Below are 144,179 nucleotides of genomic sequence, written 5' to 3'. Positions count from 1 at the left end.
GCACACATGGATCAGATTGGTTAGTTTTCATGTTTTTTATTCTTCAATTTCCAGTAACTTTTATGTGGAGAGTCATTTTATTTGTTTTTTTTTGTTTTTTCAAAATCAATATTTTTATATTATTTTTTTCTAGAAATCATTTATATCTTAATATGTATAAGGACGTACATTTTATAAGCATTAACTAGATGTGAGACTCATGTACTACATAAGTTTATTTATAAAACAAAAAAATTAAATATGAAATTTTAACAATTTGAGAAGTTTGAATTTATAAGAAAAATGAGAAAAAATTTAAATTATTAAAATTAATGAGGCTTTAATACATTGAATACATTACATATATAAACTTTTTCTAATAAATATCTTACATATATATTACCTTACATATTAAATGTGAAATTTTAATTTAATAAAATGAAAAATACAACAACATGACAAGTGAAAAATAGAAAATTCTAAAATTCTAAAAAATGTCATGTGTCCAAGTGAAGGAGAATGGAACATGTGACAAAAATATTTTGATTTATTAAGGATGATTTTTTTGTACTAGTTAATGGAAAGGTTTCGTCGTCAAAAAGTTAGTGGCATAACTTACGTTCTCGTAATAAAATACAGATTTACAAGTAGACGTGAGCCCATCATTTTAGAAAAATATGTACATATAATCATATCGTTTTATAATTTATTATACAAACTTATTTAATGTTGTTGTCATTTAATACTTAATAATAAAATAATTATTAATTTTTTGAAACTGTAAATCTAATTTACTCATAAACTACTCTTTAAATCCATATATATCCACAACGGAACTTAAATCTTCAACCTTAAAAATAAAAACCAACACTGGATACCGTTGGTCATCTTTGATATTGACAAAATTAAATTTATATTGATGAGTTAATAGGTGAGCAATATTGGGATGTGAGCGATATCCGATGTTGCCATTTTTCTTGAGGTTGATGATTCAAGTCTCGTTGTAGACATAGGTGGAATTAAGGTGTAGTTTAAGAGTATATTAGATTTTCCGTTTCAAAAAAATTATGACTTTATTTTTTTATATAAATTAATTACACTAATATACTTGTAAGGGTATTTCAATCATTTAAAGTGGAAACAATTTTTATTTTAAAAAGGTTAAAAAAACAACAGGGTAGTTGTCAAATTTTATTTGTTTCTTAGATTAAAGGTCTCGAGTTTTAATCTAGACGTTTGGCGATTTTGTGATACTAACTTCCGACATTTAATCTTTATGCTCGAGTTTCTCATTCATTTTTAAAGATTTTAAATTTTTTTTCACTCTTGGAGTTTCAAATTCTTCAAGAATTGTGGGTAGACCTCCTATTCTTGCATTCTTTAGTAAGATTGGAACCTATCCAAAATGCAAATGTTTTGATATTCTATCTTGAGACTTTAAGTTCGGTAGAAAATATCGCCTTCACAGGTCGATGATCGGACAACTTGGATTCATTTCTAAGGTATAGTATCTACTTTATTTCATCCCCGGTCCATATTATCCTATCACACCTGTCATATATTCATAATCCATTTAGAGTATTTGAAATTGTACAAACTAAATGAGAGAAGTTATAAAATGAATGATATAAAGGGATTTAATTACCACGTAGCAGGAGCAAAATAACAAAGCGGAAGGTATGAAATGAATAATATAAAAATATTTAATTACCAAGCAAGAGCAGGATTTATTTCATCACTGTTGCCAAATTTTCATCAGAAGTGGAAACATATTTATAAGTACGTAGGAGCAAAATCGATTGTTCCTTCATGTCATGCTCTAAGTTCACCATCTATAGTTCCATTTGTAGCTTCAAATTTTCAGTTATATAAAAGCATGATGTCTGAGTAATTAGTTTGAAGGTGAAAAGGTGTGGGGATTTCAAATGCATAAGGTGTTTGGAAATTTGTGTGGGGGTTTCAAATACATGAGGTGATTGGAAAAATGTCTCATTTATAAGTATAACTAGGCGAATACATGCGTGTTGCGCAGAATACAACAATATATTTGAAATCTTTACAAATATATGTTTTTTAAATATATCAATGATGTTGTTGTTAACTCTCATATAATAAATCTTAGAATACGTTGGTATAAACATTGTTTGTTTTGAATTATATGATAGTGTAGACATCTTTTAAAATTCTATAATCTCAGTTGTCTCAATGGCCTCTATATGCATTGTACTTATGAATAAATTTAAATATAATATACGGTTTAATGATTTTTGTCACAACTAGCATTTTTAAAATATAATAAATTTAAAATCGGCCATAACAAACAAAGTAGGGTTTGTAATGTATACCTATTGCGAGTGTTCGTCGAATTCAAGTGCATAAACTGTAAAGGAGAGTAATTCCTTAACGAAGTAGAGCTCTTAAAAGCAGACATTTGATGACACGCTACAGACATCTTCAAGTTTACAGAGAAGCTTTGAAACAAAAGGAAGATTTACTTATATGCTACAGAAGGAAGACATTTTTAGGTGTCGATTGCAGAGGCAATAGGGTTTTAAATAAAGTAATTTGCATAAATTAAAGGGTAGATGATTTAATTAGTTATTTATTAAAATTAAATAATACTTAACCTATATTAATCCCTACATCCACACAATATTTGTTCATTCACATTTGAACATACCTCTCTCTCTCTCTCTCTCTCTCTCTATATATATATATATATATATATATATATATATAAGCTTAGGTTATTTTGTTTTTACTATCTATTGTGTGCCGGAATACACAGATCTGGACCAACGGATGAAATTAATCAGTGGACATGATTTGAGGGTGTATGATATTATAATGGGATAACATGTACCATATAATCACACAAAATTTGGCAAAATTGTATTTTGGACAATTAACTACATTTATAAAAGAAAATTTTCGTATTTTTAGGGATAATTAATTCTCCTAATTTTAAAAATCTGAATTTTTTTAATTAATTTAATTTTAATTCTAACGTAATTTGTATACATAACCGATTTTATTCTGTCATTATATTTTTTTTGTTAGAGTGATGTTCTTTCAGAATTTTATTCTGTTAGAATATTATTGGAGAATAAAAACATTCTTGAATCCGAGGTTGAAAATAACAACATTCTAATATATTCTTATACATCCGAACTTAAATACAAATTCATACATATTCTTACAGATTAAAAGTCTTCATTCGACTCACTGATTTTACTAAATTAAAGGGATATTAAATGGTTTAAATATTTACTATATATCCTTATATTAATTAATAATCATTTAATTTTTCTTAATTTCTGATTGGTGCATTTAGGTACACAATATTTGTTGGAAATATTTGAATCTCACTCTGTGTGTGCAGTGGCGAAACTAGAAATTTTAATATAAGGATACAAACATTATGAATATATATTATATGTAGTTATCCAATATAGGACAATAAAAAACATGTTATAATCTCTTTATTTGGGGTACAATAACATGAAACATGTTTACAAATAATATTATATATATAACAATTTTTCGGGGGTACTGTAGTACCCCCAACGACCCATCTAGCTCCGTCACTGTGTGTGTGTATATATATATATATATATATATATATATATATATATATATATATATATATATATATATATATATATATATATATATAAAGAATTAATTTAATATAAAAAAAATTAATATAGAAAAAACTGTTGTGCGAATGTATAAAACTATAAATGATTCTAAAGTGCCAAATAAAAAAATAAAAAAACTCAACGATTTTAATAATTTGTTGATTATTTCAATTTGACCAGAATCATATATAATTTAAAACTAACCGTATTATTACCTTGTACTTTATCTAATATTATAAGATAAAATTGTTTTTGTTATTGTTTTAAAACCTATATGAACATTATCGATACAAATAAAAATGAATCTGTTATGTGACAATTAATATCTTATAGTATATGACAATAGTTTGTACTTTTTGTACGATCGTTTGCGCATTTGATACGATACAAATGATATCGTACAATACACCATTTCATTGGGTCTCAATTATTTGTCACAAAGTTCGATGTGTATTAACCAATTTTCAAAAATAATTGTAATAAAATAATCAATCGACACAATTGTGGCTCCTAGGATTGCGATGTTTTCGTCTCAATTCAAGGGTCTTTATAATTTCGCTTTTATACCAAAAAATATATATCAAAAAGTGAATGCCAAAAATTATATCTAATAATCATCAGTTTTTTAATTTTTTACTAAATGTGTATAAATGATTAGACTTATAAAGCCTACTTCTAATAACATGACATGATATATGTTGGTGATATCATTGTTAACAAATATTTTTTGTAATTGGAACTAATATGTGAGCTAAAATTATTTATTTGTATTTTATATAATATGTTCGGTGAATGTAAAGTGAATATATATATATATATATATATATATATATATATATATATATATATATATATATATATATATATATATATATATATATATATATATATATATATATATATATATTCACTTTACATTTTATGAGCCGATACGAATGATTGGTGGGGATCCAAGGGGTCATGCCCTCTTCTAGGGTCAAAGGGGCAGCACTCCTGGTGGGGTCCAAGGGGCAGACACCTGGCGGTGGCCCCGTGGGTTTGGGGAGTGCTCCAAACAGTCTTTGAAAATTTGAACTAGTTTCATTATGGAAAATCTGAATTCCAACGAGTGATTATAGTAGGATTGACAAATCTTGTTAGTTTTGAAAACCATTCATTAAGCCATTAAATTCATGATTCTCTAACTAATTTAGAAGATAGAAACTCTAATTTGTCATGAATAACTACGGCTCCTCTATTGAGCCGTCAAATAACATTTCTCAACTTTTTTTCTTCTTAAACAAACTCAAAACTCTCTTGCAATTTGGCTTATATTTCTGTGCCCAGATTCATGAGTGTCCTTTTGAATTATCTTGGATTGGATTTTGTGTAACTCGAGTATATGGTGGAAATATCAGTTCAAAAAGTGACCTTACACGATACATAAGGAATCCGATTCTCCACCATCACCCTACTAATATTCCCCCAACAATATAAATATTTGTGATTAAACCTACTAAACATATAGAAAGGTAAAACAATATGGAAGTTGATAGTTATGGAAATTTTCTTTTATTTGTATGGAAATTCAGATTTTAAATAACATAAAATATAAAAACTAAAAGTTAAAAGTTTTCAAATATATTTAAAAAAAATATAAATTGTTATTAAAAAAAATTTTGTTTAAACTAAAAGTTCAAATTTTTTCTTCCGAACAAATCTTTTTCTTAAAAACTAAAAGTTAAAATCTAATAAAAACTCTACCTCAGTGTGATGTATATTTTTCGGGTAAGGCTTAGGACATATCACTCATAAGCCTAGTGTAAATATTTATCCCATCAATATTTCATATGAGGTTTTTTCACTTTATTTCGAATTATTCGAATAATCAAATTTCGAGTCAGGCATTAACATAAGTACTTGTAAGATAGATCTCAAGTAATTATATATTTTGAGTAGCGTAATAAAGGGTTAAGATAGATCTCAAGTAATTATATATTTTGAGTAGAGTAATAAAGGGTTCAAACTAAAACAATTGGTAAAGTAGAAGGGTGCAAATCGTAAACTTGTTGACCTCGCTGGAGCCAAATTTCATAGATTCTCAATTGAACTTTCGTCGATCAATCGTCTTCTCTTCGAATCTCTAGAGAGATTTTACAATTACTTTCTGTAAACGAGTAAGGAATTTATGTGCGTGTATATATTGCATTGCCAATCGACGGATTTTCAGCCAAAAATTCATTCGTTTCCCTTAAATTCGTTCAGACTTACGCCCGGTAGATTGACCGAATTAAAGTTTTGATCTTTGAAAAGGTATTTATTTATTTATTTATTTTTTAAGTTTACACTCGTAATCTCGTATCCTTTCCTTCTTAATCAATTCAAAGTCGCTGCACAGAAAACAAATCGATGGTATTGTTGTTGACTCGATACTATTCCAAGGTTATCTAAACCTAATTGTGTGTAAATGACCATTAAAGATAAACGATTCGTAAGATTTCTTGATTGCTGATATATATTTTGTTGCGTATTCAATGTTGTAAACTTGTAGTATTAACTTTTTCCTCCAAACCGACCTCAAAAGTCAACAGCTTGTTTACTTCGACACGAAACTGTAATTTTATCACCTTATAAAAACAAAACCGAAATTAATTTAACCATTCTGGTTGGGTTTCAATTCTTTTCTCTATTTAAATTCACTTGATTAGTTAACTGAGTTTTCTTGCTTTACAATCTTCTCAGGAAATCTGATCCACTCAAAAAACACAAATCAATCATGGGGTATCTTGATTCAGTGATATCATCCGCCAACCCAAATCTTCCCGGTTGTGGTGTTTCTCCGGTCACCGGAGGTGGTCTCAGCCAAGATTCAAAGTTTAGCTATGGCTACGCAAGCTCCCCCGGAAAGAGATCTTCAATGGAGGATTTTTACGAGACAAGAATTGAAGGTGTGAATGGAAAGAAAGTCGGTCTCTTCGGAGTCTTTGATGGCCATGGCGGAGCTCGAGCTGCAGAATTTGTGAAACACAATCTTTTCACCAATCTTCTCAAACATCCAAAGTTCATCTCCGACACCAAATCAGCCATAGCCGAAGCATACAGTGACACCGACAAAGAATTTTTAAAATCAGAAAACAATCAGATGAGAGATGCAGGATCAACCGCTTCCACTGCCATTATCGTTGGTACCCGTTTACTTGTAGCAAACGTGGGGGATTCCAGAGCTGTTATTTGCAGGGGTGGTAACGCGTATGCTGTTTCCAGAGATCATAAACCGGATCAAAGTGATGAACGAAGAAGGATTGAAGATGCTGGGGGTTTTGTTATGTGGGCAGGGACTTGGAGAGTTGGTGGTGTTCTTGCGGTTTCACGTGCTTTTGGTGATAGGTTATTGAAACAGTTTGTGGTTGCTGATCCGGAAATCGAAGAAGAAAAGATTGATGAGTCGCTTGAGTTTCTTATACTCGCTAGTGATGGACTTTGGGATGTCGTCACTAATGATGAAGCGGTTGCGATGATTAAACCGATTCAGAGCCCCGAAGACGCGGCAAAGATGCTGATGCAGGAAGCTTCAAAGAGAGGTAGTGCAGATAATATTACAGTAGTCGTTGTCCGTTTCTTGGATAGTCGTGATGCATAAAACTTTTTGAGCTCTTAGGTTTAGGACAAGCCAGACAGGTATTTTGTTTGACTGGGACTCACAAGTTACTGTGTTACTGTGTTTGACTTGGACTATGTCAAATAAACAAAATTTGTAATATTTTGTCTCACCCAAAACGATGGAGTATGATGGGAAAAGTATCCGTTCGCTATATTTCATTTGTAGAAAAGTCGTTCTTGTCCTCGTCATAAAAAATAGCCCTATAAAGTTATGATTCCACAATTGATTTCTCTTCTCTTTATTACTTGTTTTTCGGTTGTAAATTCTTTAGTAGCTTCTTGGTTACTCTTGTCCTTACTTTGCACATATTCAAACGTTTTTTCTTTTTAATTTGGATTCCTATATTCTATGTCAGCCAATCATATACGTGAATGTTAAAGTTCCTCCAGGCTGTTCACTATTTTATGTCATAGTCAATCTACTACCACAAACTTTTTTGTCCATAAGCTTATTTGTTTTGTAGAAGTTTTTGTGTTGTTGACAAATCCTTCCAAGTTGTGTGAATGGGTGTAAATAACCAGTCTCATAACCAACATGGTAAAGGTAAATCACAATCCCATAGCCAACATACTAAAGGTAGATCACCATGTCTCAGAATTGAACCTCAATATGAGACACCAGTTATTGATTTTCACCTCCATACTTACAGTTAGGAGACAACTCACATTATTGGGTCGACGTTGTTAAGATAAGGATTTTGGAACAAAATGGTGACAACATAGAGTAACGAATGCAACAAAACCTCCGATGAACAATCCACAAAAAGCAACAATCTCAAAAGTTTTTTCCTATTTCTACATGGCTTCTAAAAATATGAACTAAAAAAGCAACACTCTACATTACAACCCTATGTAAAAACATCATTTCTCGCATACCGTGAAGCCGGAACCGGAACCGGAATCGGGTGCTCTCTAATCCGTTCCAACAAAACCGAAACATGTTCCATCGCCATATCGAGCCGATCCTTGGACTTAGCCGATTCCGCCACAAGATTCGACACCATTCCTTCCAATAATCTCACTCTCTCCCCATGATCACTCAAACTATTCTGAAAAACCTTCACGGATGCATTAACACGTCTCCATCTAAGTGGCATATACCTTTCCGGAATCTGAAAGCAATTCCCGGTTGACAAAACTCGAAGGGCATGCCTACAAAGGATTCCCGAGAACTCAAAGTGATGGCAGCTACAGCTGATGTGGCCTTCACGTGGGACCCAGTAGACTTTTCTCCCTCCTTCGAGTTTCGTGTGGTGTCTAACTAGGAACCCGTCTTCGAGTTGGAATGATGCGTAATGAGCTGCCATTACTAGTTGTTCTTGGAGCTTTGAGAATGCGAAAGGTGTTAGGATTGAAGCTGCATGGGATTCCATTGGAGCTCCGGTTTTTAAGCAGATGTTTTGGAGGTTTTGTTGCATTGTTTGTTGTTCACCTGCTTGATCTTTGAAGTCCACAGCAACAGCTACCTGATTTTGCATTGTGTTTGTATAATACCATCAAAGATTATCCTATGAAAAAAGATTATATAAGATCAAGTAAAAGAGAACATACTTGTTCAATGAAGTGTGCAAGTCGAGTTTGGGCACTCAAGAATCGTTGGATGAAAGCATTGATAGCTTTTGAGTGTCCAGCTGTTGTCATTCCCGCAAAAAAATGGCTTCTCAAATAAGGCAAAGCCCAAAGACTTCTTGAGGCAAACAACGTGTTGATGTGGCGATTAGTGTGGAGCCCAAACAAATTAACCATGTCTCTCCAACCCATTTCAAAATCTTCAATCGACTCCAAATTATAAAGTCTATAAAATTCATTTTTCCACTCGTTATATCGTTCACCCAACACAGCATTAAACCAAGATGGAAACTTTGCCACTATTAGCCAGATGCAATAAGCGTGTTTAGCAGCAGGCATTTCGGCTGCGATTGCTTCTCTTACACATAATGTTTGGTCTGTTAATATTGTCTGTGGGACCTTCCCATTCATAAACGCCAAAAACGCCTTTCAAAAAATAAAAATAATTAATTTAGAAACTAATAAGGGTTGTTTCTTTTTTTTTTTTTTTTTTTTTTTTATATCATTAAGCCCTTTATGGGTAAAGTGACTGAATGGGCAATGATGTTGTCATGATAAACTGTGATTGCTACTTTTCTGGACTGAATAAACTGTCCGAACGAGGCTAAATGACCATTTTACCCTTACATTCCAAAAAACAAATATTACATTATTCATCAATTTTAACAAAATTTATCATTTCTAACGTGAGGAGTTGCTGTAAAGGGTTAGTCGCTTAATACATTAAGCCAGGCTTATTGGCTTAACCCATTAAGTCATTCTGTCCATATTAAGCCTTTGACCCATTAAGCTCATTAAGTAAAAAGGAAACAGCCCCTAAGAGATAAAAAATTTCCATAAGTAAAATGCGAAAATTATCATTTGATTACCTTCAAAGCCCATGAATACGACTTCAAGTTTTCCTCACGCAAAAGTGCACATCCAAAAAAGCAAGGCATACCATAATTATTCATTCCAACCCAAATGCCAAGTGGCATATCAAAAGCATTCAAACGATGTGTTGTATCAAACACAACCGCATCACCAAACACTTCATATGACTGAACCGATGACGCATACGACCACGCAATATTCTCCAGCCTCCCATTTGCATCAAGCTTAAATTCAAACCGAAAATTAGGATCTTTATCTTTAATATTCCTACACATTCTCAATAAATCAATACTCTCATCCTCCAAATCCACCTTCCTAAACGATTGTATCAAATTCCTCACATCTTTTTCAGTAAACGGAAGGTACCCCGGTTCCACACATTTCTCAAGCTCCAAAAGCCTCATCATTTGTTGCACTGAGATCCCGGTTTTTGCAAACATTAATATCCGGTTTTTATCAACATCTGATATCGTCCGATACGCGGGTAAAAACCGAACTTGATTAGGCTCCAAAAGTTCATGGTTATGATGATTTGAAAACCCGGTTACCCGCCACTCAGGTGCACCTAACTCAGTGGTCTTGCTTATACGCATATAAGCTTGACATCCACATCTTGAGGACTTTCGGTTTCTTTGTGGTTTATTTTCATTTAGAGTTTTGACAGGAGTGTTGCCCGCTCTATGGCAGACAAAATAGCGTCGCGTAAGACCTTTCCCGACACCATCTTTACCTTCGGTGCGATGGCGACGGATTGAAAAACCGCATTGTTTGGCGAATTCGCTGTAGAATTCGTATGCGGTGTCGTGTGTAGCGAATCGTTGCCCGATGTATGGAATGGTGTCGTTTGTTGTTTCTAAGGATAGTTTGGTTTCGTTTGGTGATTCTTCTGTGCTACTTGTTTCATCTAATGATAAGGAGCGTTGATCTGAGTGGTCATCATACACGACTAACAGATGTTCGGGATCCTCAGACATCATGGTTGATAGTTGTTTGTAGTTTGTTGATGAATGTCAATTCAAATGTTTGCCATTTGATCCTTCAATAAAACAAGTAATGTGAAATGGATTTGACAGGACAGAACAGAACTTGAGTGGATAAGATTAGACAGGACAGTGGGACACAAGACTGGACAGACTTTTTAGGGCTATTTCTAATGATGGGGTTGAGGAGGTCATTCAATATTTCTATGTCTTAGGTGGGACAAGAAAGTTGCAATTTTTGTCCTATTGACATCAGGCTCAGTCTCAGAGTACAAGCTTGTCTGTTATGTCATGTCCTATGTAACAAATGGAGCCTTAGATACCAAAATAACACTATAGATAATCTATAACAACCACTATGGTTAAATATTTTCTTTTTAAGTGTTCATGTTGAATTACTTTGTTTTCAAGCAAGAAACCTTTCATTGATATAAAAGAATATGCACCATTTGGTAATATTTTAATGAACATTTGCTGACTATATTTTTTCCATTTGTTTCAGAATTCAACTTGAAACAAAGGATATAAACAAGCACTCTTGAGGCCATAGCCACTAAGTTCAAACGGTTGGTTATAAAACTTCCATGGATTCCTTCTTTAGAAGCTTTCCTTTAGCAAAATTAAAGTTCGTCTCTGAAGAAAATCATGAAATTGTTGTTCTAAACTACAGATATTGATCATAAGTTCCGGATAGATTTTATTTTAATAGAATGATTCGTAAAACGTACTTGTTAAATGGTAAATGCTAGCAATTTCCATGGACAAAACGAGTACATTACTTAGATTTTCCCCAAATTTTCTTAAATTCCTAATTATTTTTCAACAATGGCTAAGATCACGTGGCCCTCCATTAATGTTAAAACCACATTTATACCATTCCCAATTGCATATAAATAGTTCCCATCCAAGCATGTTCCTAATATCAAAGTAGATCAACGACAATGTAGTAAAAGAAAACTGGGGGATTAATGAATTACTTACAGAAGTTAAGGTTGTTGCTCAGTGACTGATCGTAGGTGTTAGTTTACATGAGAGAGAGAGAGTGAGAGAAGCAAACGATTGATCGTGATGAAGAAGGGGACGAGTGAGGATGAACCCTAATTTGCGCCAGGATGCGATGAAAAGGCTTTTATAACGTGCGCCCTTCTTATCCAGCGCCGTTGTGTTTCCAAACAGTCCGCATGCTAGACATATAATAATTGATAACGGGTTTAGTTGTTCGGAACAGATATGAGATGAGACCTTGACGATTTACAATGTAGGTTTAAGCCGCTGTTTTAAAAATAAAAAAGAAAAGAATAAATATATAAATAATCATAATATTATAATTGTCAAATAATTCATTACGAAACACAAAAAGACTCTGTGGCCCAATGGATAAGGCGCTGGTCTACGGAACCAGAGATTCTGGGTTCGATCCCCAGCAGAGTCGATTCCTTTTTTGGTTTTTTTATTTTTGCTAGACTTGTCTTTGAAAATCATTTATCAATTTTAAGGTTCTCTTTAATCTATTTCATTGTTCCGCTCTTTCAATGTAATGTGAATAAAGTAATGCATGTAAAAATTTGGTCCATATATATAATTTTTTGTTATTGCACCTTACGTTCTTTAAAACTACTACCATTGGCTAAAAGCCTAAAACCTAATTTAAGGCTCTTTTTAATTTATTATATTGTTCCACACTTTCAATATAGTATAAATAAACCAATACACATTCATAAAGTTTGGTTCGTATATAGTTGTATTCTTTTTCTTTGTATTACACATTACATGTTTTTGTCACGTGATCTCATTTAAAAACGTTCACGTAATTACTACATTTATTTTTGTAACATAAACTTTACATTTAGACAAAACTACAAAAATGGTTTCTGTGGTTTTCAAAAATATCAAGTTTAGTCCCTAAGTTTAAAAAACCTCACAGATGGTCCCTGTGGTTTCAAAACTTTTAACATTTGGTCCTTTAGGCTCACTCCGTTAGCATTTCACCGTTAACTCATTTTTTAATTTTATATAGCAGGGGTAATTTCATCATTTCAGTTGTAACCTTCTCTTTAAAAGAAATTGCATGTCCAATTTTTGGGCAAACCCTTTACCTTTATCAATCGTCATCTATCTTAACCCTTCCAATGTTGCTCGACCGTTGCACCCTTCACGACATCCATTCACTTCTGATTCAAAGATGGTGACTTGAAGATGTGGGAATGAAGCAATGAAGATCACTTCATGGACGGATCGTAACCCTGTAAGATAATTTTTGAATTGTACAAGATGTGGGTTCCTTCGATGGTCTAATCCTCCTGTGTGTGCTAGGGTATTGGTGGTGATTCCAGGTTTGATAAGATCACTGAACCGATTGGAAGAGAGGGTTATCATTGCAAGTGCAGAATTGTGGAGCTACCAGCTGATGTTGTTTTGTTCATGGGTGTTTTTTTTTGGTATTATTTTAATCTCTAAGTATCTTGTGAAGGTTTGGATGGTAATGGAGTTTTGGTTTTTGGTTTGTAACCATTGCAGGTTTTTTTTAATCAAATAGGGGTTTTTTTGCTTTCAGTTTATGTAGGGGGTTTTAGAATTGGTGTTGTTGTATTTGGTTTATGTATCAGATTAATGTGTAATTGAGTGGTAATGGTAATGGTAATGGAATGTAGTTTGTAATGGTTGATTGTTCAATTTCTTGAATGTTTTTGAAATGCAATTGTAAAGTGTATTGTAAATGCTCATTTAAGATGGTTTTGATTTGCAATTGAAATGTACAATGTTATTAATTGATCTCTGAAGGGTAGTACACAAAACATATTAATTCATTACCAAAATATGCATATTGCATACACACCATTACATGCAAAATTTTAAAGTTCTTAACACAAGCATCATACTAAGTTTCAAAAGACCTACAACACAAGCTTGACTTAAGTTTCAAAAGACCTACAACACAAGCATTACATGCAATTCTTGAAAATTTCTTAACATATCTTCAAACAATTACACATGACTTTAGTTTCAAAAGACCTACAACACTAGCATCAGGTCTAACTACTAAAAATACTTTTTATCCCCCTCCAACTTCACCACTACCTCCTTGCCTTTTACATGTTCTGGAATTGTCCCCTTTGTTATGACACTTAGAATAAGTGACTGTCAGATATTTCCTACTCAATCTACCAGCTTGGCTGTTTGGCTCATCAACACCAATTCCAAAACCCCCTACATAGGTGTTGTTGTATTTGGTTTATGTATCAGATTAATGTGTAATTGAGTGGTAATGGTAATGGTAATGGAATGTAGTTTGTAATGGTTGATTGTTCAATTTCTTGAATGTTTTTGAAATGCAATTGTAAAGTGTATTGTAAATGCTCATTGAAGATGGTTTTGATTTGCAACTGAAATGTACAATGTTATTAATTGATCTCTGAAGGGTAGTACACAAAACAGATTAATTCATTACCAAAATATGCATACAGCATACACACCATTACATGCAAATTTTTAAAGTTCTTAACACAACCATCATACTAAGTTTCAAAAGACCTACAACACAATCTTGACTTAAGTTTCAAAAGACCTACAACACAAGCATTACATGCAATTCCTGAAAAGTTCTTAACATATCTTCAAACAATTACACATGACTTTAGTTTCAAAAGACCTACAACACTAGCATCAGGTCTAACTACTAAAAATACTTTTTAGCCCCCTCCAACTTCACCACTACCTCCTTGCCCTTTACATGTTCTGGAATTGTCCCCTTTGTTATGACACTTAGAACAAGTGACTGTTAGATATTTCCTACTCAATCTACCAGCTTGGCTGTTTGGCTCATCAACACCCCTCCTTTTCTTCTTCTTAAGCCTTCCAACCTACACATATTGATACACTATAGTTAAAATTGAATTCATTCCATGTTCACATGTTTACTATATAATTGGTCTACTTGAAATACAAACCTGTGTTTTATGTTTTGGTGGAACTAAAGTGAATGGGCAGTCACTTTTAGGCCACATTGAACGTCCATTCAATGGATCAATTTTTTTGAAATACATGGCTTTCCATGTTGATAACCTATAGCAAGGATGGACCTATTCATCAACATGTGGGGCATTTTCACCATTTTCAATTTTGTCCCATATAGCACAAACAACATGTCTACATGGGAAACCTGTAATCTCCCAAAACCTACAACTGCAACTTTGGTCATTCAAGTTTACCACATACTGGTCTTGCCATGTGCTTGCCACTTGGTACTTTCCTGCCCCATTATATTTATCCACATACCTAGCTGCATCAGTCTTAATCTTTTCAAACACTGTAGTTGCAGTAGGGGTTAGAATTCCTTCACACTTATCTATTTCCTTTTGCACCACACATAACCTCTTCATGAGATACTCCCTAATATACTCTAAGCAAGTGATAATAGGTTTATCCCTACCTTCATCTAGCTTAGAATTGAATACCTCACAAAGGTTATTCAACAAACAATCAGTATGTGCCCTTCCTGAATAATAGATATTAATAGAAGACAATTACACATATAGTAAACACACAACAGGGAAGATTAACATTTATCAATAAATTTCTAGAAACTTACCACTAAAGTGAGATTTATCGCAAGTGTTTGTTGGGATTTTACACACCCAAGTATGAGCCTCTTCATTGATCTTCTTTAACTCATCCATTGCTATGTTAAAATGATTGACTATTTGTAGCGCCTAGTTCTGGTATGTAAATCTTAATTGAGTATTTTTCCTTTTAAGCCTTGGACTCGGCGAGTCATAGGTTCGATTCGCCGAGTAGGGACGAGACCCGGGACACATTTAAGTTGGCGACTCGGCGAGTCCATATCCTGGACTCGGCGAGTCACCGCTGTTGGATGAAATCCTAAGTTTCAGGGGTCTACACCCTATTTAAGCAACATATCCGCCCCAAGCCAGCCCCCATTCACCCCCAGAGCTCCCACCCCTCGTTTAAGCTTGTTCTTTGAAGAGTTGAAGCAATTGTTGTGTGTTTTTGAAGGTTTTGAAGAAGAAGGGAAGTAGATCCAGAAGAAGGGAAGCCATCTAAGCACCATTGAGTTCTCTCAGCAGTTCCATTGAGGTATATCTCGTGTTTCCCCTGTTTCCATGCTTATTGCTTCATTTAATACATTCTTGAGCCATTCCCCAAGCTTGTATGTGCATAATGTTCCAAAATAAGCCGATTGGTCTCTTGATCCAAGCATAGTTGAGCTCCAGGAGCTCAGATCCACTACCTTTATGAGCCTATATTGCACATAAACCTTAGATCTACTCTTTTGGTGCATTTCAAACCCTAAAAACCCCATAGATGGATATTTACATGTAAAGTTGGAAACTTTACGTGTTATTCATGCTCTAGGAGCCCAGATCTACAAATGACATGGATTGGATTCGAGTAAAATCGCATTTTTAGCTCTTGCATGGAACGGACTCGGCGAGTCGCTCATCTGACTCGGCGAGTCCAGTCGCGAGTCTCCGGGTTTTCCCCCTTTTTGTTATGTCGAGTCGTGAGGTGAGTCCAGGAGGGACTCGGTGAGTTGGAAGCCAAAACTCACCCATAATGGAACTCGGCGATTCGATGCCCTGACTCGGCGAGTTCAAGGCAATCTCCTTAGATCAAGATCAGACTCGGCGAGTTGTTCATACAACTCGGTGAGTCACAGCATAGGTGTTCATCGGATGAAGATGAACTCGCTGAGTTGTTCATACCACTCGGTTAGTAGGATGAAGGACTTGAACATCAGTTTGGATGGAGAACTCGTCAAGTCTACGCCTAACTCGACGAGTAGAAACAGAATCCGGGATAGTCGTTTGGACATGGACTCGACGAGTTGGATAGCCAACTCGGCGAGTCGGGTCAACTGGAAGTTGACTCTGACTTTTCTTAGGGCATGGTCGGGGGTAAAAGGGTCATTTCACCTAAAAGGCAGTAAATAGTGATTGATTGAGTATGTTGTGGGAATTACAGCCGGAGGATTTCCGGAGTAGCAGCAGCAGCAGACGGTCGGTTCCCACATATACCAGCAGATATTTCGAGGTGAGTTACCTTTCAGTAGTAACGGGTCTAAGGCACCAAGGCCGGCCCGTATAGACGAGACGTTAGTATTAGAGTATGGGCCGAGCCCGTATCTCTTAATTGAGTGATTACGATATATGCTAGTAAGATAGAGCTGTCTATACTTGTTGTCTGTGTGATACTTGTATGATATGAGTTGACGGAGGAGTGTGGGCTAGGCCTGTATCTCCCAGATAGTGAAGTGTGGGAAGGGCCCGTATCTTCACGAGTGTGGGCATGGCCCGTATCTCCCAGAAAGCGAAGTGTGGGCAGGGACCGTATCTTCATGAGTGTGGGCAGGGCCCGTATCTCATAGTTGAATGTTGTTTGTTATATGCTTGCATGGTATGGGGTATTATGGGGGAACTCACTAAGCTTCGTGCTTACGGTTTGCAGTTTTGATTTCAAGTACCTCTTCCGCTAGGGGAAAGGAGCCGGCGCGGTAGCAGCATATCACACATACGCCTTTTGTTTTCCGCATTATAGATTTTCTGGGATGTACTCTGAATTCTGATTATGATGTCACCGGTTTTTCAGACATGGATTTTTATCATGAATGTTTGTAATGATGTTTTACGTTTTCACCTAAATTAAAAATAAAATTTTTAACCGGTAATTTTGGGGCATTACAAGTTGGTATCAGACCCCTGTTTTGAGGGATTCGGACACACCTTCGGGGGTGTTTGAACTCAAATCGAGGGATTAAAAGATTTTGGAAAAAGAAAACGTTTCTAAAAGGGTTAAGTAAAGGGTTTTAAGAAAGAATAATGTGTGTGATGTGCGCAACCGGCCGAGCTCAAGTAAGTATTCCCCAAAATACCCATACAAGTTTATGTTATGTTTATCAGCTTTTGTAGAACAGCATGCTAGAATAGGAATAAGGATCTAGGAGTGATGCCTTATGTGCCTGCTTTATGTGCTTAAGTATATGAAAGAATTGCATGCTAGGTTTGAGTAGACAGCAGTAGGGTAGCATGTTTAAGTTATTCCTAATAGTACGAGTTTAGCATTGTATGCTAGTTTAGTTCTCTCTGCGAGGATAGAGTTGCTTGAGACTGTTTTCCTTATGTCCAAATGTTGTTTGCTTTGTGCTATGTGGGCTTTGAAGTGATGGGAGTTAACTGTTAGGTGAATACGCTAAAGTCACATGTGATCAAGGTCGTATAAACTCAGAGTGTTGGATTTGACCCTATTGCGTAGCACTTGTTTGAGTCTTAACCGTTGTAGGGATGAGTCCCTTACTCGAAGGATTATCCGAGCCTCATCACATGTGATTGTATTTAGGTAATAGTTAATTGGCATCACTAAGAGGCCTTCAACAGCTAAGGACTGGGTTGGGTGAAGTCAAGGGTTTCCTAGGGTAAGCCTAGGATAAAGAGTAGCAGTGATTAGCGGTAGTGGAAGGGACCTGGTGGAGTTAAGGCAGTCCTTGAAGAAGGTACGGATAGATGTGGAAGGTAGTATGGGCCCGTACTACTGAAAGCAGAGGATCCGTACCCGGACCAAGGAAGGCCAAGATAAGACCGGGGAACTTGTAGTGAGTAGGATCCCTCCAGGGGTATTAGTATCGCTAACAATTGTTATTTCTTGTATTTCAGAATGGTGGTACTACGCCCGAGGCCAGCGGTTGGCAGTTCAGGAGAGGGGTCGGGTTTAGGATCAGGTTCCGAGCCAGTAGATGAGAGGCTGCACGAGTTCATCGCGTCTGAGATCACCAGGGGTATCCTTGAGTCGACCCCCATTATCTTCGGGTCGATCAAGGAAGGGATCATCGAGCTGATGGAGGATCGCCTCAGGGCGTTTAGGAGCGACATGGCATCCGGCCAGTCGGGATCTCGCACACTGTCCTTTAAGGACTTCAGGAGTAGTGGTGCGCCGGATTTCCACGGGGTGAAAGACCCCATTGCCGCCAGACGATGGATTGCAGACATCGAGTCTGCATAGCTGACTAGCTTCTGCCTCGAGGGGTCAAAGGTGAGGTATGCAACAGGGTGTTTGCGGGATCGAGCTCGAGACTGGTGGGAGTCAGTGGGTGACTCCTTGGGAGCCTCGGCTATCGAGGCTATGACCTGGTCGGACTTTATGACCAGGTTCAGGGCAGAGTTTGCGCCGGCTGTTGAGCTTCAACAGCTGGCCAGGGAGTTTTTGGATATGAGGCAGACGACTGAGATTGTGGCGGAGATCACCACCAAGTTCTGGGAGAGGGCCTTGTTGGTGCCCCAGTATGCAGGTGACGAGTATATGAGGAGGACCCGTTATCATGATATGCTTCGGACCGACATCCGGGAGCATGTTAGCTTTTTAGCTTGCCCTACCCTGGAGTCCATGATCGCCAGGGCTAGGGAGAGGGAGATTGATTTAGAGAACATTCGGAAGAGGAAAGCAGAGGCGGGTCACGTGATTGGGACTTCAGGAAAGAAGTCCCGGGGATTAGATGGGAGGCCGAAAGGCCAAGGGGGACCGGGCCGCTGCGGGAAATGCGGCAGGACACATGAGGGAGCATGTCGGCGGGGATCAGAAGGCTTCTACAAGTGCGGCAAGACAGGGCACTTTAGCAGGGATCGTACTACTCCCATTGCGGCGATACGGACATCTAAGTTACTATGTTTCCACTGCAACCAGAGGGGCCACAAGAAGGCCAATTGCCCCCAGTTGACAGGTTCAGCGCCGGTAAAGGCGCCAGCCCCAGCGACCCTGCGGATCACAGATGGCCGATAGGGCAAGGCAGAGGCTCCAGTGGTGAGGAGCCGAGCATTCCAGCTGACCACCAAGGAGGCACGCGCAACACCCGATGTGGTGACGGGTATGATTCTTTTCCTTCTTATTTATTTATATGATGTTATGATATTGAGATGTGCCCGGTATATGTATATGTGTTAGGATCGTTCCATGTGAATGGTATCCCAGTCCAAGTGTTGTTCGACTCGGGTGCATCCCGATTGTTTGTGTCCCTTGCGCTTAGCAAGAAGTTTCCTGAGTCTTCGGACATGCTGGATTGCCCTTTGGAAGTAGAGATTGCTGATGATCAATTGGTGCGAGCATCGATGGTATTTCGGGACTGCGTATTGCGGTTGTTCGAGGAGCGCTACTTGGTGGATTTGGTTCCCATTCCGTTACGTGGGAACAAGGTGATCATAGGCATGGACTGGTTGAGCCCTAATGGGGCGGTGATAGATTGTGTGCAGCAGCTAGTGAGAGTCAGGACCCCGGGTGGGGGAGAGTTAGTGATTCATGGCGAGAAGCCACAGCGCGGACCCGTTGTATGTTCAGCAGCGAGGGCTAGACGTTACCTTCAGCAGGGATGTGCAGGATACGTTGCGTACGTAATGGATACCCGGGAGGCGGGTAATGCGGCCGTGAACGAGGTTCCGGTGGTGCGAGATTTCGCAGATGTTTTCCCAGAGGAGCTTCCTGGGATACCTCTCGAGCGACAGGTGGAGTTCAGGATTGACCTCATTCCTTGTGCGGCCCCGATAGCCAAGGCACCATATCGGTTGGCTCCTCCTGAGATGCAGGAGTTGTCTACGCAGCTGCAGGAGCTGCTAGACAAGGGATTCATTAGGCCAAGCAGTTCACCGCAGGGAGCCCCGATTCTGTTTGTGAAAAAGAAGGACGGGTCGCACCGGATGTGTATAGATTATCGGGAGTTGAATAAGGTAACGGTGAAGAACCGTTACCCACTCCCGAGGATTGATGACCTTTTTGACCAGCTTCAGGGAGCATCTTGGTTCTCCAAGATTGATTTGCGATCGGGTTATCATCAGATGAGGGTCAGGGAGGAGGATACGCAGAAGACCGCGTTTCGGACGCGCTATGGCCACTATGAGTTTGTGGTGATGCTGTTTGGGCTCACCAATGCTCCTGCCGGGTTCATGGACCTCATGAACCGCGTATGCAGACCGATGTTGGATCGGTCTGTGATAGTCTTTATCGATGACATATTGGTTTATTCCAAGACGCAGGAGGAGCATGAGGAGCATCTGAGGGAGGTTTTGGAGGCCCAGAGGAGGGAGAGCTTGTACGCCAAGTTCTCCAAGTGTGAGTTTTGGTTGCGCGAGGTGCAATTTCTCGGACACCTGGTCAACCAGCTTGGGATTCTGGTCGATCCGGCCAAGGTCGAGGTCGTGATGAGATGGGAGGTTCCGAAGTCTCCATCTGAGATTTGGAGTTTCCTAGGATTGGTGGGCTATTATCGGAGGTTCATTCAGGATTTCTCCAAGATAGTTGTACCCCTGACGCGGTTGATGAAGAAAGTCATGGTCTTTCGGTGGGGACCCGAGCATCAGGCAGCATTTGAGACACTGAGACAGAGATTGTGCGAGGCGCCAATCTTAGCCCTGCCATAGGGCGTGGAGGACTTTGTGGTTTATTGTGACGCATCTATTTCAGGGTTGCGCGCAGTATTGATGCAGAGAGGGCATGTCATTGCCTACGCTTCGAGGCAGCTCAAGCCTCACGATGCGAACTACCCGACGCATGATTTGGAGTTGGGGGCAGTGGTTTTCGCCCTCAAGATTTGGCGGCATTACCTCTACGGGGTTCGATGTACCATTTACACGGACCACAAGAGTTTGAGGTACCTTATGGATCAGCCGAATCTAAACATGAGGCAGCGTCGATGGTTGGACGTGGTGAAGGATTATGATTGTGAGATCCTTTACCACCCGGGAAAGGCCAACGTGGTGGCCGATGCGCTTAGCCGCAAGGCGGCGCCGATTAGGGGTATGTGCATGAGGATGACTGTGGTGACTCCCCTATTGGAGCAGATCCGGGAGGCTTAATAGGAGGCTATCAAGGAGGAACATTGGAAGAGCGAACGTGTGGTGGGTCAGGTTTCCTCCTTCGATTATGATAGTCAAGGACTATTGACACTGCACCTCAGGGTGTGGGTGCCGTATCACGGAGACGTGCATCAGATCTTGATGGAGGAGGCGCACAAGTCCCGATTCTCTATTCATCTCGGGGCGACGAAGATGTATAGGGATCTTCATCTAGATTATTGGTGGCCCTGCATGAAGCGGGATGTGGCATGGTACGTCGAGCGGTGCTTGACCTGCAGGAAGGTCAAGGCCGAACATCAGAGACCGCATGGGAAGATGCAGCCGTTGGACATCCCGTTGTGGAAATGGGAAGACATCACGATGGATTTTATCACAAAACTTCCTAGGACTGCACGCGGAGTAGATTTGATTTGGGTCATCGTGGATCGATTGACCAAGAGCGCCCATTTTATTCCGATCCAGGAGAGCATCTCGGCCGAGAAGTTGGCCGATATCTACATCAGGGAGATAGTATCGCGGCACGGGGTACCGGTGTCAGTGATATCAGACCGAGATGTGCGATTCACTTCCAGATTTTGGAAGAAGTTTCATGATGAGTTGGGCACTCGTTTGCATTTTAGTACCACCTTTCACCCACAGACGGATGGTCAGAGCGAGCAGACCATCCAGACTTTGGAGGATATGTTGCGGGCATGTGTGTTAGATTTTGGTGGTAGCTGGGATACCTATCTTCCCTTGGCTGAGTTCTCATACAACAACAGCTACCACGCGAGTATTGACCGACCCTCATTCGAGATGTTGTACGGGCGGAGGTGCAGAACCCCGATATGCTGGGGTGAAGTTGGCCAGAGAGTTATGGGGAGCACCGAGGTGGTGCTCGAGACGACCGAGAGGATCCAGCAGGTTCGGAGCAGGCTTCAGACTGCTCAGAGTCGGCAGAAAAGTTACGCCGACAAGCATCGATCCGACTTGGAGTTCCAAGTCGGGGATATGGTTCTCCTGAAGGTGTCGCCTTGGAAAGGCGTCATTCGATTCAGGAAGCGGGGCAAATTGGGCTCGAGATTTATCGGACCATTCAGGGTTGTAGCACGGGTGGGCAAAGTGGCGTATAGATTGGAGCTGCCAGTCGAGCTCAGCCATATCCACAACACTTTCCATGTCTCTCAGCTGCGGAAGTGTTTAGTGGATGATTCAGCAGTGGTGCCGTTGGAGGATATTCAGGTTGACGACAGCCTGAATTACATTGAGCGCCCAGTCGCGATCCTCGACAGGAAGTCGAAGGATTTGAGGAACAAAAGGGTGGAGTTAGTGAAGGTGCAATGGCAGCACCGAAAGGGTTCGAAGTGGACTTCGGAGCCGGTGGATGAAATGATGGAGCATTACCCCAAGCTGTTCCAGGATCGAGCAGCAGACTTCGAGGACGAAGTCTAAAATAAGTGGGGGAGATTTGTAGTGCCTAGTTCCTGGTATGTAAATCTTAATTGAGTATTTTTCCTTTTAAGCCTTGGACTCGGTGAGTCATAGGTCCGACTCGCCGAGTAGGGACGAGACCCGGTACACGTTTAAGTTGGCGACTCGGCGAGTCCATATCCTGGACTCGGCGAGTCACCGCTGTTGGATGAAACCCTAAGTTTCAGGGGTTTGCACCCTATTTAAGCAACACATCCACCCCAAGCCAGCCCCCATTCACCCCCCAAAGCTCCCAACCCTCGTTTAAGCTTGTTCTTTGAAGAGTTGAAGCAATTGTTGTGTGTTTTTGAAGGTTTTGAAGAAGAAGGGAAGTAGACCCAGAAGAAGGGAAGCCATCCAAGCACCATTGTGTTCTCTCAGCAGTTCCATTGAGGTATATCTCGTGTTTCCCCTGTTTCCATGCTTATTGCTTCATTTAAGACATTCTTGAGCCATTCCCCAAGCTTGTATGTGCATAATGTTCCAAAATAAGCCGATTGGTCTCTTGATCCAAGCATAGTTGAGCTCCAGGAGCTCAAATCCACTAACTTTATGAGCCCATATTGCACATAAACCTTAGATCTACTCTTTTGGTGCATTTCAAACCCTAAAAACCCCATAGATGGATATTTACACGTAAAGTTGGAAACTTTACGTGTTATTCATGCTCTAGGAGCCCAGATCTACAAATGACATGGATTGGATTCGAGCAAAATCGCATTTTTAGCTCTTGCATGGAACGGACTCGGCGAGTCGCTCATCTGACTCGGCGAGTCCAGTCGCGAGTCTCCGGGTTTGCCCCCTTTTTGTTATGTCGAGTCGTGAGGTGAGTCCAGGAGGGACTCGGTGAGTTGGACGCCCAAAGTCACCCATAATGGAACTCCGTGATTCGATGCCCTGACTCGGCGAGTTCAAGGCAATCTCCTTAGATTAAGATCAGACTCGACGAGTTGTTCATACAACTCGGCGAGTCGCAGCATAGGTGTTCATCGGATGAAGATGAACTCGCTGAGTTGTTCATACCACTCGGTGAGTAGGATAAAGGACTTGAACATCAGTTTGGATGGAGAACTCGTCGAGTCAACGCCTAACTCGATGAGTAGAAACAGAATCCGGGATAGTCGTTTGGACATGGACTCGACGAGTTGGATAGCCAACTCGGCGAGTCGGGTCAACTGGAAGTTGACTCTGACTTTGACTTAGGGCATGGTCGGGGGTAAAAGGGTCATTTCACCCAAAAGGCAGTAAATAGTGATTGATTGAGTATGTTGTGGGAATTACAGCCGGAGGATTTCCGGAGTAGCAGCAGCAGCAGACAGTCGGTTCCCACATACACCAGCAGATATTTCGAGGTGAGTTACCTTTCAGTAGTAACGGGTCTAAGGCACCAAGGCCGACCCGTATAGACGAGACGTTAGTATTAGAGTGTGGGTCGAGCCCGTATCTCTTAATTGAGTGATTACGATATATGCTAGTATGATAGAGCTGTCTATACTTGTTGTCTGTGTGATACTTGTATGATATGAGTTGGCGGAGGAGTGTGGGTAGGCCTGTATCTCCCAGATAGCAAAGTGTGGGAAGGGCCCGTATCTTCATGAGTGTGGGCATGGCTCGTATCTCCCAGAAAGCGACGTGGGCATGGATCGTATCTTCACGAGTGTGGGCAGGGCCCATATCTCATAGTTGAATGTTGTTTGTTATATGCTTGCATGGTATGGGGTATTATGGGGGAACTCACTAAGCTTCGTATTATGTGAGCATGTACTTTAGTTACTCAACTCTTTTAGCATTCTCTTCCTAGCATCTTCATGAAATCCCGCAAATTGATAATCATCAGTGGCAATAACTTCCAACTCATCACCCCTCATGTTATTCCCTTTATCTTTTGCATGATTGTTCAAGATTCCATGTTCATTTACATCAACAACATTATGGAATTCCATCATGTCTACATCTACATCAAATTGTCTGTTAGACTCATCCACATTGTATTCACTGTCATCAAAATCATCTCCATTATCTTGAGAACTATGGCCACTCTCAGAACAGAAAGCCTCTCCACTATCATCACTCACCATACCCTTTAGATAACAGTTCTGGTTGTTGTTCAAATGAATTTTGAACATTAAACTCAACATCATAATCAGCATAAAGTGAGTAATCCTCTATAAATGGTTCATAGTCATTAACTGTTGTAGTATTAGCTCCATCATTAGCTTGGCAACTTGGTTCCTATACATGGTAAGTTCCCAATGGTTCTTCAATTTCAACTGCACTAGTGATCACTTCTTCTTGAGTTTCAAGTTCATGATTCACCACTTCCTCTTGAATGACATGACTTTGTTAGCTAGCTTGTGACCTTATGAATGGCAGAATACTCTTTGAGTAATCATGTCCTTCATCAACAATCTAATACTTATGACTGCTCATAATCAGGGTTCATAGACTTGTTTAGATCAAGCTTTCTACTACATGATCTTGCTTCTCTCCTACAAGGTTTCTTTCTATTCATTTCAGGTGACACACTATCAGGCTCTAATTCTTCAATAACAACTTTAGAAGGAGACTTGTAATAAGTAGCTACCCTTGTGTGACCAGTTTCAATATACACGCTAATAAGTCTGTGTTTAGGGACATGTGATACCATTTTAAGTACATCTTGGTCATTCCTAAAGGCATTAATCCATAGTCCAAAGGGTATTCAGGGAAACATAAATTGTAGTAAAGGGTTTGCTCAGTTTTGTACCCTAGTTCTCGGACCATGTCGTCAAGCTCATAAACTGAAAATAAATCAGTGTCAACATCATCTGCATATGCTACAACACCATCAAACTATTTCCTTCCAGGTGCTTTGGTGAAGACACCACTGTAGTGTATCATCAACGTGAAATAGTTGTCATATCCTTCTGCAAACACAAAAAAAGAGTAAAATCAATGATTTCTCTACGTGAACACAATCGACCAAGAAAAAACAAGTTTTGTTGTAGTATTGTACCGTATCTTTTTCCTAAGTCCTCCACGGTTACAAATTTTTCTCGAAAACACCATATTGATAGCATCATTGCAATTCCTACAGCTTAAAACCCTAATTCCCAATTTCTGTTCTTGCTTCTACGATGGGAATGAACCCGATGAATACAGATGTAACTGATTATCTTCTTGGGAGAGGGACGGGTAGTGACGTGCAAGCAATAGGTAATCATTTCATATTAAAGAGAGAAGGTTATAACTGAAATGACAAAATTACCCCTGCAATATAAAATAAAAAAATGAGTTAATGGTAAAATGCTAACGGAGTGAGCCGTAAGGACCAAATGTTAAAAGTTTTGAAACCACAAGGACCGTTTGTGAGGTTTTTTGAACATAGGGACTACACTTTATATTTTTGAAAACCACATGGATCATTATTGAAGTTTTGTCTTACTTTTATTTTTGTAACATAAACTTTCAACTACAACGTAAACCCATTATCGAAGATCAAACTTATATGGTATGGATATTTTTCATTAATTTTGCGTAGATATGTTCTTATTTATGGATGAGTGGTATCGTAAAAACATATCTTTTATTGTTTGGGTTTATGTTGTTTTTCTTGGGTTCCGGTTTGAAGATGAATCTTCAAAAATCAAATTTATATGGTGTGATTATTTGGTTTTTCAACACGAAAACGTTTGAAGTCTACGGACCACATCTACTACCCTCTGCAACCACGGTTGCTGTAATGCCCGTGTTTCTAGGCTTGCCATTTTTAGCAATGTAATAGTCTAGGTTAACCTTGTAACTCAACTTGAAATAATAAGAATGTATTATTTGTGAATTATTTGAATTATGTGATTTATGTGTGTATTTTCTTAATTTTTATAATTTAATAAATTAAGAATAAAATAAGCGTCAAAATTTAAGTGTGAGATAAGCCCAACATCTTTGCATAAAGTTGTAGTGGTCGAAACAAGGATTCCGGAGATATAAGGAATGCCAAAATCCGAGTTATAACGAAGAAGTTATGACCTGTCGAAGTTTCGCGATAGAACCGACACGACGCCGAGTGACGTAAAATATGAATTTAAGATAGAGCGATATTTAGCCTTAGCGATCTAAACGAAAGTCGTAGATTTCGTTAAACCGAGAGCATGCATAAAAGGAACGCCCAAATCTGACTTCGTATGAGGAAGTTATGATTTTATGAAGTTTTGACTTAGCAGTATACAGCCCGAATACTCGATTTGAGATCGAGCGGTTTTTAGCCGAAACAATCTAAATGAGAATCGAAGATCTTGTTGTTAGTAGCGAAACGATGAAAAGTTAGGCGAGAACGGACGTCAGACGAAGAAGTTATGAATTTATAACGAAGTTTTTCTGTCCCGGCCTTCTAAAAATAAATAATAAAAATAAAAGTCAAAATTTGCCGACGGAGTCTAAATGAAAGTTGTAGAGTATGGTCTGACCTTCGCGTGGATATAAAGAACGTCGAAAACGGAGCTCGTATGCGAAAGTTACGCAATTTAGAAGTTTGACAAGTCAATTACGCCCCGCGTAATTTGAGTACGCCCCGCGTACTCAGTCGGATGCAACTTGTCTGACCAATACTCGAGTGCCACCAGTCGACGCACGCAGTGACGTCAAAGTACGCCCCGCGTAACCCAAGTACGCCCCTCGTACTGAGTACGCCCCGCGTAATTTGAGTACGCCCCGCGTAATTTGAGTACGCCCCGCGTAATCCCAAACCCAGCAGCCTATAAATAGAACTCGAATTCAGCCATTTTCTCTTGTTCAAACTCTTCCCTCTCTCTAAGTTTTGCCTCGTTTTGCGTGCCGTTTATACCCCAAAGCCCCGGTAATATTCCCGAGCCCCGAAGTAAGATCCGAAGCCCCGAGGATCCCGAAGAGCGTTATTCCCGAGCCGAAACGCTGCCCGCGAGGAGCCCGGTTTTGTGAAGATCTTCCAGATCTACGGAGAAACACCTCTTCTGCAAGCCGTAGTGCTGCCCGATCATCTTTTGATCAAGTGAGTGTGTAGTTATTTTCTTTCCAACGCAATATTATGAAGTATATTATATAAAATACGTGCTGCGTGTATATTATTGTGTTGTTATATGTGTGAGTGTATATTCACTCTCTTCTATCTTTTAGATCTGATGTATTCTCTATGAAATACGTGTTATGTGTGTATGCCTCATCTGTTATGTGGAATATGTATTGATTAAAGCATGTTGTACAGGTTTTTAAACTATGTATAAAAATGTATATCTTTATCTACTAATGTGTTGGGTAGAACATGGGTAGATAATTGGTGTGTAATAAACAGATGAGAGGCCTCGGTGTTATTGGTGTTATTCTAGTCATTCAGCAGAGTATGAATTACGACCACGGACTATTCTAGACTGTCCTGTGGAACACTAGTAGGCTCATTACCTGTAGGTGTTGTGAACGACGTGTTCACCGGTGTACTCTATCCCCCACATGGTTGCCTTTAGGACACTTATTGTTGAGGAAGCCCCTCTGCAATAATGTCCGTCCCGATGAAAAATCCTGAAATAGGTTCCTTATAATAGACGTTATTTTTAGGAACGTAAGGTGAGGATAACGGGAATGGGTAATCGGGTTTATTGTTGATTGTTGAAATTAAATATAATTATTGTGGGTTGAAAACCCTATATGCTCACCAGGCTCCCAAGCCTGACCCACTCAGTTGATTTATTTTACAGGAAGTGGCGCAAGAGCTTAAGATGGGCGAACATCAAGTTGTTTTGTTTACAAGTCTGTATATGTATATATTTGTTGAATGACTTGTAATGCTATCGCTTATGCTTTATGATCTGTATCGGAACATGACATCCCGTCTTTTGATTATGAAATGAAATCATATTTCTTTATGAAATGTTTTGATAAATATCTATTTTATCATGTTTTGTTTTTGGGAACAAATTCCGCATCTCTTTTAAAATTAAAAGGATTTACTCTGAAAATTATTTTAAAAAGCATAAATGAAATCGGTCTTTTCTGGCCGAGATTTTGGGGATGTCACAGTTGGTATCAGAGCATTAGTTTAAGCGAACTAGGAATTTGTAGGATTTCTAAACTTAAACTTAGCATTCTAAATGGAGATTGCGAGGTGTGTGTCTGTTGGATTTTAGACACAAGCACTAGTTTATTTTAGGAAAGTTGCCTAAAATGCTTTTATGTGCTAAATGTTATATGTTGCCATATACGATATTATTTGTTCGGATCTATGGTTTGTTGCCAACCGGATCTGAAGGTTTATGTGTTTAGGATTCTAAGCGTATGTATACGATATTAGAACTAGCATGTAATCGTTTGGAGTAATAAGGTGAAATTATTCGGTGTATAGATCAAAATGGTGAGAACAAGAAGCGGAGTTGGAAATGCTAATGAAAACAGGAATCAACCGCCTATAATCGAACAAGTACCTGTCGTAGCTGCTGCACCTGAGCTGATAACAATGGCTGGTGTACAAATGATGATTCAAATGATGTTGGATCGTCAGATGGAAGAAACAAGACGCCTGCTTAGGCAGAATCGTGAAGAACCGTCAATTCAAGCGGAAGAGCCCGAGGAGAATGGAGGGCAGTCTGAAGGAGAAAACTTTAGTGGGATCATTGGTCAAGACGAACAACTAGTGGTTAGACGCAATAACCAGTATGGAGGAAATGATGGTCGTGGGTGCAAGTATAAGGATTTCATGGCATCCAAACCACCATGTCTATCCGGAAGCCCGACGCCGGTGCAAGTTATGGATTGGATCTCCGAAATGGAGACTATGTTTGAAAGTTGCGAATGCAGCAACAGGCAGAAGACCGCTCTTGCGATCCCTCTGCTAAAATCTGGCGTGTTGAGTTGGTGGAAGCTGTTAGCTGAATCTATGCCCAATGGAGAAGCAAGCAAGATGTCTTGGGAAGACTTTCTGGAACAACTAAAACTGCAATACTGCTCCGAGCAGGACCTTCTGGAAATCAGTAATGAGTTTCAGAATTTGAAGAAAGGGAAATTGAGCGTTACTGAATACGCTACAAGTTTCACGGAAAAGATGAAGTTTATCCCATATTTGGTGCCTACAGAACTCTCTAAGGTCAAAAAGTTTGCCCTTGGACTACCAGCGGACTATGGTCCAATGGTTAAGCAAGCAACCACATTGAAAGCCGCCATCTGGGCTGCTAGAAATGTTGAGACCCAGATCAGGGAAAAAGGTCTAGAAAGGTCAGAGGTTGGTGAGAAAAGGAAAATCGATGGATTTTCAGGGTCCAGCAAGAAAAGTAAATTCTCGAAGTCTAGTTCGAGAGGAAGTGGAGGAAAGGTAGAGGCGAAATGGTGCGACAAGTGCAAGAAGAAGCATCATGGGAAGTGTGGCGGGGAAACCACATACTTCAAATGTGGAAAGCCAGGGCATTATGCCAACGAATGCACCTTCACCAAGAATGTTTGTTATGGTTGTGGTGAGGAGGGGCACATCTCAAGGGATTGTCCGAAGAAGAAGGAGGCAGCAAGACCCAACATTCCGCCAAAGCCAAAGGCGAGAGCATTCCAGATGACACTGGAAGCTGCTAAAGATGAAGCTGATGTCGCTTCAGGTACCTTTCTCGTTAACAAATTGCCTGCCCAAATTTTATTTGATTCTGGAGCCAACTACTCCTTTATATCGCATGAATTTGGTAGAAAACTAGCTTTGCCTATTGTGAGACTAGATAATGCTTTATTAGTCGAAGTTGCTAGTGGCAAGATTGTACCTGTTAGCCATCGTATGAAAAACATTTTAATTGATTTGAATGGGAATAAGTTCCACGAGGAATTATTACCTATAGAACTTAATGGTTTCGACATCGTTTTGGGAATGGATTGGCTTAGTGCAAATGATGCCGAAATTTTATGCAAGAAGAAGATAGTGAAGGTAAACCCGCCTGGAAAAGAATCGTTTATGGTGTATGGGGACAAACGCCGAGTAAATTCTGGAATCATTTCTCTAATGAAAGCCAGAAAGTGTTTGACTAAGGGATGTACATCATATTTAGCATTCGTGATTGATGCTAAGAAGGAAAAGAAGGTGATGCAAAATATTCCTGTTGTGTGTGATTATCCGGAAGTATTTCCCAAAGATCTTCCTGGATTACCGCCCGATCGACAAGTAGAATTTCGTATTGACTTGTTGCCTGGAACAACGCCAATTGCAAAAGCACCTTATCGATTAGCACCGACGGAGATGAAGGAGCTAATGATGCAACTTCAGGAGTTATTGGACAAAGGTTTCATTAGACCTAGTTCATCACCCTGGGGAGCTCCGGTGTTATTCGTAAAGAAGAAAGATGGAAGCATGAGGATGTGCATTGATTACCGAGAGCTGAATAAGGCAACAATAAAGAGTAGATATCCGTTGCCGAGGATTGATGACCTATTCGATCAGCTACAAGGTTCAAGTTATTTCTCAAAGATCGACTTGAGGTCAGGATATCATCAGCTAAAAGTAAGAGAGCAGGATATAGAGAAGACCGCATTCAGAACCCGATATGGACACTATGAGTTTTTGGTTATGTCGTTTGGACTAACCAATGCTCCAGCAACATTCATGGATTTAATGAACAGGGTTTGTAATCCGTTCCTTGATAAATCTGTGATAGTGTTCATTGATGACATTCTGATTTATTCAAAAAGCCAAGAGGAGCATAGCAGACACTTACGAGAAGTTTTGGAAGTCTTGAAGAAGGAGAAGTTGTATGCGAAGTTCTCCAAATGTGATTTTTGGATTCGAGAAGTCCAATTCTTGGGTCACGTGGTCAACCAAGAAGGTATAATGGTTGATCCAGCAAAGATTGAAGCTGTAATGAAGTGGGAACAACCAAAAAGTCCCACGGAGATTCGAAGCTTTTTAGGATTAGCCGAATATTACCGAAGGTTTATCCAAGGCTTTTCTTCGATTGCTAGTCCGTTAACAACTTTGACCCACAAAGGAGCTACTTATGCTTGGAGTGATAAGCATAATGAAGCATTCGAGAAGCTAAAGAAGAAACTATGCGAGGCACCGATACTTTCTCTACCCGATGGAGTTGAAGACTTCGCTGTTTATAGCGATGCGTCTGGTGTTGGATTGGGTTGTGTTTTGATCCAAAGAGATAAGGTGATCGCGTATGCATCTCGACAGCTGAAAGAGCACGAAAAGAACTACCCGACTCATGATTTGGAGTTGGCAGCGGTAGTTTTCGCTCTGAAAATATGGAGGCATTACCTCTATGGCACGAAGTGCAAACTTTTCACTGATCATAAGAGTCTCCAATATCTCTTTAGTCAGAAAGAATTGAATATGAGGCAACGATGCTAGCTGGAACTACTTAAAGACTACGACTGTGAGATACTTTACCACCCCGGTAAGGCCAATGTTGTTGCTGATGCTCTCAGTCGGAAAGTCAATCTTGAAAAGAGAAGGCCAAGAGCGTTGAGAATTGAAGTTGTCTCAACCATTTTAGAAAGTATAAAGAAAGCTCAAGAGGAAGCTTCGGAGAAGAATGACCGGAAGGAAGAACGTTTGGGCAAAACGTTGGTGTTCGGTGTAAACAGTCACGGACTGAAGGTGTTCCAAGATCGGATTCGGATACCTAAGACAGGAGGAGTCAGAGATCTTCTGATGGAAGAAGCTCACAAGACCATGTACTCAATTCATCCCGGTAGCACTAAAATGTATAGGGACCTGAAACCCTATTATTGGTGGCCGACGATGAAGCTCGACATTGCGAAGTATGTGGCCGAGTGTGTGACTTGTGCAAGAGTCAAGGCACAACATCAGAAACCGTACGGGAGTTTAGAACCATTGTCTGTGCCTATGGGTAAGTGGGAAGACATTACTATGGATTTTATCACTAAACTACCCAGAACAAAAAGCGGTCACGACATGATTTGGGTGGTCGTTGATCGATTCACTAAGAGTGCGCATTTCATAGCAGCCAACGAGAAATGGTCTATGGAAAAGCTTGCGAATTCTTACGTGAAGGAAATTGTGAGGCTTCACGGAGTTCCGATAACGATTGTGTCGGATCGTGATAGCCGTTTCACCTCAATATTTTGGAAAAGTCTACAAGAGGAATTGGGTACCAAGTTGTGTTTAAGTACAGCTTACCATCCGCAGACTGATGGTCAGAGCGAACGGACGATACAAACACTTGAAGATATGTTGAGAGCGTGTACCTTGGAATTCCTAGGTAATTGGGATGAACATTTACCTTTGGTAGAATTTTCCTATAATAATAGTTTTCACTCGAGCATAAAGATGGCACCTTATCAAGCCTTGTATGGACAGAAGTGTCGTACGCCGTCTTGTTGGCTTGAGGCTGGGGAAAAACAGTTTATGGGGTCGGAGATAGTCCATCAAACTGCTGAAAAGTTGAAAATAATTAGGGAGAGAATGTTAGCAGCTCAGGATCGTCAAAAGAGTTATGCTGACAAAAAGCGAAGACCGATGACTTTTGAAGTTGGAGATTCGGTTTTGCTTAAAGTCTCGCCGTGGAAGGGACTTATAAGATTTGGAAAAAGGGGAAAGTTAAGTCCAAGGTTTATTGGACCGTTTAAAGTTCTTCAGAGGATTGGGAACCAAGCTTACAAGCTCGAACTACCAGAAGAACTTAATGGAATTCATAACACTTTCCATGTCTGTTATTTGAGGAAGTTCACGGGAGAAGTTCCCGACATAATTCCACTTTCAGAGTTGAGGATCGATGAGAACAAAAGGTTGATTGAGGAACCGGAGGCAATTGTTGACCGAAAGACTAAGAAATTGCGACGTAAGATGGTGGAGTTAGTGCTTGTCCGATGGAAACACACGAATGGGCCAAATCTCACCTGGGAGACGGAGAGTGACATGATGAGTCGCTATCTGCATTTGTTTGCTGGTGTGTGATTCCGGGGACGGAATCATTCTAAGGTGGAGAGAATTGTAACGCCCGTGTTTCTAGGCTTGCCATTTTTAGCAATGTAATAGTCTAGGTTAACCTTGTAACTCAACTTGAAATAATAAGAATGTATTATTTGTGAATTATTTGAATTATGTGATTTATGTGTGTATTTTCTTAATTTTTATAATTTAATAAATTAAGAATAAAATAAGCGTCAAAATTTAAGTGTGATATAAGCCCGACATCTTTGCATAAAGTTGTAGTGGTCGAAACAAGGATTCCGGAGATATAAGGAATGCCAAAATCCGAGTTATAACGAAGAAGTTATGACCTGTCGAAGTTTCGCGATAGAACCGACACGACGCCGAGTGACGTAAAATATGAATTTAAGATAGAGCGATATTTAGCCTTAGCGATCTAAACGAAAGTCGTAGATTTCGTTAAACCGAGAGCGTGCATAAAAGGAACGTCCAAATCTGACTTCGTATGAGGAAGTTATGATTTTATGAAGTTTCGACTTAGCAGTATACAGCCCGAATACTCGATTTGAGATCGAGCGGTTTTTAGCCGAAACAATCTAAATGAGAATCGAAGATCTTGTTGTTAGTAGCGAAACGATGAAAAGTTAGGCGAGAACGGACGTCAGACGAAGAAGTTATGAATTTATAACGAAGTTTTTCTGTCCCGGCCTTCTAAAAATAAATAATAAAAATAAAAGTCAAAATTTGCCGACGGAGTCTAAATGAAAGTTGTAGAGTATGGTCTGACCTTCGCGTGGATATAAAGAACGTCGAAAACGGAGCTCGTATGCGAAAGTTACGCAATTTAGAAGTTTGACAAGTCAATTACGCCCCGCGTAATTTGAGTACGCCCCGCGTACTCAGTCGGATGCAACTTGTCTGACCAATACTCGAGTGCCACCAGTCGACGCACGCAGTGACGTCAAAGTACGCCCCGCGTAACCCAAGTACGCCCCGCGTAATTTGAGTACGCCCCGCGTAATCCCAGACCCAGCAGCCTATAAATAGAACTCGAATTCAGCCATTTTCTCTTGTTCAAACTCTTCCCTCTCTCTAAGTTTTGCCTCGTTTTGCGTGCCGTTTATACCCCAAAGCCCCGGTAATATTCCCGAGCCCCGAAGTAAGATCCGAAGCCCCGAGGATCCCGAAGAGCGTTATTCCCGAGCCGAAACGCTGCCCGCGAGGAGCCCGGTTTTGTGAAGATCTTCCAGATCTACGGAGAAACACCTCTTCTGCAAGCCGTAGTGCTGCCCGATCATCTTTTGATCAAGTGAGTGTGTAGTTATTTTCTTTCCAACGCAATATTATGAAGTATATTATATAAAATACGTGCTACGTGTATATTATTGTGTTGTTATATGTGTGAGTGTATATTCACTCTCTTCTATCTTTTAGATCTGATGTATTCTCTATGAAATACGTGTTATGTGTGTATGCCTCATCTGTTATGTGGAATATGTATTGATTAAAGCATGTTGTACAGGTTTTTAAACTATGTATAAAAATGTATATCTTTATCTACTAATGTGTTGGGTAGAACATGGGTAGATAATTGGTGTGTAATAAATAGATGAGAGGCCTAGGTGTTATTGGTGTTATTCTAGTCATTCAGCAGAGTATGGATTACGACCACGGACTATTCTAGACTGTCCTGTGGAAGACTAGTAGGCTCATTACCTATAGGTGTTGTGAACGACGTGTTCACCGGTGTACTCTATCCCCCACATGGTTGCCTTTAGGACACTTATTGTTGAGGAAGCCCCTCTGCAATAATGTCCGTCCCGATGAAAAATCCTGAAATAGGTTCCTTATAATAGACGTTATTTTTAGGAACGTAAGGTGAGGATAACGGGAATGGGTAATCGGGTTTATTGTTGATTGTTGAAATTAAATATAATTATTGTGGGTTGAAAACCCTATATGCTCACCAGGCTCCCAAACCTGACCCACTCGGTTGATTTATTTTACAGGAAGTGGCGCAAGAGCTTAAGATGGGCGAACATCAAGTTGTTTTGTTTACAAGTCTGTATATGTATATATTTGTTGAATGACTTGTAATGCTATCGTTTATGCTTTATGATCTGTATCGGAACATGACATCCCGTCTTTTGATTATGAAATGAAATCATATTTCTTTATGAAATGTTTTGATAAATATCTATTTTATCATGTTTTGTTTTTGGGAACAAATTCCGCATCTCTTTTAAAATTAAAAGGATTTACTCTGAAAATTATTTTAAAAAGCATAAATGAAATCGGTCTTTTCTGGCCGAGATTTTGGGGATGTCACAGTTGCTCGGGGGATTTTGAGGGCCCTGTACGAAAATAAATAATGGGCCCCTAAATATGAACTTTTTATGTATAAGCAATTTATTAATACTAGGATAAGTCAATTATTGTTATAAAAATAATCAAAACAAATGAGCGACACTTAATCAGGCGTGAATTTAATTTCTGAATTAGCCGAAGAAGAGATTAGACAATACTCAGAACGACGTGCACTCCACTGAATTGATGACAAAGAAAGCTATTGAGTTTAATCGTACCAGTGAACTCTAATGACAATCTCCTAATATAGAGATGGAACATTAGTGCTAGACCTATAGAAGCCTACGAAAAATGAAAAACGTAATCACACAAAAAAAAATGTTCTTTAATGTTATAAAATAGACAAAACTGCAAATTTTGTCCTTGTGGTTTGCCAAAACCTTTGGATGGGGTCCAAAAAGTTTCCAGCTTGCACTAAAGGACCAAAATCAAGGTTTTCATGGGTTTTTAGTCCATTCCGTAACTGTCCTTTTGTTTGGAGCCGTTAATGCCATCACGTGCCCTCCATGTGAGGGCATTTTGGTCATTTTAGGTTTTTATTGTAAATAATATCATATTTCTCCTTTATATACATACTCATACGCAATCCCCTTTTTCTTCTTCATTTTGATTTACAGAGAAGCAGCAACAAAGGTCTTCTTCTTCGTCTCTCATCTACTTCTACTGCTACGAGCTTCAAAAATTCTGTTCTGCTTCTGTAGGAATGTTGCTATTGTGTGAACCTCATGGACCTCACAAAACCCTGGTCGTCGTTTCTATGCATGCCCTAAAATGGTAAGCAAACTCATATTAGGTTATGATATTTTAGTAGTTATGCAATAACTCTTCTACTTTAATGTATTCTTGTAGGGATCCAGATGTGGATTTTTGGGGTGGGTCGATCCCCCTATGTGTCAAAGATTAACTGTTATCATACCATGACTGTTAAGAACAATGAATAGGTATGAGGTTGAAGTAGGTCAGCTGAAGATGTGTTTGCTTCCCTCGTGGGTCTTGTTTCTGTTGTTTGTGCTGTTTTGGAGTTAGGAATTAGAGTTTAGGGCTTTTTGTAAGTAATAACCACTTAAAAATGTTGTCTTTTGGTGCTAGAAGGTTTAATTGTGGTTTATGTATGTTGTAAGTTTTGTCTTTTAGATCATTGGATATGTAATGCTTTTATGACAATGGGAAGTGTAATGGTTTTATCTTTTTATGAATATGAAATTATAAAGGTTTGATCTTGACATGATATGCAAGTGTAATGGTTTTTCTCTACGCTTGAATACGCAATTGTAATGGTTTTACATGCATATATTAAGTGCATTGCCATAACATCCTCATGCTTTGACAATACAAAATAAACCAATAACAAACTACATTACCAAAAGGGCACCATAACAGATTAATGCCAAAATACAATCATTACCAACAAAGGGCATTAAAGTACATTAACAAAACATTAGAGTACATTGCTCCATAAAAGGGCATCAAAGTACATTATCAAAAGGGAACCAAAAAAGGCATCAAAGTACCAACTATAGTGCATTAACAAGTATTTACAAACATAAAAAACTTAAGTACTTAAACATCAATTCCCATCTTTGGCCTTGCAGGTCCTGGCATTGTGACCCTTTTGCTTACACTTACTACATGTCACAGTCAAAAACTTCCTACTCAATGATTGAGTTTCATTATCATTTTAACTCTGATTGTTTTGTTGCCTCTTACGTTGCTGGATTTTAATCCTTTCCTCTACTGTAATCCTCCTTTTCTTTTTTTTGGCCTGCCTATAGCTTTGTTGTGTGGTGGAGGCACAAGAGTTGTTGGGCAGTCACTCTTAGACCACATGGCTCTACCTTTGACAGGCTCCACCTTAAAGGAGTACATCTCTTTCCATGTATCAAGCCAATACACCTTATGCACATAGGTGTATAGTTCTCCCACCTTTTCATTATTGTTTGCCATTTCATTTAAGATTGCAATTGCATGCTTGCAAGGAATTCCAGTAAGCTCCCACTTTCTACAACTACACCCCTTTTTCTCCATGTCCACCACATGTTGATCATTCCATGGCCCTTGAACCTGATACTTTTGTCCCCCATTCCATCGTGCATGATACTTACTAGCAAGTGTTGTGGTTGCTTCCAAAATCCTAGTACCAGTTGGAGTTAGTGGACATTGACACTTGTTTAACACCTTCATCACATTGCATACTTTCTTCATAAGGTACTCTCTGATAAACTCCAAACAGCTGATAATGGATTTTTCTCTCCCTTTAACAAGTTTGTTATTGAACACTTCACAAAGGTTATTCAATAACATGTTTGAAATTTCCCTTCCTAGTAGTTCAATAAAAAAATAATAGTTAGTGTATATCTATACTATAGTAAAAAATAAGACAACAATTTGAGAAAATACCTGAAAAACGACTTCTAGCCCAATGATGTGGAGGGATTTTCAAGAGCCACTGATATGCTTATATGTCATAATTCCTTAGCTCTACCATTACAACTTCAAACCCTGGTATGGTGGTGGTTGTAGCACACCTCCAAAAATACTCCTTGTACTCTGTAGTCTTATATAACTTCCTCATGTTGTGGTATATGTGTCTAATATAGAATATGTGTTATGTATTAGGAAACAGTTGTTCTACGGCTGGTAGAAGACCCTGTTTTCACCAAAACAAAATAAGTAATTAGCATTAGTCTGTAATGAAACCTAGTATGCAACATTAAATGTAACTATAGTACCTTCTGTTTATCACTGATAAAGGTGAAGTTGTAATTTGAATACAAGTCAAAATCTTTTGCAAGATACTGAAGAAACTATTTCTAACTTGAAGTGTTTTCACTTTCAACAATAGCATATGCCAATGAGTAGGTTCCATTGTTGGAATCAACATCAACTGCACTTAGTATTTGACCTGGGAAATGTCCCTTCATGAAGGCTCCATCTAAGCCTAAAAATTCTCTCAAACCTGCCTTAAATCCTTACTTAAAAGAACCTAAACACATGTATATCCTTTTGAATTGCCTGGTTGGGGATGAAACCACAGGTTCAGAAACCACATCAATCTTTACAGTTGTACCTTCATTTGTCTTTTGTAGCTCTAGTACATACTCTCTCAAAGCTGCATATTGCTTTACGTAATCTCCTGCAACGTTTTTGGTGGCTAATGCTTTTGTCCTAAATGCTTTCTCTTTTGAAATACTAACTCCATATGTTGATTGGAGTTGCTCTTGTAGGGCATGCACAGACATGCTAGGATTAGCTTCAATCTGACCTATAATATGTTTGGAAAGAAATGTTGTTGTGTAAGATCTGATTTTTCGTGTTTGGAGGCAGATGTGTTTTTGATTATTGGTCTTAATAAACCAATAGCTATGTTCACTTGACCTAGATGCATGAAGTTTCCATGTGCATTTAACTTTATCCGAGTTTACATCTTTACCCTTTACCTTTTTCCCAGAGGTAGGTCCACCTATGCCACTTGCATTTACAACTACAGTTCCATCACAAACAGCTGTTAATTTACTCTTGTCATTTTTTGTGAATAAGATATTCTTCCTTGTCTCTAAAGCATGCAGGTCAACTTTATCTTTCAATTCTTTATTGGCTTTATATTTCTGCCCAATATGAAAAGCTACCTTGTGCACCTCACCAGCAGAACATAATGTTTGTTTCCCCAACTCGTTGATCATTTCCTTTCTTTTTCCTATTGTCCCATGAGTCATCATTTAGTGTCCCACTCATCGTTATCAATTACCTCCATATCCTCTTCTTCATCACTATCTTCATTTCTTTGACCACCTAAACTTTGACATCCATTAAAATCTGCTTCTGTATCAATAGTTAGATTGAAATCCTCCATGTTAACTTCAACATCTTCAATTATGTTGTCCTTATCAATCATAAAGTCACTATCTTCATCTTCATTGTTTTGATTCTCAAACTCAATGTCATTAGACTCCTCTTGTCTCCACTCATCATTGAAAGGAATATTATCTTGGCCTTCAAAACCATTAAATGGGATGCTATCTTGGTCTTCAAACCATTCAAAAGGTTGAAAGTTTCTCATTAACTCATCATCTATGTTGATGTTAGTTGAAAATTCATTGACTCCTTGAGGATCATTATCCATGTCAACTTTATACCCCTCATCTGCAAATCCTTCTACACCCTTACCATTGGATTTGTTCATGTCAAGTTCTTCCTTCACATCAATCTCTTTGTTTAACTCTTTTTCTACATCAACTACAACAAATTCAGGATGCGTTGGCTCAACATCCTTACCTTTATCAACTTCACCACTTGTCATTGTTTTTTCACCACCTTCCCAATCCAAGTTAAAATTTCTACTACAAGATGATGCCCCTTTACAATGTTTCCAACCTTTAGACCTACTAATTTCAGCTGTTGTTGGTTTGTATAAAGTTAATGCTAACCCTAAATCACCCTCACCAACATCATTTTGGATTGGAGTTACCACTTCATGAACAACTACTGGTGATGAGGGTCTAAGAGGATCCTGATTGTCCATGTCTTTTATTATAACCCTTCTTGGACCAGTTGGGGACATAAAATATGTAAGCAAGTTCGTTTGACCATGCTTTGTGTACACTTTAATCATTTTGTTATGGGTACCATACCGTGAGAGAATACGCACATCATCTGATGGGTTTTGAGCATTCTAACACTCTTATGGTGTACATGCAACTCTATAAACCTTGGATCTATGTTTTCTCTATTATACATGCAAATATTAAATATTCCAAGGTTTCATCCTAACTAGCATATTATGAAGCACCTATACTACAAAGTTCTAGTTAGATGACATACCTTTTGATGTAGCTTGATGTCTTCAAGCTTTAAGAGCTTAGCCCCAATAGTGTGGAAGCCTCAAGTGGAATCACAAATCACCAAAACACCTTGGAAGAACTTGAGAGGATATGTATGCACACTAAAATCGGCCCAATCTTATGTCCTTACACACAATTGCCATTTCTTGTGCCAAAGGCCTCTTTATATAGTATAGAGGATTAGGGTTACATTCATGTAAACCCTAATACCCATGACCTTTCATTGCACTTCACCGGCACAATTTATATGGATAGTCTTTTTGAGAATAGTATATTTATGAGAATAGTAGAGGAAAGCATTGAAATCTAGTAACGTAAGAGGCAAGCAAACAGTCAAAGTCAAAATGATAATGAAACTCAATCACTGAGCAGGAAGTTTTTGACAATGACATGTAGTAAGTGTAAGCAAAAGGGTCACAATGCCAGGACATGCAAGGCCAAAGATGGGAATTGATGTTTAAGTACTTCAGTTTTTTATGTTTGTGAATACTTGCTAATGCACTTTAGTTGGTACTTTGATGCCTTTTTGGTTCCTTTTTGATAATGTACTTTGATGCCCTTTTATGGGACAATGTACTCCAATGTTTTGTTAATGTACTCTAATGCCCTTTGTTGATAATGATTGTATTTTGGCATTTATCTGTTATGGTGCCCTTTTGGTAATGTAGTTTGTTATTGGTTTATTTTGTATTGTCAAAGCATGAGGATGTTATGGCAATGCACTTAATATATGCATGTAAAACCATTACAATTGCATATTCAAGCATAGAGAAAAACCATTACACTTGCATATCATGTCAAGATCAAACCTTTATAATTTCATATTCATAAAAAGATAAAACCATTACACATCCCATTGTCATAAAAGCATTACATATCCAATGATCCAAAAGACAACACTTACAACACATATAAACCACAATTAAACCTTCTAGCACCAAAAGACAACATTTTTAAGTGGTTATTACCAACAAAAAGCCCTAAACTCTAATTCCTAACTCCAAAACAGCACAAACAACAGAAACAAGACCCACGAGGGAAGCAAACACATCTTCAGCTGACCTACTTCAACCTCATACCTATTCATTGTTCTTAACAGTCATGGTATGATAACAGTTGATCTTTGACACATAGGGGGATCGACCCACCCCAAAAATCCACATCTGGATCCCTACAAGAATACCTTAAAGTAGAAGAGTTATTGCATAACTACTAAAATATCATAACCTAATATGAGTTTGCTTACCATTTTAGGGCATGCATAGAAACGACGACCAGGGTTTCGTGAGGTCCATGAGGTTCACACAACAGCAACATTCCTATAGAAGCAGAACAGAATTTTTGAAGCTCGTAGCAGTAGAAGTAGATGAGAGACGAAGAAGAAGACCTTTGTTGCTGCTTCTCTGTAAATCAAAATGAAGAAGAAAAAGGGGATTGCGTATGAGTATGTATATAAAGGAGAAATATGATATTATTTACACTAACAACCTAAAATGACCAAAATGCCCTCACATGGAGGGCACGTGATGGCATTAACGGCTCCAAACAAAAGGACAGTTACGGAATGGACAAAAAACCCATGAAAATCTTGATTTTGGTCCTTTAGTGCAAGCTGGAAACTTTTTGGACCTCATCCAAAGGTTTTGGCAAACCACAAGGACCAAATTTGCAGTTTTGTCTATAAAATATAATAAATTTAAAAAGACAATGTGTTGTCATTTTTTTAAAGATGTTTATGGTCTTTTATTCTTTTTTATTTTCCTTACATTTGTTCGATTGAAGTAAGTCTTTGCATATTATTAAATAAAGGAGTAGCTTTAATTGTTTTCACTCAATATGGGACATTCTAATCCATCAACATGGGTAAAAGAAGAAGGGAAATTGATGGTAAAAAAAGAAAGTGAATGATTAAAAATATGATTCTGCGCCAGGTTAGAAATCTAGAAAAACTACAAGACTACGAATAGGAGCAACAAAGATTCGAACGACGATCACTTTCCAAGGAAGATAAAAGAAAAACAAAACAAAAACAAAAAAAACGCCTCACTGCCGGTGGACCAGAAAGAATTTTAAAATAATTTTTATAAATCTGATATATATTTATATGTTAAAGGAATAAATTAGTTAAATTTCGGGCCCTCGTTTCTCGGGGCCTTGTGCGGTTGCACATCCGACACTCCCTTGCAACCGGGCCTATCTGCAATAGCAGATGTTGACAAAGTGGCTGCAGCCTGTAATAAAACTTCATGTATATTTTACCGTCAACAAACTGCTGTAATAAACTGAAATTTAAATAAATTGATTTTACAAACTTAAAATAGTTTCATATTATAATAGTTGTTCTAAGACTAAACGGAGTTGCCCTCGCTACCACCGCTCGTTAGCCTTGCTATGGACACAAAACACCACCCTTTAGCATTCGCCAAGGAGGAATCGCTACATACATAGCAATAGGATAGAGGGGATGGAGTTGTAATTTGATTGGTGCAGAATCTCATTTTCTATTTTTCCCTTCCTGTCAAACAAGGCAACCAAACACCCCCCTTAAAAATCATTGCTGATGTCCTCCTTCTTCTTCTTCGATTACTGTCAAAACCCCACCGACGTTTAACGGAGGCGCGGTTGATTGAATTTATTGTAGCAAATGAGTAGAAAGGACACACACACACACAGAGCTTTGCTTTGTTGTGTGGGGCGTGGGGTCACGTTCTTCTTTTGAATGAATACAGTAGACCAAAAAAAAATATTCTTTATGAAGGTGTCGTTTGTAGTTTAAAATTTGAAGGTTTAATCAATAAAGTCTACTAACATATATATTTTATATTTATGTCTATAAATTAATGTTTCGGTTTTCATTATACAAGTGTGATTTGTTTTCATTTCTTGCTCTCTCTACGAACCGTTGTTTTCATTTCTTGCTCTCTCTACGAACCGATGTAATATTTTGGATATTAAAATAATATAACTTAATTAAGTTTGAAAAAAATTTGGAGTGTTAAGAGTGTTACCACTCCCTTTGAAATGCCAAGAATGGGATGCAAAGACAAAAAAAAATAAGGTGTCATTCAAAAAACTGACATGACAAGGTGTTAGGAGTGTTACCACTCCTTTTGGCCTAAGAATACATGTTTTAGACCATATACAATTCATTTTTTTGTTAAATATATTACATTTATTCATTTAAATTATAGTTAATTTTATGGTTGTTAACAAGATTGTTGTTTAACATATAAGATATGTTATGTATTTAGAACAAACATATAAGTCGCTTTACTGACACTGTTTATCTATACCACATCGAATAAAATCGATTCAAATATTTCTTATTTGAATTTTAAAATTTCAATCATTAACTTTTAAATCTAATACCAATATAGAATTCGACTAAAAACATTCTCTCGTAAAAATAATTCTAAATCAAAGAATTATTTAGTTTTAATCATATGTAAATTGAATATAAAGATCATTGTGATGATATGATTTTTAAACATGTTTATATAAAATAAGTAAACATAATAATTGCTAAATAACAATAAATAAAATTGTTAATTTAGCAAACAACATATGTTTATTTAGATAATTTTTCCAAGCTGATGGTTATTTCTTCAGTTAATTTCAATAGATTTGGAAATTTTAGTGATTAGCTTTATAATTTATTAATATTTATGTAACATCCCGTTTCAGGTCATTTCTTATTTCAGGGTCGTTAGCTGGAAGCAAATTGTGTAAAGGCTTTGGTCCTTAAGGAGGTAATGTTTAGACATTTTGGAAGGAGGCAATGATGGTTGTGAGATCTTACCCTTTTAATTGTGTTTCGAGCCGAATGGTAGAAAAGGGAAAATCATAGGCCAGAGTCTTTCATGAAATATAGATTTTTATTCGAGAAAATTTTAGTCCAAGATATCTAGATAATATAGTAGGACTCTTTATTTAGGCCTGACAATTAGGTTAGGTTCGGGTTGGCGGGTTGGCGGGTCAGAATACATTAACCCAACCCAACCCATATAATATATGGGTTGGTGGGTTGGCAGGTTGAAAACATCAACTTAACCTAACCCAACCCATATAACTCGTATAAATATATATAGGTTCGTGGGTTCGTGGGTCGAACCCAACCCGTATAACCCATTTAATAAGCAACACATCTTAAAATGAAATTAAAAAATACAAATAAAATGAAGTCATAAAGTCTTAAATATTCAACATAAAGTCATAAACAGGAGTGACGAAGACGAGTGGTGTGCGACATCCGGATGACGAGAAGACGAGCGGTGTGCGTGCGACACTATGATAATCGATGACTCGATGCCTCAATCGACGAAGGTGGGAGACATGGAATCATGAGTTTGGAGACTGAAGAATGAATTTCTTTTTGAAGGGATTCTTAGGGGCTATGGCACGCTAAGTCGACTCGAAGATGTTATGCAGTTTTGGAATTCGGAAAAAATATTAAATGATAATCAAATACTCAAAACTGATAAATAATTAAATTTATTTATTAAACAATATATATATATATATATATATATATATATATATATATATATATATATATATATCCCCATTTTCACGGCTAGAAAAGACCGATTTTTGTTTATGATTGTTTGAAAATCAGAGTAATATTTTTCACAAAAGTGTTGCGGAATTTGTTCCCAGAAAAACATGATAAATAGGTTATCAAACATTTTATTCATTTTAAAACATTTGGGATGCCATCGTCAATACAGAAACATAAGCATAAACAGAACTTAGATTTATTTACACTAGTGATCTGCATCTATTTAATCTCTCATTGTAATGTAACTTCATTTCAACACCTGTGATATAAATAAAATGAGTGGGTCAGGTTGGGAAACTTGTTGAGTACATAGGGTTTTCAACCCACAATAATATAATTATTATGTTTAAACAGTCAAGCAATCAACCCAATTATCCATCCCCATTATCTTCTTTACTCTTAAGGATCTATCCTAAGAGTCATCTATCTTGCATTCGTTTATTCTGAGGTCCCTTTCTTCCAAGGTTATAGGACTGGCACTAAATCCATAGCTGTTAATGCTCGTTCGTAAAGCACTAATTCCATAGCTGCTATAGTTATTCATCAGGTACTAAATCCATAGCTACCAGTGTTTATCTAGTAGGTACTAAGTCCACAGCTACCAGTTCCTAACAGGTACTAAGTCCATAGCTACCAGTGTTTCTCCAATAGGCACTAAGTCCATAGTTGTCGATGTTATTTATTAGGCACTACGTCTATAGCTGCCAACATTTACTCACATCATCTTTTATCTCTCATCATTCATCTACCCATGTCATACCCAACATATTTGTATATATATAAAATACGTATACAGTTTAAATAATTTAAAACATGTATAAAAACGTTCATCCAGCATAGACAGCAAATATTCAGATAATATGCACACATAGCACGTAGTTTATATAAAATACTTTATATCTATGTGTAAGATGAAAGTAACTATGCACTCACCTGAGAAGGTGGTGCCTCGGTACTCGGACATCGCTTCGTTTACTTTAAAATAATTTCCTTCGACGAAACCTAGTATTATTACCACTAGATTTTAATCTAATATTTACCGTGACTAATTATTAGTCTTATTATTATTATTATATAAGCGTTTAAACAATACTTTCCAATCACTATGTTCAGAAAGGGGCCATACATAAAACACCGGAGGGCAGGACCATTTTGGCGCACAACACTTCTGAAATCCAACAACCCTATGCGGCCCTTTAAACTAGATTCCCCATACAACGAGTAGTTAAAAAGATATTATAACGACACTTATATAAGTCATAATAATAGCTCAAATATGTATTATAAACTTATAATAATAATGTTAATTTTAAATATAAGAAATATTAAAATAGGGTAACCATAACTTACTTACAATGGGATTTTAGCTAGGACTCGGGCTCTGCAGGGGCAGAACTTCGTCGCTGAATCTTTCTAAGAAAGATTTGTGCAGCGCTTCAGCGCTCACCTTACTATACTAAAAACTACAGAAAGAGAAGTCGAATCACGAGGGACCGAAATGCTTGGGGGATAAGGAGAGAAAGACTCTTGAATCAAGAGAATGATGCAAGAAATATGAGAGCCCAAGGCTCTTATTTATACTAATTGAATTTTCAAAAACTACCCTCCATAATTACTTAATGACCTTCTAGTTATACAAACAACTAAACACCCCTCTACAATACTATTTTAAATGAATTTAATGGTATTTGTACTAAACTAATGTCGAAAGAACTCAACATTAGTCTTATAATGACCGCATCGTCGATACCTTTCTAATCATATATATATATATATATATATATATATATATATATATATATATATACATATATATATATATATATGTGTGTGTGTGTGTGTATACGTATATATGATTTATAATTTATTTTAATACGTAAATATGCTATTATAATTTGTAACTCGTTCATACGAACTCCATTTTTGATGTTATTTATATCAACGCGTAGGTGGAGACGTACTCTACAACTTTCGTTTAGACTCCGTCGGTTAATTTTGACTTTATTTTTAAAGTTATATTTTTAACAGGGCGGGATAGGATTGATCCGTTAAAATCTCATAACTTCTTCATCCGATCTCCATTTTCGTCTGTCTTTTTATCGTTACGCTACTAATAACGAGATCTTCGATTCTCGTTTAGGTTGTGTCAGCTAAAAACCGTTCGATCTAATATTCGAATTTCGGGTTGGACACTGCTAATCCGAAACTTCGAAAAATCATAACTTCCTCATACGAAGTCAGATTTGGGTGTTCTTTTTATGGATGCTTTTGGTTTAACGTATTCTACGACTTTCATTTAGATTGTTAAGGCTAAATCTCGCTCTATCGTAAATTCACTATTTACGTTTCCCGGTATCGTGTCGGTTCCATCGCAAAACTTCGACGGATCATAACTTCTTCGTTATAACTCGAATTTCGGCGGTCTTTATATGTATGGAAAACTTGGTCAAGATTATTTATTCTAAATAATATTTTGCCTAAAAGTCATTTTCGACACTTATTGCCTCTAAATTGACTAGCCCGGATCTACGGGCGTTACAGTTGGCGGGTTAACCCGTAAACCCAAACAGATAACCCAACCCAACCCATGAAATAAACGGGTTGGCGGGTCAAAAATTTCAACCCAAACCCATTTATTTTTGTATTGGGTCAACATCAGATTACGGGTTGGGTCGAGGATTGCCACCCCTACTCTTTAATACATTTTTGTGGATATAAAGATTATCGAAAACGGAGTTGGAATGAAGAAGTTATGACCTTTAGAAGTTAGGAACGTTTTGGGATTAGTGTAGTACGATGGGCGTATATGATGTACGTTGGGTGTACTAGGCATCCCTGGTACATTAGGAGTACGTGATCAGAACCCAAACCTTATTTTCATGATTTGACCCCTATTTAAGCTCTTTAACTTCCCCAAACTCATTTCATTCTCAACATTCACCACTCTAACGCCCTCCCTTGAAACCGTAACCCGAGTTTGAGCCTTGTGAGCAAAAGAAGGTGTTTTTGAGTGATTTGGAGAGTTCTTAGTGCATTTTGGAGAAGAATGAGCTCATTGGAGAAGTGTTGATTGCATTGGAGCTTGTAGATCCAAACCTTGTTCACCTTGATCTTGCTTCTGGAGGTATAAGTTTGAATCTTGATGATGCATTTGTTAGATCTAGCTAGTTTTGGGTGTTGTGAACTTTTGGTCACTTTAGTGCATAATGTTTAGATCTTGAAAGTTTGTGACCTTGTTATGGATAAAGTTTCCATATAAACATCATTTTATTCAAATCTGAAGGTTGGAGATGTGGACTTAATGGAGTAAGTTAAGAATGATGCACTTTTTGTCCCCTTGGAATTTAAAGACTAGATCTGGGTTGTTTGGACCATTCTAATGGATAAAGATCAAAACTTTATCCATTATGGAGCTATTAGGAACCACAAAAATCTGATATTGATCCTTCTATCTCTAACAGGGGGATGATGTCACAACTAGGATTTTTTGCTAGGAAATTTCGTCCTCATGTAAACAATGACTATTATAAAACTTATGTTAAAACGTTAAGGTTTACATTATGGTTCCTAATGAAACATGTAATGTTACAATGCAAAGCAGATATGTATCTCAAATCTCTCGCAAATCTCTCTACGTATCTCAACTTTCTCTCAAATCTCCCTATGTAGTTTTCCTTAGTCAAAATCAACTCAAAATGAACGGAGAAAACTTGAAATATCGAGCCCATTTTGGAATACATTTTTCATTTTCAGAGTCCTCTTTCTCGCTCCGGAACCCTCCTAGTTCGAAACTTCACCTACTTCGGAACCCTCTATTGACACCAGAATGTGAAGAGTGAATTCGGACCCCTACTTCAGAACCTTTGGATTTGGCTTCGGAATTCCTAATCCAGACAATCTCGCATGTTCAGGACCAACCCTCTTGGAAGGCTATCCACTCCAGAATGCCTCGCACACTTCGGAACGCTCGCAGCCTCGAAAGAAAAGGACTCTGGATAGGGACTCACTTCGCAACCCTTGACTCGGGAAGATGCTGGCGACTCCGGAAACCTAAGAGGAGCTTCGAAACATTGGGTTTGACTTCGGAACTCATGCTTTGACTCCAGAATTCACTATTTGACTCAGGAATTCACCATATGACTCTGGATTTCCAACTATTTAGGACCATTTCATCATTTTGGGGTATTTTAACATCGGGAATCCCACCAAACTCGTATTTTTCATAACTTAGACCCCTTAAACCCCCATTTTAAGCCAAATTTGATCATTTAAAATAATATTTCAGATTTCTAAAGATAATGTTTTAAATCATAAGATGAGAATAAGATAAGGATGAGAGGGTTGACTTTTTGATTTGATGTAATTCCTATTCCCCATGTAAATCACAGTAACCCATGCATTACCCACTAACTAACAATGCTTTGAACCTTCATATTTCCATGGACATATTGCCCCTTTTCTTGTATCCTTAAAGCAATGACATAAGAGAACTTTTAGCTCCACTAATTCTCTCACTTCTCTCATATTCTCTCCAATACTCCTCTCAAGAGCAAGAACAAGGATCTTGCTAAAGGCTAACATTCTCAAGTTTTCCTTAGAGTTTGTAAGTAAGTTCTTCCACTCATCTAGTATTTTATATAATCAAGAAAGGTTCAAATTATTTATACCCATAATGATACGTGAGAGAAACTCTTAGGATAACATTGTTGGATTAGTGTCTAAGTCCATAACTATTTTGGTATGTACTTGACCCAAATGTGAGCATGATCCTTTTGGATTGCCTTCACACTGGTGACTAGACAGGATGACTGTTAAGGAGAGAGGATGGTTTATTGTTAAGAATAACAAATTGGGGTATAAATATGATTTGTTAATATATTATATGAATAATATATTAATTTGGAATCATATTATTAATTAGTATTTAATCAGAAATTAATTAGGAATTAATTTTGGGATTAAAGGAATTAATTAAAAGTACAGGGGCTGTTTTGTAATTATTTGATAGTCTTGAACGAATATCCTAGAAGGATCTAGGAGTTTTCGTCCAAGGGCTTGAGGAAAGGAGTCCATGGACTTGCTTAGGCCCTAAGCTAAGGGATTAGGGTTTCCATCTTGAAACCCTAACTAGCCTCAAGTATAAATAGCACCATAAGGCATTAGAATTTGACCATCCCTTCAAAAAACCATAATAAGGGCCGAATTTTGGAGCTTAATACCTTTCCTCCTCCTCCCTCTCTCTCTCTCTCTCATATTCCCTTAATTGTTTAAATGAATAATTAAAGATCTTTTGAATTATCCCATCCTAATTTTCGAATTTTAGGGAATTTAAAGGATTAGGTTAAATTAATTGTTTAATTTAATAGATAATCCTTCAAGATTTGATAATTCAAATTAATCGTTTAATTTTGAGATAATTATTAAATCAAATTTTTAATATTTAAAATTTTAAATTAAAAGGTTTTAAATTTTAGAAATTTTAAATTTGATTAAGACCTTAGTTTTGAAAAGTTCAAATTACACCCCTTATGGTTTTATCAAGTTAATTAAAAGTATAATTAAAAAAGAATTAATAAATCCATAATCATATGATTTATATTTAATTAAAAGTGTAATTTATTAAATTAAACCACCTAGTATTTTTTTAGTGTAAAATACACTATATACTATATATAATATTAAAAGTCTAATATTATATATGTATAACTTAAATTGTTAGTCTTACCGTTAGTAGGCCTCATTCACGAAGCCGATCTATAAGGGGGGTATAAGGTTATGACCTATAAAATGGTCGTTTAATGGGTGTCCACTCTCACCCACCGCTTACTTGATTGGTGAAGGGTCGTTAGCCGAACGGGTAGGATAGGGCAAACCCTTTCCATTAAAAGTATAATGAATTATAAAGTAACTAAATGTATTTTACAAAATTCTCAATCTTAGTTACTTTAGCAAATGTGAATTTGATGCAATTTCATGAAATTACACTTTGTACCCTTGCGAAGACATTAATGGAGCGTGTGTGGATAATCGGCACACTAAATGGGCTCTAAGCAAAGGTGGCAAAGGGTGACTCGATGTTTGTCATAGATCGATGGGGAGTGTGTGACTAACCAACACATCGATGATGTGACTGTAACATTGGGAGCACCATGTATATTTGCATGGTTATTCACACCCTGTTTTGTGATCCTCGACATCCCAGTCACAAAACGAGGAGCATATCGAGATTTAAACATGTCATTGAAAAGTTCAATGAATCTCAAAGGATCTAGGAGTTTTCAACATATTTAAAACTTAATCTCCTTTTCATTTTTCATGGTGGAAAATTAGTGAATCATCATTCACTTACCTTCAAACGTTCTGCAATTTGGGTTGCAACATCCCTCTCCCAAGTTGTAGAGTGTTGTGTTGGGTCCTAGCCTTAATATCTCATTTGGATGTTTGTTAAGGACTCAATCAAACACGTAACTTGAATTTTCTCCCGTTTTGTAGATGTCAAAGTATGACAACTCTGGTCTTCCCAAATCCCGTGGAACAAGCCTTCCATATGAGGATAATATTCCACGATTCGATCGAAGAACAAGAAATCATGCTTCACTTCCTCCACCTCCTCCTATTGTTCTCCCTAACCCACAAGTTCAAAGGCTTGAAAAGTTCAAGCTCACTCAAGCCCTGTTGGTGATGAAACATGAAGATGGAAAGTCAATGTGTGCACACGTATTAGAGATGAAGTCACACATTGATAGGTTAAGTATGTTGGGAGTCTTTGTTTGTAAGGAGACGGTTGTTGACTGGGTTCTTCAGTCACTCCCTAAATCATATGATAAGTTCATAAGAGAGTATTATATGATGGATCTTGACGCAACCCTCATTGACCTAACTTACATGCTTATTGTTGTTGAATCATAAATGATTTGGCAAAGTAATGGAACATATGTGTCTGGTAATTCAACCAACCATGCTTCCATGGTCGCTCCAGGAGAAGCCACCTGTTTCTGCTGCCAAGAGAAGGGGCGTTGGCTACGAAGCTACCCAAAGGACCTAAAGAATCTAAGAGATGGGAGAGTCAAGAAGTATGGCTCTATTTCAAGTAAATTCCACTATCTAACTCCATTAAGTTCTTATTCATTGATTCTTAATACATAATGTGATATGATTACATTTGAATGTTTTGCAGGATCAGAGAAAAGAGAGGAAACTTGATGGAAGAGCAAGATGAGTCTAATCACGAAGAAATGGATCACGATCGTATGGATTCGAAGATCAGATTTTGAGCTTAGGAAGTTATGATAGATTTGTTAGGAATATTTGATTACATAGTTTTTCAGTTGATTTTGCATTGTAAGGACGTGTTTTCCGCTGCTTTATGAATAAAATAGTTTTTTGGTTTATCTTAATTATATATATCCTTGCAATGAAATCATTTTAAAAAAATTGATGTGTGTGTATTTCTATAAATGGATGTGATTCTTAGTTGTGTTATTTATGGAAGTGTTAAATTTCTCTAAGTAAGAAAAGATTTCCATCGCCCAAGTTTCAGTTGGACAGAAGCTTGGAGTCATATGATTTGAATCATGTGATGTATGGAAATCTTGGTACTTAGAAAATTAAGACTAATTCCTTGATGACACAAGTATGTGAGTCAAGTGAAGGACTAAAGGAATAGAACACAATGTTGTGCACTAGTCAAGTCCACCACAAATAACAATAAGACTATTCGTCATAATTTACTAAAGGTCTAGTAAATGTGGTTATACTTACAAGACTAAGTGTAATTCTGAACCATTGAAAAGTTTCAATGAATGGCAGAACGAATAAAAAGAACCAATTAGGCAAAAAGATAAAAGTTTCTCCAATCTAAGAAGAAGGGAGAGTACTTTTGTATCGTGTTTTATGATCGTCTTAATGATTAAGAACCATATCACAATTGATCCTCTAAGGACATCTTAGTGCACTAGTATGGCTAAGAAGAGGAATCGGAAATTGTTGAAATGGTTAAATCAAAAGGATGAGTCATACTTCGTTCCAAAATCAAGTCTTAGAATCGTACTCCAAGACTGTGAATTGAGTGACACATCTTAAGAAGTTCTAAGACACTCATCAAATGTGAAGTACAATATTGGTTTTCTTACTCTTGCACGTTTGAAATTAGTAAATTGTGATGTCTTGAATAAGACAAAGACCAACTAATACCAATTGTGTGTAGTGTTTGTCTTGATAAGAATCTGCTCTAACTCTTGAATATTTGTTTGTCAATAAATGTTTTCTTGACAAGAGAATCTTATATGTCAAGAGGTCAGTGGGAGTCAAAATGATCTTGAAAAATTTCAAGAATTAATCAAGAGTAAAACTATTATTAAACACTAGAACACGACTTGAGGTTTGTAACCTATCGTGTTGACGTATTTTTGTTTCTATGTGATGGCGTGCCTAGGGCAGCACGGCAGAGTTGCACCCAAGCCATAGAGCCAAACACACCAGCCAGATCTAGCCCAGAAGGCTCAGCGCCCGCTGGCACCCCCGGGAGCGGAACGCCCAGGCGAAAGGCTCGTGCTCGCCAAGTCATCGCTCTTCGCGCCAAGACAAAGTACGACCAGGAGACAAGCAGTGGGATCAGAGCATTACCATCAAAGCCAATGAGAGCGCTCTAACAGTGGGAGGCGCATGACCCTCCAATCAGCCCCTCTGATCCTGTCTCCCCGAAAAGAGATCCTGTCTGGTACGGACCAGGAAGGAGCGCTAGGTATAAAAGGGCGCATTCTCATGCTAGCAAGGTAAGCTCCTAAACTGATCTAAAGAGAACACAAAACAAACCCTAGAACCATCCTAACTTGATCGTCGGAGCGTTCTCCTGGGAACTCCTCCCGGGAAGCGGCTGACGGCCTTTGTTCTTTGTGACCTTGCAGATACACCCAGGCAACCAAGAAGGTTTCATTCTAAGATAAGAAGCGGGGTCTTACCAGGAGTAAGGTTCCATCATTTGGCGCCATCCGTTTGTGAGACGAAGAACACAAACAAAAGCATGAAGTCAAGCATCAATGGCGTCCAACGGTAGCGAGGGACGACCGGTTAGTCCCATACATCCCATGGCGACGTTGGACGAAACGCCACCGCCTACAACGGCCAATAGACCAGTTTTGGGCGAAGGAAGTTCTACAATAGCCACCGAAAATTTTTTCGCAACCGTTGTCCCCTCAGCAAAGAGCAACTCCGGCGGAGCTACTTTCGCCCACACAACTTCAGACGCCACCATTCTTTGCTCCGCCGCTGCAACAAACGCGGACAGTCCACTCAACTACACCCCCATCGAACCACATCTTTAGCTTTTCACCGTCATTTGTAACATCCACATCGTTCCAAACGACTGGTGGACAAAGTTCTGCAACGCTATTACCACCATTGGCGCAAATCATGATGAACAGCCCACCACCCGTCTACCCAACGGTCGGAGCATGGACTGGACCGGCTATTCCCTCGAACAGCAGCCTGCAACAGCCGATAATGCTCAATCCTGTTACATCCATGCACCCTCTTTCCACTAGCCATCCCCTCCAGTTTCCATTCCAACCATACCCCTTTTATGGACCAAGCCCAACCTACCTTACGCCCCTACAGCACGGAATGAGTTCGCAATACCAACAAGGGACGTCAACTACTCCAAACCAGGATGGTTTTTCCCGGAGTGTAACATCTCCATTCGTTAAAGAGTTGTTGGATTACAAAATACCAAACACCATGAAGCTCCCAACGCTTAAAATGTACAATGGAACCACCGACCCAGACAACCATATTGACACGTATGAGTGGACGATGACATTGTTAAAGATTAATGAGAAGTTTTGGTGCACGTACTTCCCGACGACGCTTGATGGCAACGCCGGCACATGGTTCAAAACGCTACAACCAGGCAGCATTTCAAACTTCGCCTAGCTCAAATACCACTTCCTTACCAACTTCATGCAGCTACGTAAATACAAAGGCGATTCTCATTCGATTATAGGCTGCAAACAAAGGGAGGGGGAGACTGTCCGAGAATACTTCACAAGGTTCATAAACGCTACGCTGGATGTACCAGGGCATGACGAAGGGCTCATTGCTGGTGCTTTCACATGGGGACTCCTGCCTGGGCCCCTCTCGCAAAAACTCATGGGAAAGAAGCCTATAACACGAGCTGAGTTGAAAGAAAGAGTGGAGCGATACCTACGGCAGGAAGAGGGTGAGGCGGCTAAGCAGGCCTACTTGAAAGCTATGGAGACTAGACATCACCACCCGACCCACACGGACTTTCGGGGGGGGGAGACACTATAGCCAAGCAAGAAGACCGTCACCGCGCTTCCGACCATTTATCAAAGACGACAGACGGGATCGCCGCCCGGAAGTATATGCAGTGTCCGAGAAATAGCAACCAGCCAATCCGCCCAAGAGTCGGTACTGTGAATACCACAAAAGCAAAACGCATGATACAGCTAGCTGTTTGGTGCTAAAGAAGGAAATGGAGGAGAAACAACTTAAGGGAAACCTGGTGGAGGTGGCGCGAAGCCTATGCGACAAATTTGATGCTGAGAACGCCAAAGGTTCGCCCCACGAAGGAGTCCAACCCAAGGAGATATTCATGATACGCAGTAAAAGAAGTAGGGAAGAAGAACAAGGAGAGAAAATCATTGTTAAACTGCTAGCACGCACGCTCACATTCTCCATAAAGGACCCTCAGCCAGACGGTTGGAAGGGCGACAATCCTCTGATAATACAGGCATCCATCAAGGACGTGACTATCCATAGGGTCTATGTCGACACCGGGAGCTCAGCAGACATCATATATGAGAATTGTTTACGGCTCCTCCCGGATCGTTGGAAAGACAATTTGCAACCTACGACGGGTAGGCTGGTGGGATTCACTGGCCACAGCTTGTGGCCGTTGGGCACGATTCACCTCCCCTTAACAATCATTAGCCATGACAAGCAGCGGAAAAAGACCGCCCTGATAGACTTTGTAGTCATTCGGCACCCGGCGGAACACAACATCATATTGGGAAGGCCCGCCCTCCTGAAACTAGGGGCCGTACCTTCAACCATGCATGGGATCATGAAATTCGATACCCCAAAGGGTGAAGCCACGATTCTAGCTACTTCGCCTAGAGAATTGAGGTGCTATACGATTATGGAGCCAACAGAAATAGCCAAAGGGCCCAAGAGGCCCAGGGGTAGTCTGGCAAAGGAAATGAGGTAATCAATGAGGGATATCCCGATCAGCAAATCGATGTTGGAAGTGACCTCCCAAGCCACACAAGAAGAGCATTAGTTGACCTGCTCAAACGCTACAAACATGTATTTGCTTGGACCCCCACGTATATGGTGGGGGTAGAAAGGAAAGTCATCGAACATAAGTTGATGATCAAACCGGGGGTAAAAGAGGTTAAGCAGAAGAAAATAGTACAAGGAGGAGACCGTAACAGGGCAATCAATGCAGAAGTGGCCAAGTTGATGGAAGCCGGAATAGTAAGGGAGGCGACGTTCCCAACATGGATAGCAAACCCAGTTATGGTCCGTAAGCAAGACGGGTCGTGGCGCGTGTGCATCGACTTTTCTGATCTAAACAGGGCGTGCCCTAAAGATTGCTACCCACTCCCGGAAATCGATCAGAAGGTAGAGTTGCTACAAGGATACAATTTAAAATGCTTCTTGGACGCATACAAAGGGTATCACCAGATATTGATGAGCAAAGAAGACGAAGAGAAAACAACCTTCTATACAGACCATGGCACGTTCTGCTACACCAAGATGACCTTTGGGTTAAAAAACACGACGGCAACATACCAACGACTAGCTGACTCAATATTCGCCAAGCATATTGGAAGAATATTGAGGTATATGTAGACAATATGGTGATTAAGAGCCCAAATGAAGAAAAAATGTTGCAAGACATCGAAGAGACTTTCAAAACATTAGAGGTAACCAAAATGAAACTAAACCTATCCAAATGCACGTTCGGAGTGGAAGAAGGGCAATTCTTGGGTTATTATGTTACCAGACAACGCGTCCAGCCCAGCCCGACCAAGGTCGACGAGTTCATCGAGACGCCAACCCCAAGCTCTCTTAGAGATGCACAAGGTCTGAATGGGAAGCTCACGGCGCTAAGTAGGTTCATCTCAAAGTCTGCCGACAAGGCTATGCCACTGTTCCGCACCTTAAAGGGATGCATAAAAAAAAACTTCCAATGGACGAATGAGGCAGAGAAGGCACTCCAGAGAATCAAGGAGGCACTGCATAAGCTCCCAACACTGGCAACTCCCATCCCGGGAGAAACATTACAAGTGTATCTATCGACGTCAGGTGAAGCGATATCATCGGTATTGGCCGTAGAAAGGGAAGGGGAGTAGAGGCCAATATACTTTGTTAGCAGAGCATTGCAAGGACCAGAGCTCAACTACCCCACGCTGGAAAAACTGGTGCTAGCACTCATCTACGCTGCGAGACGGTTGAGGCGATACTTCCAGGCACATCAAATCGAGGTACTCACAAGCTACCCTATTAAATAGATATTGCTTAAGCCGGAGACGTCGGGTCGGCTGGCCAAGTGGGCAATTGAGCTGGGAGAGCACGACATAAACTACCGCCCAATAACAAGTATCAAAGGGCATGCATTGGCCGATTTCTTACTAGAAATTCCTGACAGAGGGAATTCGGCGAAAGAAAAGGTGTGGGTAGTTGAAGAGGCCCCTACCGTCAATGGTTCATGGACCCTGTACACGGACGGAGCATCCAGCAGGGAGGGCTCAGGGGCGGGTTTGATCCTGACTAGCCCAGAAGGAGAAGAGGTAACCTACGCCCTCCGTTTCGACTTCCATAAATCGAACAATGAGGCAGAATACGAGGCGCTGCTCGTAGGGCTGTGACTCGCCAAATAAATGGGTGCGAAAGCTGTAACAGCGCTAACCGACTCAAGGTTAGCGGTGAACCAAGTAAATGGGAGTTTTGAGGTGAGAGACCAAAGGATGGGAAGGTATGTAAAGATGGTAAAGAAACTGATTGAATCATTCGGCCAATTCACAATCAAGCAAATACCCAGAAGTGAGAATAAGAGGGCAGACGCTTTGAGAAAGCTAGCGTCCACTTGTTTTGACCACCTATCAAAGAAATTTTTAGTGGAGGTGCTTCGGGAGAGAAGCATTGACGAACAGCAGGTGAACGTCCTGACCTCCGCAGGACCCACATGGATGATGCTGTTCCGGGAATACCTCCAGAGAAGGGTGTTGCCGGACGACCATGAAGAAGCCAGAAAAATACGTATAAAGGCGCCTTCATACGCAATGATAAACGGAGAGCTGTACAAGAAGGGGTTCACGTCTCCATGGCTAAAATGTTTAGATCAAGCCAAGGGAAGAGAGACACCGCAGGAAGAACATTCAGGGCAGGTAGGCGCACACGAGGGAGCGAGGGCTTTGACAGGAAAGGTGCTACGAATGGGGGTGTACTGGCCAACGATACATTAAGACGCAGTAGAAGTAACCAAGAAATATGGGGAGTGTCAATCTAACGCCCCAGTCCAGGCGGAACCCCCGGCACCGCTAAGCAACATATCCAGCCCATGGCCTTTCTACCAGTGCGACATTGACATTGTGGGTCCATTCCCAGAGGCACCAGGGAAGCTGAAATATATGGTGGTAGCTATGGATTACTTCACAAAGTGGATTGAAGCCGAACCATTAGCATGCATATCTGGGAGGCACATGATAAAATTTGTGTGGAAAAACATCATGACAAGATTTGGAACACCTAGGGTTCTCATCAGTGACAATGGTTTGCAGTTCGCTGAGAACCCATTCAGAGAATGGTGCGCTGCCAAAGGGATAAGCCAACGCTTCACATCGGTGGCACACCCCCAAGCGAACGGTCAAACAGAGGTTTCCAACCGAACCATCGTCAATGGGATCAAAAAGAGGTTGGGCAAAGAAAAAGGGAATTAGGCAGAAGAGATACCAATAGTTCTATGGTCATACAGGACTACGCCACGAAAAAGCACAAGGGAAACCCCTTTCAGCTTGACATATGGGACCGAAGCCATGCTTCCCATGGAAGTGGACATGAATACGCTAAGGGTGGCCAACCAAGATGAGGAAAGCAATGTACAAGGCCTGAGGATAAACTTAGACATCCTGGAGGAGAAGCGCGAAGAGTCGGGAGTACGCCAAGCTGCATATAAACACGCAACAGAAAGATATTACAACCGAAGGGTAAAAGAGAAGGCTTTCAAAGTGGGCGAGTATGTTTTGAGGAAAAATGAGGCCAGTCGGGCACAACCTCATGGAAAGTTAGGCCCAACATGGGAAGACCCATACAGGGTCACAGAGGCAAACAGGAACGGGGCATATGTATTAGAGACGATGGAAGGAAGACCCATTCCAAGAACATGGAATGCTAGGAACTTGAAGAAATATTTCTTCTAAGAAATAGGAAAAATGAAACCCTAGGTGGTCGATATCCCATTAAAGATGTTGCACCTTAGAGGTACTTAGAGTACACTTATCCATGCTAAGTGACATGAGAATTGATACTCAGTGTATTCCTATATTTAAAGGCATGAGTTTAGTACTCGACATATATAAAATTTCATGCATGAGCGACATGAGCTTAATACTCAGTGTATTTCTTTTTTAAACAAAAAAAAACTAGCGGTTAAATAGTAATGCAGTTGATGATTTCTCATACTTAGTGTAATGATATCCAACGATTAAATGACGAGTGCTAAGCGCACTCAATATGAACACTTAGCGTGTCAATAATAGCAAACAAGGCAAAATATTTGGCACATCTTGAGCAATAGGCGATAAATGAATAAGCCAAGCACAAATCACAAAAGGAGATAATAGATAATGCTTAGTGCATATCAAACACATACATATAAAAGAGAAAACATTGTTCTGGGCAATTCAACCATTGCAAAGCAAAACACATAGACTAAACAAAACAAGGGAATATTATGGCCTCGAACCATCACCAACAGACTTATCACCAACCACAGCCCCCTCTACAACATCATCCGCACTCCCTTTCCCAGCCAAACCGTTAGAAACTTCGTTATCACCTGCCACCCCGTCAACACCGCCACCTCCAGCACCTGCTCGACCATCACCACTAGCACCGTAATCCTTACCATTTCCTCCCACACCAATGTCATTCACAAGCACCATTTCACGACTCGCAGCATCCTCAGGAGTGCCCTCTGAACCGAAAGAACACAACTCTCGTAAACCATTAATACCCACCTCTCCCAGACCCAACAGACCTGCGTGATCCATACTGGCAAAAGATAAGAGAGCATCACTCACGCTAACCACAGTCCTGACAGACAACGAACTAGCACTCGCCTCCCCACTTTCACCGCCACTTAAAGCTTTCTGGGCAGATTCAACCCCGGCTACATATGCAGCATGTCGAATGAGACTGATAGAATTGGTAAAGTCAGGATGCTCTATCAGCTTATCAACGATACGCACAACACCAATCTGCAGCAACCAATCCAAGTCTCAGCGAACAGCGCACACATCTACTTGCAGCGACGACACAAGCTTGTCACAGTCAACGACATCACGCTCGAGACTTTAAACTTAGATCATTAAGCCTTCATTCGTTTGGGTGAGAGAGTCAACCTTGGCCTCTAATACAACCCTAGCCTCATCAAGAACATTCTTCTCAGACGCCAATAGCTCACATTTCTTTTCAGAAGAGCGAAGATAATCACCAAGCTCATTCACACGACGCTCCAAGCTTGCCAAACGCGATCCACAGGTGGCATGCGAAGCCTCTATCTTGCCCAGGTGTGAATACACCGAGAACCTGCAACAAGATAAAACATCGCCTGTGCAGCAACATAAGCCATATTGGAAGCAAGGGCAGGATTACCCATCGCTCCCATATCCTCAATAGCAGCCGGGGGGAAGGCATGACGTGAGAATTCCAAAGCGTTGGCACGAAAAGACAAACAAGAACCGTCATGAAGATTCCAAGATGGCACAAATACTGTAGGCTTAGAAACATCGCCACCAGGTCCACTTTCACTGGAAGTCGTAACCGGCCCAGGAGGGCTGAATTCCTTCGCCGAGGAAAGCTTGGATGGAGCACACAAAATAGTTGGAGAAGGAACGGAAGAGAAATCCGGAATAACGGGCTGTTCTGTCGCCCTATTGACCCCCTCAGACTGTTGCACGTCATCATCGGGAATCACCACCACGCCAGCAGAGGTGGAGTTTACTGCCGTGGAACTCATCGAACTTAGCAGGCGAGAAAAGCTGCGCCTAGTATGCACCCTCTTGGGGGCGGGGGGGGAGCGCCAGTCACCGGCTCATCCATCGCCTGCATATCCTTCCGTTTCGCTTGCAATCGTCGAACGTCAGCAATAACACCCTCTTTGATGTCCTCATAGTCCTCCGGGGAAGAAGAAAAAACGCCGCCCGTTGGCATAACAGAAGAAATTGGGTGGGCAAACAACGGATCTCCCCCAGGCGCTGAGAAACCCGCTGGAGGGACTAAAGGAGTAGGAGTGTTGAGACGGTCTGCCCGACGAGGAGGGGGAAGATGCTCGAACAGATCCACCTCACGAAACTCCAGCTTTCCTCGATAGCGTTTACACAACACCTCATCCATGGATAAGGAGGACTCAACACCTAAAGAAAAACAGAACGAAATACAAGTCACAAAGGGGCGGCTGAAAAAAACACAGGAAAGAGAGAGAGAGAGAGAGAGAGAGAGAGGACGAATGCGACACTCACCATCAATAACAGAGTAGAACACCGCCATCTTGCCACGTTGCCTCCAGGAGGGGCTCATCCCTACCCTGGATAGGATCGCTTCGGAATAATCTTCAGCGGTTACTTGCACACTTTTCAGGTAATCGGCCACTTCCCGATTGTGAGGAAAAAGCTTAGTGATAGTATCGGCGAAAGTGTTGGCACGGTAACGGCCACTCCCAACCAGTTCCTGGTTCACCCATAACCACTTGTCTTGCCAATTCTTGGGGGTGCGCCCATCAAGAACTAAGGCATGCCCCCCTCGCCGGGCCAAAAAAGTGCACTTGTCGCCGGTAAGGCAGAACCGGAAAAAGAACCTGAAAACGAAATAGTCAGGAACATACCCATTTGCGCTACAAATCATCTCGAAGGCAACCACTTTGTTAACAACGTTAGGGGTCAACATCTGAAGACTACAACCGTCCTTCTGAAGAACCTCCTCTTGGAAATCCGTCAGAGGCAATCGTATGCCAGCATATAGGGTTTTTAGGAAAACCCTAATTTTTCCGCGGGGGGGGGGGGGGGGGGGGGGAGGAGATGCTAGAGCTAGCAGAGGGAAATTCCACACCCTCTAAGGAGGATAAACCATACATGACTTCCAACTTTCGATACTCGGCGGAAGAAGGGATGATTCCAGGGAGATTAGCCATAAAGAGGAAGAAGAATGAACACGACGAGAAAAGAAGAACAGAGGAGGCAAAAGAAACTGTGCGAACACCCTCTTAAAGGAAAATAAGAGGTGGGACATTTAAATGACTAATGTGATGATGTAACTGTCAAACAGTCACGTCACCATTAAAAACGGAGCGATGGATAAAGAAAAAAGCACGCGTCATTCAGTTAAGCCTAGAACGCCGTAACTAGCGCTGCAACACTACAACTCCTAGACTGGGGGACTTGATGGCGTGCCTAGGGTAGCACGACAGAGTTGCACCCAAGCCCTAGAGCCAAACACACCAGCCAGATCCGGCCCAGTAGGCTCAGCGCCCGCTGGCGCCCCCGGGAGCGGAACGCCCAGGCGAAAGGCTCGCGCCCGCCAAGTCATCGCTCTTCGCGCCAAGACAAAGTACGGCCAGGAGACAAGTAGTGGGATCAGAGCATTACCATCAAAGACAATGAGAGCGCTCTGACAGTGGGAGGCGCATGACCCTCCAATCAGCCCCTCTGATCCTGTCTCCCCGAAAAGCGATCCTGTCTGGTACGGACCAGGCAGGAGCGCTAGGTATAAAAGGGCGCATTCTCATGCTAGCAAGGTAAGCTCCTAAATCGATCTAAAGAGAACACAAAACAAACCCTAGAACCATCCTAACTTGATCGTCGGAGCATTCTCCCGGGAACTCCTCCTGGGAAGCGGCTGACGGCCTTTGATCTTTGTGACCTTGCAGATACACCCAGGCAAAAGGTTTCATTCTAAGATAAGAAGCGGGGTCTTACCAGGAGTAAGGTTCCATCACTATGCCAATCTAGTTGAGTTGATTATGCATATGAGTTCAACGAGTTCTCAATAGGTTGCATAAGGGCAAAAACCTTGTTCAATGAAAGTACATGGACTGACATGGGTGAGGTGCTAAATAACTTGGAAGCAATGGTGGGACCCTTGATGGCAAGAAATTAACAGTGAACAAGTTATGTCTATAAGAGTTTGAATATGTCACAAACATTATCTTTCGATTATGGTTATGGCAATTCGCATGGATAGGAACACATACACTATAAAAACCTAAGTGTCATAAGGTTTCTCTCCTTCATGAAAATGATTCTGAGGGAACGCTTTCACTAAGAGAGATTTTAATAAGATAGTGATTATGTAAATTGCATTCTCAAATTCGATTATGATTACGGCATCCCTCTTCGCAGTTCGAGTTGTGAGATTTGGAAATTAGTCTGAACATTTGGGACTTAGTAATATAAATTCTGAATTAGTTTAGACATACATGTAAGTTGTCTAACGAAAGGTGTAGAGTTTGAGAAGCTTAGATAAAGGCTTATTGAAGCACATCGTATTAGAAATATGAACTTTGAAGTCAACAAGTATTGTCTTTTAGAAGTCCAATTATTTTATGAATACGTCTCAAAGCTAGTGGGAGCATAAATGTTATGCGGTAATGGATATAATCATCATGTTAGTGGGTGCATGATTATTATTTTAAGTATTGCAAGTTGGCAATATTAATTATAGAAAAACAAAAGGTTTCATTTTGCAAAGTTGCAAGGGTTAAAAAGTTTTTTTTTTGCTATAATTAAGGGAGAGAATGTTATACTTCGTTTCCAATCTAAAAGCTTAGATCGAGAATTTTTTAATTGAATTTAGTCAAGGGTATATTTATTATTTGCATTCTCCAAGTTCGATTATGATTATAGCAGCCCTCTTCATAGTTCGAAATTTGAGAACACGACAAATAGAAATATTATGGCGGTATTATAGTAAGAAACTGGTAAAGTGTCATGTTTTTTCCTTATAAATCGTATCACATCCGCTTCGGATATAGGATCGATTGCATATGCTGTAATATTCGACTGTTCTAAAATTTTCCAAATGCCTAGGGCATTTAGAGGGAAAAAGGGAATAGAACCAGATTTGACTAAACTAATTAAACAATTATCAAAGACAATCTAAGGTTCGCCAAGGATTGGTCACTTGTGGATAGTTAGAAGTAAAGTCATGGATGGACCATATTGATATTATTATGAATAGATAAGATTTTATTTTAAATTAGTTGTCATATGGAAAATATGAAAATGTTTCCATATTGGGAGATTGGATATCGAGGATCAATGTATAGATTAGAAACTTTTATGCAAGAAGGATGTTCAAAGAAATGTACTTTAAATATGAGACTTCATAACTATGGAATTATCTTGTAACAATATCCAATAGAGCATTTTGTAATTTCACTGGCCGAGTCTTGGTGACTTTTGTGCCATAACATTACGAAATGACTGTTGTACAAAATGTTAGAATCTTACATATTCTAGTAGTGGCGAGAGTTTTGTATTCTTCCATTAATGGATTAGGAATTATGAAATGAGGGTGATTGAAAATATTATTCAATTATACTATTTCACAAAGTAAGGACCATAGGTAAACATAGTGTGCATACTAAGAGCATGGGACAACTGTTGTTATAATTCAAGTAAGAAGTTGATTACCCAAAACAACAAATAATGAGTAATTAATATGGTGATTAAATAAAATGTTTTATTTATACTCAAAGATTTGAGGCCATATAGAATTAGTACTATTCTTGTGTTTCACTTTGCATGTTTTGACTTCCCGAATAATAAGATTATTCAAACCCTTCACAATCGCTCATACTTTGGAAGTAGGTACGAATGAAGACTGTCATGAATCTGACTGTAGATTGTCTAAAGTGTTTTATACATAACAAAAGTTTGCTACAGGGTTCATGAGTGTTGCTCTAAGATTAGAGTATTGGATTAAACCCACGCTCACTTGGATCGCTTCATGGATTTTATCACGAGTGATTGGTGAGATGATAATATCATATATTCTTGAAACTGAGATATGTAAGTTGTATCTTGCGAGCCGGTTACACATTGATAATATGTAAACGCACCAGTAACTTGGTGCTATAAAACGTATTGTTGTGTGTAATTCGGTGAGTGAGTACAAGCGAGCATTGAGTTGAAGTTTATCCATTCCTTTTTCCCAAAGTGGGATAAAAGCGATATTTGTGGGCCCCTCGATGATTTAGTGATGACACCTAAGCACTTGGCCAAGCCGGAACTAAGTTGATGTGTTCAAGTGTAGTCTGTTGTCAGTCGTCGTAAATCGGAAATCGAGAAACAACACATAGACTGAGAGAATTATTTCAATCTATGTCTCACATCTATAAGATATCAAGAATGGAGGAATATATGATCCCTTTTCTAAAGGACACACTTCTGATAATATCAGAGTTGACAACGGCTTTTGAAAGCTACGATTGCTGATAAGGTTCTGAAGTCATACGCATAATAGTTATAAGACTTATCCAAGTGGGAGACTGTTGGATTAGTGTCTAAGTCCATAACTATTTTGGTATGTCCTTAACCCAATTGTGAGCATGGTCCTTTTGGGTTGCCTTCACACTGGTGACTAGACAAGACGATTGTTGAGGAGAGAGGCTGGTTTATTGTTAAGAATAATAAATTGGGGTATAAATATGATATGTTAATATATTATATGAATAATATATTAATTTGGAATCATATTATTTATTAGTATTTAATCAGAAATTAATTAGGAATTAATTTCAGGATTAAAGGAATTAATTAAAAGTATAGGGGTTGTTTTGTAATTAGTTGATAATTGAGACTTTGGGCTATTGGATCACCTTTATTAAGGCTTGAACGAAAATTCTAGAAGGATCTAGGAGTTTTTGTGCAAGGGCTTAAGGAAATGAGTCAATGGACTTGCTTAGGCCCTAAGCTAAGGGATTAGGGTTTCCACCTTGAAACCCTAGCTAGCCTCAAGTATAAATAGCACCCTAAGGCATTAGAATATGATCACCCCTTGGGAAAACCCTACTAAGGGCCAAATTTTGGAGCTTAGTACCTTTCCTCATCTCTCTCATATTCATCCTCTCACTCAAAGTGTGTTTGTAAGCCATTAGAGGTACTACACTTGTGGTATTTGCTTTCAAGAGCTAAGGAAACTCAAGGAATTAGTTGTTATTACTATATAACAACAAAATGTATGTATTCTATTCTCCTATGCCAATTTTGACAACAGTAGATACATGCTAGGTTTCCTTTTGTGTTCATAAAGTTGTATGACTAATAGTGAAAACATAGATCCGTATATATATATATATATATATATATATATATATATATATATATATATATATATATATATATATATCATTTTTGGAACATGAAATAGATTTGAGGAATCATTGAACGTCCAAATTTCTGAAGGACCAAAAATTGAATTTTTGGAAAAACAAGGGCCTTTTTGAATGTTTCATAAATATAAGTCTAAAATGAACATTTTAAAAGAAATGGGTCATTCTCAACAATTCACTTAGTTTTGAACTACTTATGATACCTTTTGACTAATATTGAGCCATTTTTGGATAATTGTGATTTAAAGTGGATTATTTTCAATAAACGAAAAATAGATCTAGTCAACGAGTACACCTATCATTATTTATTTAATAAATAATGGATTTCAACGATTTGCTCAAAATTTTGTTAGTATTCTAGTTAGACGAATCTTCACAGTATATATATATATATATATATATATATATATATATATATATATATATATATATATATATATATATATATATATAATAGTGTACGCTTAAAGTCCTGTAAGAGTTATAACCAGAGTCTCCTGGAGGGGGAGCGGGAATTTGTGTATAAATCTGTACGGGGTTGGCACCCCACACATTCGTTGTTCGCAACAATCAGACCGGCCAGTCTAGGGTGACAAATGTCTTAATCGAATATAGCGCCTGAAGAACGCATGGATAGGCACTCCATCATATTAGTATAGTTATAACAACTCACTTAGAATATAAGAATATGATTTTAGAAATTTACTCAAGTTACACCTTTCGATTAGAGACAACTATTGTTTGGATACTATAAACGAAGCTTTTCTCACACCAGTCTTAGGGTTTTAAGACCACTATTTTATTGTTTGGATACTATAGGGTTTTAAGACCACTATAAACTCACCAACTTTTTAGTTGACACTTTTCAAAACGACTTGTATTCTCAGGGATCTAGTAAGCAGGTAAGCACCATGAGCAAGGATTAGCGTCACTGCATTATGCTATTTCTACTTTTGTTATTTCATGTTTAACTTTTGATCAAAACATGTATTGTAAACAATGTAAGATTAATATTAATTTATGATGTTTGGAGTTGCTATGTTTCATTTATATTCAATTGTTATGATCCTGCACAATTAAGTCATCCGTCTCCGGACATTTCCGCCGTCTGGTCCGGGGGTGTGACACTAACGACATGATTTGGAGAGATCTAGAGAGAAAGCGGTGTGTAATCGGAATCCTGTGTACCGGACGATTAATCAATATATTGTGTGCATTAAAGATTAATTATCTTGTTCTTATTCATATTTATTTTGCATTATACACTTTGGTTGGGATTCCTAGCCATCAAAGTGAATCCGATTGATTTGCAAGAGAATTCGAGACTTACAAAAATGTAAGAGGATATTTAATTTCTCCTCAATTATAGATAACAAAAGTTGACGTGTATTCACCAGTTTTCAAGAATAATTATAATAAAATAATCAATCGAACACAATTGTGATTTGTGGCTCCTAGGATTGCAATGTTTTCGTCTCATCAAATTTTTATACGACAAAATATATCAAAAAAGTGTACGCAAAAAATTATATCTAATAGTCATTAACTTTTAAAGTTTTTATCTTTTACTAACATTCAATTATATATAATTACTAGGTTAAAACCCGTGGAACCCACGGGTGCTGTTTTTGAATTGAATTTAAAAATTAATTATTTAATAAAATATTATATCAATAATTCTGATAACTTATAAATTGTAATATTGAATATTTAAATAATTTTTTTTATTGGTAATTATTTAATTACTAACTAAATGGGAAGTATTTAATTAGGAATGAAGATTTTTGAAAACTATTTTTTTTTATTCATCATTCTAATTGGACATATGCAGATGATACAATACCAATGTGTGTAATGAAATTAACATAAAATACAACAATACGTAATTATAAAAAAATACAGTAATATGATGGATTAAGTGTGATTTCCTAAAATTGAATAAAACGACGTTACAAAAAAGTTGGCTACAAATTTCGAAAAACTTCCTTATAAACAACATTGGAAGTTTTATTTGTGAGTTTGCCATCTTTATCTAAAATTAATAATTTTAATCACTCTCTACTCTGAACTCTAGATAAGGCAACATACAATTGTCCATGTGAAAAAACTGGATCTTTCAGAAACAGACCAACCTTTGACAACGATTGTCCTTGACTTTTGTTAATAGTCATTGCAAAACATACAGCCAAAGGAAACTGTCTTCTTGTGAATTTGAAGGGAATCTTTTTTTCTGATGGAGTTAAAGACATTCTTGGAATAAAAGTCCGATTTCCAATATTAGTTCCAGTTATTATACGTGCCTCAATAACACGTTTGCCCAATGATAACACCTGTAGTCTTGTGCCATTACATAAGCCGTTTTTCTGATCAATATTTCTCAGTAACATTACTGGAACACCAATTTTTAAAACTAATTTATGATTTGGTAAACCGGATACTTTGAGTCCATTTAATACATCAGGAGAGTATAGATTTGCATCAAATTGATCATGGAGAAATTCGGATTCACATATGCAGTCTGAACTTAAATATTCAACTTGATCTCCTGGAAACTTCTTAAGTAAACGGTCGTTTATTTCCTGGACAACTTCATTTTTTGGAGCAAGTATCGCTCTTTCTTGGAAATAATTTATATCGCTATAGTACTCTAAAATTGAAGGATATACAAACTCAATTAAGGAACCTATAGGATCATGTGAATCATTAATGAGAATATCATCCGGAATATCGATAATCGTTTCACCATCGTTCGGACCACCAAGTTTTCCTTCTCCTATATCCAACAACCAATTTGCAAAATCTCTTATTTTTCCTATATCTGATTGATCCCTTCCAACAGTTAGCCTCATGTTTTTTGTTAATCTATGGACTTTGCAATGTTCCCATAAATATGAAGAACTCAAAGAAGCATTTACAATGTTCTGTCTACTGCCACCCGGCACAACAGGTAGAATTTGTCTAAAATCTCCTCCAAAGACAATAACTTTCCCTCCAAATGGAATATTTGAGATGGTTGAATTTACGCACCTTAATAAATCCTTCAAAGTTCGATCTAAAGCTTCAAATGCATGCTTATGGACCATAGGTGCTTCATCCCAAATTATCAAAGAGGTTTTCCTTATTAAGCTTGCCAACTCACCGTCTGGATTTATGTTACAAAAAGAATCCTCTGTAAGCTCAAATGGAATTATAAATCGAGAGTGTGTTGTTCTACCACCGGGCAATAATAAGGAAGCAATACCACTTGAAGCAACATTTAATACAATATTTCCTTCAGATCTAATTGCTGCAGATATTGTTTTCCATAAAAAAGTTTTACCCGTTCCACCATACCCGTAAACAAAGAAGACACCTCCTTTATTTTGTTGAATAGCACTCTTGATGTTTAGGAAAATGTTCCGTTGCTCATTTGTTAATGCAAGCAACATACGATCATAGTCATTCTTTATCACGGGAATGTCGTAATCTAGTTCCTCGGTGATAAGTCGATTGTTTGAAGAAGAAACGGATTCAACATCTGGGTATGGCATGTTTTTGAAGTTTTTGAGAGTAGAGTTGTTTCGAAGTAAAATTTGTTGTATTTCGAACAAAGTTAAGTTCTTAAGTTCATCTACTCCGAGAGACAATTCTGCACGAAAATATTAAATAATTAATAAAATACGTGGTTGATATTTAATAATTTCATTACTAATTATTTAATGGGTGTTGAAAAATAAAAATAAATTAATTTTAAAAAATAAGAAAAAATGTAATACCTGCTGATTTAAATCTTCGTCGTTGGCTATATAGAATTCCATCTGCCAAATATTCCCATGTATTTTCCCAAACGATCTCTGGTTTAGACATACTATTACACATCAACAATGTAGCAAATAAAAAGCGTAGATAAAAACCAGATCCAGAATGACTTGCTTCTTTAATTGCATCAATGTATTCCTTGTCATCATCTAATAGCCCGAGTGCATAACAGGCATCTCTAAAAGAAGAATGTGTTTCTCCATTTACCGTGCGAATTTCATCAAATGATGTTGGTCCTTTTACTTTATTTAAAAGAATCCTTAAGAAATATGCTTCACCTAGTTTAGGTGAAACTGAATGAATTCTACCGATGGCTTTTCCTACTTTCCTTCGCTTCCAAAACCTACCATTTAATATCCAAACAAACTTTGTAGGGAATTCAACATATGTGAGTTTTCGTGCTTCACTGTCGATTGCATTACACTCCATCCAAGTTGTGAACTTTGAAGCGGCAACAGAAGGTTTGTCAAGAACATCATCAATATCATCATCTTCGCCATATACAATCTGTTGTTGATTAGGAAGATGAAAAGGTAGTCTAACAACAGAAGGATATCTGCAATGAACATCATATCTAAAAATTCGCCATGATGCTTCACATGCTGATAAATATCTACAATCGTAATATTCAGCTATTTCATCGACCGCATCATTATTTTCACATTCATTGTTGGTTGGTACAACAACAACTGTAGCTCTATCAGGACCCTTATTTATGTATTTAAACAAATACTTTATAGAAGATCCCTGATTGCACCATTCAATATTAATATGTGCCTGATATCTTTTCAATAGATATTTGTTGTATGGAACAACATTTCTATTATCCAACCTTACACCTGATTTTTCTACAAAATGACCATCGTTTCTTCGCCTATATAACGGAAAACCATTCTGATCAACAGACGAATGATTAATGAATTGTTTTGGAAAGTTTTTAGAGCACTTTTTATCCACCATGCATGGACAATTCATATTTTCAGCTCCACATGGACCATGAATCATAAACTCATTTACAAGTGAATACAATTCAGGATCTTCAATTCTGTCTGGTATCTCTGCTGAAATTATTGGATCGATAAGTTCAACAGTTGGTAGCTTGTTGTCAGAATGCATGAATAGACATATATGACTATGCGGCAAACCTCTTTTTTGAAATTCAATGGTATAAACATCTGTAAAAGAATTTGACAAAAAATAAAAGAGAATGTGATTAGATATCAAAACATATTTAAAATATAATAATAAGATCATTGTTTTATAAAAAAATTAAAAATATAGTTTTAATTACATGCTTGAACTTTGCCGAAAATTTGATTCTCCCTTAAGTCTTTAATGAATGCATCAAGCTTGATCTTAAACAACCTACATAGTATATCAGGTCTGTCTTCTGGTTGAAGTGAAGTATCCTTAAGAAACCTTTTAATCTCAGGCCATTTGGGATTACACGTAAAGGTTATGAAGAAATCAGGATATCCAAACCATTTACATAGTGACATGGCATCCAAATAGTTTTGCAGCATATAGCGTGCACCTCCGGTAAAGGATGAAGGTAATATGACACGTTGGCCGACATTCGAGATATCAGTCGTTCCTTGAGCTTTTTGGTTACGTAAATTTTCATAAGAATCACATCTAAGAACATGTTGTTGCCTACGTATGTAGTACATTCTCTCCGTTTCCATCATAGTATAGTCATCTAACAGAAATTGTTGAAACAACCTTCTTGAATTAAGTATGAGAGAGAACGAATGATCTCTGTCTTGAATCCTATAAGCGAAATATTCTCTCATTGTACATTTCGCATGCTTGCTGTTGGTCGTAAATGACACACCTCTATGAAGAATGTCAACACTATAACCATCATCCCCATATGGAAATAGCAATGGATATTGGAGAGGAAGGTACGAAGGATGCAATTCACTGATACGTTGTAGACAACCATTTTTTGTTTGAACGACGATATCCCTCTTTTCGATTGAATCCGAAATGTCACCAATTATTAAAGCAGCAACCTCAGAAGCAGTCGGTAGGTTATATGTTCTTCCATCTTGCTCCCTTCTCCCAATAAGTCGTAATTTCATATCAACTTCTGGATTTTTTTGAAAAGTATCTCTTACCATTCTATAAGATCTAACCAAGACATTATTTGAATACAACATCACCTTAATATCTTTAACAATATCACTATCAGTTGATGTTGATTGATCTTTTTCACCACTAAAATAAAAAAATTTATACATAATATTAGTAATATATACATAATATATATATATATATATATATATATATATATATATATATATATATATATATAATAGATTATGAATAAGAAGTTTGAGAAAATACCGAAAACATCTTTGTCTATTTGTAATTTCGTTGTCAGTGTCATAAATGTATAACTGAGAGAATTTTGGTTCCGATCCTTTTGCTGGAAAAAGACTTCCAATACTATGATAATTTTGACCACCCAATCTGAAAATGTAAGGAGCGTTTCCTCTATTGATTGAAGAGTCAATTTTACCACCCATCGACGTGAAAGAAAACATTGAATTGTAACGTCGAATGTTTTTCATGAAGTGTTTGCTTTTTGAATCCATATTTCGAAACATTCTTTCATAAGTAGGGGGTGCATTCTTTAAGTCTGGAAGTTGAACTTTTCCGTAACCACAACATAATGAATAATCCGTGTTCCCATTTTCTTTACCTCTAATGGATTCATTTCTCCATAACTTTGCACGATATGTTTGACATACAACATCTTGATCACCATGATCCAAATATTTTGTAAAATAAAAGCGTTGAATAAAATATCAATGAATTTTATAATTATATAGAACATAGTATCTGAAATTTAAAATAAAAGCGTTGAATAAAATATCAATGAATTTTATAATTATATAGAACATTCAATTATATATAATTATTAGACTTATAAAGTCTACTTCTAGTATCATGACATGATATACATAACAATTAAATAGTACTTACGAAATTGTATTACGGAAAACCAACCAACATATTATTAACCAAACCAAAAAAATTGACAGTCAATATATTTGGTTGGCAGTACCATATCAATTAAGCAATCTTGGTAAGGTAATATTACAAAAGTTTGAATACCATGTTAATACCATACCAAAAATTCATATTATATATATATATATATATATATATATATATATATATATATATATATATATATATATAAAAGAAATCATATATTCCAATTAACAAATGTGTTTAGTGTTTGCAAGTTTTAAGAATATTATATAAATCATTTAGTGGCATTAGTCAATAGTTATTATGAGGTTAAAACACAAAGTTATAACGACTTTAGCTTTAATTCAATATAATTATTTTGTAAACTATAATAACTATGTAACTAATTTTTTTATGTAACTAATTTCTTTACTAAACTTAAAATGATTGGATGTCTTTGTTTATTTTTAATCTTACAATAAAAATTTAAAAGAAGTTGGTATATATCGTTATCAATTTGTACCAGTCAAATTTGTTGGTAGTAAAACATATTTGTATCAAATATACTTGATATGATACTGGTAGCAAATTTATGGTACCAACTATAACCAACTATAGTTGGTATGGTACACAGTTTAGGAAAAAAAAAAAAAAACGATATCGTACCAATTTCACCCCTACAATTAAACCAACTAAAGTACTAAACATATAGAACGACGAAACTATATTGAAGCTGGTAGCCGAAAAATGTGTCATCTATTTGTATGAATCTTTTTGGCAAACTTATTGTGAGCTTTTAACAGGTTTAAAATAACATAAAAGTTAAAAGTTAAAAACTCTTAAATACTTATAGTAGTTTTTGTATTTGAAGTTTTTTATTTAAATATTCGGTGTCAGGTCTTTTTATTATGCTTAGTGTCAAGTTACTTATTTGGGGGAAATGATTTTGGCGGATAACTAACTGTTGAGTTTGTTCTCATTTGGTCCCTTTCCTTTTTTTTTTGTACCCAATATCATCGAACTTGTTGTCTGTGTTCACCGTAACCCATTTGATCGGTTGTCACCTATGATAGTCGGTCAAAGGGTTATGGTGAATACAAACAACAAGTTCGATGATATATTGGGTACAAAAAAAAATCAAATAAGAACAAACTCAACAGTTGATTACCTTCCTAGCAATTTTTCCCAAAAAGTTAAATGAAATTAAAAATGCAAAAATATCAAATATTGCAACCTTATTCGGCCATAACGTACATGAAGTGCGTTTCAGATGGGTAGCTTCATCAATACATATGCTTATCGTGGTTGGCTGTCAACAACTCTCTGCAAAAGGATATGATTGTGTATGAGAGATATCTTTATTAGCATAAATGTTTACCTCGAGTTATATTATGGTGATGTGTCTTCAAAAGTTGCATTATCTTGAACATATTGATGTTGTATCTTATCCCATGAATTTGATCTTAAAGTCAAGTAAACTCAAAAATCACAGCACTACTGAATCCACTCGTTTGTAGACTTGTCCAGAATCCATGAGACGATAAATCATTTGATTGAAAATGTAAATGTAGTCATGAAATGCACATACTCAATCAAGATTCCCCTAATAAATATTCTAATGCATTACAAAATTGTACATGTATGAATAATATTCTTTCGTGGGTTATGTTTTGAAGAGAAACAATAATGAATCTCATAAAATCATTAATATGAGTAGGAGATGATGTGGGATTTTCTATAAATGAGTAAAGAGAAAATGACTAAGGAGGGTAACCAACTGTGAGTTTGTTCTCATTTGGTCTCTTTCCTTTTTTTGTACCCAATATACCATCAAACTTGTTGTTTGTGTTCACCATAAACTCTTTGACCGACTATCAGAAGTGATAGTCGGTCAAAAAGGTTATGGTGAACACAAACAAAAAGTTCGATGGTATATTGAGTACAAAAAATGGACCAAATGAGAACAAATTCAACAGTTAGTTACCTCCAGAGTCAATTTCCCTACTTATTTGTAGGGATGACAATGGATGACACGACACGACAAAAATATACGACAAGAAATGAAATTAAGACGAACCTGAAATTTGAATTCGTGTTCGTGTCAAGTGTAAAAAACACGACGTCATGTGGTGTCGTGTTCATGTTTAAAATTCGATACAAAACTGACACGCTTTAGCATTTGTTTGTCGTGTTTTCATGTTATATATGATTAAGTGTTAATTAAATAAACTATTTTTTATTTTATTTTGTTTTTGTCGTGTTGTGTCGTATTTGTCGTTGTTTAATCGATTCGTTTTCGTATTAGTTAAAAAAACACATCGTGTCATGTCGTGTCCATGTTACTTAAAACTTTATCATATTGTGTCAGATAAAAACACGATACGATGATCTGATTTGTCAACCCTACTTATTTGTGTCTTCAAATTTTTAACACTTTAGCAAGTTCTTGTACATTGGATCTCAACTAATAACTCGAGTAGAGTAATAAAGGCTTCAAACTGAAACAATGGGTAATGTAGAAGGGTGCAAATGTCAATTCAAGATTTCAAGGTAGTAACAATTAATTGGGTGGTTGTCCACTTGTATGGTCTTGCGTCAAGTCAAAATGTCAAGATGTTGACCTCGCTCGAGCGAAATTTCATAGATTCTAAGTTGAACTTTCGTTGATCAATCATCTTTCTCTTCGAATCTCTGGAGAGATTTTACAATTACTTTCTGCAAACGAGTAAGGAATTTATGTGTGTGTATATATTGCATTCCCAATCGACGGATTTTCAGCCTCAAACTCATTCGTTTCCCTTAAATTCATTCAGATTTACGCCCGGTAGATAGATCGAATTGCAGTTCTGATCTTTAAAGGTATTTTGTTAAGTTTACACTCGTAATCTCTTATCCTTTCGTTCTTAATCAATTCAAAATCGCTGCAAAAAACAAAACCGAAATTAATTTAACCATTCTGGTTGGGTTTCAATTCTTTTCTCTATTTAAATTCACTTGATTAGTTAACTGAGTTTTCTTGCTTTACAATCTTCTCAGGAAATCTGATCCACTCAAAAAACACAAATCAATCATGGGGTATCTTGATTCAGTGATATCATCCGCCAACCCAAATCTTCCCGGTTGTGGTGTTTCTCCGGTCACCGGAGGTGGTCTCAGCCAAGATTCAAAGTTTAGCTATGGCTACGCAAGCTCCCCCGGAAAGAGATCTTCAATGGAGGATTTTTACGAGACAAGAATTGAAGGTGTGAATGGAAAGAAAGTCGGTCTCTTCGGAGTCTTTGATGGCCATGGCGGAGCTCGAGCTGCAGAATTTGTGAAACACAATCTTTTCACCAATCTTCTCAAACATCCAAAGTTCATCTCCGACACCAAATCAGCCATAGCCGAAGCATACAGTGACACCGACAAAGAATTTTTAAAATCAGAAAACAATCAGATGAGAGATGCAGGATCAACCGCTTCCACTGCCATTATCGTTGGTACCCGTTTACTTGTAGCAAACGTGGGGGATTCCAGAGCTGTTATTTGCAGGGGTGGTAACGCGTATGCTGTTTCCAGAGATCATAAACCGGATCAAAGTGATGAACGAAGAAGGATTGAAGATGCTGGGGGTTTTGTTATGTGGGCAGGGACTTGGAGAGTTGGTGGTGTTCTTGCGGTTTCACGTGCTTTTGGTGATAGGTTATTGAAACAGTTTGTGGTTGCTGATCCGGAAATCGAAGAAGAAAAGATTGATGAGTCGCTTGAGTTTCTTATACTCGCTAGTGATGGACTTTGGGATGTCGTCACTAATGATGAAGCGGTTGCGATGATTAAACCGATTCAGAGCCCCGAAGACGCGGCAAAGATGCTGATGCAGGAAGCTTCAAAGAGAGGTAGTGCAGATAATATTACAGTAGTCGTTGTCCGTTTCTTGGATAGTCGTGATGCATAAAACTTTTTGAGCTCTTAGGTTTAGGATGTTTGACTGGGATTTGAACGATGTCAATAAACAAAAATTGAAATATTTTGTCTCACCTAAAACGATGGAATATGATGCATAAAACTTCATTGTCATATGTCCCTTAATTGCTTGGTTTTTTAAGGTTATGTAATTGAAAGGTGTGTGTATAATTCCACAATTGATTTATTTTCTCTTTATTACTTGTTTTTGGGTTGTAAATTCTTTACTGGCTTCTTGGTTACTCTTGTTCTCGTTTTGCACATATTTAAACATTTTTTCTTTTTTATTTGGATTCCTATATATTCTCTGTCAGCCAATCATTTATGTAGATGTAAAAGTTCCTCGAGGCTGTTCACTATTTTGTCATAGTCAATCTACTACCACAAACTTTTTTTGTTGTTCACTATTTTGTCATAGTCAATCTACTACCACAAACTTTTTTTGTCCATAAGCTTATTTATTTTGTAGAAGTTTTTGTGTTGTCGATAAATCGTTCCAAGTTTTGTGAATGGGTGTTATTTAATTTATTATTTACCTTTTATTTATATTCGAAAGAAAAATTATCAACCATAGTCAACATGTTAGAGGTAAATCACAATGTCTCCTGTCTAAGTATTGAACCTCACCATAGTTATGGACTCATCTGTTTACTAGGAGACAACCAAATTATTGTGTCGATGTTGTTAAGATATGAATTTTGGAACAAAATGGTGACAACATAGAGTAACAAATGCAACAAAAACCTCCTATGAACAATCCACAAAAAACAACAGTCATAAAAGTTTTTCCTATTTCTACATGGCTTCTAAATATACAAACTAAAAAAAAAATTGTATATACCCTTAATAAACATTAAAATATCAAATTTATCCAACCTAATACCTAAATATCATATTTATCCTTTTATAAACTTTTAAAATAGCATAGTTGTCCAAATATTATTTTTAACATTTTTTTAACCATTTAGTTTTATCAATTGACTATTATACCCCCCTATAAATTTAATATAAAATATCATGTATATCCTTAATAAACTTTCAAAATATCATATTACTCCAAATTATTATTTTGATCAATTTTAATAATTAAACATAAATATAAATCCTATCTAATATAAAATTTCTATTCCAAAAGTGAGACTATATACTATAAACATGATTATTTCTAAATTCTACTTATTATGTCAAACACTATATATCAATCTCGTTCATGTAATGGATTCTAACAGGAGAATTTTATCCTTATGAATGATAGGAAATAACAACTCCGTAACACCGATTCTCACATAATGGATTCGAACATTTATTCTTTATTATAATGATAGGAAATTTGGATTCTTTTTTGTGGGGCTCAAATAATACTTCAAAGAATCCTTGCATAACTATCCTCCTGAAATAACCTATTATTGGCAAATAATACTTCAAAAATACTTAAACTAATGAACCTCTGTATTTTTTTTCCCATAGGTTGATGATCTTCCATTTGATAGTGTACATGATCAACGAGGAACTAACCACCAATGAATGTAATTTTATTGAAGCAAAAACATCTACGATTCCCATCAGATTTTGAATCATTTCACTTTGGCAAACATCTAAAAATAATTGTGAATGATGTAGTTCCATATGATGTTTTTCATTTTCTTTATTAAAAACCTCATTGAAAGGTAGGCAAAAGAAATCATACAACACCCATATCATTCATCAGAGACTAATACCATGAATGAAGAACTCGTGCCCTCTATAAACAAGTGATCTGTTCTCACACCCTAACCACCATACATGACCCTGCAACTCCACAATCTCCTTCATTTCTGCCATTTCGTATACAAACTTAATAACCCTAAGAGCCCTATCTAACTTCTTCAATTCATGTCTTAACATTTTCTCTTCATCTGATATCAAAATCTTCCCAACACACAAATAACACTTGTTCCCAACATCACCCTCAGAAAACCAACAGCAAATATCAAGCTCAATGTCCCTAATACTTCCATAAAGATAATACAATAAAAGTGTGAACAAACATTTAGATGAATGACCCAAAGATTTAGTCAACTTCTTCTGGACTAAACTTTGTTGATGTCTCACCTCTTTGTATCCAATATTCTTATCCACCAAAACATCTTTTATCTGTGACAACCCTTCTTTCATGGTCTCAAGCTTTTTCACATAAAAGAAAAATCCCTCTTCATTCTTTAAACAGATCATCAAATCATTGATCATTTCAAGAAAATCTTCCCATTTAGCAGAAGGTGGCAGGTTTGCATCTTTTTTAAGTGTAAGTCGCATCCATGAAGTTGACTCGGGGTCATAAGACATGAAATCATCCAAGAACTTAAGACAGTTAACCACTATTTGTTGAGCCATTATGCATCCATAATCATTAACACTCATTTCAAATCTTAATTGATTTAGTATCTCCTCAAGGGCACCTGTCCATATTTGGTGCTGTGTAACCTGTGGACATATTGCAAGACGAACTAATTTCCTCTGTTGAGCAGACACGTCTAAGATGTCGCATACTTTTTTGAGAGAATTCAAGGTAAAAGTTTCCATATAAAGTGGCTTATCAACAGAGAGACATGGCGTACTTTCTGTAGATAATGCTTGCTTCATTGAGTCGTATCCAAGAAAGGCTGTGGCGATAGACTTGAATGTATGCATGCTCTGGAGAAGAAACTCGTCGTTCACAGTGCACTTGTCGTGGAGATTAACCAATTTTCCATTGATTAGGTCTAAATTCTTTAGCAATGGGGTCAGCTTGATTAGTTTTGGGAGGGCTTTTTCACGCCACTCGGAAGATTGAGGATCCAACCGTGATTCAGTGAAGGAGTGATAAGAGATTGCGTTAAGATTCACAACACCAGTTAACTTCTTGGTTCTGAGAGGACCTCCCTTTGGGACATGAAAATGGCTCCGTACGAGTTTAAATGCCTTCATTAGAATATAAGAAATTCACCACATCACGTGAACTCTAGTTGGGTAATTTCATCGAACAGTTGGTAGGCATCTGGTTCGAAGTGAGTCGTATGTACCTTTAACGGAGTATGCTTCAGAACTTTAGGAACCAGGAATCTACTCACTTATCCCATATCGACGTACGAAGATTAGTTTTATCTGCTCACGTATGAGTTCGTCGCCTTATTATTGCACCTAAAAGGGGATCAGCCCGTGTTTTATACTTATCTAATAAAAATACATCTCACATATAATAAAAACAAAACTGTTATTAATTAATTAATGGTTCAACACAAGAGATTTCGACTTATAGTCTATAGATAGACTTGAAATGATGGTTTTCCTTTTTATTTTTTCATATTTATTAAAAATGCATTTAACATTTTAACGGATTTAAAAAAAAAAAAAAAAAAAAAGTTTGGTTATCATGTACCGTTAACTAATATTGTTTATATGCTTAAAATTACCAAAAAGGCTTCCACCCGACCTTACTGAAAATCGTACCCGTTCTTTTCCGTTTTGCATCTTTGTGATACATAAATAACATAAATATAATGTATGATAAATTGATAATTGAGAATGTAACTAAGATAACTGAAAGCAGGAACCAAAATGAGATTCACATTTACAGAAACGAAAATCAGATTCACATTCATAGAAACTTGAGAACCAAATCAGTTACATCAAGTCACTTTCATGGCATTCATCAAAGTGGGTGTCCAGATTTCAGTTGGAGAAATAAGAATAGATTCCATCGCTGGGAGTCCAAGGTAACAGAAAGAATATGCGAATGTTCAAAACAGATGCATCAATTAACAGATACCAGAGAACCAAAATGGTTACAAAAAGCAGGGGAAACAACAGAAAACAGGTGGGAAATGTTAGAATAATGTCTTCGTTTTCGTTCTTGAAAGCTTCCTGTAAAGAAAAATTAGATGCAAACGATGTGGCTGAGGCTCGAGTTGGACTCGATTCCCTTAAACAGATTCGCCGTCTGTTCCCAGGGTACAACAACCTAAACAATATTGTGTACTGCCGGATATCACCACTTGCCTGAAAGAATGGCCGGAAGCAGGAGTTGCCTTCTTTTATAGTTGAATCGTGAAATGGAAACAAATCACTAATTGATTGAGCGTTTAATGGCAATAAATGTCATTAGTTACAGAATTCAAAACTGAGGGTAGCGTGCACCCGAGTTCTCAGAGCTACATTCGTGTCCGCAGGTCGCGCCCATGCACGAGTTCGGTGTTTTTGGTCTACGGAACCAAGATTTTCACCCCCCCCCCCTGCGCGTGGGTAGGAATTGTAGCATAACCATAGACACAAGCTTGTAAGCCTTCCATGCAATGAAGCTTATAAACTTTGTTGAGTTTGGTCTCTCCACCAATGTGGGACTCATTCCCACATTCCTCTCTTGTGCTAAACTTATTCTCAAATACCCATCTTTGAGTATCGATATCTCATTCACTTATACTCTATTTTGGACATATAATATATTGTTTCGAAGTTCTCGTGGAGGAGAACACAAGCCCACTTAGAGTTCGTTATATATACAACATATGTATATATTTATATATGTCCAAAGTTAGTAAAAAATATAAATATTTATACTAAATTTCCAACAATCCCCCACATGAATGGAGATCGATCTCTGTACATCCAATTTCCAGATGAAATTTTCAACAGTTGAATCCTGCATAGGATAGGTAGGTATTACCCTTTGAACCCTCCCTTAAGAAGTTACACTTAATCTCCTAGCAGTTAGTGGATCTCGATGTCTTTGAACTAAGCTGCCATTTATGTAGACGACAATGTAAATCTCACAGGACTCTCCCTGACAAGGTCATATCCTCGTAGACGTGTTCGTTTTTGGTCATGAACACTAACATGGTTCTGCAAGAGCTTTAGGAATTTTTTTGCCCCTATAATTCCCTTCGAAGTGACCCCACTTCTCTCTCACATAGGTGATTCCAAGAATCATTAAAAACCATATGTTTAGCCTAATTTTGTCACTACATAAAGGAATGGAATAGGAAGAGATGTTAACTCCCCTTTCAGTGACCTGCCCCACTCATATAATTAGGTTATCCTTTTGAACCCAGATCTTGGGATCTCCAGTCTTATGGGTAAGGTTTCCTTCATATGAATTTATTCATTCATGGGTTTTAGTCCCATTCCTCTTGACGGCTGATAAACTACATCTCTACTCAAGCCTTTTGTAAGCGGATCCGCAATGTTATCCTTTGACTTCACCCAGTCAACCGTGATAACCCCCGTAGAGATTAGTTGTCGTATCGTTTTATGTCTACGTCTAATGTGCTTTGATTTCCCATTATACATTGTACTTTGAGCTCTACCAATTGCCGATTGGTTATCACAATGTTTACATATGACCGTTACCAGCTTAGGCCATTCGGGAATGTCCTCTACAAATTGAGGTAGCCACTCCGCCTCTTCAACATAAATATCTAAGGCGATAAATTCAGATTCTATCGTGGATCTAGATATAACTGTTTGCTTGGATGATTTCCATGCTACAGCAACACCTCCAAGTGTAAACACATATCCACTTATAGATCTGGAATCTTTTATGTCAGATATCCAATTTGCATCTGTGTATCTTTCGATAACTGCTGGATGTCTGCCATAATGCAATCCATATTCTCGTGCGTATCTCACATACCCCAGCAACCTAGTAATACTCTTCCAGTGTTTAGAACTGGGTTTACTAGTGTATCTACTTAGTCTGCTCACAGCATATGCTAAGTCAGGTCTGGTACAACTAATTAGATACAATAGACTGCCAATAATTCTTGAATATTCCACTTGATTAACACTATCACCGCTATTTTTACGTAGATGTTGACTAGTGTCAATTGGAGTTCTAGCTATGCTAGTGTCTGCCTTAGCAAATTTTTCAAGAATTTTATCCACATAGTATGTTTGACTCAAAATCAAACCACTTTGGGTTCTTGTGATCTTCACTCCAAGAATCACATCTGCTATACCCATATCTTTCATATCGAACATGGATTTCAACATATCCTTTATGGATCTTATTATCTTGTCATCGCTACCAATGATAAGCATATCATCAACATACAAACACAAGATGACATAACCATGAGTGGTGTTTTTCACATAGATACACTTATTGCACTCATTGATTCTAAAGCCACTTTCCATCATGACTTGATCAAATTTTTGATGCCATTGTTTAGGAGCTTGTTTTAATCCACATAGAGACTTAACAAGTTTATAAACCTTGTTCTCTTGTCCTGAGGCAATGAATCCCTCAGGTTGCTCCATATAAATTTCTTCTTCCAACTCCCCATTTAGGAAAGCCTTTTTCACATCCATTTGATGAACTTGCAAGTTTTTGATAGCTGCAATGGCAAGAATTAATCTAACGGATGTTATCCGCGTTATCGGCGAATAAGTATCAAAGTAGTCCAGATCTTCCTTTTGTCTATAACCTTTGATTACTAGTCTTGCCTTGTATTTATCAATACTGCCATTAGGTTTCATCTTTCTCTTAAAAATCCAACGGTAACCTAGTGGCTTGCTACTTGGAGGTAGATCTACTAGTTCCCATGTATGATTTTGTAAGATAGATTCTACCTCATTTTTTATGGCTTCTTTCCATTGAGGTCCCTCAAAAGAAGTTACCGCCTCTTGGTAGGTTTTAGGTTCACTTTCCACCACATAGGTGAAAAAATCATCACCATATGATTTTTCAACTCTAGCCCTCTTACTTCTTTTGGGTTCTATCTCTTCCTCCTCGGATTGAGCTTGTTCTTCCTCTCGAACAAATTTGTTATTTGGTAAAGATGGGCTTTTAACTTCCTTGTTCAAACAGGGAAACACATCTTCAAAGAATGAAGCATTCCTTGATTCCATTATGGTATTCTTGTGTATTTCAGGATTCTTAGAATCATGCACAAGGAACCGATAAGCACTACTACTTTGTGCATAACCAATGAATACACAATCCACTGTTTTAGGCCCTAACTTTTGTACCTTAGGTGGTGGCACTACCACTTTAGCTAGGCACCCCCACACTCGTAATTACTTATATGATGGCTTTCTACCCATCTAAAGTTCATACGGTGTTTCATTCTTTTCTTTGTGAGGTATCTTATTTAAAAGATAGTTAGCTGAGAAAATAGCTTCCCCCGACATTGACTGGTTTACACCCGAACTAATTATCATGGCATTGACCATTTCTTTCAAGGTACAGTTCTTTCTTTCAGCAATTCCATTGGATTGAGGTGAATAGGGTGATGTGAATTCATGAGAATTCCATTTTTAGCACAAAAATCAGCATAGGGAGAAACATATTCCCCACCCGTATCACTTCTAACCACTTTAATTCTTTTGTTGAGTTTATTCTCAACTTCATTTTTGTACAAGACAAACTTGTCTATTGCTTCATCTTTACTCTTAAGTAAATATATGTAGCAATATTTCGTGCTATCATCGATGAATGTAATGAAGTATTTGTTCCCATCTAGTTTGTTTAGCTTCAACATATATGAGGCATTTGTGATTTGAGTCAATATTAAGTTTTGGTATGTATTCTAGTTTAATTAATCGCTTAATTGAATTGTAATTTACATGTCGTAAGCGACCATGCCAAACATTTGAACACTTAAACAAATAAGCAGAACTAGAACTTTCATTATTCATTTTGTTTGTCACCATTACATTCAATTTGAACATGCCATTCAAGGCATATCCTTTTCCCACAAACATAACATTTTTGGACAAAACAAACTTGTGCTACTCAAACACTAGCTTAACACCAAATTGATTTAACAAACCACCTAACACTAGATTCTTATGAAGTCCAGGAACATACAAAACATCCCTAAGCTTCACTTCTTTCCCCACAGTCATTTTTAGAATGACATCACCAACACCTTTGATATCTGCGGTAGCAGCATTTCCCATGTAGAGCTTTTCACCATTTTCAAATTCTTTATAGGTGTTGAAAACACTTTTGTCATGACACACATGACAAGTAGCTCCTGTGTCAATCCACCACTCCTTTGAATTTGTATTCATGAGATTCACTTTAGAAACCATAGCTATGAGATCAGTTATCATGGCCACCAACTCCATGTTATCATTCACCATGTTTTCTTGACGGTTTTCCCTCTTAGGTTGAGGGCACTTCGAAGCCTTGTGACCTGGTTGGCCACAGTTGTAGCACTTGAACTTCTTCTTGAAAGTTCCTGCCTTGGGGCCTAGGTTTTCGCCCTTTGCTTTCCCTTTGTGAGGTCCCTTGCCTTTGCTTTTGGAAGTTTGACCAGCTTCCACCATATGAACCTTAGAAGACTCAACTACACTGCCTTTCTTCAAGGCCATTCTATTGTCTTCTTCAATGCGAAGACGCACCACCAGTTCCTCCACAGACATCTCCTTTCGCTTATGCTTAAGGTAATTTTTGAAGTCTATCCAACTAGGAGGAAGCTTTTCAACCATTGATGCAACTTGGAATGATTCATTAAGATCCATCCCTTCTGCATTATTATCATGTATGATGACCTGAAGGTCTTGGACTTGACTCATAACAGATTTCGAGTCAACCATATTGTATTCCAAGAACTTAGCAACAACATGCTTCTTAGTTCCAGCATCTTCTGTCTTATACTTCCTTTCCAACGACACCCATAGTTCCTTAGTAGTTGCAACTTTACAATAAACATTATAAAGTGCATTTGTTAGCCCATTCAACACATAGTTGCGGCACAAAAATTCTGAATGCTTCCATGCATCCACTGCAGTTACGGATTGAGCATCAGCTTGCCCCTCAGCAATTACAGGAGCATTTTTTGTTGGGAACCGAGCCAAGTTCAGGGTGGTCAAGTAGCACAACATCTTCTGTTGCCACCTCTTGAAGTTAAGACCAGAAAATTTTTCAGGTCTTTCAGCATGATTAGCCATGATGTTTGGAACCGGTGCATTTGGGTTCACAACAGGGGTAACACCAACAGCAGGAGTTCCAGTACCAACAGGAGTTGCACACATTCTGAAAGAATCGAAATCACAATAATAAATATTAGTATAGAAAAAAAATCGATACAAACTCGATTTTAGAATAAAAGAACAGAAAACGAGAGTATTAGAACAAAGAATAAATCTGTATTAGAACAAAGAATAAAATCTGTTTAAGACTGTTAGAATAATGTCTTCGTTTTCGTCCTTGAAAGCTTCCTGTAAAGAAAAATTAGATGCAAACGATGTGGTTGAGGCTCGAGGTGGACTCGATTCCCTTAAACAGATTCGCCGTCTGTTTCCAGGGTACAACAGCCTAAACAATATTGTGTACTGCCGAATATCACCACTTGCCTGAAAGAATGGCCGGAAGCAGGAGTGCAGAGAAGGAAGAAGAAGAAGAGTAATTTCATTCGTGTGTCTGAATGAGAAGGAAAGGTCTTCTTTTATAGTTGAATCGTGAAATGGAAACAAATCACTAATTGATTGAGCGTTTAATGGCAATAAATGTCATTAATTATGCAATTAACGCATCTGTTACAGAATTCAAAAATAAGGACCAAAACTGTAAAGTTTAGCAAAAATGAGGGTAGCGCGTGCCTGAGTTTTCAGAGTTGCATTCGTGTCCGCAGGTCGCGCCCATGCACGAGTTCGGTGTTTTTGGTCTACAGAGCCAAGATTTGCACCCCCCCTTGCGCGCGAGTAGGAGTTGTAGCATAATTATAAACACAAGCTTGTAAGCCTTCCATGCAATGAATCTTATAAACTTTGTTGAGTTTGGTCTCTCCACTAATGTGGGACTCATTCCCACATTCCTCTCTTTTGCTAAACTTATTCTCAAATACCCATCTTTGAGTATCGATATCTCATTCACTTATACTCTATTTTGGACATATAATATATCGTTTTGAAGTCCTCGTGGAGGAGAACACAAACCCACTTAGAGTTCGTTATATATACAACATATTTATATATGTCCAAAGTTAGTAAAAAATATAAATATTTATACTGAATTTCCAACAAGAAATTGAAGAAGGATGAATCCAGCGAAATTTCTAGAAAGAGCGACAACAAAGAAAAAAAAAGATGAACGAATGGAGGAAGAAACGAACCTATAGTTGTTGGGTCGAAGGTCTCCGGTAATTGTGGAGTGCGGCGCTCCGGCCGGTGGCTTCACAAGAAAGAGACGATGGAGAAAAGCTTCACAGGAAAGAGACGTCTTTTGTTGTGTCGTTGTTTGTGTTCTGTATAAGGTGCATTAGGTTTTGGTTTTAGGTATATTGGTCAATTATTCAAAATAGTGACTGATCGTAAGTGTTAGTTTACATGAGATAATGGGAGAAGCAAACGATTGATCGTGGGGAAGAAGGGGACGAGTGAATTGAACCCTAATTTGCGCTAGGATGCGATGTAAACACTTTATAACGTGTGCCTTCTTATCCAGCGTCGTTGTGTTTCCAAACAGCCTGCATGCTAGACATAAATAACGGGTTTAGTTAACTTTAATATTGTTAATTTTCGCCGAATTATATTTTCTTTATTAATACCAGAGGTAATGTATTCTATTTTTTATTATACTAAATAATAATAATCCTCCCTAATAAATAAATAACTTTTTGCCACATATCATCTTCTCATTTATTTGGACACGTGTCATTTTCTAGAATTTTAGAATTTTCTATTTTCCACTTGTCATTTTATTGTATTTTTTATTTTATTAAATTAAAATTTCACATTTAATATCTCTATACCAATAAAAGAGTAGTTCTTTTGTCATGTATCATCATATTACACCTCTTAATTAATGTGTTGCCCTTTGTCAATCTATTAGTTTTCTATTTTAAATTTATTAGAAACCATCATTCATATGATGCTATTTGTCAATGTATTTATTCTCAATTTTAAAATTTAAATTTAAATTTTATATTATTGTTTTCATTAATTCACAAATAAAAAATGTCTAATATATATTAAAAATTAATTTTACATATTTATTTGAATCAACAATTATAATTTCATATAACTAATAAACACATCTCTTAATTAATAATTTATTTAAAATAATTGATTAATAATTTTGAGTTTTTACTATAAAAGTTTAATTAATTTTATAACCGTGGTTCCCACGGGTTATAAACTAGTAATGTAATATATATGTAAGGTATTTATTAGAAAGGGTTTATACATGTAATGTATTCAATACATTAAAGTCTCATTAATTTTAAAAATTCAATTTTTTTTTATAAATTCACACTTTTCAAATTATTAAAATTTTATATTTAATTTTAATCGTATCAATGGTACCACATATAAGTACACTAACGATACAACAACATCATGTTACCCAATAGACACACATGCCATTAACCATGTCATCAAACATTCCACTTACTTAAAAGATATAGAACACTTAGAGTCATATTAGCTAATAATAATTTCTATAACCTCTCTTAATAGTAATTAATATTACATAAATAGTTCATATAATATTTGTATTATAATTACCAAGACTACCATCATTCTTTTGCAACAATCCTTCAATATAGCACTACATACAATGAGTCCGTTATAAATTTTCATTTCTCTACTGACGATATTACAACCACTAAGGCTACCATCATAAACTAATAATTATATTCATTTTCATAATTGTACTTCTCTAAAACTTCTAAATACCCATTACTCGTTTATATTTATGAACATTATACAAGTATGGCGTTCAGACACTAAGTTTGTCATTGACTTACATTAACCAATATCAATCTATAAGTATAACGTTCAAACACTAAGTTTGTCATTGACATGTAATGATCTGATACCAAAATACAAGTATAACATTATGGGTTCCAATCCTAAACATAACAATACACAAAAAATCATACTATTGTATTTAACATGTAATCAACGCAATATAATAATAACATACATCTAGACAACATGTAACGTCCCGAAAATTTCAAAGAGAGTTTTCATTTTGGAAACAGGTTAACCAATTAAAACCTTTAACTTATAAACAATAAGTGACATTCATTTGTTTGAAACCATAATGTTATCAGAGTTGAATTACAAAACATAGGAAATCATTATCTCCAATGTGTGTGTACAATTCCAGCGAGCTCTTCTCACGAACAACTTGCAAAACATTATTATCCACAACTGTAAGCATAAAACTTAGTGAGATCCCCAATATACCACATATTCTATCATATATATACAATGCATCCACACAAAGACTTTGGTTATAGCGCCGATCTGCCAACTATCATATCGACATACATATAACGTACATAACAATCATATATGAAATAACGGGTCTACTCCAACCCTAAGTGAATGTTATGGGCCAAATCATAGTCTTACAGTGTAACGTCCGTAGATCCGGACTAGTCAATTTAGAAATAATAGGGATCGAAAACGATTTTTCGACAAAATATTATTTAGAATAAATAATCTTAACGAAGTTGTAGAATATGTCTCAAAGGTTCCATACATATAAAGAGCGCCAAAATCCGAGTTATAACGAATAAGTTATGACCCCTCGAAGTTTCGCGACGGAACCGGCACGACACCGGGGATATGTGAATAGTGAATTTATGATAGAGCGAATTTTGTACTTAGTTATCTAAATGAAAGTCGTAGAATATGTTAAGCTGAGAGCGTCCATAAAAAGAACGCCCAAATCTGACTTCGTATGAGGAAGTTATGATTTTTCTAAGATTTGGCTTAGTAGTGCACGACCCGAAACTCGAATTTTAGTTCGAGCGGTTGTTGGCTTACGCGACTTAAATGAGAGTTGAAGATCACATTAATAGGAACTCAACGGTAAAAAGACAGACGAAAACAGAGTTTTTATGAAGGAGTTATGAATTTTTCACGGTCATTTAACAGTCTAATCTTCTCGTACTCTTACATTTAAGATCGGTGGAGAATTAGCCGACGAAGTCAAAATGAAGTTGTAGATCTTATTTTTACCTACGCGTAGATATAAAGACGTCAAAAACGGAGCTCGTATGTGAAAGTTACGAATTTTAGAAGTCGAAAGTGTGTTGTGCGCAAATGGTGACGTGACACAATCTTGGCCATTGCTTTCTCCCCAAGTCTTGCCACCAGATGGTGACATGTGGCACCAAGTTCATCCATACTTCACCCTATAAATAGAACCTCTCTCACCCTCATTTTCTTCACACCTTCCCATTCTTTCTTCTCTTTACTCTCTCTAGAACCTCTCTCTAGCCCCGAAACCCCCCGAAAAGCGTAGGGAACCTCCCTAGCATGAGGTGGAAGCCCCCGAGTGCTCGACGACTCCGAGAAGAAGAGATTTTCGGCTCGGGAACGCTGCTCCAAGCAAAGCCTGGTTTTCTATAAAACCCGTGGTAATCGAGCTATGCCTACGCTATTTTTAATATAGCTATTATTTAATCATAGTAACATTATTAGGAACTTATAATAAGTACTTGGGCTATTATTATGGGTTATATAAGTATTGTTTAGCGCTTATATAATAGTAATAATAGCTAGACTATTAATTAGTCTCAGCGAATAATAGACTAAACTCTAGTGGTAATAATACTAGGTTTCGTCGAAGGAAATTATTTTTAAGAAGCGAAGCGCTGTTTGAGTTTGGAATCACCACCTTTTAAAGTGAGTGCATAGTTACTTTCATCTTACACATAGATATAAAATATTCTATATAAATTACGTATTATGTGTGCATATTATTTGAATATTTGTTGTCTATGCTGGATGAACGATTTTATACATGTTTTAAAAGATTTAAACGGTATATTTATTTTATATCTACAAATATGGTGCGGATAAAGCATGGGTAGATGAAATAGTTGGTGTTGTTGGATTAGTGTCTAAGCCCTATATTTGGTATGTACTTGATCCGGTTGAGCATGGTCCTTTTGGGTTGCCTTCACCAAAGCAACGTAACTATATTTTACCCTGAGAAGGATTTCCAGATATTGACTAAGTCTTATTGTGATTTTGATATCCGGGGAGACGTTGGAGCAGCTATTAGATATTCCTCACCATGATATTGCATAGACAGCTTTGCAAGGTGAGTTTTCCTCTAGTAGGAACGGGTCGAAGGCACCAATGTCAACCCATTTATGTATGTTAGTATATGTCAGGCTTAGGCTCGATGTCGGGGTTAGCTTGATGTAGCTTATATGTATCGGACTTCGGTTCAATGTCGGGGCAAGCCCGGTGAATGTTTGCATGCTTGATGTCTTCGTGATTCTTGCATGTACTTGTTTATGTGTTCTGGACTTCGATTCGATGTCGGGGCAAGCCCGAGGAAGGTTTAGCTTATGTGTGATGTGTTATGTGTTCCGAACTTCGGTCCGATGCCGAGGCAAGCCTGAGGAAGGTTTAGCTTATATGTTATGTGTTATGTGTTCCGGACTTCGATCCGATGTCGGGGCAAGCCCGAGGAAGCTTTATATGTTTATGTTTATGTTTATGTGTTATATGTTTTTTGCTATGTTATATGTGTACCGTACTTTAGCTCGATGTCGTGCAGGGCCCGATGTCGGACCACGGTTCGATGTTGGGTGGGACCCGATGCCGGATTTATCCGATGTCGGGCGGGGCCCGATGCAGTGGGCAAGGCCTAATATGTGCTATTATGTGTTATTGTATGGTATCTGGTAGTTTGGGGGAGCTCACTAAGTTTCGTGCTTACAGTTTTCAGTTTGATTTCAGGTACTTCAGCTAGCAAAGGGAAGAGCTCGGGATGATCGCATGACACACACCACAGTTTTGCTAGCTTGGGAGATTTACTCTGATATTTGATATGTTGACATATATTATGATATTTCGATATACATGGTTTATGATTTTATATTATCGTGATGATATTTATGGTTTTAATAATATTTTAAAAACGAAATTTTTGAACCGTATTTTTGGGATGTTTCATATTCCTTCATATATCGAAAGACTACACTGTCGTCCTATTACATGACTCTGAGATTATAAACTCTAACGACGATTGGTGACATATTTTCCGGGTTGTCACAACATACTTGATGTTGATCAGATATTAACACAAGTCCAAATCCTTCATCTAGCCCCAAATTTTCTTTTAGATTTTTCCAAAAACCGCTTCCAGTTTTCTTTGTCTTCCATACATACAACATCCCAAAACAATTAGGAATATTTGTTTCCATCCTTACCTATAATACATATCAACTCATCACCATAAAAATTGTTTAGGAAACATCCAATCAAGTTAATGAGTCTTTTACAACATGTCCTCTAATCCTTCTTTACTCCATTAAAACATATGTAAATCTTACTAAATGAGTTTTCCAATATAGCATTGAGTTCACAAAAAGTTTCACAGTTGATCCTTGGTTTGACCTTCTTATTTATCTCTTCACCATATGATTAGAGTTTTGCATAGTGTTTTATAATGGGACCTTTCATAAGTTGCAAATCATGTTTCTTGGCTCTCAAACACTTTCATACTTATCTGTACACCAAACTTCTTTTTTACTACTTTCTTAAGTAGTCTACACTTATGCTTGTTAACAAATTGTGTAATAAAGTGACTACCAATCCATATATAAGTAACAAGTGATCCTAATTTGAAATTTTTGGCACTATTATGCTCACTTTTAAGAGACTTTATTTAGAAAGATTCATGAACCCATAACCTAAAAGTGCATTGTCTATCACCACATTTCACTAACACCCTTTTATTAGCATTCCTCATATAACACAACTAGTAACCACCAGTAATTGCATAATTACATATCACATGTTTTAGTTGTTTAGGATCTTAAAACCTCATTCCTAAAACTAGCTTTTGTTTCTTCCGGTGAGTGCTTCATTGAAGGTGGTTGGAACATCATCTTCAAGGATATTGTCACCAATCTTTTCATTCTCTTACTTAGGTAAGGTTTCAAGGATAGTATTATTAAGCAAAGCTTACTTAAAAACGGGTCTTTATTGTTATTGAACAGGAGATGAGTAGATGACTGTTGTAATCATCTAGGTTAATGTCACCATTTTCATGGTCTTGTACTCCTTACAAGGTGCAACTAATTGGTTTATTGGTTGTATCAAGGACTTCGGTTTTGTCTTCTTCCAACCATTGCTACAAGTTAGTAGTACTAAAGTGGTCTATTTGCATAAGGATTACACAACCACTTTCATAACCAATGACTATGAAGTCGGCATAATCAAGGTGAATCTCTATTAACCTTAATACTTTAGGGAATTGAATCTCCAAGACAATAACAAAGGGGTAACCAGTTTACCCCTTTTATAATCTCAAAAGTGGATTTTAAACCCCATCAAACGATATTATTCCCCTAAAAAAGCCGGAAAAAAAATCATAAAACCAATTAAACTAATTCATAAAACTTGGATAACATTTTCCCAACACCAAATTAAGGTTTTGAGAACGGTGGGTACAAAAAAGAGAATTAAAAAAAGAAGCGTCTATAATTTTCTTCCGCTATTTCCGCCACGGCGCCATAGTTCTTCGTTGCTGAAGAATCTCCTCACTCAAGCAACGACCTGAATGGCATCGTCGTCGTTGACGTCTCCGGTAACGGAGGAGGAGCTAACCCTGACGGTGAAATGGAGCGGCAAGGAATACACCGTCAGAGTGTGCGCCGACGACTCCGTTGGCGAACTAAAACGACGCATATGCCAACTGACCAACGTACTCCCCAAACGTCAGAAACTTCTTTACCCTAAAATTGGATCCAAACTCGCAGATGATTCCACCCTTCTCTCCGGTCTACCCCTCAAATCTTCTCTCAAAATGACAATGATCGGGTAAACCTATAAGTGTTTGTCTATCTTCACGTAGTCCCAATTTCTTTCAGTTTCTTCATCAACAAATGAAGTTTTTGATTTGTCAATTATTTTCTGCATTTTTGTTTGTGCTGAAAGGAGTTGCAGGTTTAGCATGAGTGATTGGACCTTTAATTATGTGTCAACGAATAGTCCCAATTGTATGCGGTTGGCTGCATAAAAGTATATCTGTCTGTTTTTTCTGTGATGATTTCATTGAAAGCTTTCATCGCAAGGCCCTGAGCCTGAAGGGCCATCATCTTCGTAGTTACCGTATGCTATTGGCTCTTGACATGTGAACAAGAAAACCTGTCTTTAGTGGGATGCTTACTGACTTTCATACATGTGCTTCATGGAGAAAATACTAAGTTTAAAGATGATTGTGATCTGCTGATTGCTGTCAACCTTATTACTTCTCATAAACATGTTCTTGTAGTACTAAATATAAGTTAGTTAGCCTGTCCCATTCAGGATTTAAAGTGGCTGTCTCCTATAGAATGGAGCAAATTTAACAATTTATTGAGCAGTTTGTTTTCAATTTTGGTGATCCTTTTGTGTCAAGTTATCATAAGTCAGGTTTAACAATTGTTCATGTTCTGACATCAAGAATTCAAGATCCAGTGTTAATGAACATGAATTTGTAATCTTCAACTTACTTTGAAATATTTTAATTAGTGAATCTCAGTTTCTTGCCAGAAAAGGGTTTGAACATCTTGAATTGTTCTTCAATTTGAGCCACTACACTGTAAACATTTGTAATGTCCACTCTTATTCTAGAAAGTTATAGTGAATTAGTTATAGTTCTGTAAAACGTACTCTATGGTTTGTATATTGTCTTTCTACAGATGGAAAAGTGTTTTAGTTTACCCCTATGTTCTGATCTTTTTCTTGTTTGACTTATGAACATTTATAATACATGAATATGATTGATGCAGTACTGTTGAAGATGATATAATCGTGGATCCAGTTGATGCTCCAGAGATTGTTGATGATTTTGAAATCGGACAAGATGAAGCTGTTGACATTAAAGACAAAGAGGTCAACAAACAGAAACTAAGGAGACGTGTTAATCAATACAAGGTCATCATCATTTTAAGTTCCTTCTTTTCTTTCCCCATCAAGTAAAAAAGAAACAATATCTTAACCATAGTTAATGTGGGTTATAATTTCAAAGAATCCTTGCATAGAATTTGATTTTGATTATGATATGTGAAAGTGGATGTTTATTCATTTGTAGATTGAACTCCGAAATCCGTGTCGAAAGGGGAAGAAGCTTCTTGTGTTGGATATAGACTATACTCTCTTTGACCATCGGTCAACAGCAGAAAATCCACTTGAACTCATGCGCCCTTGTAACAACCTTAACTTTATCATTCTCACTTAAATAATTAAAAATAAATAAACAACCGAGTAACACTAACTTTCTAACACATGCAGATCTTCATGAGTTCTTATCAGCTGTTTATGCAGAGTATGACATCATCATATGGTCTGCAACAAGGTTAGGCTTAATTTTCTCAATCTTTTTTTAGCTTTGATGAATACCAATTATAAATCATTTTATTTTTCTTCAGCATGAAATGGGTGGAACTGAAAATGGGACAACTTGGAGTACTGAGTAATCCTGATTACAAAATTACTGCTCTTCTAGACCATTTAGCAATGATCACAGTTCAATCAGATAGTAGGGGAATCTTTGACTGCAAACCACTTGGCTTAATTTGGGCACATTTTCCTGAGGTTTGGTTTGCTTATTTTGTTTGAAACTTTAAAGGGTAATTTGGTCAGAACAAAAAGTGACATGTCTATAATATTTGGCTCTGCAGTTTTACAGTTCAAAGAATACAATAATGTTTGATGATCTACGGAGAAACTTTGTAATGAATCCACAGAATGGATTGACGATAAAGCCCTTCAGAAAAGCACATGCAAACAGAGACAATGACAGGGAACTAGTGAAGCTGACTCAGTATCTGCTTGCAATTGCTGACCTGGATGACATCAGCATTCTTGATCACAAAAAGTGGGAGTCATATGATGAGGCAAATGTCAAGCGAAGGCGTCACACGTGAGGTCAGCTTGTATCTTTCCTACGTTTCTTTTGGGGGGTATATTTGCCAAAAGTTTGTAGCTTTGAAAATTTATGCAAGTCTCTTTTTATTTTCCTCAAGTAGAGATATTTATTAAAATTGAACCTTGTTGGAGAGTGTATGTATGCAGATTTTTATTTATTTATGCCGATGCTCTTATAGTGCTGATTCCTTCAAATCTTCTGTCAAATGAAGAATTAAAAATAACCTAAAAAGTCAAAACCATAACACATAACGATAATGGTATGTTTGTTATCTGTGCTTTGTGCATGGATAACAAACATATTATAACGAGGATGAGAAGGTCATTTATGTCTTTTGCAAAAACAAAAGGTCAGCATGTCCCTCTTTTCATGTGGAACAAAAAATTACAATTATTAGTCATATTGATATAAGTCTTAGTTGAATTGTGTGTACATGGTGTAACCGGAGCTTTGATGTTGTTTCACCATTGTAATTAGAGCTTTGATATCGTTCCATTATATGATACTTCTTCTTACAAAGCAAGTTCATCATAATGTTTTTATTTCAAGATTATGTTTAATCTTAATACTTTTCACTACAATAACAAATTCCATAGCTAATTGATACAATTCCATAACCAATTTCATATCTACCTCTAATTGGGTTTTAGGTCAAATAAGTTTTCAAACTAATAGCATTTTCTCATTCAAAACATATTAAAAATGATTTTATGCAATGCACATTTATGCCATGAAGGCCACATAACACATAACAGTACATATAGCATCAATTATCTCAAAACATTTTTGAACATAGTTATAAATTACATGTATTTTGGGTATGTACTCAACTTCAATTTGTAGTAAAAGTTAACCGCAAGTCCCAAGTGATCCCACACCTTAATCATCACCTAATCAAAAGTTAATTATATAATTAGGCACTAATTAAATGTTTAATTATTGGATTGACATGAAATTCACTAGACATGTTTCGTAAGACCTTTAAAGGGTTAATGAATTGGAGTTGTGTTGCATAAGTTATAAGCAAAACCAAAAATATGTACAATAGCACAAAATGATAGTATTGGGATTACACTATGTCGTTGACTGTGTGAATTGTATGTCACACCCAAAACGACTCAAAAGCTCAAGAATGGCCACAAAACTTATCTAGTTCACTCTAAACACTTTCAAACCAGTGTCTAATGACTATTAGATATCTAAAAAGTCAACTTAAAAAAACTTATATACTTTCAAAATTATTTAAGCATCCTATTTGTGCATATCATGCTAGGATGAGTGTGACCGTAAGATCTGATCTCGGTATCAATTAGACAATTGTTTTGTTTATTTGTTGTCAGTAGATTTCTAGATAATCCTCATGTACACAAGTAGATGTTTGATATCCCTTGTGTGGCCTATGATGATGGCCCTTACTGACTGTTTGTGGATATAAGTGCAAAATTTGACCGTGACGTTAGTCATGAGCTCTTCATATCCAACCATCGAACTTTGTTTGTGATATTAGTGCAAAAGTTGGTACTATCGTATGTCGTATGTACTGAGCTTTACATGTCCGGTCTTTTTTTGTTGAGTTAGACTTATGAGATTGACAAAAGGGTGGGAGTAGTTGCATCGTATTTATTGGTTGATCTTGGTTTACCCTTTTTATGGAAATTGTTGGACTTATGCATCCCTTTGGAAATAACTTTGTTTAAAGTAAATCTTTTTGGCATATAAGACCATTGATTTGATTTGAGTTATTAAACCCTAAGTGTTCTTTGTGTTTTAAATATTTTTTGGAGGCTTGGTTCAAATAAGTTTGATTGACATCCTCTCCTTCTAAATGACCTAACCTGAGGTAACTTACTAGGCAAATTCATTGCTTAACATAGTTTGATGTGTGTTCAGATTAAAGACATTGGCTTCAGTTAAGGATTAGCTTGGACTTTAAGAAGGCCACAAAATGTGTGGTGAGCTGGAGACTTGTTTTTAGATGTTTACTGTTAGCAACCTCACTAGTTTTCAAAATTGATTAAGTTTACCTTTTTAGGACCAAATAGTTTTTACGCAAAACATTATTTTGAATCTTTTTGTGGGAATTTTTCCACAAAGGATTTTTCTTAAGTATAATTTCAATAGGCCCTAGCGAGGAGTGTTACGTATGATTAATAAATTAAAAAAATTTCAAGTTAAATGGTAAATGATAAATGATTTGTCTTAAACCATTTAGTTTATCATATATAGTATAAAATTCAACTTGTAATAAAAATGACATCATATAATAAAAATATTCAACTAACAATCATTAAATTTTCAATAGTCATATGAAAAGATTAATATTATTTTGTAATAGTTAATAAATTTGAATATTCAAATTAATATGGTAAAAATAAATATTTATCTATAGTTTTATACTTTTATATGTAAAGTTGAAGAGTGGCGAGAGTTTAAATTTTTATTAGCTACTTAATTGATTAACATTTTTTTTTGTAAAACATATTCAACTATCTTACTTAATAATCAATAATCACACTATAACACTATAAGTATGAAATATAGAAAAAGTTAATATTATATTGTAATAATTAATAAAATTAAAATGGTAAAAGATAAATGATTTATCGTGAAACTTTAGTTTGGATGAGTAACTCAAAAAGTGTAATTAATTAAATACATTATTTAAATAAAATAAATAGATTTAATTTTAAAAAGTAGTTATTTATATTGAGCCACACGCTTTATTTTTCTAATAATTTTTTCAAACTTTTCATTCATCTTTTTCTTATAATTTTTCTTAAATGACAGTTTAACTATAAATACTAAAATATAAGATTTAAGTATCTAATTGTACATTTCTTTCAAAATTTTAAACACCCAAATATATAAATAATTTTTTTATTTTAAAATCACAAATATAATACATAATAATAAAATATCAAAGTTTGTATTATATGGAGACGTATAGTATCATAATTGATCAATAACTAAAAAAGAATAATATCTTTATGAAACTTGTTTCAATATTTACATTTTACTCGTCCATAATATTTGTATCCTCGCTTTAAATCTATATATCTATATAGCAAAAACTATTAAGTTACTTTAATAACATATATAACAAACATAAAAATTAAAACTATGACATCGTAACATGATTGGAAACGTAGTAAAAAAAACTCAAATCAACACAATCTTTGTAATAACACAAAATCCATAAGTAAAAATTTCATTTTTAAATTCATCAAACCAAACATCACATGTCTCGAAATTATCCAAAATACAAACTATCAAAAAATATCAGAGTAAAAGAGATCATAAAATGCACAAACCATGAGGGGATGATGTGGTGCCATTATGTCGGGCCCTTCCTTTTCGAACCGGAAGTATCTGAAACCACATAAATAAAACTCCAAGCATAAGGTTTAGTGAGTTCCCCAAAGTACCACATACTAGACATATAAATGGGCCTAGCCCTAAGGTATATTCTAACCCAATACAAAAATATGGGCCTAGCCTTAGGGTATCTTTCAACCCATCTTATACTCGTGGGCCCATCTCTGGGGTCTATTTCAACCCAGATCATTAAAACATGTAAAAGTCACATAACAGCTAACATTCTACATAACAACATGGTGGGTCGGCATTGGTACCTTCGACCCACAAGCATAGTGAGAAAACTCACCTCGAACTGAAGATAACTGAACCGCACACTCGAGCTGCTGCAAACACTGCTCCTCACACTAAGCATAACCCAATAACAACCCTAATTAATAATCAAGGGTTAACCCACAAAAAAAGGTCTAAATCATATTTTTATCTTCCCAAGGGCAAAAGACCATTTTCCCCTTCCACTCACGACTCAACTAGCCAAAGTCCACAACTCCTAAAGACCCCAGACCCAAAAACATCCCAAAAGGTTTTTTGAGAGTACGCTCGACGTACTACTTGTTACACTTAGCGTACAGCTCGATCTCGAAAGGATCAGGTGCTTCAGCCTGTTACGCTCAGCATACACGAGGTTATAACCAACGTAAACCCTTGATGGCCAAAATCTCAATCTAGGTCTTAATACAATAAGGCTTAATGTCCAAAATTCATATCTAACCCTAACAAATGTCTAAAACTATAAAGTTGTGACCTTTATGTATTTGCATGGCTACAAGGGGTCCAAAATCCAACCTTAAGTCTTATTCATGACCAAAAAGCTTACTTGATCAATCATGCATGATTAGGAAAGATCAAAATCCCATTTTTATGAACCACAATGCTCTTAAATGAAAGGAAACACTCCTCATTAGGTTTGGAGTTGCTCAAAATCCCAAGATCCAAGGCTATGAAACCAATAATGAACAAATCTTACTATATAGTTAGATCTAAAGAAATAGGCACCAAGTATAGAGCTTTATACCTTATGAAGGTTGCTAGAGGTGTGTTAATCCCAGATCCACAAATGTTTTAGAGCTTCCAAGAGCACTCTAAAGATCTCCTTCCTTCAAGAATGGACACACAACACTCAAAAAACTCAAAATCTCACCAAGAGAGGTTAAGGTTTGCAAGGGGGGTCGTTTAGAAGATGGAGACTGAAGGTAAGGGAGGGTCTAAGGTCATAATGTTCTTTAAATATGGTCCAAACCTAAAAAATTAGGGTTTGCCCTCTACATGAGTACGCCCAACATACACATGCGTACACCTAGCATACTCGAGAAATCCGCGATCAATCATTTAATTGCCTACACCCGACATATCCATCTTGTACGCCCAACGTAGGGACCATTTTGCAAACTTTTTAAAGAAACAAACCACAAATAAAATATACCTAGAACACTGGTGTTACAACCTTTAAACATTTGTTCTTTCCACATGTTTTCTCTCTTACATTGTATGTCATTTAAAATGTGGCCAAAAAAGCGTAAACCAAACAAAAAACTTGAAAATTTTGTATTCCTCTTTCTATATATATTTTTTCTCATTTGATTTATATCCGTGTGTTTCTTAAATGATTGACATGTTTAGATTTTAAAAAAATAAATAAATAAATAAATAAACTACCAATCTTTTGATATTCTTTTAATTACACAATTTTAATTTTAATGCTAAATAAATATAAGATATATATTAAAAACTCATGAATAGAAAGATGATGGGATGAAAGTTTCAAATGAATATAATGCAAGAATGATAATTTGTCTTGAACCATATTCATTTAGATTACCTCTATTATAAAAATTTATAAAAATAAAAATTCTTACTATAATCTTACTGCATTCTCTCTTCTCTTTGTATGACATTATCTTACCATAATCCTATCGTATCCACTCTGTCCGGAAAATGGTATTATCTTGAAAACAAAATGCTACATCAAGAGTCTTAAAATTAACATTAAGAGATGAATAATCATTACAAAATGTTTGAAAGGAATCCCCAAATAAATGACAATTAGGAGGAAACAAACCACCCCATATTCCCATAGTTACCACTAGCTCCAGTGAGACCACTAGGCGCAAGTATGTTGCTAAATTAGCTTAACACAATAAAACCACCCACATACACATACACATAAACATACACATCCACATCCACATCCACATTCACATACACATACACATAAACAAGCACACATAACCTCCCAAAAAACAGGCAGAAAAAAGGTACCACCCAGGGGCCAGGGCCTCATCCCGCAAACAGTTTACCATTTGCTATAGAGCCGACATTTTGTTGGTCAGCTTCAGAATGAGATTAGTCAACTCAAAAGATACAACAAAAAACACGTTTGTTTTTCAGATGCGAAGTGGGCCCACTTCCTTGTTTTTCAAAGATAATTTTGAAAACTGAGATTCCACACTATCTCTACTGTTGGTTCGCTGATGCATAATAATCGACTCTTCGGATGCTGGTTGTTGCTGTTGTTTATACAGCCCTCTCAGCCTGCCAATCTCTCTCTCTAGAACTTCATGTTCCACTTTAAAAAAAAAAAAATTTGCTTCAGTGGATATATATAACTATAGCAAGTAGCAACTCAATACTTTAATAAGTCATCACATAAACAAAACCAGATAATCAGAGAAGATCCAGACCAATTATATTCATATTTTGCATGTTTAGAAACTTACAGTACTTGATAAGTTGCTCTTGAGCCAAATTCTCTAACCGCTGTTTCAGTGCTTTGTTCTCCATGTTCAGAATAAGACTTTGCTGGTTTAGAAACTTTAGTTGAGCAGATACCTCAGAGCCTTCTGCCTGCAATCACATCAAATATATATTAAGTACCTGTTTGAATTATAAAACAGCTATCAAATATCAATAAGACAATAACAAGTTTAGTTTGAATTATAATCCACCTGTAAAGCTTGTACATTCCTTTCCAATTCTGCTATGTATTGAAGCTTTCGCACCCGAGAACGTTGAGCAAATTGCCTGTTATTAGATTTGTTCATAAAAGTTAATAATCACCATAAATCCACGTCATCATCTTTAATCTATGTTATTACTTATTAGTGGAACATGTTACCAAAACCACTCATACAGATGGGGCCTGTTATCAAAAGCAGGAATACCAACTTGGAGCTTTTAGAAATATTGTTAAACTACATTTCCTTATTGGCACCAGAAAACAAGGATTATCATACATGCCATCTTGAAAAGGAAAGTAAAATATTTCAAACCAAAGGTAGGAAAGTAAAGGAGGCCAAATTATAAAAAAAAAAAAAAAAAGTTAGGACTTAATGGGGAATACCCCTTGTAATCCTTATCCCTTGATTTATCTATTAAGTCGTTCTTTCTACACTAAGTCAAAAAGAAATACTCATATTATATATATATATATATATATATATATATATATATATATATATATATATATATATATATATATATATATATATATATAGCTTACAAGATTAAGTTATGTCCCCATCAAGTCCATTAAGTCAAAAGGAAACAGCACCTCACTTCATTTATAATGAAACAACTCACTAAAAAGCTTTTGAAAGTAGAAAGGAGGAGAAATTGAAATTGTATTTGATGTACAAAGGTGTTAATTTCATATTTCAACTAGCAGAGTCGACTTGTAACACAGCAAACATGATTTACATTTCCTATTTTTTAATATTGTAAACTTCAGCATGCCCTAAATCCCAAAATGTAAAAAGGAGAAAGAGAATTTACTTACTGCTTAGCACGCTTAGTGTCTGTTTCTGATGCAGAACCCTTGTTATTAGATGAATCACTATGTGCATCTTGTGTACAAGATTCAACTGTGTCTTGCTTTTCGTTTGTTGGTGAGACAATCTTATTAACCTCTTGTGAGGCACCCGATGATGTAGAGTTTTGCAGAATAAATCCATCCCTAGAAGAATTTGCTGAATCCCAACCACGATTCTTGTTTTTTGTCATTGGATTATGTTCTACATAAAAAGATGCATTCCTAGCATCTTTATAAAGATCAAAGTCTTGAGATCCCCATGAAGGAGGAGATTGAGAATTCATGTTTCTCAATCTGTACTCAATTTGTGCAGCATGTTCTATGTTGGCATTAGCTGCTTCCATATATGTAAAAGAGTCACTTGATGAGCGACGATGACCTCTTCTTACAGGTGTTTCTGGTTCATCAAGAAGTTCATCCAGCCATGAAGGTTGTTCTTCTACTAGAAGGCTTTCAGAAGAAGTACGTTGATGATGATGATGATGATGATGATGATGATGTGAATTTACATTTCCGTCCCTGTACTTTGGTATCCCTTTTGGTCCACTTGCAGTGGTTGGAGTATAATCAGGATAAAATGGGGTAATGCTTGGAAATGGACTTTTAGGGGGAAGGGAATAGTGTTTTCCACTGTACATATTTCTTATTGTTGATGGTCCCTTGGAATTCTCCATAGCCAAATCACAAATTCCTGTAAAATAATTATGGCAAAAGCATATAAGAAACTAATATATTTGTATGGCAGAAATAACTAGTAATGGTGAATCATCTACAACCACCATAATCAAATTATCGTTTCTTACAGATGAGCTTAATAATTTAGTACCATTGAGGGGCGAAATCAGATTCAAACCAATTTCAGTTGATAATATTCATATTCATCATACCTTATAGTTTACACCTAAAATTTGCACCTTCTTTCTTCCTATTGTTTATCCTCCTAATAATTGGAAAAAGAACACTAATTAATTCTACGTAACCTACATTCTCTCAAAAAATCAATAACTTTCAAGCTAAAACGACACAAATTCAATCTTTCACGAGGAATTTACTTAGCTGATCATTACCTCTATTACGCAGAGAAGATTTTCAAATGCAATGTGATTTTCGGGAAGAAACGAGGATAGTAAACCAAATCGACTCGAATCGAAGCTCAACTTGCTGTTCTTCTTCTAGCAAGTGTTGATCATTAGGGTTTTCTTCCTCTTCGAACAGCTCTCACTATCTATGATCTATCTATCTCTATCTATCGTTGGAGCTGCTCTGCTCTGCTCCCCTCCTCTTTCTCTCTCTCTAAAATTCTTGAATTGTCGTCAATGTGGATTGGGTTGCAGCTGGTCGATGAATAATGAATAAGGCTTGCTTTTGACAGCCCAAATGAAACCAATTTTCTTTTCTTTTGTCGTTTTCAGGTTTTTGTTTATGAAAATATAATATCACATTAGAAAATAATATTTAACGAGAAATCAAATCTACAAATATAACTTTTTAACAAAAATCAGATAAAACGAGTACAATGAAAATGATAAATTAGACTTTCAGGGGTTTTAAAAATACAATTTGTTAGCTTTTTGTTGGTTTTTTTATGTTGATAAGAATTATTTTGGTCCAAGTCTTGAAATGGAACCAATAGCATGGAGATGTCCTTGTCATCACACCAATATATTAAGAAAGATTCACCAAACACAAGTATCACCAATGTTCAAGTTGGCCATGTACAGCTTCTGCCATTGGGGATGGGGTGGAGTGGGGTATGTAGGGTTGGAACATAACAAAAAAGGTAAAGGTATTAAATATTAAATATAAAAATAGATTTCTTTTACAAAGGTTTTAAAATTGGAATTATTTATTGGTTTAGTAAGATGGAATGTGGTTCGTTAGATTACAAAATTTGATGGATAATATGTAGAGAGGCTAATAACATAAAAAGTTTTTGTTTTTGGATTTAACCTTTTAATTTTAGCTACTATTAAAATAAAGGCACATATTTTTAGACACACCGACGAAGGTTTCTTGTGGCGTGAAATGTGACATGGCTGGCCAAGCTACTCATGAACACCGCCCCAAAGAAGCGTAGGTGTTTTGTGGCGTGACTCCCTCCACGGACGAAGACAACCAATGAATAAGCAGCTTTGCAAACGGTGATCAATGCCGTTTAATTCCATTTGTAGGTGAAGAAGACAACTTGAATTTCAGGATATGGCTTATTTGGTCCCTGGACTTTTCCAACGTGATAGATCCTACCCTAAATCCATATTAGTTAATCAAAAATGATTTCTGGGATTTACAATTCATACCCTTGAATTTATATATATATATATATATATATATATATATATATATATATATATATATATATATATATATAATGGTAACCATTTCCAATGGCTAGTGGTTTGATAATAAGTTTGTAGTGGAACTGACATAACGCTGAGATAGCATCACTTTTTGAGTGGATTAGGTGTGACGATACCACTTAGCTTGAAATGCAAATACAAGTCAAACAAGTGATACCCTTTACATTATAATAAAACCACTCATTTAAAAGAAACTATCAAACCAATATCTATTTTTTGTTTTGTTTTTTATTTTTTGAATTTTAGGGCTCGGTTTTATCGAAAAACGTTAATATATAAACAAAAATTATAATCTTTGTTATTTATAAAGAGACATCTATATCAATGTCAAACCGCAAATTCAGTATTTTATTGAACTATTTAGTTTCGTTTACTATAACTTAATTTTCATCTTTTGGTTTGAAAAATCGTTTGATTTTGATTTCTATAATTTCATACTTTTTTGTTGAAAAACCAAACTGTAAAATTTGGTTTGTAAGTGCAACTTTCATACAAACACATTCACCATTTATATAATATAATATAAAAACCATTAAACTTTTGGTGAAAAAAATATAGATACGAGACAAAAGTTAAATGATTTTTTCAACCCAAAAAAAAAAGTTGAAACTAAAACATAGAAACCTAAACCAACGTTTTTCAAAAAAAAAAAAAAAAAAAAAAAAAAAAAAAAAAAAACTGAACTTTATAGTTATAAATTTTGATATATTGATATTTTTTTGTTGAAAATAAACATCTATATCAATATATGTTGATGCCAAATCTTTTTTTCTTTTTTTTGAAAAGCCATTCAATTTCGATTTCTATGATTTTGTATCAATTTTTTTTTTTTGGTTGAAAAAACATTCCATTTTGGTCTCTATAATAAATTTTTTTTTTTTGGTTGAAAAAACATTCCATTTTGGTCTCTATAATATACTTTTAGTAGAAATATAGACTATATCATAGAACTATTCAATGTGTTTGTATGAAGTTGCGGTCACGAACAAAATTATAGAAACCAAATTTGGCAGTTTGGTTTTTAAAAAACCGAAAAGAAAATTGAAATCAAATGTTTTTTCAACTAAAAAAACAAAATTGAATTGTTTTTCAACCCAAACAATTTAAACTAAATCATACAAACTTGAACTTAATGATTGTCAAACAATAAACATTGAACTTTACGGTTTGACATTGACATACATCGATATAAATGTTTGTTTTTAGAGGGAAAAAAAAAAAAAGATGCGATGATGTTCGAAAAAAAAAAAAAAAAAAAAAAAAAAAAAAAAAAAAAAAAACTAAATTATGTTGATATTGTCGAGGTTTATAGTTAACACAGAGTCCTTAAACAAATTAGCTTGCAACTGAATTATTTGTTTCCGATATATACAAACTAAAAGCGGTTATTCGAAATTGCCCGAATCTAGCGAAACTTGAATGCTACCTTGAGAGTAGCATGGTCATTTGTGGCATGAATGCATTATTATTATTATTATTTAACTTATTGCACATCCACATGTATTGATGTATTTGTTTTAGATTGTTGGCACTCATTATGATTCCTCAAGTGGTCATCGGTTTTAAAGCTAATTAAAGCATGATTTATTAAAATTTGTTGCACCCGAAAGTACGTGTGCTAAGCGCGTATAATAAAGGGTCAAGTGGCTACATTTTGGTTGTTTGGGATTTTATAGCTTGGTTGGAAAGAATACCACTCTTTTCTTAATTTTGAGAATTAAAGAAACATGTTATGATATGGACAACATCATTTTCTTTATTTTAAGAAGTAATGAAAAATGCCTTGAGATTCATCCTAGTAATAGTAGGGTCATCCTTCATATAAGGTATGTCCAAAATAACTGAAACACATTCTACCCATTTGACCCGTTTTTTATTCGGGTAAATTGGATCGGATAGTTCGGTTATCAAATAACCCAAATTTACAATGGTTTGGGTAATAGGTAGAAATTTTAATTCGTGTATACCCGTTCTACCCAGATTGAATTTTCAAAATTATAATAGCTATATATTATGGATTTCTTTTCGCAATTGTATACAACAATGCAAAGATTTAAAAAAGAAAAAAAAAAAAAAAAAAAGCTAAATGTATTCTGACACCAACCATTTAACTATTTGCCATTCTTTTTTTTTTTCACCCCAACTCTTCTCATGTTAAAAATGACCAATATTATGAAAATGGTTTGTAAGGGTAAAATGATCATTTAGTTTCACTCAGCCGGTTTAATCAATCTCGAAAAGAAACAGACCTTATGACACATTCACCCGCTTTACCCATACAGTACTTATTGTAGGAAAAAAAAAAAAAAACAGCACATAAATATCATATCTTACAACCTGAAACATTTCTCCAAATAAATAATTACACAGTTCTAGCTTTCAGAGACATACCTTTTGTTGTTTTATTCTAACACCTTATCCCCTCATTCACATATATATATATATATATATATATATATATATATATATATATATATATATATATATATATATATATATATATATATATATATATATACTTTTCATTTCCATACCAACATAAAATAAAAACCAACCTTTTGTGTATATGCAAATATCCGGGACAACCAAAGACTAGAATAACGAAAATTGAACCCTGGTGTCATTACCAATATAAACAACCGCGTAAACTGGTAACAACTAACGACACATCTCCAGATTTACAAAGCGAAAAAAAAAAAAAAAAACATTCATTGTGCATTGAGCATTGAGCATGTAATGTAACTCGAGTACTTTCGTCAATTTTTCTACCTAATAACCTGATATCAGTATTACTATATCATTGAGGAACTGAAAAAACCAAATACCCATTATCCCAACGAACCCTAATCTCCTGTCCAACTTGCAGCCCTTTCCCTCTGATGATTTGACCCCATTTTCCAATAAGATTATAGTAACTCCCACGACACTTCAACTTCATTAAAAAAAGATCACCCGTGTCATAATCTCGTGCATTTACATTTATCTGAAGCTCGTTTCTTAACTGCTCTCGTGCTTGTGATGCCCAATACAAAAGAATATGATCTTCAATTGATTTCCCAGGTAATGTGAGGAAAGGATGGTTTGTATCCACATCAGATGAAGTTAGAGCCTTTTTAATTGGCCATTCTTCTTGATGATGATGATGTATCACTGGGATTGTTGTAGGGACCACAGTCTGTTCATAAGGGACAGAAAAATGAAGGCAGCCATTAGCCCATCTTATCTTGATCTCTTTCCCTACCCCTAGTCCCTTGCTACGGATAATCTTTCCCCATTTTCCTATTAGATTATAATAATTACCACGCCACCTCAGCTTCATGACGTATATATCCCCTGTATCAACATCGCGTGCATTCAAATTGACTTGTTCTTCGTTTCTCAAATGCTCTCTTTGTTGAGGCGTCCAATGGACAAGAATATGGTCTTCAACTGATCTTCTTGCTAAAGGGAGAAAAGGGTGGTTTGTGTCCACGTCAGATAGTGTTAAAACTTTTCTAATTGGCCATTGATCATGATGGGGTACAGGTGCAGGGATGATTTGCAATGGTGGAATAGCAAGAACTTGTTGTTGAGGGACTGAAAAGTGAAGGCATCCATTAAACCAACGGATTTTGATCTCTTTTCCAACATCGAGTCCTTTGCTGCGTACGATTCTTCCCCATTTGCCAATCAGATTGTAATAACTTCCACGCCATTTTAACTTCATTACATAAAGATCACCAGTGTCATCATCTTGAGCATTGATGGCTACTTGCTCTCTGTTGAGAAGGTGATCGCGCTCAAGCTGTGTTAGATGGACAAGGATGTAAGTCTCAACTGGCTGACGAGGGAGAGTCAGAAAGGGGTGAGTTATGTCAACGTCTGAAAGTGTGAGGGCCTTTCGGATTGGCCAATCATCTTGTACTTGTAATGCATTGTTGTGTCTAGAACGCCTCATGCCTGTGGACAGTGTAGAAAAAGAGAATAATTTGTTACGACTAAATAAACTTTGATCATACGGATTTTCATTATTCAGAGCACATATACATTGAAATTCACTAAAACCTTCCTCGGACACCTCTAGCAAAAATCAAGACAAGGATCATAACCAAGAATATAATAACATATGTAGCTTTCACTACAAAGACGACATGTAGATAGCATAAAATTAGCCGATCGGAAACCCTACAGAGCCTACATTTGTCACATAACAGAGTAAACAGTATGACACAGCAACAAGCAGCTTTCGATGTAAATCTCTTAAGCTTCCACGTTTCAAGTATAGGAAGCCCAAGTACGTGCAGCCAATTAATTGCAAGTTTAAACCACACAAAGAACATATATAGGGCTGGGGCTAGGGCTAGAGCTAGAGCTTCTGCATCTTACTTTCAATACTAAAAAAACAAACAGTTCAAAAGTAAAATAAAAATCGAGAAAACTGAAACCCAGCCTAATCAAGTAAGGGATTAGCTAAAAGTTTTGTACGAGAATTAAAGACAAATGAGCAAGAAAAGTAGTTGGAAACCCAAATTAAATATGATTTCGTACGAAGTAAGTAATAGTACCTGCGTTTGTCAGCGATGGGATTTGATCGGGAAAAACCCTAGAGAGAGAGTTAAGAGAAATTGGGGAAATTAAACATGTACAAGTAGAAGAGGAAGAAGATAATGGTTAATGGCGGCGTCGATTGTGTGGATGAGATTGGTAGAAGTGGAGATGGAGGTGGTGGTGGTGGTGATTTTGGTGTGGGGAGGGAAGGGAGGCTGTAGCTGAACTGGCAAAATATGGAGGCCAATTCGCGTGAAGACGGAGAATCATGTCTACCAAATGCTATAAATCTTCTTTTTAATTTTATATTTTTTCTCTTTTCCTTTTATTTTTCGATTTAGACCGATCTTCGTAAATTTTAGTTAATTTTTAAAAACATGTTACACTCTATATATTACATTATTTTTATATTTTATACCGTGGAAATTATAATTATAAAAATAATTAAATTTTTATAATAAAATTTATAATTATTAATAAATTGTTTTCAAATAATTATTAATTAAACATGATTTTGTAGAATTTTCAATATAAAAATACAATTAACTATCGACAATCATAATTGAAACTTATTTAAGACGAATTTAAATTTCTTCTAAAAAACAGGATCAAATAAATAATAATCTAACTTATTATCAAAATCAATAATTAAAAAAAAAAATTATATATGAGAAAATGACAAGGATTATTTTTATAGAGCATTTGAAAAAAATAAAAAACCCCGTAAATTATGAGAAAATGAAAATTGACACTAAGACCTTCCGATATACCGAGCACGAAAGGCTCTGTGGTTGAGGTGGCAACGAGAATCGTTCGTGCACACCACCCATATACACCGTTATCCTTTATCTTCGTTGTCGATTGTGGTGGGCAGGACGAAGGAGAACGTCTAATCATTCTCTTCTCCTCTCTCTGACTTCTTCTCCGACTCTTCTTTCTCTCTCTTCATGGTCGTGGTGAGTACCCCAGTTGTTTGGGTGGTTCGTGGTTGCTGATTTAGAAGCTCTTCACGACCCTTGCTCGTAGAGAGCATTACGGATGGCCTAATGGTTATTCTTTATTACTATAGAAAGATTATATTAATATGTAACAGGTTAAATCAATATCTCCAAAAAAATCTTTTACAAACTTCTAATTACCAATTACTAAGACAAAATTGCAAAATGGTCCATGTGATATGTATTTTTTCGAGATTTCAGTCCAAACCACAACTTTTTTGGATTGATCGGCCTTTTGAGGTAGTTTGTTTGTGATTTTGATCCCTTGGTAAATTGAAATGACTGTAATTCCCTTCTGATTTTTTTTATGTTTTTTCTATTTAATTAAAATGAAAAAGAAAATAAAAAATAAAGTTGGCCCTCTCTCTCTCTCTCTCTCTCTCTCTCTCTCTCTCTCTCTCTCTCTCTCTCTCTCTCTCTCTCTCTCTCTCTCTCTCTCCATTGACATTAAGAACATCTTCGTAAATATCCATCCATATACTTCATCTACTCCTTTCAGTCATTTTACCTTGCTTCCAACATTCACATTGTTTCAGAAATTCAAATCCATTGTTTCGGAAATTCAACCCCAATTACTCAGAACTCATAATTGATTTCATCGCCTTTCATACTCCTTCCTCGGATGTAAAAAGGGTTTTGGTGGGCCTTTAGAAAGTTAAGAGGGGTATTGGAAGACTGAGGAGTATCATATTAGGGCGGGTGATTGTGTGTGAAACCTACAACTCCATCTCTCATTCCTTTGTTGAAACTTCCAACTCAAATCGCCATCACTATCATGAATCCTAGCTTATGCCCCATCTATCACCATTTTTACATATCTGCTCTTTTTTCCTACCTTCATTCCATCATTAGAGAGTGTCACCTCAAACCTGCAACAAGATCGAAAAACCCACCATTCCCCCCATCTGAAAAAGAAAACCATTCGATCTAAAACCCTCAAGCCATGGGAAAAAAGACATGAAGAAACTGTAAATCAAGTGTATTATGTGTTCTACCCCCCATTTTAAACCAAATTCCAAGTGAAATTGGGAGGCACGGTTGTTGAGGCGTCTAACGGCGAAGAAGATTGATAGAGGTGTCTAATGGCGACGTTGGTGGCAAAAGCCGACGGCTATGAAAAGAGATCGACAATGGTTTTCGTTAACTGAGAGAGAAAGATGTTTAAGGGGAAGGAGAAGACAATAGGATGAGGTTGTGAGTTTTTTATTTTCAGAAAGTGGATGTGCGAGTGTTTTTGAGTTTCTAATGATCAAGTAACCCATTTCTTAAACGAGATCAAAGTGCTTTCTTCATATAAACATGTAAATATCATCTCTTTTATTGGCTTTTGTGATGAACATGATAAAAGAGCTTATAAACCTTTGGAACCGTAAATATGATTTTTGAAATATCATTTGGGGGTGTGGACCCCATTTTTACGATTTTGTCAATTACTAGACACATGAATAATTAATCATATTTACCATGTATTATAATCATTTTACATATAATCCCAAAGAAAATCATTTTAACTTTATATAAATCCAAACTGAAGATTTAAAAGAATATCTTCATAAATGACAACTATTTCGAAACGAAAACGGTGAAGTCAAAGTCAAAGACCAAATTTGATCCACAGTTTTGTTTTGGAATTTTTTTTTTCCAAAACCGACGGCGACATAAGAAACTGATTTAGGAGACACATGTTGACATTCTATCACATGCATTTTTTGATATAAAAGCATATAAAACAAAACCTAAACGTAATGTAATCATATGTTAATCTAATATAGGCAATTTCCTTCAAAACGCATATGATAAAAGATTGTAAATTACACCATAGAAAGTTCCATCGTATTATTAAAAACAGCATAATCGTACCCCCCCCCCCCCCCCCCACCAAAAAAAAAAAAAAAACTTTGCTGCTTCATCTTGTAAAAAGTCCATTCTTCAAGGGATATTTACGTTTCTTTGTTGGACATTTTGATCATCTTTCCTGCAAATCAAAGAATATATTATATAACACTTCTTCAACACATAGTTAAAAATAAGGAATGATTAATTAAAAGAGTAATTCATACTTTGAAAGCCTCTGCTTCTTCATAGTTGTCCCTCCTCTGGTCAGCCTGTGAAAATCTTGGATTTTCCCCATATCCATAACCACCCCGACCTCCTTGCCCATATTGACCAGTACCTCCTTGTCCGTATTGTCCAATACCGCCACCTCCTTGACCAAATTGTCCACCACCACTGCCTCCCTGTCCATATTGTCCAGTGCCGCCTTGACCATAATTGCCACCACCACCTCCTTGTCCATATTGTCCAGAGCCGCCTTGACCATAATTTCCACCACCACCACCTACTTGTCCGTATTGTCCTCCTGCGCCTTGATTATAACTTCCACCGCCTGGTTGTCCATACTGTCCTCCATAACCACCACCACCTCCACCTTGGCCATATTGTCCTTCCGTTGTTCCTTGTCTGTAGCTTCCACCACCTCCTTGGTTGTAACCTCTTTCAGGTTGCTTGAAAGTAGAGTTCCTCTGATCCATTTGAGGATAACCTGCCTGCTGCTTACTGGGGTCAACACTTCTCCCATCTCCTTGGTTGTAATTTGACTGATAAGAAGGCATGGGGCCTCTTCTATCTCCTGCATACTCACCCTGTCCTCCAGGCTGACCATTCTGCCCCATTCCACCTCTTGGAGGTCTATTGTAATCTCTATTTCGATCACTATACCTTCCTCCTTGTCTTCCATATTGTACAGGAGGTGGTCGTGGAATTATAGTTCCATTTATATACTTGTCTCCTGAAATTAATGCTCAAAAATCATTTTTTGTTCATCAAATTGTCATAACAAAGCTAGACCTTACCTCCATATTCTTTGTTTACAGGATCGATATATGAATCAGGCAGTATAAAAACAACCCCAGGTAAACCTGTTCAAGGAAGAGTGAGATCGTTTACATCAATGAACACCATCAACTATGAAAAGACATACCTTGAAACTGCTCGGAAACTTCCTCTGATACCTGGATCTGAAATCCATGGTAAATAGTTGTGCTGCAAGCATAGATTTTCTTCTTTGCCTCTTCCACGCTGAAATTAAAAAATATTAGACTAAGTAAATACGCCAAAACCCTAACTCGTAAAAGGATCATACTATAAGTGCACTTAAACACGCGATCAAAGGAAGATACGACCTTCCAAGGACTTTGGCGGCAGTTTGAACGTATGTTTCCACCATCTCTTCTGGAGATGGTTTCGGATCTTTAGGGAAATCCATGGTAATCAGCCAGTGCTCGTAATCGCATCCCTCGAATAGTACATCATCTGGACTGATCTGATCACCACCCGTGTCAACATTGTTGTGTCTAGGTCGAGAAGAAAAGGCCCTTGAAGAGATGAATTGGAAGGAAAGATTACTGGGCTTTGACTGATTGACATCAAATGTGCTAGGGTTTTGTTGAGCGGTAGAGGGGGAGAAACTTGGTGCGACGGATGGTAGGACGGAAAAGAAATTCTTAGGGTGATTGAAGATAGATGACGTGAGAGCGAGTGATCGCCGAAGTCGGAGAGCGTTCGCCGCCATCAGTGGTGGTGCAGAGCCAGAAATCGGGAGATAACTAGGGTTTATCCTTCAGGGTTTAACAGATTTTGAGACCATTCCCCGTCTATATACTCCATTTAAGGTTGAGTACATAAATGACCCTTGATCTACGCACATATTGCTTTTTTAGTACCCATACCTCAAAATAACTCGATTTTAGTTTCAGTATTGCAAATAGGATGGTAATGGTGTGGTTTTGAGTCAAAGGATTAATGAGTAACTAGAAGGGTTATCCGTGCGTTGCGCGGGGAGGAATGTGTTCATTTTGTGAGACAAATAATGAAGTAGATTGCATAAGATCATGCTACCAAAAGAAGTACAATTCTATATTTGAATAGATTTTCAAAAACAATGAAAATACAATCTTATATCAAGGTAGTTTTAAATGAAAGTAGAATGCAATCTACTACTAACAGAGAATAGAAAGCACATTGGTATATTTGTGTGTTTTGTATTAACACTTATGGGTTTGGAGATATATATATATATATATATATATATATATATATATATATATATATATATATATATATATATATGCAATCTTCCGTTTAAAAAGGACTATTATGCCCCTTAGTTCAATTCTTTTAGAATTTTATATCATTAACAAATTAGTTGGACCCATGAACCATCATCCCTATCCCTACCCCTTATTTAATAATAAAATAAACTGATGATAGGAACTAAAACGTTAAAAGAAACTCTAATAAGGACCAGAACAAAATATTTCTTTTGATATTTATACAAAAAAAACACCAAAAATACTGTAATTTATTGAAAAAATGTAATTAATGTACGTAACGATTGTTTCATGTACTCAAGCATACCAAGACAACTTATCATAGTTGACACAGGCCTAAAAGATTAAATGTAACACACTGAAAACATAAAAAGATATAAAAAATCAACAACTGAGAGAAGCTTAAAAAAATTGCATACAATGAATTGAAAATTGTAAATTTCTAAAAAGTTGATGAACAAAGATATGGGGTAAATAAAGATAGTTACTTGTTTCAATGTAAGGATCAACTATCTTTATTTAACCCAAACAAAAAAATGAATTGAAAACTGTAAATTTGTAATAAGTTGACTACTAACTGAGTTACCTTTATTTCTGAAATCAACTTATCAACATGCTCAGGTAGGAAAGACTAAATACATCAAAATGCATATTTGAAGAGTAAACATGTCAAAATCGTTCAGTGTACGAAAGAACTATAAGAATCTCACAATCTTTATTAGGGTATGGTTGTTACGTGAAAGTTGTTTAGTTATAAGAAATCATCACAAACATCACCGGATAATCAGCTTATGACGTTTATTGAGGCGAATTTCAACTTGCTTTGATCATTGCCTAATTTGATCGTGCTCCATAAATCATAAGCATTCCAATGAAAGTCCACCACTTTGTCCCTGAATTATATATAACAATTAGTTTTTGTAATCATATTGCGTTAACATTTTGACCAACCTTCAAGAATCATAATATAATGCAAAATATGTATAACGTCAACATAAAGTAAAACGAAACAAAAAAGGGTTTCATGCAAGAAAAAGCAATGTACCTTCACTTTTTTTACATGTTCATAATCCCAAATATTAAGACAACCATCCTCTGTTGAACTTCCAAACACAGAAGGCCTGTTTGGAGACCACTCCATAATACAAAGACTTCTAAATATAAAACACCAAAGCTTATAATTTAAAAGGAAAAGGGAAAAACAAATTTGCATAACACCAAAAAAACAATTGAATACTACTTGAACAAAAAATATAGTAGGAGGTTTGTGTTCTTCAAATTTATGAACAAGAGATCCAACTCCATCGGAAACCGAAACCCAATTCCTCCAATCAAACATACAAATTGAAAGGTGTCATGGAACGTATGGGGCTGTTCTGAACTCGTTCGACTCCATCGTCGCCGTCAGACGCCATGGATTCTACTGAACGGTGATTTTGGTTTTGTTCTTCGTCACACAAAATGGATGGCGCCAAATGATGCGACCTTGCTCCGGTGCTTTGGCGTGGTCCTGGGAAGTATTTGCAAGGTCACAAGAGAAAATCGTCGTCAGTCGCTTCCCAGGAGGAGACTCCCGGAAGAACGCTACGACGGTCAAGTTAGATGGTGTTTAGGGTATTTCTGATAGGAATAGCTTGGTGAAGAGTGCTTACCTTTAGCGCACCTGAATGCGTCCTTTTGTACTTAGTGACCCTTCTCGTCCCTACGAGACACGATCGCTTTTAGGAGACAAGGTCAGAGGCGCTGATTGGAGGGTTGTGCGCCTCGTTCTGTCAGAGTACTGCCATTGGCTTCGGCAATAATGCTTTGATCCTTCGCCTTGTTGCTTGACCGTATCCCTTGTCTTGATGTTAGGAGCGTCCCTAGCGGGCGCGAGCCTTTCGTCGGGGCACCCTAATCTTAGGGGCGTTGGCGGGCGCTGAGTCTGCTTTTCTTGGCTTGGCCAGGGCGCCAATTTTCATGGTCAGGTGTGACTCTTCCGTGTCGGCTTAGGCACGTCATCATATGGGTATCTTCGGGAAAAACTTACTTGAGCTCGGTCGGTCACACGCATCACACCCCTTGTTTTTTCTCAAACTCCTTGTTTTATATTTTAGAAAACTGTTTTCTTGTAAAAATATTTCAAACCCTCGATTTGAGTCCAGCCACCCCCGAATGTGTGCCCGAATCCCTCAAACCAGGACTCTGATACCAACTTGTAACATCCCAAAAATCCAGACCAATTTTTTTTTTGTTTTTAATGATATTACTTGTAAAATTGTTTGAGGAAAACATTACTGATATCACATCAAACCACAAAACCATAGTTACATGTCTCAAAAACCATAATGTCAAATAGTATAATGTCAGAGTACAATCCCAGGGTCATCAAATGCGGAATCATGTGTGTGTGATACGTTGCTACCCTACCAGCTCCTTCCCCTTAGATGATAAGGTACCTGAAACCAAAACATAAAACCGTAAGTACATAACTTAGTGAATTTCCCCATCATACCACATACCATACAACCATACATATTGCTGGGAAATTCTGGGGTGCCCGACCTACCCATGTCAAGCCATTATGGGGTGCTGACCTACCCATGTCAAGCCATTCTGAGGTGCTGAGCTACCCATGTCAGGCCATTCTGGGGTGCTTGCCTACCCTCCGGTCGATCTCACCCGGTCACAGGGACTATTTCACCCCCTAATACTATCACATAATAACATCTCATAATCTTGTTGTCATACATATCTGGCGTGTCCGACCTGGCCTTCGGTCCTAATGACCGAATCGGGGGACTATTCCTCTCCTACTATCACTATCAAATATAACATATCATAATAGCACATAGAACACGTCAAATAGTGGTAACCATACAATTATCAAGAAGACAATCATCGTAACTATAATCAAATACTAGTGGGTCGGCCTTGGTACCTTAGACCCACCTCTACTGGAAGGTAACTCACCTCGATGTCGTGTAGTGTCTGCACCGTCCTCGGTATGGAAATAAACTCTTATCGACTCCTCAATCCCTACACAACATCCTTTGTACATTACCATTTCATACTCATAACCCCTACAAGGGTAAACTCAAGTCAAAGTAAAGGTCAAAACCTTGGTCAAAGTCAACATCTGGTTGACTTGACTCGCCAAGTTGGTCCACCAACTTGTTGAGTACCTACATCCACAAAATTCTACAATCCCGTCCTTACTCGTGGAGTCTAGCAAGATCTTGATGAGTTCTCCTTCAACCAAACATCGGGACCTTCTTCAACTGACTTACCAAGTTCATCCTTGAACTCATCGAGTTCATCTTCATCCATATGAAGGCGTTTAGTCTATAACTCACCGAGTTCCCCTTGAACTTGCCGAGTCCGTATTCATTTGGTTGGGACATTGCCTTGAACTCGTTGAGATCCTCCTTGACATATATAGACATAAAAGTTCCACCAGTCAGTTCAGTACCTTTGGGTAGCAAATGCATACTTTCAGTTATACACGTACATTACTGGTAACTATAATAGGTATAGTTAGTAGATATTACTTACCATTCCAAGTACAAGAAATCACACAAGAGTTAGTTCATTCATGAGTCTATACTAATACATTACATATGAATAGATACGCTTACATGACTACGCTTACAATAATACGTTTACATAGATACACTTACATGAACATATTTACATTAATACGTTTAATAGATACGATTACATAGAATCTGTTACAAACGTTACGAGACTTACCATTCCACCCCCCAAGGTTGTTAGCTACAGTAGGGAAAATGATCATGGACGGGTGTCTACGCTTGTACCTTTTCGGTGAGTTTCCACGCCATGAATATCCTAGTGCAAAAGGATACATCTTTAGTTATTATATTATTTTCCGTCCTTTACTTTGTGACACATTCACATGAACGACGAGGTAGGGTATATTTGATATAGATAAACTATTTTCCTTATTACCTTTATATTGTGACTCATACACATAAACGACAAGGTAGACTATAACTTTTATAATAATAGGTAAACAGGGGAAAAACCGTCACATTTACAGTGATGCTTACTTACAAAACAGTCGGGTCTTGGTAGAAGACTACTTACAAAACAGTCGGGTATTGGTAGAAGACTACTTTCAAACAGTCGAGTCTTGGTAGAAGACTACTTTTATACTATTAGGAAATATAGGATTTTCTAGGGTTTTCAAACATTTACAAGTCTTTCCTTTATAGTTTTTACAAATCAAAGACACATAAATACTTATGAATTCACCAACTTTATTGTTGATAGTCGCTTTCAAAATAACTTGTATTCTCAGTTCACAAATAGACAGGTATGACGACCAGGTTTTGTGAAGACGGAGCAGTCAAGACTCGTCTTTTATTTTGAACATTCATGATGTTGTTTATGATATGAAAGAACACACATGTATTTAAAATTTTACTATTAATGCAATGGATGATGTTGTTGCTTGTTTACTACTTTACATTGTTGTGATACATTACATGACATCCTCCGCCCTAGAACGTATCTGTCGTTCTCGGTTTTGGGGTGTGACAGATTGGTACCAAAGCATTGTTTATAGTGAATTAAGTATATCAACCCATAAAAGATATACTAACTATAAATACAATGGGATTAAAAATACTCTGACCAAGAGTTTATACTTTTAAATAATAAAATATTTAACAAAGTATACGTGCCTGCATTCATACTAAAATCCGTGTCACAATGACAAGAACAAAAGTATTATGATTGTTGAATATCACAGGTAAGCTCGGGGATGTATGGTCAGTCTTGGGAGTGGCATAGCCTGATCAACTATATTGGTCCGAGGAGTGATTAGCACATGCCCAAGAATGGTTGTGATGTGTCAACAAGTCTAAAAACTTACCAACACTACCACAATGAGAACATTATAACATAACCTAAGTATGAGATACTATAGGAGTATTTTGTGTTACTATAATTACTTACTTGAGAACTAAAAGGGATCTTCATTACTAAGTTGATAGTTGCTAAGTGGATACACTAAGGTTATATGTAACTTGGATGTTATAGACTTAGAATTTGTGAAAATTTTGCTTTACCTCGGTTCCTTGTGAATTTGGAGTTAAGGTCACTTATTCGAAGGCCTATCTTGTTTCTATTACATATAACTGGTATGCACTTTACAAATAGTGATGTAACTAATGAATATTTTCTAATAATTATCTAGATAGTTCGTCTAATAGGTATTTCCTTATCCCAGTTCTCGCGTGGATCACATGGCTGGACTCCATTCCGACGGCAACCTGTACATTCCGAATGAAGTCAATGTTGGATGGTTTGGAGAAGAACCCAAGAATGATCATCTAATCCCTTTGAATGATCACCATGTTGAAGATCCTTTTGATATTGATAACTCCGAACCTGAGGTTGAGAACCTACCTCCGGTAGCTCCCATTCCAAATCCTAACCCTCGTCCGACTTTTCATGGCCCGATGCCTCCTTGGGTAGAATGCTTGGAAACTTGGAGCGAAGATCAAGATCAACCCATGTCGTTTAATGGAGACCAAAGCTTCTACAATGTAAACGAAGAGAGCTCAGCAGACAGAGTTCTACCAATCCTGATCCGTAGAGTTGCTCGAAACGAAATTCAGGGCAAGACGACTCTCCATTGTATCGCAGAGGTTGATACCAATGCAAGAATGCATACCATCTGTACTAATCGCCTCGAACCCACAAGTGAGAGATCTGAGAGAAACCAGGAGACCCTACTGCAAGCACTAGCTGAAACCCGATCCGAAGTCTGAAAACTCCGAGTACGCCAGAAGGTGTACGAAAGATACCTGCTTGATATAGAATGTCAACTAGCTGAACTAAGGGTGCACCATAGGGGTGAACGTTTCCAGTAGGAGATGCTTTACTTTCGTTCTTTGTTTAAAGAATTGTGTTCCTGTCTATGTTTTGTGTAGCACTTTGCTATATGACTACCTTGCACTGTAAGTACTTTTGGTTAAGTCTTTATGCTTTACTTAAGGGACCCTCGTGCTGCGTATACTTGTCTTTTGTAGTATACTTTGTTCGCAACAGTATTCCTGTAGTTACTCTAAAGTACTGTAACTCTGTTAAAAGTTGCACCGTTGTGTTTTTGGTCTGTAATGCCTTTACGTTCAAATATGGTGTCTTTACTTTCAAGTATGTCCGATATTGTCATACAACTTGAGTCAATTCGATTCGCACAATACCAGTTTCGTGCGCACATCTCTTTCTTCGAAATCGTCTTTCTAGCGAAGCCGTCATTCCAGAACACCAAAGTACTCATGCATAGAGTACCTCATATTTCTTATACTTTCCGAAGAAACCTCAGCAAACCTCCCCAAAGTACCACTCGTACAGTACGTCAAGTTCAAACCAAGGACCTTTACGGTTGATCTATCGTTGAAGAATGTATACATAGGGGTGGTATATAATCAAGGTTCTACACGTTTAGAATTGATGATTCCACTTTAACTTATTTTCCTTGTTGGGATGTGAGGTTAAAGAAGAATCATTTATTCGACTACCTTTTCAATCTTAATTATATACGACTCGTATACACGAGACTGTGATTGACGAACCATGTATGACTTCTAATATGAACTTCACGACAGAGACTGCCCAAGACTACGAGTAATTGCATCGCCATGCGAGCAAACTTAGCACCCCATACGACTGCTGTAACCCTATCGTACTACAATCTCACACCAACGGAGATACAAGAACCGTCTGGACAACTTAACGACTACCCAGCAATGGAATGGAAAGACCAAGCTTCTCACCCTGGAGAGCTCCGGTCTTGTTCTTCAAGAAGAAAGACGAATTGTTTCGTAGGTCCATCGACGTCAGAGACCTCGACAAGATTCCCATTAGAAATCATTACTCTCTGCCTCGCATAGATGAATCAGGTGACCAACCGCAAGGCACGATGTACCTTTCAGAAATGGACCTAAGATCCGAATATCACCAGTTACGAGTGTTAGTGAAGGATGTCTCGAGCACAATCTTCCAAACTTGATGCGGACACTACGAGTCCGTAATGATACCCCTCGGATAGGACCAATATGCCCGTAGTATTCATGAACTTAATGAATACGGTACGAGATTCTTACTTGGATCAGCTCGTCATTGTCCTTATAAATGACTTACTTATATACTCTCGTAGTAAGAAGGAAATCATAAAGAGCATCTACAACAAACCATGAAAACATTACGATATGAGAAGCGCTATGCGAAGTTCTCTAAATACGAGTTTTAGAATCGAAGAGTAGAATTCCTAAGACATGCTATTAGTGATGTGGGAATTCTTGAGGACCCTTCTAATAATCAAAACCATTGAGAAATTTTCATCACCGAAGACGCCGACGGGAAATTGCCCAATTCCAGGTCTCGCTGACCTACTGTCGTAGTTCATTTAGAACTCCTCGTTGACCTACGTACATTTTACGACTTTGACCCATAAGGGAGTGGCCCTTGACTGGGAAGAGAAACAAAAAAACCTTTGGGATTCCAAGTGATAAGCCAAATCCTTTTGGAAGTCTCACTTTGGGAAGGCTTGATACGCTTCGGAAAGCATGGGGAGCTAGATTCAAGATAGTTAGGACCCCCGATATTCTTGCCAGAATCGGTTATGTAACTCATAAACCCATCCTACACCGTGAGCTCAGTAATGTACATTTTACCCTTCACGTCTCGAACTTGAAAACGTACCTTTCCGTCAGGACTCTCGTAATCCCACTCGACGAGATCGAGATCAACGAGATCCTCACCTTCGTGGAAGAACCGTAGTGACCATCGATTGAAAGGTCAAGCGGACAAAGCAACGCCGCCTCCTATTAGTGAAGGTTCATTGGGATACCAACTGAAGACCCGAATTCACTTGTGAGCGTGAGAACCAATCGATTAGGAAGTATCCCCACTTCTTGTCTCGATTATTCATGCTTACTCCGTTACCTGAATCCTAATTTCGGGACGAATTTCCTTGTAACGGGGGGATGATGTGACAACCCAAAATTTCTATTTTGCATCAATATAGTTCCAAAAACTTCAAGAATTTGGATTTTACGGCCCAAATGGTATTTGGACCGTAAACCCTAGAGACTATATATATGGCACTTAGCCATTTTTCACACTTTTTCACCATTTCAAAGTTAGAACACAAATCCTCTCAAGTAGCATCCGACTTTTCCTCCTAGATCTTCAACTTGTAAGTGTTTCTAGCCTTATTAAGTTGATATATTACTTAATCTAGTGATCTAACACACTTTCATACGTGAAATCATTCCAAAATGATAGATCTTCAAGTTTCACCAAGAACACACACTAGTGTTCTTGGACTTTTAGCACCTTTTTATGCCTCTATCTTGTAAGTACTTCTATCCTATAGTACGTTAAGGCTTGATACACTTCTTTACATCAATAAAACACAAAGAAACACCAAGATCAAAGGTGTTTACGGTCCAAGAACACCTTGGACCATAAACCCTAATTTAGGGGCCAAAGTGACCCTAGTCCCTTCACAAGCTTTGGAAACTAGTCTAGACTCATTCCTTTATATGTTTAGGACTTGAAAACATCAAAATACGATTTTCCATAAGGGTTTACGGAAGTAAACCCAAAGGGAAATGGTCTTAGGGCCGTAAACTCCTCAAAGGAGGGAAATGGTGCCCTAATCTCTTCCAAAGGCTTAACCATCAAGTAGAAATGATTCTAAGGACTTGTAGAGCTTCAAAATAATACATGGTCAAATGAGAATGAGTTTACGACCGTAAAATCATGATTTTACGACCGTAAACTCAATGGGTGATGGTCACAAAACCGTAAACTCATTTAAAGGGGTTTCCTTGAACCGTAAACTCAATAACAATGTCCTACAACACTTAGATGCAATCCTTGGGACTTATAACACTTATATAAAGTGTTTAGAATGTCCTAGGATGTCTTAACTTTGTTTATTAGTTGTTTAAAGACTAATTGGATACATATATGTGTCATTCTATGTAACTAGGATCCTTATGTGTGCTCAAGTCTTCACTTGACACCTAACAATCTTGTTTCATCAGTTCATCCATACCACTCACTACAGGTGAGTTCATATCCCTTAATTAACCTTTTAAATGTTTCTAAATATTTTATAGGGGAGGGGGAATACAAGTTGAATCATGCTAGTTGTTATATCAATCACATGTGATTAATAACTAGCATGCAACTGGATTTACTATACGTTAACTGTTTTACCAAACAGATTTCTTCAAATGAATTTCATAAACGTTTTTACATGTTAAAAACTCTTTATGATTTACGTACCGTATGTTTCCTTTCAAACTCTGTTACAAATGTGTTTCAAACAAAGGTTTTCCTTATACTTAAACTGTCTTATCAAACAAAAGACTTTCAAATCGTTTTATAAAATGACATCAAGTCATCGTTTCTTAGTATTAAACGTTTCAAAGGTTTTACAAAACTTCTTTTATGCTTTTATATTGTCAAATTCATGCTTATTTATATCATGTATACATATATAGACATAAAAGTTCCACCAGTCAGTTCAGTACCTTTGGGTAGCAAATGCATACTTTTGGTTATACACGTACATTACTAGTAACTATAATAGGTATAGTTAGGAGATATTACTTACCATTCCAAGTACAAGAAATCACACAGTAGTCAGTTCATTCATGATTCTATACTAATACATTACATATGAATAGATACGCTTACATGAATACGCTTACAAGAACACGTTTACATAGATACACTTACATGTACATGTTTACATTAATACTTTTAATAGATACTATTACATAGAATCTATTACAAACATTACGAGACTTACCATTCCACCCCCAAGGTTGTTAGCTACAGTAAGGAAAATGATCATGGACGGGTGTCTACGGTTGTACCTTTCGGAGAGTTTCCATGCCATGAATATCCTAGTGCAAAAGGATACATCTTTAGTTATTATATTATTTTCCTTCCTTTACTTTGAGACACATTCACATGAACGACGAGGTAGGGTATATTTGATATAGATAAACTATTTTCCTTATTACCTTTATATTGTGACTCATACACATAAACCACAAGGTAGACTATAACTATTACAAAACAGTCGGGTCTTGGTAGAAGACCACTTACAAAACAGTCGGGTCTTGATAGAAGACTACTTTTAAAACAGTCGGGTCTTGACCTTGTCCTCCTCAGGACATCGGCTCGTACGAAATGCGTTGGCAACATCGGCCAACCATCTACTGCTAGCGATGGGGTCCCTGGCCCCATGATAATCTGGTGCCCGCAAGCCCTGAACTCCCGAAATGTCAAGGTACGCGCTCCCAACAGAGCCATCATCTCAGTACGGAAGGCTCCCAACCTCTCATCCAAAATCTCCAATATACCCTCCTTGACCGTGCTAAAGATCACAGGAGTCTGAGCTAGAATACTGCGCGTAACCTCGGCTCATATCAACTCTCTCATCCGCTCCTCGAGCTGCTCGGCCCCTAAACCCGAGCCCAATCCCTCACCGGCGCCTGATCCGCCCGCTGGTCCCTCTTGCACTGTCACCATACTGAAACATATAACATAACCATTATCAGAATATTGCTCACTGCTGCAAGACCAAACATACTCACTACCAGGTTCCCCGTCTTGTCTTGGCCTTCCCCGAATCGAGTACGGATCCTCTGCTTTCAGTAGTACGGGACCATACTACCTTCCACATCTATCCTTACTTTCCTCAAGAACTGCTTTGACTCCACCAGGTCCCTTTTATACTTCTACTGCTCCCAGCACTACCTCATCCTAGGCTTACCCTAGGAAAACCTCTAACTCAACTCAAACCAACCCTCAGCTGCTGAAGGTCCCCTTGTGATGCCAATTAGCCATCACCTGGATACCATCACATGTGACGAGGATCAGATAATCCTTCAAGTAGAGGACTCGTTCCTACAATGGTTGGACTCAAACAAGAGCTGCACAATAGGACCCAATCCAACACTCTGAGATTATTCAACCCTGATCACATGTGACGTGACGTATCCACCTAATGGCTAACTCTCATCACTCAGAATCCCACAAAGCACAAAGCAAGCAGCATTCAGACAAGGGAAAATCTAACCATTACATACTCGAGCAATCATGTCCACATAGCAAGAATCTGAACTAGCATGCAACACAACTCATAAACTCAGGCATAACCTAAACATGCTATCCTACTACTATCTATTCAGTATTATCATGCAGATCAAAAGCACATATAATAGGCACATAAGGCATCATCCCTAGATCCTTAGTCCTAATCTAGCATGTTGTTCTATTAACTGGTAATCAAAACATAGACTTGTATGGGTATTTTGGGGTACTTACTTGAGCTCGGTTGATTGCATGCACCACACCTCTTTTCTCTTTTCAAAGTTTTTATCTTTTTGAATTCTTCTTCTTCTTTTTTTTTTTTTTTGCTTTTCTAAAACTGTTTTCTTTCTCAAAACTCTCTTTTTACAAAACTGTCTTTTCATTTTGAAAAATTCTTTACCAATTCCTCAGTTTGAGTTCAGACACACCCGAGAGCATGTCTGAATCCCTCAAACCAAGGCTCTGATACCAACTTGTAACGACCAAAATTTAAGACCAAAAATTTCTTTTAATAAATCATCACTTAAAGTAAAGTCATCATTCCAAAACGCAATATGAGTATAAGTTTTCAAAACACATGTTCATTATCAGAGTAAACATTCTCAGGCTGTCTAATCTATGGTGTGTGCCATGCGATAACCTCGAGCCCTTCCCTCCGCTACCGGAAGTACCTGAAACCAAAACTGAAAACCGTAAGCACGAAGCTTAGTGAGTTCCCCACCCTACCACATACCATGCATAACCACATACTGCATATACTGGGCCACGCCCACTATCTTGGGCCTCGTCCCCTACCTCGGGCCTCGCCCGCAACAACGGCCCCGCCTGGCTTCGAGCCCCGCTCATATACAAATTTGTTTTACTTAGGCCTCGCCTGTCACAGGGCCTCGCCCGCCAACAAATAATAACACATAAACATTTCACAACACATAACTAACACATGCAACTGGTTCTGTCCTAAGGCATCGCCTATCCTGGGCCTCGCTCATGTCCTACTACTGATGAGTCATGGGACCCCGTCCACGGTCCTAATAGTAGTTAGGTACGGGCCTAGCCCACTCTCACTCCTGTTCTAGTTTGGGCCTCACCCCTATTCTGCTACTAATGAGGTATGGAACCCCATCCACACTCTGTTATTGGTGAGATACGGGACCTCGCCCACACTCACCTCCCTACCAGGCACATGCATGTATCACACAGATAACAAGTATAAACTATCATATAAATAATTATTGGGCACCCGCCCGTTATTATTGGACCTCGTCCTGAAAATCATACTAGCATACTGTGCCTAGGGCTAACCCCCGGGTGTTCTACTCGTAACTACATGGGCCGACATTGTGGGCTTAGACCCATTCACACAAAGGGAAACTCACCTGCACTGGCTGAACTTGCTGATGATCTCACTAGCTGCTGTCCGACAACTCACGGAACTCCTGCTCCCCTTGCTCCCCGAACTACCAATATCAATGCAACACTGAGTCTAACTGACCCCCGAAAGACAACCAAGTCAACCCTGGTCCAAGATCAAAGTCCTGGTCAAAGTCAACCTTCCAGGTCAACCCTACTCACCGAGTCCCCCTACTGACTCACCGAGTTCAAAATGATCAGATTCCTTCCATTCGCGACTTGACTCGCCGAGTCAGTCCATGACTCGCCGAGTCTACCGATTTCTGAGTCTTGACCTGTCCAACTCACTGAGTCTCCACCCAACTCAAAGGTTTTGGGGGTTTCGCGACCTGACTCGCTGAGTCCAAGAACAGACTCGCCGAGTACAAGGCAATCTTCATATGACTCGACAAGTTGTTCATCTTACTCGACGAGTTTCTCCACAACTTCATGCTACTCGCCGACTCCACTCAAAGGACTCGCCGAGTCCTTTCAGTTCTCCTTACATGCAGAGGACTTTTGAGTCATGCATGGACTCCAAACTGTAGATCTATCCTTCCCAAGCCTAATCCTTACGTAAAGTTGCAATCTTTACGTGTAGAGAAGGAGATCTAGGCAAAACATGCCAAAAACTAGGGTTTAAGGCCAAGGGGCTTCAAAATCGACTCAATGGCTGATACTTTATGTTTCTCCAGACCATAACACACTTGGATCTGAAGTAGCAACTCCAGATCCGACTTCTAACCCATAAGGGTGGCTAATCATGGCTTAAAAGCCCCAAAACTCACAACCAAAATTAGATCTAAGGGAAGGAAATGACTTAATACCTTCAATACTTCAGAAAGGTTCCACAAACTCCAGATCTGAACCAAATCCTTGAAGATTCACTGATTCCCCTCCTTCTTCTTCCTCCAAATTACCCAAAAATGGCTTGGAAGCTTGAATGCACAACAATGGAGGCTTAGGCTTTGTTTTCTGGACAAGGGAGGCTCTAAGGAACCCTAATGGAGAGAATAAGGAGCTTAAATAGCACCCAAAGTCCCAGACTTAAGGTTTTCCTCGCACAGACCAGACTCGCAGAGTCCACTTGGCCGACTTGCTGAGTTGGCCACTTACACCTTGACCCGGATCCCACTCGGACTCGCCGAGTCCCTCCTTGGACTCGCCGAGTCGACCCTTAAAATCAGGACTTTCTTTCCTTTCATGGCCTTTAAGACTTTGGGTGTTACAAATCTCCCCCACTTAAACTAAACTTCGTCCTCGAAGTTTGCTATGATCCACCGCCTGCGATCTGCCTCCAATACCCCTCCATTCATTCTAACACCAACTACCTAACTTTGCTGGCCTTCCGTTCAGTCATTCAGACTAATGTCAGTCCTTACCGATAATATTCTCGGGTGCATCCTGACCCTGGACATCCTGGAAACACCACTTACTCAACCGACAATCTTTCTGGTATTCTCCGAGTACTGCAACATAGGGGTGAACCCCTTCTTTCCTTGCGCGATTTCCTTATCTTCTCCATGCAACGCTCCATAACCATTTATCTCCTCTGCTACTGTGAAGACCCTGTCTTCACCCAATTCATTACTCCCGCTACTCTGTACGGGTCATCATTGCCAGTATCCACTTGACATTCTTTCTACTATCATTCGGTGTCGAGCACCCCACGATCGACTAACTAAATTCCACTATACTCTGCATTCCCGCACTGCTACTGACTATAAATCCTGTTATTCCTTATCTGGCTTCCGGATGAACTGAGACCATCCTGGTCCCTACCAACCTATTAATATCTGGATTACCGACTCTCACCGATTACTGACCTAGTACAACCACTAGTCGCACCCAACGATATTCGAAGATACTTCCGCCACTTATACTGCTCAATCTATTCTACCATGCTGGCAATACAATTTCCTGGGATCCCCTATCCCCTTATCTAAACACTAAGATCCTTACCAGGTCCCACCTATGCTGCTAAAACTCACGGGCCTCGCCCACGGGTCTCACCCAACCATACTACTGAGCAACCCTGCTCTCAGGGTTCACCTATACTGCTACCCTCATACGGGCCTCGCCCACGGGTCTCACCCGAATATATCCTAGAGCGGCCTCTTCCAAGGTCCCATCTCTCAATGGCTATACAGGAAACTCCTTACCATTCTCATCCATTCCCCATTTCTGATCCCTATCTGAACGCTAGGAGATATGGGCCTCGCCCCGACTCCACCAACGAAGCTACTACGGAATGCTACTGCTGCCCCGTAGTCTGACAAAACTTCCCACCACTGCCTGCTAGCGAATGCTACAGCCGCCCCGTAGTCTTACATCACTTTCCATCACTGACTGCTGCTGAAGAAAGCTGAGGCTCTCCCTCCACTCTTCCATGCTCTACATGCTGCTTCTGCCACAACAATGGAGGCTTAGGCTTCGTTTTCTGAACAAGGGAGGCTCTAAGGAACCCTAATGGAGAGAATAAGGAGCTTAAATAGCGCCCAAAGTCCCAGACTTAAGGTTTTCCTCGCACAGACCAGACTCGCCGAGTCCACTTGGACGACTCGCCGAGTTGGCCACTTACACCTTGACCCGGATCCCGCTCGGACTCGCCGAGTCCCTCCTTGGACTCGCCGAGTCTACCCGTAAAATCAGGACTTTCTTTCCTTTCATGGCCTTTAAGACTTTGGGTGTTACAGACCTCCTCCGCCCCAGAACGTTTCCGCCTTTCTCGGTTTTGGGGTGTGACACATGGCCATAAAGTTGGCACCTTTATGCCATGGGAAACCTCAATGGTTCCAAATCTGAAGTACAACTCCATGTATACACACAAATTCGAGTACATCTTCACTAAAGCTTAAGGTTTCGAGTTAGGGTTTCTCTGGGTTGGGAGGAATGAAGGGGGCTGGTTTGAGGCAGAATAAGTCGTTTAAATGGGTTGCAAACCCTAAATATTAGGGTTTCATCCAGACAGCTTCTACTCGTCGAGTTGGTCCCCCAACTCGTAGAGTAGGTCACTAAACCTCCCAGTCAAAATCGAGTCTACTCGAGGAGTTAGGCTTCCAACTCATCGAGTCCCAAAGCAAAACATTAAATTACTCGAATTCAGATACATACTAGGAACCAGGTGTTACAAATCTCCCCCACTTATTTTAAACTTCGTCCTTGAAGTCTGCTGCTGAATCCCAAAAAAAGCTCGGGGTAGTGCTCCATCATCTCGTCCTCTGACTCCTAAGTCCATTCCAAGCCCTTGTGTTGCCGTCATTGCACCTTCACCAGCTCCACCCTCTTGTTCCTCAGATCCCTCGTCTTCTTGTCGAGGGTAGCTACTGGTCGCTCAATGTAGTTCAGGCTGTCATCCACCTGAATATCCTCCAAATGCACCACTGCTGAATCGTCTACTAGGCATTTCCACAGTTGGGAGACGTGAAAAGTGTTCTGAATTTGACTGAGTTCAGCTAGTAGATCCAGCCTATACGCTACCTTTCCCACCCAGGCTATAATCCTGAAAGGTCCAATCTACCTGGGGCCTAACTTGCCCCGCTTCCTGAACCGAATGACGCCTTTCCATATGCCAATTAAACTAATAACCTACCATATAAACAAACACAACATGCATAATGATCTGTTAGTCTGAAGGGACCACTCACACGCCATCAGTTTATCTGGACCTCTCTCCGAGCCTTCGGCACGTCTGGACCACCTCTCGGGGCCTTCAACCTATCCGGACCGCTTTGTTGGGCCTTCAGACTGACTAGTATGCCCTAACCGGGTATGCAATCTATCCAATCCACCCTGGGTGTCTAGGCCTATAGTACAAAGTAGGACTTGCCTCAACCCATCCCCAAGCCAACAAACATGTGCACATAAATATCATACGCTAGTATGTATATAATAGTCAAACTGATATAACAGATCCCTAATCATAGCAACATCCTACAACCAAGATACCGACCTAACCGGTCAGTAACATATCATTATCCTATATACCAGGATCCTGACCTGACAGGTCACTAAGCATATCACCATTCTAACTACCAGGATGTAAATCAATAAACATATCATGCAAATAACCCGGATACAAATCCGAAAAGGGTCGACATTGGTGGCTTCGACCCTGTTAATATAGTGAGGACAACTCACCTCTTAAGTAGCTTGGAAATGATAGTATCAAACTCCTCTAGATACAACTCCAACTCTAACACCTACATCCACCAATGGTCCACTTCCATAAATTCCCAAATTACCAAAATACCCCTAGAAGTCGAACTAGTCAACCCTTGGTTAATGTCAAAGTCAATGGTAAGGTCAACAGTCCATGTTGACCCAACTCGACGAGTGCAGTTCACTGACTCGTCGAGTCCTTCCAGAACTCGAGAAATCGTGAAAATCCTAATTGACTCGCCAAGTTTCCAGACAACTCGTCGAGTCCATGTGTGTCCCAAAGTCAGGAAAAACCCTAACTAAGTCATCGAGTCCAAATACAACTCTAACTCCAACACATATCTTCCCTTGGTAGAGTTTTCCTACAATAATAACTACCACGCGAGTATTGACCGTCCTCCCTTCAATATACTATATGGGAGAAAGTGCAGGACCCCGATATGCTGGGGTGAGGTTCGACAGAGGGTCATTGGGAGTACCGAAGTGGTACTCAAGATGACAGAGGATCCAACAGGTTTGGAGCAGGCTTCAGACTGCTCAGAGTCATCATAAAAGTTATGCCAACAAGTGTCGTTCGGACCTGGAGTTCTAGGTCGGGGATATGGTTCTCCTGAAGGTGTCACCTTGGAAAGGTGTCATCCGATTTAGGAAGCGAGGCAAGTTGGGCCCTAGGCACATTGTGCCTTTCAGGGTTGCAGGTCGGGTAGGCAAGGTGGCGTATAGGTTGGATCTGCCAGCCGAGCTTAGCCAGATCCACAAAACTTTCCATGTCTCCCAATTGAGGAAGTGCTTGGTAGACGACTCAGCGGTGGTACCTCTAGAGGATATTCAAGTGGATGATAACCTGAACTACATCGAGCGGCCAGTAGTTATCCTCGACAGAAAGTCGAAGGATATAAGGAACAAGAGAGTCAAGCTGGTGAAGGTGCAATGGCAGCACCGCAAGGGCTTAGAATGGACTTAGGAGCTGGAGGACGAGATGAGAGAGCACTACCCCAAGTTATTCCAATATGCAGCAGACTTCGAGGACGAAGTCTAGAATTAGTGGGGGAGATTTGTAACACCCTGATCATGGTATGTATTTTTATATTAAGTTGTTCATTTTTTTTATGGACTCGACGAGTTGGAGGCCCAAACTCGTTGAGTGGAGTGGGAATGGAACGTGGGAATTAAGTTATCTAATCGATAATTCAGAATCCCCGACTTGACAAGTAGAGATGCCAGGGTGAAACCTTACTTTCAACGCTTTTCACCCTATTTAAACACCTTATATGGCTTCCTTTATAGCCTCCAACACCCTCAGACCATCCTCACGAAACCCTAATCGATTTTGAGCGTTCTTGAGCTCTTTGTGCCATTTTATGTGTGTTTTAATCTTGGGAAAAAAGAAGAGGCTTGGGAGATCGAGAGAAGGCAAGTAGATCCAGAAGTTTTGGTACAATTCCAACTTGTTTAAGGTAAAAAGCTTCAACCTTGACCATTTATCTCTTAGATCTCTAGTTAGGGCAAGTTTCTACCTTTTCTAAGCTTTAGTAGAGCAATTTTCGGGTTGTTGTGGTTCTAAGGGGGTATAACCTCATATCTTGAACCATTGAGGGTTCCCATGTCATAAAGGTGCCAACTTTATGGCCATGGGAGTCCCATGCACCTTGTAGACCTCATTTTTGGGTCTTTTAAGCTTGAAAACCCATGCATGAATGTAAAGTTTGTGACTTTATGTGTAATATGGACCCTAGGAGGTTTGATTTATGTTTTGGATGCATTTAGGTTGACTAAAATCGATTGAATAGTTTTGGGCATTGAGGGACTCGACGAGTCGCTCATACGACTCGGTGAGTCAGATCGCATTTTTCCCCAAACCTCGTATGATAACGAGCAATGTGTTGAGTTGAAAGAAGACTCAGCCAGTTGGATTTATTATGGACCTAAAGATCATGGAACTCAGCGAGTTCAAGAACAAACTCGACAAGTTCAAGACTAAGTCCTAACTGCATGAAGAAGAACTCGACGAGTTCATGGAGAACTCGGCGGGTACAGGACTAGACGTGTCAACTTGCATGAATCAAGACTCGATGAGTTCATGGATGAACTTGACGAGTCAGTTGTAGAAGGTCCCGATTCTGTACGAAGGAGAACTCTGTGCGTCCTTGAAGGAATTAGCGAGTAGGGTCGAGGATTTTAGCATTCTAAGTATTATGGAACTCAACAAGTTTATGGATAAACTCAGCGAGTTGACTCAGCCAAATGTTGACCTTGACCAAACGTTGGCTTTGACCAAGGTGCTGACATTGACTTTGACTTTGACCTGAGTTGACCCTTGAAAGTGGTTAAGAGTGTGAAATGGTAATTAAGGAAGATTGTTATGTGTAGGAGTTGAGAGGAGTTGATCCCGACATCGAGGACAGTTCAGACACTTCACGACATTGAGGTGAGTTACCTTCCAGTAAAAGTGGGTCGAAGGCACCAATGCCATCCCACTGGTAGTTGATTCTAGTTAAGATGATTGTGTTTATGATAATTGTCTGGTTTTCCACTACCTGTTATGTTTTATGTGCTAGAATGATATGATGTTATGTGATAGTGGAAGTAAGGGGAAAAGTCCCCATATCCGATCGATAGGACCAACGGGTAGGTCGGGAACCACGGTATGCGTGATAGCATGACCATGTTATGATTTTATGTGGTAGTAGTGGGGGTAAAACAGTCCCCATAACCAATTGAGATAAACCGGAGGGGTAGGTCAGACAACCCTGTAGGTCTGATAGGTGTAGGTTAGGAACCTTGGTATTCCTAGAAGGGGTAGGTTGAGCACCCCGGTATGCTCAGCAGGGTAGGTCGGGCACCCATATATGCATGAACATATGTGTTATGTATGGTATGTGGTATGATGGGGGAACTCAATAAGTTTCGTGCTTACAGTTTTCAATTTTGTTTTAGGTACCTTTTCAGCGAAGGGGAAGGAGCTGGCGAGGTAGCTGCACATCACACAAACATGATTTCCGCACTATGCCATTCTTGGGAATTGTACTATGATATTTTTACTATTTTTAGATATGGTTTTGAGACATGTAATTGTGGTTTGATGAAATGATATGGCTTGATGTCGTTTTCTTATAAATGTTTTCTAAATCGTTATATCAAAAATGAAATTTTTGGTCTCGAAAATTTGGGATGTTACAAGTAAAGGCAGTATTCGGAGCCATGATTCATCCAACTATCATTTCAGACAATGAGCTGACTTTCCTCACTGTACTTGCGGGTCGAAGGCACCAATGACGACCCAGTAGATTATGTATCATGGTTTAGGATGTTGTTATGTTGTAGTGATCTGTTAAGATCTGCATGTTTATCTATTTGTTGTTATCTGTTTGTTTGTTGCATATGTCGACATTATGCGGTTAGGTTGAGGCAATATTGCTCTGTACGGAAGCCAACAAACCTGAGAGCAATCTAGACATCAGTTGTAGGCCAGAAAGGGATAGCCAATCTTATGTTGTGGGCTCGGGAGCAATCCAGAAATGAGTTGTGGGCCTGAAGGGCAAGTCAGACTCATATTGTGGGCTCATGGATAATCCAGTTCGATGACTGTGGACCATGCGATTATATGTTGTATGGTGATATTTTGGGAAACTCACTAAGCTTTGGCTTCTGGTTTATGTGTTATGTTTCGGGTACTTCTAATGATGGGGCAATGCGAATGTTTGATCGTACACATCATTCAGTGATATATTTTGGAGATTTTATGATGCACTGATTTTAGGATATTTATATTTGTTACTTGGTTTCTTATGAATTTGGTTTTGATTGAAACAATGATTACAATTTATCAAGTGAAATCTCATTGGTGTCCCTAAATTATTGTTTATACAAATGTTTTCAAATGATTTGATGTCAATAATTTTATAGTTGTGGTTAACTTTTGAAACCGAATTATCAAGGGTTTTATGCAAAATCAGAAGTAACAAACATTTGAGTTGAGTTTAAAAAAAAGTTAAAAATAATCAATTTTCTTCAAGAACATAGGAGTTTGCGACGTTTTTTACAGCTAAAAAAGAACTATAGGGAAAAAAAATGACAGAATACACAAACTGAGAGCATTGGTTTGGGGATATGGAAGGAAAGAAAGAAGGACTTGGTAGAGAGAAATTTATCTTCGAGAAGAAAGTGTAGATGAGCAATAGCAATTGCATGCCGATCTTCTTCCGTTTCGTTGTTATATTCTTGAGATCTTCAAGACAAATTGGAGAATATTGTTATTGTTACCGATCCTTCACAACTTTCTGGTGGACCGAATCAAGAGATTTTAAAGGACCGAGTCTAACGTTTTAGAAGGGAAAATAAACATGCTAATTAAGGATTGAGGACCGATCTAACTTTGTACCAAATTAAAAAGTAAATCAAACACGCCTTAAATAGGAATGATCCATTAGGTTATTAATTTAGTTGGGATATGCTCATTAGACATATGGAATTCTTTATTTAGAGTTTTGATTTTTAGTCAAAGTCAATAAATAAACTAATATATATATATATATATATATATATATATATATATATATATATATATATATATATATATATATTATTTTTTCTTCCTGCTTATCTTTCTATCCATGTAAAATGATATTTATTATATTTGGATAAGATTAATGATATTTTAATATATTTATCATCATTTTAAATGGGTAGGAAGATATGTAGGAAGGAAAGTAGAAGGATATTTAATCTCTCTCTCTCTCTCTCTCTATATATATATATATATATATATATATATATATATATATATATATATATATATATATATATATATATATATATATATATATATATATATATATATTTGTATGGTTATGTTTTTAAGGTTAGTTTCTAACATAAAACCGCTCCAAATCAACTAGGATTGGTTTTTGCAAAATTAAAATATCATATTGTCGGTTTTGGTTTCTCGGTTTGGATTGTAATGGTTTTTTTGGATTTTTTTATTCAGTTATGTTTTTGCTCATCCCTACAAAAATCCGTTATGCATTATTTTTGGTATATAGTTTTAAGTATGTTGTATGGCTTCGAGAGTCCAAATCTACAAAGGCGAAGACTTCTTCATCAAGCTCTACGGGTTCGAAAATATGGATATATGTTGTATGACTTCTCTTATGGTTGGTTTTGGTTACCTCCAATGTGAAGTTTCGATTTATATATGTATAGTTGGACCTAAGAGCATATATAATGTATAGTTTAATGGGAGAGTTGAATAAGGTGACATGCCTAATTAACATTCAATAGATTAAACTCTATCATTGTAAGATGTTATGTTGTCATTCAATGGATATGAAGTTCAATAGTCATTGAACTCTTCAATGAGAAAAATGAAACTTTTAACTATTAAATATATAATGCATTGAACTCAATATTAATGTAAAATTGTATACTAAATAAAATAATGATGTATCAATCTATTAAACTCTAATAAATTTAATGCATTAAACTCTAATAAATTTAATGTATTATGGATGCCCTAATATGAGTGTTGTACATGTTATAATTACAAATAATATACTCTGTTATATATTTTAACTAGGTGTGAGACCCATGTATTACATGAGTTTAATTAAAAAAAATATAAAATTTTAACAATTTGAAAATTTTGAATTTATAAGAAAAATGAGAAAAATTTGAATTATTAAAATTAATAAGGCTTTAATGTATTGAATACATTACATATATAAATTTTTTTTAATAAATACTTTATATATATATATATATATATATATATATATATATATATATATATATATATATATATATATATATATATATATATATATTACCTTATACATTAAATGTGGAATTTCAATTTAATAAAATAAAAAATACAATATGATAAGTGGAAAATAGAAATTTTAAAAATTCTAGAAAATACCATGTATCCAAATGAATGAGAAGAGGATATGTAGCAAAAAAAACCTTGATCTATTATAGGAGATCAGTATGGTAATTAAATGTTGGGTGTGTCCTCTACCAAACTAACCGTTTATTAAAATCATCTACCAGTATTAAACTTGTTTGGTATGGAAGCACGGAAGGTACCTGTATTCCTCATAAAAATAGATGCAATTCCATTAATAAAATGTTGAACAATATTATTGTGTATAACATATATAAAATTAAAAATACTCAATTATGTATATAAAAAAAGAACAAATATGTTTAGTTTCATTAACCACTTTCTAAAATATAGTAAAATATTAACATAACCATTTTTGCATACGACATCACGGTTTCACCATTTTGAATTAGTGGGTGGCTATTTTTGTTATTATGCTAATTTTTTGCTATTTTTTAAAAAGTAATTAATAAGCTTACCATTTTTCTTCTTGTTTCTATAGCCGCTGCTTTTAACAGAAGATACGTGCATAATCGTGGATCATAGATAGTCCGAACCTCCTAGTCTCTAAATTATTCTTTATCATGATAATAATAATAAAAAAATTCTTAATATTTAGTACACATTCAAGGCACTAGATAGTTCCTGTAACCAGCGATTCTATATAAGATTAAAATACAACAAAAGTTATATAAAATATAACAAAATTTGACATTTTATCGAAGTTTACTTAAATTTAAAGACATAACATCTTCTTTTTGAAACACATCCACCACTTCCAAATTTATTAATCAAAACAAATCATATAAAAAAATTATCCAGTGAGCTCCTCCTCCTTGTGGGTCTCGATGGTGACGTCAGAGGTCGGATAAGCCACACAGGTGAGCACCCACCCTTCCTCCAACTGGTCGTCGTCGAGGAAGCTGCCGTCTGACTGGTCCAGGCTGCCGGAGACCACTTTCCCGGCGCAGGATGAGCAAGACCCAGCCCTGCATGAGTATGGCAGATCGATACCGACTTCCTCCATGGCGTGGTCAAGGATGTACACGTCATCAGGGCACTCGAACTCCTGGGTTCCTTCCGGGGTCACGAGGGTGACCTTGTATGTGGCCATCATGGTAACTCCGCCGCGGTTACGGATGCCGGTGTTGGATTTGAGTCCGAAGAGGGCTGCTGTTTTGTTGGAGGTGGAGAGAGAACGGATGGCGGTGGTGGGCTGTTGGCGGCGGAGGAAGGATGTGCTGGCCATGGTGCCGGTAAGAGACGCGGTTGCTGCTGCCATTGTGGTGGTGGTTGTGGTCAGAGAGACAGAGGGAGAGATGGAAGGGAGTAGAAGTAGTGAGAATGAGGATAGCAAGGAGGGCTTGTGGAAATAGTGTGTCTTGAGGATGAGATATCTGCCACGTGTCAGATTTTTGTGGTGTGCTTTATCATGTTATCACCATACGTCTATTTTTCACCAAGTTTCAATTTGTTTATTAGTATTATTTTAATAGTAAACATGATCTTGGATGGACTTTTCTATATGTGCTTGTGGCCTTTCATTTTATAAGCATAAACCATACAATATAACTTATTTTTAGGACGAATTGTCTAAAAAGTATTATAATTTAATAATTTGTGAATTTAATTTCGCCAATGAAACCACTTCATTTTTATAAATTTTCTTTTTCGGCCACTTTAAGATGCTATAAGATGTCGCATGTTAAAGTTTAAGATAATAACTCAAAAAATATATATATATTCCTTCATTTTTATATATTTGGAAACTGAGTTGTTTTTTCATTTACATTTAGCTCTTCAACTTGTTAAATTGTACATATTTAATCATTATGACTGGTTACTCTAAGTTAGCTGGTAAAAATGATTTAATAGGTGTAATATCCCGTTTATTTAATAAATAAATAGATAAAATTTATGAATGAATATGTAACATACAAGTTTTAAAATCGTGTTTTGTAATGAATAAAATTGTGAAATATTATGTAAAATTGAGTGTTGAGTTCTAACAAATAGTTTTTACTAGAAATGAAGTAAAACTATGTTTAAAATCACTCATAAAATATTGGAAGTCTTATGAGATTCCAGTTAAAAGCCAAATAATGAAATTCAGCGAAAATATGAAATTTTAAATAAGTAAAATTTTATTATTTGATGTTGTAGAGAATCTCTTTAGAAATTTGTAGGAGAAAACCTCGTCAAAATCCGAGTTATAACGAAGAAGTTATGACCAACCGAAGATCTGCGACAAAACTGGCACGGCGCTGAATGACGTAAAAAGTGAGTTTTTGATAAACTAATTTTTAGCCTTAGTAATCTAAATGAAAGTCGTAGTATTCGTTAAACCAAGAAATTCGATAAAAAGAACGCCAAAATCTGACTTTGTATGAGAAAGTTATGATTTTTCGAAGTTTCAACTTAGCAGTAGACAGCTAAAAACTCGAATTTTAGATCGAGCGATATTTTTGTCACACCCCCAAACCAGAACGGCGGAAACGTTCGGGGGCGGAGGACGTCATATTCAGTATCATAACAGTTCATAGAAAGGAAAGTACACACCACCATATATGTTAAAGTTTCCAAGATGTTTACATAATTGTATTCATTACATGTTCAAAAGATAAATACATAAACATCATTCAAAAGAAGTAATTAACGCCAGCGCGTTAATCCCAAAAGTTGATTCCCAAACCTGCTTAGCGGTTCCCTGAGAATACAAGTTATTTCAAAGAAAAAGTGTCAACAATTAAGTTGGTGAGTTCATAAGTAGTTTAGAAAAATTGGATGTCATTCCAAAATGGGTGTATATTTTCCAGAAAACGCAGCATTTCAAATGTAAAGAGTTGTGATTTGTTTTGTTGAAAGTGAATGTATTAAATCCAGAAAATCCCATATTTTCCCTAATAGTTGAGATACGAGTTGTTGTGTTTCCCAAGAAAAACCCTTATTTTCTTATAAAAGTATGAAATGCATATGAATGTTCGTGTTATAAGTTGTAAATAATTGCACCAGGAAAATCCCTTATTTTCCTAACATAAATGGCAGTCTCTAAGACCAAAACTTTGCAAGAAACCGACGTTCAAAAGTTGTGTCATAGTTTTATATAATAAAGCTATACGAAGATCGCATTTGTTAGATGAAGAATAGCTTTAATAGCTACTCGTTCATAAAAGCATAATACCATAATAATTGTATATCCGATGAGTTTTATAACCATACTAAACATAATATGCCTGTAACGACGTTCTTCAGGCGTCGCAACGTTATGACAACTGTCACCCCAAAAGACGGACTGTAGCTAACAGTCAGGGCGCGGGATCATGACTTCCCGTATAGATCTATACATATTTGACACGTTCTTCGAACGGGAGACTCTGGTTATAGACAGGACTTGCAGCATTACTTTCTAATAAAGAAAAGTAACGTTTGAAGATATACACGTCTCATGGATTCTCAACTAAGTCGGTATTAAAGTGATAGTTTTGTATGCAAAGTTTATCCTTTTTCACAATGTTTGACAAAGCAAAATCATAAGTTTTTAGAATGTATAAAAAGACTTAACAATGAAAGGTACTTTGAAATCATTATATACTTTGTATAATGTCTAATGCACACAAAGTATGACAAGAGTTTTCCATAATAGAAATAAGTTCCAAGTGATTTATTCGATAAAACAAGTGAAGTAAAACTTTATAAAATACACGATAATGATCGTATGTTTACTTGTATCCCCCCTAAAAGAGTATAAAAGCATTTAAATGTATTTAAAGTGTGTTTGAAAGGGGTATGAACTCACTTGAAAGTTTGAAGATAGCAAGATGGAAAACCGAGCAGAGTTTCGTCTCGGGAAATGGATTTTCCTCGGAAATCTCGGGATTCCTCGGGAGTAAAATCAACCTTCGGGACTTGCACAAAATGACCAGGGCTTCGGGGTAGTGCGAGCACGGAAAACGAGGTAAAACGCAAGCAAAAGGAGAGAGAATGGGCCATTTTCCCGGGAACCCTCGCATGCTATTTATAGGGGGGCCTGAGAGGCCTCGTACGCGGGGCGTACGCTCGTACGCAGCGCGTACACGTACGTCATGCGTGATCGAAGCCTCGACTGCCTCGGCCTCGGATGGGACGGCTCAGGCTGTCGGGTCGGATGGGACGGGCGGGTCGGGTGCCTCGCATAGGGCGACGTGGACGGTTTGAGGCCAAATTCCTCGGGTACGCGGGGCGTACAGGGGTACGCAGCGCGTACCTCGGATGAGGACGCTGACTCCCCTTCGGATAATACCGAAGTTTTAATAAAAATTATATATAAATTATTTATCAAACTTCGAAAATTCATATCTCCTTCATACGAACTCCGTTTTTGACGTTCTTTATATCCCCGCGAAGGTGAGACTACGATCTACAACTTTCATTTAGATTCCGTTGGCAAATTCCGGAATTATTTTTATTATTTATTTATTAAAATGACGTGATTAAGGAATTTCTTTAAAAATTCATAACTTATTCATACGATGTCCGATTTGAGCGTTCTTTTTATGCATGTTTGTAGTTTAACGATATCTACGACTTTCATTTAGACACCTAAGGTCAGAAAGTGTTTTATTGAAACTTTGCGTTTTTACGCAACTTCGTATTGCCGGTTTTTGTCGGAAAACTTAGAATGATCATAACTTCTTCGTTATAACTCGGATTTTTGTGTTATTTATATGTTTGGAAACCTTAAGACGATAACTACCACATAGTGTACTCCAAATAGAGTTTTTGAATACTTCATTTTTCGATGATATTCTAATTCTTTTCTCAAAGAGGTTACATGACTTGATTTTTACTGACTTGAAATAACGGGTTGTTACATCATCCCCTCGTTAGAGGGAATTTCGTTCCAAAATTTTAATACAAAAGAAGAGTCTTAGGGGCTGGGGAAGAGATGTGGATACTTCTGTTGCATTTGATCTTCTCGTTCCCACGTGAACTCAGGTCCCCTCTTAGCATTCCATCGGACCTTTACTATTGGAATGCGACTCTGTTTAGTTCGTTTAACTTCCCTATCCATGATCTCGACGGGTTCTTCCACAAAGTTAAGATTTTCATTTAGTTCGATCTCATCGAGTGGAATTACAAGTGTTTCGTCGGACAAACACTTCTTCAGGTTTGATACGTGGAATACTGGATGTACTTTGTTAAGCTCTATTGGAAGTCGGAGTTTGTAGGCTACTAGACCAAACCTTGAAATGATTTCGAAGGGTCCAATGTACCTAGGATTTAGCTTCCCATGCTTTCCAAAGAGTATCATTCCCTTCCAGGGTGAGACCTTCAGTAGTACCTGATCGCCAATCTGAAATTCCAAGGGTTTATGTCTTTTGTCGGCATAACTCTTTTGCCTATCCCTCGAGGATTTCTGTCGTTCTCGTATTTGCACGATCTTTTCAGTAGTTTCTCTGATGATCTCTGGACCAGTGAGGGTGCTATGAGGGACTAGACCTTTTGCTAGTTGTGTGTCGCCCACTTCCGTCCAGCACAGAGGTGATCTGCACTTACGGCCGTAAAGGGCTTCAAATGGAGCAGTATTGATACTAGTATGATAAATATTATTATAAGAGAACTCAACCAAAGGTAAGTGAACAT

General features: G+C 37.5%; 10 protein-coding genes, 1 non-coding gene and 2 pseudogenes across 14 annotated transcripts; 5 read left to right on the top strand and 8 right to left on the bottom strand.

Annotated features, from left to right (window-relative positions):
- Positions 1–5,763: 5,763 nt before the first annotated feature.
- LOC145047582 (putative protein phosphatase 2C 59 pseudogene) lies at positions 5,764–7,482 on the top strand (annotated as a pseudogene). Its single transcript, XR_013682283.1, has 2 exons — positions 5,764–5,912; positions 6,342–7,482. The product of XR_013682283.1 is annotated as a putative protein phosphatase 2C 59 pseudogene (transcript).
- A 502-nt stretch (positions 7,483–7,984) lies between these two features.
- Positions 7,985–11,894, bottom strand: FRS11 (FAR1-related sequence 11). Its single transcript, XM_078995882.1, has 4 exons — positions 11,663–11,894; positions 9,698–10,737; positions 8,811–9,254; positions 7,985–8,725 (listed from the first exon to the last, which is right to left on the bottom strand). Exons 2-4 carry the CDS (start codon positions 10,676–10,678, stop codon positions 8,108–8,110), a joined length of 2,043 nt encoding a protein of 680 aa, XP_078852008.1. The 5' UTR covers positions 10,679–10,737; positions 11,663–11,894; the 3' UTR covers positions 7,985–8,107.
- A 146-nt stretch (positions 11,895–12,040) lies between these two features.
- Positions 12,041–12,113, top strand: TRNAR-ACG (transfer RNA arginine (anticodon ACG)). The gene has a single exon. It is a non-coding gene; the product is annotated as a tRNA-Arg (tRNA).
- Positions 12,114–37,948: 25,835 nt separating this feature from the next.
- Positions 37,949–39,930, bottom strand: LOC145046585 (uncharacterized). The gene is made up of 3 exons (XM_078994870.1): positions 39,285–39,930; positions 39,033–39,173; positions 37,949–38,535 (listed from the first exon to the last, which is right to left on the bottom strand). Exons 1-3 carry the CDS (start codon positions 39,928–39,930, stop codon positions 37,949–37,951), a joined length of 1,374 nt encoding a protein of 457 aa, XP_078850996.1.
- An 18,588-nt stretch (positions 39,931–58,518) lies between these two features.
- On the top strand, positions 58,519–59,103 carry LOC145046583 (uncharacterized). The gene has a single exon (XM_078994868.1). The coding sequence runs from the start codon at positions 58,519–58,521 to the stop codon at positions 59,101–59,103; it is 585 nt and encodes a 194-aa protein (XP_078850994.1).
- A 2,779-nt stretch (positions 59,104–61,882) lies between these two features.
- On the bottom strand, positions 61,883–73,645 carry LOC145046582 (uncharacterized). The gene is made up of 5 exons (XM_078994867.1): positions 73,395–73,645; positions 72,337–73,265; positions 71,003–72,220; positions 69,544–70,875; positions 61,883–62,274 (listed from the first exon to the last, which is right to left on the bottom strand). Exons 1-5 carry the CDS (start codon positions 73,643–73,645, stop codon positions 61,883–61,885), a joined length of 4,122 nt encoding a protein of 1,373 aa, XP_078850993.1.
- Positions 73,646–76,746: 3,101 nt separating this feature from the next.
- Positions 76,747–78,170, top strand: LOC145047579 (putative protein phosphatase 2C 59 pseudogene; annotated as a pseudogene). The gene is made up of 2 exons (XR_013682282.1): positions 76,747–76,886; positions 77,064–78,170. The product of XR_013682282.1 is annotated as a putative protein phosphatase 2C 59 pseudogene (transcript).
- Positions 78,171–79,589: 1,419 nt separating this feature from the next.
- LOC144997599 (exosome complex exonuclease) lies at positions 79,590–81,194 on the bottom strand. The gene has a single exon (XM_078957493.1). The coding sequence runs from the start codon at positions 80,910–80,912 to the stop codon at positions 79,674–79,676; it is 1,239 nt and encodes a 412-aa protein (XP_078813619.1). The 5' UTR covers positions 80,913–81,194; the 3' UTR covers positions 79,590–79,673.
- A 13,162-nt stretch (positions 81,195–94,356) lies between these two features.
- Positions 94,357–97,013, top strand: LOC145047578 (ubiquitin family protein). Its single transcript, XM_078995881.1, has 6 exons — positions 94,357–94,727; positions 95,681–95,825; positions 95,983–96,097; positions 96,183–96,246; positions 96,320–96,485; positions 96,572–97,013. Exons 1-6 carry the CDS (start codon positions 94,468–94,470, stop codon positions 96,815–96,817), a joined length of 996 nt encoding a protein of 331 aa, XP_078852007.1. The 5' UTR covers positions 94,357–94,467; the 3' UTR covers positions 96,818–97,013.
- A 5,142-nt stretch (positions 97,014–102,155) lies between these two features.
- On the bottom strand, positions 102,156–105,441 carry LOC145047577 (uncharacterized protein At4g06598-like). 2 transcript variants are annotated; one of them, XM_078995880.1, is made up of 6 exons: positions 105,070–105,441; positions 104,890–104,942; positions 103,970–104,693; positions 103,140–103,215; positions 102,912–103,038; positions 102,156–102,760 (listed from the first exon to the last, which is right to left on the bottom strand). In XM_078995880.1, exons 3-6 carry the CDS (start codon positions 104,674–104,676, stop codon positions 102,579–102,581), a joined length of 1,092 nt encoding a protein of 363 aa, XP_078852006.1. In that variant the 5' UTR covers positions 104,677–104,693; positions 104,890–104,942; positions 105,070–105,441; the 3' UTR covers positions 102,156–102,578. The 2 variants fall into 2 exon arrangements, with proteins under 2 accessions (XP_078852006.1, XP_078852005.1); XM_078995879.1 differs by lacking the exon at positions 104,890–104,942 and having other exon boundaries at positions 105,070–105,437.
- Positions 105,442–108,957: 3,516 nt separating this feature from the next.
- LOC145047576 (uncharacterized) lies at positions 108,958–111,139 on the bottom strand. Its single transcript, XM_078995878.1, has 2 exons — positions 110,904–111,139; positions 108,958–110,298 (listed from the first exon to the last, which is right to left on the bottom strand). Exon 2 carries the CDS (start codon positions 110,294–110,296, stop codon positions 109,157–109,159), a length of 1,140 nt encoding a protein of 379 aa, XP_078852004.1. The 5' UTR covers positions 110,297–110,298; positions 110,904–111,139; the 3' UTR covers positions 108,958–109,156.
- Positions 111,140–113,660: 2,521 nt separating this feature from the next.
- Positions 113,661–115,525, bottom strand: MORF1 (multiple organellar RNA editing factor). The gene is made up of 5 exons (XM_078995877.1): positions 115,067–115,525; positions 114,865–114,962; positions 114,737–114,802; positions 113,945–114,672; positions 113,661–113,859 (listed from the first exon to the last, which is right to left on the bottom strand). The coding sequence occupies exons 1-5, from the start codon at positions 115,453–115,455 to the stop codon at positions 113,851–113,853; spliced, it is 1,290 nt and encodes a 429-aa protein (XP_078852003.1). The 5' UTR covers positions 115,456–115,525; the 3' UTR covers positions 113,661–113,850.
- A 23,674-nt stretch (positions 115,526–139,199) lies between these two features.
- Positions 139,200–139,913, bottom strand: FD1 (ferredoxin 1). The gene has a single exon (XM_078995876.1). The coding sequence runs from the start codon at positions 139,837–139,839 to the stop codon at positions 139,372–139,374; it is 468 nt and encodes a 155-aa protein (XP_078852002.1). The 5' UTR covers positions 139,840–139,913; the 3' UTR covers positions 139,200–139,371.
- Between the last annotated feature and the right edge of the window lie 4,266 nt (positions 139,914–144,179).

The sequence above is a fragment of the Lactuca saligna genome, chromosome 5, assembly GCF_052625555.1.
Source record: "Lactuca saligna cultivar CGN05327 chromosome 5, ASM5262555v1, whole genome shotgun sequence".
Taxonomy (NCBI): domain Eukaryota; kingdom Viridiplantae; phylum Streptophyta; class Magnoliopsida; order Asterales; family Asteraceae; genus Lactuca; species Lactuca saligna.
Note: the sequence above shows the minus strand (reverse complement) of the source record. Positions and strands in the feature narration are given on the sequence as shown.

What these genes read in the sequence shown, in the direction of transcription:
- FRS11 (XM_078995882.1), bottom strand. Translation starts at nt 10,678, where the DNA reads ATGATGTCTGAGGATCCCGAACATCTGTTAGTCGTGTATGATGACCAC. An exon ending in CGTATTCATGGGCTTTGAAG is followed by an intron (nt 9,255 to 9,697) that starts GTAATCAAATGA and finishes ATTTTTTGAAAG; the next exon opens with GCGTTTTTGGCGTTTATGAA. An exon ending in TTGCACACTTCATTGAACAA is followed by an intron (nt 8,726 to 8,810) that starts GTATGTTCTCTT and finishes ATGCAAAATCAG; the next exon opens with GTAGCTGTTGCTGTGGACTT.
- LOC145046585 (XM_078994870.1), bottom strand. Translation starts at nt 39,930, where the DNA reads ATGACTCATGGGACAATAGGAAAAAGAAAGGAAATGATCAACGAGTTG. An exon ending in GCTACAAAAGACAAATGAAG is followed by an intron (nt 39,174 to 39,284) that starts GTACAACTGTAA and finishes GATTTAAGGCAG; the next exon opens with GTTTGAGAGAATTTTTAGGC. An exon ending in TGAAAGTGAAAACACTTCAA is followed by an intron (nt 38,536 to 39,032) that starts GTTAGAAATAGT and finishes TTGAACTACTAG; the next exon opens with GAAGGGAAATTTCAAACATG.
- LOC145046583 (XM_078994868.1), top strand. Translation starts at nt 58,519, where the DNA reads ATGGGTGCGAAAGCTGTAACAGCGCTAACCGACTCAAGGTTAGCGGTG.
- LOC145046582 (XM_078994867.1), bottom strand. Translation starts at nt 73,645, where the DNA reads ATGGATTCAAAAAGCAAACACTTCATGAAAAACATTCGACGTTACAAT. An exon ending in TTTCGGCAAAGTTCAAGCAT is followed by an intron (nt 72,221 to 72,336) that starts GTAATTAAAACT and finishes ATTCTTTTACAG; the next exon opens with ATGTTTATACCATTGAATTT. An exon ending in ACGAAGATTTAAATCAGCAG is followed by an intron (nt 70,876 to 71,002) that starts GTATTACATTTT and finishes ATTTTCGTGCAG; the next exon opens with AATTGTCTCTCGGAGTAGAT.
- LOC144997599 (XM_078957493.1), bottom strand. Translation starts at nt 80,912, where the DNA reads ATGAAGGCATTTAAACTCGTACGGAGCCATTTTCATGTCCCAAAGGGA.
- LOC145047578 (XM_078995881.1), top strand. Translation starts at nt 94,468, where the DNA reads ATGGCATCGTCGTCGTTGACGTCTCCGGTAACGGAGGAGGAGCTAACC. An exon ending in CTCAAAATGACAATGATCGG is followed by an intron (nt 94,728 to 95,680) that starts GTAAACCTATAA and finishes TGATTGATGCAG; the next exon opens with TACTGTTGAAGATGATATAA. An exon ending in ACTTGAACTCATGCGCCCTT is followed by an intron (nt 96,098 to 96,182) that starts GTAACAACCTTA and finishes TAACACATGCAG; the next exon opens with ATCTTCATGAGTTCTTATCA.
- LOC145047577 (XM_078995880.1), bottom strand. Translation starts at nt 104,676, where the DNA reads ATGGAGAATTCCAAGGGACCATCAACAATAAGAAATATGTACAGTGGA. An exon ending in GGAATGTACAAGCTTTACAG is followed by an intron (nt 103,039 to 103,139) that starts GTGGATTATAAT and finishes ATGTGATTGCAG; the next exon opens with GCAGAAGGCTCTGAGGTATC. An exon ending in AGAGCAACTTATCAAGTACT is followed by an intron (nt 102,761 to 102,911) that starts GTAAGTTTCTAA and finishes TTTTTTTTAAAG; the next exon opens with TGGAACATGAAGTTCTAGAG.
- LOC145047576 (XM_078995878.1), bottom strand. Translation starts at nt 110,296, where the DNA reads ATGAGGCGTTCTAGACACAACAATGCATTACAAGTACAAGATGATTGG.
- MORF1 (XM_078995877.1), bottom strand. Translation starts at nt 115,455, where the DNA reads ATGGCGGCGAACGCTCTCCGACTTCGGCGATCACTCGCTCTCACGTCA. An exon ending in AGTTTCCGAGCAGTTTCAAG is followed by an intron (nt 114,803 to 114,864) that starts GTATGTCTTTTC and finishes TTCCTTGAACAG; the next exon opens with GTTTACCTGGGGTTGTTTTT. An exon ending in TGTAAACAAAGAATATGGAG is followed by an intron (nt 114,673 to 114,736) that starts GTAAGGTCTAGC and finishes CATTAATTTCAG; the next exon opens with GAGACAAGTATATAAATGGA.
- FD1 (XM_078995876.1), bottom strand. Translation starts at nt 139,839, where the DNA reads ATGGCAGCAGCAACCGCGTCTCTTACCGGCACCATGGCCAGCACATCC.